This window comes from Polyodon spathula, chromosome 3 (assembly GCF_017654505.1).
Source record: "Polyodon spathula isolate WHYD16114869_AA chromosome 3, ASM1765450v1, whole genome shotgun sequence".
NCBI lineage: Eukaryota > Metazoa > Chordata > Actinopteri > Acipenseriformes > Polyodontidae > Polyodon > Polyodon spathula.
In genome coordinates, this window is record NC_054536.1 from 47,966,416 (window position 1) to 48,110,594 (window position 144,179).

The window sequence follows — 144,179 nt, forward strand, 5'->3', positions numbered from 1 at the left end:
AAAGCATACAAAAACGCTTTGGGCCATTCGTGTACTAGGTCATCAGTCTTCCCAGCGACAGCGAGTGGAAGCGACAGCGAGTGGGAGAAGTACAGGCATGGAAAAGTACAGAGCAGTTTCGAAGCAGAAAGGAGAAATTGCATCATGAATTGCTTTAATAAGAAAACAGAAGACATTGGGGAAAAACAGCAGCAGCTCAAAGTCAAACAGCCGCGTGTGTTTTTCTGATAACAAACAAGCTGAAACTCGGAGCAGCTGATTCAAATTCAGCACCGTTTTGAGACACGGGCGAGGGGAGGAGCCAACAGCACAGCAGAACAACGCAGTTAAACGAGGCAGTCTTCCCAGGGACAGCGAGTGGAAGCGACAGCGAGTGGGAGAAGTACAGGCGTGGAAAAGTACAGAGCAGTTTCGAAGCAGGTTGACGGCTGCAGAAGAAACTAAACTTAAAAAAAAAAAAAACCTCAACATGGTCTTCAAGCCACTAATCTGTGACACCTGCTTGATGTGGGAAATCCGAGAAAACCCAGCGGAGCTAAACCAAGTGTACGTAAAGTGCCGCGCGATCCAGGATTTGCATAAACTAGTAAGTATGCTAGAAATGGAGCTGGAAGAAGTGAGACAGCAACAGGATCTTGAGGAACTGGCACACCCACAATTCATGGAAGTCTGCATCACCCCTAACAGACTGAAAGCCACCAGGGAGATAGAAGGTCAGAACAGCTGGGTTCAGGTAGGCAGAAGCAGGGAAAAAAAGAAACTTCGTCAAACACAACCACCAGAAATCAAAACAACCAACAGATTTGAGTCACTTCAGAATTTTGATGAGCAGAACCAACAACAAGAGAATGAAAGGAACAACATCCAGGATCCCATTGACAGTGGTGACCATACAGCAAAAAGAAGGGTGGTCATGATTGTTGGGGACTCCATATTGAGAAACACAGCAAGTTCAATTCGCAGTTTGGACCCCCTTACTACAACAGTGTGCTGCCTTCCGGGAGCCTCGGTCAAGCACATCACTGAGAACGTGGACAGGCTCCTAGAACAAACAGGAGACGACCCGGTAGTAGTCGTCCACATTGGTACAAACAACATTGGAAGAGACAGACCAAAATCCCTGCAAAACAAATTCAGAGAGCTAGGAAGGAAATTAAAAGAGAAAACCAAAACTGTGGTATTTTCTGGTATACTACCGGCACCTTGCAAAGGACCATATGGACAGCTGGAAATAATTAATCAAAACGCATGGCTGAAGACGTGGTGCACACGGGAAGGCTTCACCTATCTTGATCATTGGACCACATTCTACAACGAGGACTATCTGTATAGACGGGATGGACTGCATTTAAATAACAAGGGAACTAGTCTACTCGGAGAAAAGATCCTCGAGCAGGTTCGGAAGCATTTAAACTAGAAAGGAAGGGGGGAGAAATCAACAAAAAAACAGAAGGGAGACCGCATCAAAACAAGAACAACAACTCAGGTAAGACAACCATTAAATGTATTTATCTAAATGCTAGAAGTATCAGAAACAAAATTCTAGAACTTGAAGCTACTGCACTAACAGGTAACTATGATGTGATAGGTGTTACAGAAACTTGGTTGTCTGAGAGTGATGGGGACGAATATAATATTTGTGGGTATACACTGTATAGGAAAGACAGGCAGGACAGAAGAGGAGGAGGGGTAGCGCTATACATAAGAAACAGTCTTGAAGCCCAGGTGTTAAACCTGGACAAAGAAAATAAAACCGAATCAATATGGGTCAGAATAACAGACAAAAATTCAAAAGGCATAATAATAGGAGCATGCTATAGACCGCCAGATTCAGACGGTGAGCACAATAATCTGTTATACAATGACATTAGAAATGTGTGTAGCAAAGGAGAAGCCATACTAATGGGGGATTTCAACTTCCCCCAAATAAAATGGGAAAACCCGGTGGGTAGCGCGAAGGATGAAATAGAAATGGTGGAAATGACAAATGACTGCTTCCTAACACAATTTGTGAAGGCACCCACTAGAGGGGAGGCATGCCTTGATTTAGTCTTTTCAAATAACGAAGATAGAATAACTAAAACAGAGGTCAGAGAACCACTGGCAAACTCAGACCACAACATGGTCTCATTTGAAGTGTTTTTTAAATCCCCAAAAGAAATGACTAAAGCTAAGGTTTACAATTTTAGAAAAGCAAACTATGAAGGTATGAAACAGAGACTAACAGAAGTAGATTGGAGTAAAATAGAGAAAACACCCACAGAAGAAGGATGGTTGTTCTTCAAAATTGTAGTACTAGAGGCACAAAACAATTCTATCCCTAAAGTAGACAAATCTAAATGTAAAAATAAATTGCCAAAATGGTTTAATAGATCAATTAAAAAAAATATTCAGCGAAAAAAGGCACTTTACAGAGCATTAAAAAAGGACCAAAAAGAAAGTACGCAGAAAGAGTACACAGAACTGCAAACGCAAGTCAAAAAGGAAGTTAGAAAGGCCAAGAGAGAAATAGAAATGAACATTGCTAAGGGAGCTAAAACCAATTCCAAAATGTTTTTCCAATATTACAACAGCAAGCAAACATTCAAAGAGGAGATTAAATGTTTAAGAGATACAAATGGCAAAATCGTAGATGAAGAAAAAAAAATAGCAAATATGTTAAATGATTACTTTTCACAAGTTTTTACAAAGGAAGATACTGACAACATGCCCCACATGTCATCCAGTTCCTATCCAGTTTTAAATAACTTTAGCATAACTGAGGCAGAAGTGTTAAAGGGACTAGGAGCTCTTAAAATAAACAAATCCCCTGGGCCGGATGAGATCCTCCCAGTAGTACTCAAAGAAATGAAAGAAGTTATTTACAAACCGCTAACCAAGATCATGCAGCAGTCTCTTGACACAGGGGTGGTACCGACAGACTGGAAAATTGCAAACGTAATACCGATCCACAAAAAGGGAAACAAAACTGAACCAGGTAACTACAGACCAGTAAGCCTGACTTCTATTATATGCAAACTTATGGAAACTATAATAAGATCCAAAATGGAAAATTACCTATATGGTAACAGGGTACTGGGAGACAGTCAACATGGTTTTAGGAAAGGTAGATCGTGCCTAACTAACTTGCTTGATTTTTTTGAGGATGCAACATCGATAATGGATAATTGCAAAGCATATGACATGGTTTATTTAGATTTCCAGAAAGCTTTTGACAAAGTCCCGCACAAAAGATTAATTCTCAAACTGAACGCAGTTGGGATTCAAGGAAACACATGTACATGGATTAGGGAGTGGTTAACATGTAGAAAACAGAAAGTACTGATTAGAGGAAAAACCTCAGAATGGAGTGTGGTAACCAGCGGTGTACCACAGGGATCAGTATTAGGTCCTCTGCTATTCCTAATCTACATTAATGATTTAGATTCTGGTATAGTAAGCAAACTTGTTAAATTTGCAGACGACACAAAAGTAGGAGGAGTGGCAAACACTGTTGCAGCAGCAAAGGTCATTCAAAATGATCTAGACAAGATTCAGAACTGGGCAGACACATGGCAAATGACATTTAATAAAGAAAAGTGTAAGGTACTGCACGCAGGAAATAAAAATGTACATTATAAATATCATATGGGAGATATTGAAATTGGAGAAGGAATCTATGAAAAAGACCTAGGAGTTTTTGTTGACTCAGAAATGTCTTCATCTAGACAATGTGGGGAAGCTATAAAAAAGGCTAACAAGATGCTCGGATACATTGTGAAAAGTGTTGAATTTAAATCAAGGGAAGTAATGTTAAAACTGTACAATGCACTAGTAAGACCTCATCTTGAATATTGTGTGCAGTTCTGGTCACCTCGCTATAAAAAAGATATTGCTGCTCTAGAAAGAGTGCAAAGAAGAGCGACCAGAATTATTCCAGGCTTAAAAGGCATGTCATATGCAGACAGGCTAAAAAAATTGAATCTGTTCAGTCTTGAACAAAGAAGACTACGTGGCGACCTAATTCAAGCATTCAAAATTCTAAAAGGTATTGACAGTGTCGACCCAAGGGACTTTTTCAGCCTGAAAAAAGAAACAAGGACCAGGGGTCACAAATGGAGTTTAGAAAAAGGGGCATTCAGAACAGAAAATAGGAGACACTTTTTTACACAGAGAATTGTGAGGGTCTGGAATCAACTCCCCAGTAATGTTATTGAAGCTGACACCCTGGGATCCTTCAAGAAGCTGCTTGATGAGATTTTGGGATCAATAAGCTACTAACAACCAAACGAGCAAGATGGGCCGAATGGCCTCCTCTCGTTTGTAAACTTTCTTATGTTCTTATGTTCTTATCTCCTCCGAAGCGAAGAGATTGACCTGCGCCTTCTCGAACCATTGTCACAACCGTCGTGTGGGCCAGTGCTCCCTCTCGCGACTGGGAACAGATCAACCAGTCATCAGGATAGTTTATTACTCTGATCCCCTACAGCCGCAGGGGAGCCAGGATAGCATCCATGCACTTTGAAAATGTACGCGGAGCTAGGGAGAGAGGCTGAATGGCAGCACAGCAAACGCGTACACGCTTCCTTGAAAAGAGAAGCGGAGATACTTTCTGTGCTCAGGATGAATGGGAACGTGAAAATATGCGTCCAGTAAGTCCACGGTTGTGAACGAGTCACCCAGCTGGACAGACTGGAGGATGTGACGGTGCGTCAGCATTTGGAGCCTCCTTTTCTTTTAAGAACCCGTTTAGGAGCCTCAGGTCTAAGATGGGGTGAAAGCCCAAGTCTTTCTTAGGGACCAGAAAGCACCTCAAGTAGTACCCCTCTCCGTCGCTCGCTTGCACAGTAAGGCGGCCACTTCTTTCTGAAGTACCGAGGTGTGTCACGAAAGTATTCATGATGCCTTGAAAGGGAGGTCCCAAGTGAAACTGAAACGCATAGCCATTTTACACGGTGGCGAGCACTCAGGAGTCTGAGATGCAAGCGCGCCAGTACTGCAGCTGTTGTGCTGAAAAGGAGTTCTGAGGCCACCAGCCTTCAGGGGCGCTGCTCGGGCTGCGGAGGCTGGGTCTAGGCAGTTTGGGGTGTTTAGGGTGCTGGCCCTGAAAACGCCTCCTGTGACGCTGATGTGTGGACTGGCCATGACCTGCGTTCCCTCTGCCTGCAATTTGGGCTCGGTTACCTGCCGACATGCCCTATAGGCGATGCCTTAGGTCACCCAGGGGAGCTGTGGAGACTGCAACTGTTCTGTTGACAATCTGTGTCTGTGGAGCTCACCAGCGAATCGACCTGAGGCACGGGGAGGGAGAAACACGGCCACCTGACGGGACACCTTCGTTCGCTGTGGAATTTCTATAATATCTCCTCAACAGCTGGCTCAAAAGTATGTCCTGGGGATATAGGCACGTCAAGCAGCAGAGCCTTATTCACATCAGGAACTCTGGCTTGTGTCAGCCACAGCTGTCTATGAGCCACAAGACTTCCCCTTCCAGGACTTCCAGGAGCTTCCCCTTAGAGACCAGAGATCTACAGCAGTGTTCTGGACAGGAAAGGCGACTCCGTGGCTACCAGCTCGGCATAGCAATACCTACCCGAAGGGCAGTAATAACCCATACCTATTGTTTTGTGTCCTTGATAATTGTATTAGTTTTTAGGCTGCCATCTAGCGGTGATTTTCCAAACTTTGCCAAAATGTTTTTGGTTAAGTTTTTTTTATTATTGGCTCAGGAGCATCACACGACTAGAGGTTAAAGTGTATCCTCCATTTTGTAGCTGAGTGGAGTCACTGTGAGTGCTAGGGTTGTATTATTTAACATCATAAATGTTGTCGCCTTAGAAAGCATTGTCTGTAAGTATTTGTTTAATATATGTATTAATCTTAGTTTAGATATCCTTCACTATTACAGTATGTTGTATTTCGCTACTGTCAAAACTAATATGTTACGAGTTAGTTAAAAAAGAATATAAACATTTGTTGTGCGCAATACAGATACGGCTAATTTTATATGCTTAGACTTTATAATGATATGTAGGCAGTACTTGATTTGTTATGCATAAATAACGACAGTAATTCGGTAACGTTGCAAGGATATAGTTTGTATGTAAAGCATACCTACTTACACTATGAACATTGTTTTAAAAGTATTAGTATGTTAATGCTGTCTAAGTGATGTTGCTAAATTTTTACTTTAATACAGTATATTTGTATATTGCTAAAAGGTATGTCTAGCATGAAGCTTTATGTTATGTATAATGATATTACGCCATATTTGCAGATTACAAAGTACATCAGAATGTCTTTGTAAGCGCTGTACTTTTTATTTCTTTGTAGTTTCACACCTTGTTCATTGCTGCATGACTTGCGGCTTAATAAACATTGGAGTGCAGAAGTTCAGCCAGTCTCACGTGTGGTGGTGAAGGAGGAGCTTAGCTATCTGTAGAATTGCAGTTACATGTAAGGAGAACAGAATACCTAATGTTGTGGTGGTCATCTTTGAATTGAAAGGGAACCACTTCAATAACTACAGTAGAATCTGCCAGAACTGACAGACTCTGCATCTACTGTAGATACTAATGAGAGCAAAACAAATACAAAAGAAAAAACAAGGGAAACTCAGATCTTTTCAAGAAAGCTGAGAGACTTGTGTGAATGGATTTTATATTTTTAAATGCTGCAATAACAGTTCTGCTTGTGAAGCACCCACACTATAATATGACAGAACAGGTGATTTATTTGCACTGTGCAGAACCTTATTTTCCCCCATTGGTGCTTGAGCCCCAGAGCACTCACGGATTCACCGCCTGTGCACCTGTTATCAGTGATTAAATCCTGGTTTTCAAATGAACTGATTATCGCTCAGCAATACTGTATTGGTATAAGAAAAGTGTGTTTTTAAAAAAGTAATTTCAGCTTCCAATCACTTAAAATATGCTGACGATTATGTAAACAACACCAAGCTACAGACAGCGAGTCCCAAGCTTTAAACGTGTTACTGTTTACACTTTAGATAAGAACTCAACTTTATTATGAATATTGTGTTATTATGTTTTAAGCAACATACTACGATAGTGTTCATTATGGTAATTGTTTATTAGTTTTAAAATGTTTAGTAAAACGTGACCTATTGTTTGACCTCGTTAGTACAACAGGCCCCCTTTGCTAACAACATCTTCAGTCAGGGTTGTAACCAAGTATAAATCTCCACATTTTTGTAAAATGGCTTTACACTTACTTCTAAAGATGCAACATGTTTCAGTAAATTCAAATGATAAACTTCACATCCCATGCAGAGGGAGAACACAAACGAAAAACACCATTAAGTGGGGTTGGCATTGCAAGGGAGATGAAGTAGGGCCGGCGAACACAGCGTAGGCCACCTTGGCTCCTATGGGAGTGTGCAGCATGAATACAGCCATTTTGAAATAGTTATAAGATTATCAGTTATCATGAATCAAAATATATAACTATATATTCATATACAATTATACCAATTACAAGTGCGTATCAAAATATTTACGTATGTTTGAGTTGATTTTGTTTTACTAAGGTCTAAAATTGCAACACAATGAAACGTGCCATATTAAAAAAAATATCATAATTTCTTAAAATATAAAACCAACCCCACGAAATAAGATTCTTTAATTTTAAAATTAGTCTTGATTACAAACTGCACACAAACCCCCTGTAGCAGGGGGAGATCTGTGCTGACTCTGCTGGCGTGTTCACGGTGCTGCAGGAAGAGGGCGGCAGTCGTCCAACAACCGCCTGTGAGTCATGGCAGTGACACGGGGAGGTGGGAAAGTGGGTGTGTGGACTTTCCCCCTCTCTGAATGGCTGAGAGGCGGGTCTTGGGGGAGATTGTTAGCCCTATAAGTTAACGATCTGTTGTTTCCTCAGGTCTGCCCTTTTAAACGTGCCGAGAGTGCGGAAGTGCTGGTCCACGACCGAGAACCAGTCGGAGAGAAAGAGACGGAGAGAAAGAGACGGAGTTTCAGAGCGAGACAGTGAGGGTGGGGAACCCTTGGGCAGACCCCTGAATAGTATAGCTGAGCAGGCTAGTTAGCCTGTAGTGTAGGACAGTGATCCGGGTCGCACGGGCAGCGGCGACCGGGATATCACTGCAAAGTGCAGCACCTTTTCTTTGTAGTTTTGTTACTGTTTTATTTTCCCTTTTTCTTTTCGCCTTCTATTCTTGAATTATTGTTTGAAGCACCTGCTTATTTGGTATTCCCGTGGTTCTGTTTACCATAGTTGGCAAAGCAGACCACGGACCAACAGCGCCCTCTGCGGGCCACAAGAAATCATTGCGTAAAAATAAAACTGGGCACCTGTGCGGTGTTTTCAAGTTCACCTGTCCATCTCCTGAGTCAGTGAATTACCTACCACCATTCCACACCCCCATAAAAACGCAGTTGATTTTATTATATAATAGGTGATTTTTTTTAAGATGAGCATACAGTGCCGTTTAGACTTATCAATTGTGTCACATTCCGTGGCACCGGGGGGCTTTATTTTGGACAGGCCACAAAAGGAACAATATAGTACACATGCAAAACTTTAAAAAAAGTACACAGTACCCTATGACCATTTAATCCCCTTTGTCCGGAAGAAATCCCCCAATCAGAACATTAAAAAAACCTCAATTTAAATATTTGGGGCGCTTTAACACCATAACCACCTACAAATGCCTAGGTGTCATGTAAACATACTTTTTTGAATTATTAACCAACCTTTTTGTGGCCTTGGAGATAGAGGGTTTGGATTAATTGACGCGCGGATGTTTTCAGTGGTGCCTGGCGGTTTTTATTCAGTCTTTACTTAAACTCATTTACATATTTGCTGGGTGGAATTAGTGCACAGCTGACGCGGCTGCATCGGTGCCATGCCTGCACGATGACACCCCTCGTCAGACAGGGAGGTGCCCGGTTTTTAGGATGATTGCTTCATTGCATGAAACTTAGATCCTCCCATTTTAAACTGCCAATCACTTTGGCGTAATTTTTTTTTTTTTTTTTTTTTAAACGTGTAACTGATTTAATAAAAATAAATGGCCGATCTTTATTATGAAAGCTTAGCACTGACAGGCGCTTTAAAAAAATCAAGATGGCGGCCTGCCAAACAAGAAGCTAATTCTGGTGTGTTAAAAAGCCTTTTTAAACGTTAAACATTTTTTGGAGTGTTTTCATTTTACATATGTTTAAGTTAAATGAAAACTGTTTGAAAAATCCAGTTCATTGTTTATTTTATTAAAATCTAAAATTATGATTGACCTTCCTAGATGAAGGGAGGTTTAACAGTTTCGATCGAGTGACTGTTTTCTAAGCATTATCTGTGAATGCTTATTCACCATTGCTACACTCCATTAGAAAATTGACTTCCTTGCATTTTTAAAAATGATTCATCATTTAATCATAAAATCACAATTTACAAGATTAAATACGCTACTATACTCCTCCTGGGCGCTGCCATAACAGGGTCACATGATTGATACTGTATGGCAATTGACTCAGTGGCTATGTCGGATTTTGCTAAATTAGAAGCCTGGCGTATAGTGAGTTATGGAAAGAAATGATAATTTGAGTTGTATTTAACATGGTGTATATAGTTTTTTTTGACGACAAGGACATTGAAAGTAAGAAAGTAAGCACTGTGAGATGAATGATCCTGCTTTTAGCTCAGTTTTGGTGCAAATGGTGTATATCGTGTTTGTGTCACCACACACACACACACACACACACACACACACACACACACACACACACACACACACACACACACAGTGCCATGAAAGTATTTGCTCCCTGTCTGATTTTCTGCATTTTTGCACATTTTTCACATTCGGTGAGATCTTTTTGTGGGTTATAGTAGTTGTGGCAGGAAATTGCATTGCCTTGACGTCAGGCCAGAATGCGGAACAAAAACAGACAGGCAGGTACTGCAGTTCACAGGTGCGGTGCGCGTCGTTTTTATTTTATACAAAAATAAAATTTTAACAAAACACTTGCTCACAGAGCACAAATAAAATATTTAAACAAACAAAATCACTTACAAAAAACACAGGTCAGGCTGGGCAATTGCCTTCACTGATCCTATACTTAATTTCGTTTCATTTTGATTTTCTCCTCTCGATCACTCTTCTCCGTACACCCCACCCCGAGCAGGGAGAGCTGCAGACTTTTTATACAGGTGACCATCTCTCGATTTAGCAACAAATTAATCACTTAATTTAGGAGACGGCCACCTTCTGCACGAGATTTTAAAAATCAGCAACTGGCAGAGGACGGGCTGCCAATTTCATCTCTGCCAGAACAAAATAAAAACAATAACAAAACAAACACACGACGTTCCACCATACAATAAACAAATACAAAATTACACAGGGGCGGATGGGGATCCCCCGTCCTAAAAATAAACCTGAATAGGGCTGCTCACCCTGCTACATATCCCCCCTTCTTGTGCAAAGAACACATGGCCCCAACGGCCACCTCCCAGCTCAGTCTCAATGTCCTGGAAGAGAGGGAGCAAGGTGTCGATGGGGGCGGCCATGGTGGGAGGTCCTTCCCCCACTTCTTCGTGGCTGGCAGCTTCCTCTTCCGGGGCTTCAGCCACCATACTTCCTGCCGCAAAAGTGCGGCTGGGGGAGCTGGTCTCCTGACCTCCCCCCCTTCTTTGTAGCCGACAGCCCCCTTTTCTGAGGCGCCGACCCCGGTGCTTCCTGCGGTCGTGCAGGACGAGGGGTGGCTCCAGGCAGCGCAGAGCCGGCAGCGACCCCAGGCGATTAGACCCCAGGCAAAGCGGGACCCTCAGCAACCCTAGGGTATATACGAGAGACACAGGCTGCCATAGGCGATGCGGAGCAACAGACAGCCCCAGGCGATGCAGATGTGGCATCCTTGGGCTGTGCGAGGCAGGGCAGCAAAGGACCCTCGGAAGGAGGCGGCGGCAGGTGAATCAGGCCTAGCTGTGGTGCTGGGGTTTGCCCTCTTTACAGTCACTTCGGCCGGGTGGTTTCCCCCTGTGCTCCCCTCAGTAACCTATGCAGGGGCTGCTGAGGTCCGGCAGCATCCTGCCCTGGTCCCTCCAATGCTGAAGGGAGAGGCAGCTCCTGCTTCTTTCCCTCTAGCTGGGGTGGAAACAGAGGCAGCTGCTGGAAGCGGCACGTAGTCCTCCCACGGTGGTGAAGGCGGAACCAGCAGGTATTCTCTGCTGGCGGAGGTGGGAGCGGCACACAGTCCTCCCACGGAGGTGGAACCAGCAGGTATTCTCCCTCTGTTGGTGGTGGTGGTGGTGGGAGTGACAAGCAGTCCTCCCATGGCGGTGGAGGTGGAACCAGCAGGTATTCTCCCTCTGCTGGTGGGTATCTGGGCTGTGGACTCACCGTCTCTGCCCTCTTGGGCTGTGGACGTTCGGGCTCCTCCCACTCAGGCGCAGGATGTTCGGGCTCCTCCCCTCTTGGTGGAGGTGGCAGAAACAGCAGGTATTCTTCTAGTGGGAGGAGGGCAGTTGAGTGGAAAGTGCCCCCACTCCCCACAGAGATAGCACTCCTGTGTCACCTCTATGGTGTGGAGGAAGGCTTTCCAGCTGCTCTCCTCCAGTGGCTGTGGTGGGACCAGCAGGCACTCCTCCTCTGCTGGGGCAGGCTTGGGCTGTGGCTGTACGGGATCCTCCCTCTTGGGCATTGGCTGGGTCTGGTCTCTTGCCCAGAACCACTCTGCCGCATCCCCAACAAGGCCTTGGTTCCAGGCCTCCTCATATTGGGGGTCGCCATAGGGGCAGTCCTCCCGAACGTGCCCAAACTCACCACAGCCTCCACACATGGGGGCCCCTTCAGCCCTCCATTCTTCCTGCTCGGCTGCCCAGTCCAGGGGTCCAAACCAAGTTGGAGCCCAGGTCCACCACCTCTTCTGCTGCGGTTGCTACAGCTGCTGCTGCTTCTCCTTCCCCTTTCCTCTTATTCCTCCCACCTTTCCTCTTCCTCCCATCTTTTCTCCAAAAAAAAAATTACAATAAAAAAACAAAACTGCAGTACCTCATCTGGCCTGAGTCCAGGAGGCGCTGGTGATCCCACGACTGCCATCATGTGGGGCAGGAAATGGCATTGCGGTGACGTCAGGCCAGAAGGCGGAAGAAAAATACGGACAGGCAGGTACTGCAGTTCACAGGCGTGGTGCGCACCGTTTTTATTGTATACAAAAATAAATGAAATATTTTAACACAAAAACACTTGCTCAGAGCACAAATAAAATATTTAAAACAGAAACAAAATCAGGAACACAAAAACAAAGGTCAGGCTGGGCAATTGCCTTCACTGATCCTATACTTAATTTTCTTTCGTTTTGATTTTCTCCTCTCGCCCGCTCTTCTCCATACACCCCACCCCGAGCAGGGAGAGCTGCAGACTCTCTCCTCTCGACGTGCACATACAACAATTCTTAATTCGGGAGATGTACCACTGGTTAGTACTAAATCTGCTCTTCCCAAAATCCAACGGGGCAGTAGGATGCGTGACAATCCGTGCCTGGGGTACATGTGGAAGGGGGCTAAGCTTCTTAGTTATTTCGGAAAATTATACATAATTCGGGAGTGGCGCTTTGTGGCAGAGCAAAGCTCTGCCCTTTTTAAATTGGCAGGGATGGGGTTAATTTCCCCTACCTGCCTGGGTTTATTATGTTCACGAGCGGAACCACCCCAACTAATTGACTGTAAATGATGCATATAGATGTACATTATAAATATCATATGGGAGATATTGAAATTGGAGAAGGAATCTATGAAAAAGACCTAGGAGTTTTTGTTGACTCAGAAATGTCTTCATCTAGGCAATGTGGGGAAGCTATAAAAAAGGCTAACAAGATACTCGGATACATTGTGAAAAGTGTTGAATTTAAATCAAGGGAAGTAATGTTAAAACTGTACAATGCACTTGTAAGACCTCATCTTGAATATTGTGTTCAGTTCTGGTCACCTCGCTATAAAAAAGATATTGCTGCTCTACCAGTGCAAAGAAGAGCGACTAGAATTATGCAAAGAAGAGCGACCAGAATTATTCCGGGCTTAAAAGGCATGTCATATGCAGACAGGCTAAAAGAATTGAATCTGTTCAGTCTTGAACAAAGAAGACTACGTGGCGACCTAATTCAAGCATTCAAAATTCTAAAAGGTATTGACAGTGTCGACGCAAGGGACTTTTTCAGCCTGAAAAAAGAAACAAGGACCAGGGGTCACAAATGGAGTTTAGAAAAAGGGGCATTCAGAACAGAAAATAGGAGACACTTTTTTACACAGAGAATTGTGAGGGTCTGGAATCAACTCCCCAGTAATGTTGTTGAAGCTGACACCCTGGGATCCTTCAAGAAGCTGCTTGATGAGATTTTGGGATCAATAAGCTACTAACAACCAAACGAGCAAGATGGGCCGAATGGCCTCCTCTCGTTTGTAAACTTTCTTATGTTCTTATGTTCTTATGATTAACTAAATTAACGATCAATCAGAGCCCAGCCACCTGACATAAAAGGAGGCCTCTGCTTCCCATTAAGAGGAGGGAGCTGAGGAAGCAGGTTGGTGGTTGTTTGGTGGTGTGTGTTTGGTGTTGTTTGTATTTTTGAAATTTTGCTAAATCCAGTGAAGGCATTGCCCAGCCTGGAAACCTTTATTTTTGTGAATTTTGCTTTTTGTTTTATTTGTGTTTGAATACCTTTACTATGGCCCTTGTGCCCTTGTATTTTGTGTTTTTTTGTAATAAAAGTATATATTATTTTGAACTGCAGAATGTTTCTGGGCCTCTGTCCGCCCACTCACTCTATCCACTCGCCAGCCTGCCACAGCCACCTTCTGCACGAGATTTTAAATCAGCAACTGGCAGAGGACGGGCTGCCAATTCATCTCTGCCAGAACAAAATAAAAACAATAACAAAACAAACGCACAGCCTTCCACCATCATTTATATATATATATATATATATATATATATGATATATATATATATATATATATATACACACACTGTGATGAGTCAAAGGGATTTCGGTCTGTGATTCAGCCTCCCGACAGTAGATGGCATCAAACCAACTCGGGACTTCCCTTACCAAGATCTCGTGACCATGGCAAAAGTCATCTTTTGAGGGGCGGCACCTTGGTGAGGGGCGGAAGTACGAGTATGTAAATTCCAGCCACTGGAGTCAAGTGAAGGATAAGGACACTTGTCAGTTGGGGATTGGTGTTCCACTGACTACAGAGGAGGGACATTACATACTAAAGGGAACGTACTACTGTGTTCGGGGTTGGTCTGAAAGTAAAGTAGGAGGAGTAACGGGTGGAGGGAGAGACTGGTTTGGTGCAGCGGGATTTTTAAAACAAAAAAACCACTAACATTTCTTTTGTCTTTTTTTGTTTATGTATGGGTCGCCACGAAGACAATTAAAGACGAGTCATCACGGTTTGTTTTGGATTTCACCCCTGCACTCCTTCCCTCACACCATTTTGTTTTCTTTTGTTATTTAATTATTTTGTTGTGTATAGATAATAAAAATAAATTATTTTATTTCTGTACACATAAATTACTGTCTGGACATTCCATTTAATACACTCTCGCCTCAGACGTGGTGTCAGAAGTGAAAATGGATCCAGCTACAGTTTTGACAATGTTTAGGGAGCAGGAGGAGAAGCGAGAGGAGAGAGAGACACGGCACCAGGAACAGCTCGCCCAGTTCTTTGGACAGCTGGTGGAAAAACTATCAATATCAACATCAGAGAGAGCGGTTGCCCGGATGTTTGCAGCTCAGCCTAAACTTCAGAAGATGACCTCGGAAGATGATCCTGAGGCTTTCTTGATTACTTTTGAGAGAGTGGCAGAGGCTGCAGAGTGGCCTAGGGAACACTGGGCCATGAAATTGGCACCCTGCCTGACAGGGGAAGCTCAGGCAGCGTATCGAGCCCTGACGGCCATGAATGCAGGGGACTATGTTAAAGTAAAAGAAGCCATTCTCTCACGCCTCGGGATCACGGAGGAAACATACCGGCGCCGTTTTCGGGAATACCAGCTGTCCAAGGGGATGCGGCCCCGGGTTGCGGGACAATGTCTTTTAGATCAGTGCACCCGGTGGCTGAGGCCAGAAGAACATACACCCCAAGAACTGGTGCAGAAAATAGTTATAGAACATTTCGCGTCTATACTACCGCCAGGGAATCGAGAGTGGATTAAGAGGAATTGACCTACCACTCTCGAGGATGCCATCCTCCTGGCAGAGGCCTACGAAGACGCAAATGAAGGTGCCGGGTCAGACCCCACTCCTGCCCCTAAACTAACTCGGACCAACCAACCAATGAAGCCCAGAGGGGGTAACCAGACCTTCAGACCATGGAGGTCGAGGTTAGCCCCATCCTGGGCGAGAGAGAATCCCCCTAACCTGCCGGTCGCAGACTCGCAGGACAGATTAACTCCGTTGATGCCTCCTAACCAAGTGTGCTACCAATGTAATGAGCCTGGACACATTGCCAGGAATTGTCCAGTAATAAAGGTGGACCTGGCGACAAGATCCTGGTCAGCAGTAACAGGTAGGAACACTGGGGAATGTCGGGAGGGCCCTTATCAGTTAAGAGTACAGGTCGGTTGAGTACTTACGTATTTGCGGACTCTGGGTGTGCACAAACATTGATTCGGCAAGCTCTCTTGGATGGGGTAGCCTGGGAGCCACAGGGTAAAGTGGCTATCTCCTGTATTCATGGAGAAACTCGGGTTTATCCCACCACTAAAGTTAGACTTATTGTAGGTGATTATTCAGCTTACGTTAAAGTGGCTGTAGCGCAATGTTTACCATATCCTGTTCTCCTGAGAAGAGACTGGCCGTTTTTTGATCGTATTTTAGGTCGGGAAATGGTCTTAGTTTCTACCAGGGGACAATTAAAGCAACAGGAGAAAACAATTGGCGAGATTTTTCCGTTGCAATCCGACCTGTTTAACCCTAAAATCCGCCCAAGAAAAACAAAAAGAGAGCGTCGGGTGGAAAAATATGAGGGAACTCTGAGACGACAAGGGGAGGGGTCTGACACAAAAGTAAACCAATCGCTTAAAAGAAAGGAGTAGGTATTCAATGTAACCGGGGCTGCGAGGTTACTGAGGTGGAAGGTCATGTAATAAAAGACACTCCTCTCTGTGTACCTAACCATTTGGACCGAGATATTGACTTGGGATATGAACAACAAAATGATCCCACGTTACAGTATGCTTGGAAACAGGTTAGATATATCGAGGGGAAGGATATGCAGGAAGGACAACCGGTGGTATTTCCGCATTTTTCTGTATCTGGGCACTTATTATATAGAATAACCCGGGCTCCCGGGACGGGACAGCTCGTAAAACAGTTATTGGTTCCTAGGCCTTTTCAGTCAGAAGTCATGAGATTGGCGCATGATATTCCATTTTCAGGTCATTTGGGAACTGAAAAGACTCAGGAACGAATTCTGGCCCGGTTTTTTTGGCCTGGGGTTTATGGTCTTGTGCGGAAGTATGTATTGGAGTGTCCTGAATGTCAATTAGCTGCCCCTAAGTCAGTTCGCCCCGCACCTCTGGTTCCACTTCCAATTATTGGGGTACCGTTTGAAAGGATTGGTGTAGATTTAGTAGGCCCTCTGGAGGGAACAGAGTCAGGATATCGGTATATTTTAGTAGTAGTGGACTACGCAACGAGATATCCAGAAGCTGTTCCCTTACGCTCTATGAATGCAGTAGCTGTAACGAATGAATTGGTAAAAATATTCTCTAGGGTGGGAATCCCGAAAGAAATTCTCACTGATCAGGGCACTAATTTTATGTCAGACTGTATACAGCAAATATATAAATTATTGAAAACGGATGGGCTTGTTGAACGATTTAATCAGACTTTGAAAAACATGTTGCGCCGCTTTGTAGATCAAGAAAAACGCAATTGGGCTAAACTGCTTCCCTACTTGCTCTTTGCAGTTCGCGAGGTACCACAATCCTCAACGGGGTTTTCCCCGTTTGAGCTCTTGTACGGTCGGCAGCCGCGGGGTATCTTGGATCTCATAAGAGAAGGCTGGGAAGAACAGTCAAAGGAGTCTAAAAATGTAGTAAAATACGTGTTGCAGTTACGCGATCGCTTAGAATTAGTCGGTCGATTGGCACATGACAATCTCAAAGCGGCACAGCAGAAGCAGCAACAAAGCTACAATAAAAATGCAAGAATTCGGAACTTTCGACTTGGAGATAAAGTGTTGTTATTGTTGCCCTCATCGGAATCTAAGTTGTTTGCTAAATGGCAGGGTCCCTTTCAGGTTATTCGAGCAATTGGTAAAGTCAATTATGAGATCCGACAGCCTGGGCGTCGGAAAGAAAGTCAAATTTATCATGTTAATCTCCTGAAACCGTGGAAAGAACGGGAAGTCAATTTTATATCTCCTGTACAGGAGGGAGAGGATTTTGGACCCTCAATTGAGCCAGAGTCAGCAATTGAGGTCCCGATGGGGGAACAATGAACTCCTGATCAGCGTGAAGAGGTAAGCAATCTAATTAATATGTTCAGTGATGTGTTTTCTAACGTGCCTGGAAGAACGCATTTGATTGAACATGCTATTATCACTCCGCCAGGTCTAAGAGTTAGACAGAGACCGTATCGCATTCCAGAGAGTCGGAGAGATTCTGTTCGAAGGGAGGTGGAGTGTATGTTGAAACTTGGGGTAATTGAACCTTCCCGAAGTGAGTGGTGTAGCCCAATAGTACCAATAGACAAGCCAGATGGGTCACTACGATTATGTATCGATTTTAGGAGGGTGAATGCTATCTCCAAGTTTGATGCATATCCCATGCCTCGAGTAGATGAACTCTTAGACAAGCTGGGGCAAGCTCGGTTTATTTCAACTCTGGATCTGACGAAAGGATATTGGCAAATTCCATTAACGAAAGCCTCTCGTGAGAAAACGGCATTTTCAACCCCAGAGGGTCTTTTTCAATTTTGTACTATGCCGTTCGGACTTCATGGAGCGCCTGCTACTTTTCAGAGACTAATGGACAAGGTTTTACAACCTCATCGAGAGTATGCAGCTGCGTATATCGATGATGTAGTCATTTATAGTTCTTCCTGGAGAGAACATTTGACTAGATTAGAAGCCGTCTTACAGTCTCTGAGGAGGGCGGGGCTCACAGCGAACATGGCAAAGTGCGCTATTGGAAAAGAAGAAACTAAATATTTAGGTTTCATAATGGGTAAGGGTAGAGTGAAACCGTTGGTTTCAAAAGTCCAGGCTTTGTTGGATTCACCGGTACCTACCACGAAAACCCAGGTGAGATCACTGTTAGGGTTGGCTGGTTATTACCGCCGCTTTATTCCACACTTTTCCACTATAGCCGCCCCTCTCACTGATCTCACTAAAAAGAACGCTCCAAATAAAATTAAGTGGAGTGCAGAGTGTCAGACAGCCTTTGAATCTATTAAAACTAATTTGAGTCAGGCCCCAGCATTAATAAGCCCGGATTTCAGCCGAGAGTTCGTCCTGCAGACAGATGCATCGCAGACTGGTCTGGGGGCGGTTCTGTCCCAGGAGAGAGATGGTATAGAACACCCGATACTATACATCAGTCGGAAGTTACTGCCCAGAGAACAGAGGTATTCGGTAGTGGAGAAAGAATGCCTGGCAGTGAAATGGGCAGTGGAATCTTTAAAATACTATCTTCTGGGACGACCTTTTGTTCTCATCACAGATCACGCTTCTTTAAAGTGGTTAGACACAATGAAGGATTCAAACGCTAGGATTACGCGGTGGTACCTGGCGCTCCAACCCTTCGCCTTTCAAATAAGGTATCGTGCGGGTAAGTTACATCAAAATGCTGATTTTTTTTCCCGGGAGGGAGGGAAAAGGGAAGGGTTAGAGGTTTCCGAGTGTTCCTTCGGCTCCACTCTGAGGGGTGGGATATGTGATGAGTCAAAGGGATTTCGGTCTGTGATTCAGCCTCCCGACAGTAGATGGCATCAAACCAACTCGGGACTTCCCTTACCAAGATCTCGTGACCATGGCAAAAGTCATCTTTTGAGGGGCGGCACCTTGGTGAGGGGCGGAAGTACGAGTATGTAAATTCCAGCCACAGGAGTCAAGTGAAGGATAAGGACACTTGTCAGTTGGGGATTGGTGTTCCACTGACTACAGAGGCGGGACATTACATACTAAAGGGAACGTACTACTGTGTTCGGGGTTGGTCCGAAAGTAAAATAGGAGGAGTAACGGGTGGAGGGAGAGACTGGTTTGGTGCAGCGGGATTTTTAAAAAAAAAAACACTAACATTTCTTTTGTCTTTTTTGTTTATGTATGGGTCGCCACGAAGACAATTAAAGACGAGTCATCACGGTTTGTTTTGGATTTCACCCCTGCATTCCTTCCTTCACACCATTTTGTTTTCTTTTGTTATTTAATTATTTTGTTGTGTATAGAGAATAAAAATAAATTATTTTATTTCTGTACACATAAATTACTGTCTGGACATTCCATTTAATACACTCTCGCCTCACACACGCACACACACATATACAGTGCCTTGCAAAAGTATTCAGACCCCTGACCAATTATCTCATATTACTGAATTACAAATGGTACATTGAAATTTCGTTCTGTTCAATATATTATTTTGAAACACTGAAACTCAAAATCAATTATTGTAAGGTGACATTGGTTTTATGTTGGGAAATATTTTTAAGAAAAATAAAAAACTGAAATATCTTGCTTGCATAAGTTTTCAACCCCCACACATTAATATTTGGTAGAGCCACCTTTCGCTGCAATAACAGCTTTAAGTCTTTTGGGGTAAGTATGTACCAGCTTTGCACACAGTGTTGATTTTGATTTTGATTTTGGCCCATTCTTCTTGGCAGATTTGCTTCAGGTTGTTCAGGTTGGTTGGACGATGATTGTGGACCGCAATTTTCAAATAGTGCCACAGATTGTAAGTGGGATTGAGATCAGCACTTTGACTGGGCCACTGTAGGACATTCACCTTTTTGTTCTTGAGCCACTCCAATGTTGCTTTGGCCTTGTGCTTGGGATCATTGTCCTCCTGAAAGGTGAATTTCCTCCCATTCCCAGCCACTGAACTCTGTAGCTCCTTCAAAGTGATTGTTGGCCTCTCTGTGGCTTCTCTCACAAGTCTCCTTCTTGTTTGAGCGCTGAGTTTTGAGGGACAGCCTTTTCTTGGCAGTGCCTGGGTGGTGTGATGCAGCTTCCACTTCCTGATTATTGATCCAACTGTGCTCACTGGGATATCCAAACGCTTGGATATTATTTTGTACCCTTTCCCTAATCTATGCATTTGTATTACTTTATCTCTAACTTCTGTAGAATGCTCTTTGGTCTTCATTTTCCTTCAGATTCATAGCCTTATGATTCTTCAACAATGGGGTTTTTATCCAGAAAATGTGACAGCAACTTTAATGGTTCACAAGTGGAGGCCAATGGTAAGGTAATTGTGTCCTCGTTAGGGCAATTTCTTTCATAGGTGCAAACTGGGAACTTCCACAGCACAGGGGTTGAATATTTATGCAAGCAAGATATTTCAGTTTTTATTGTTCTTAAAAATATTTCCCAACATAAAACCAATGTCACCTTACAATAATTGATTCTGAGTTTCAGTGTTTAAAAATAAAATATCAAACAGAATGAAATTTCAATGTACCATTTGTAATTCGGTAATAAGAGAGAATTGGTCAGGGGTCTGAATACTTTTGCAAGGCATTGTGTGTGTGTGTGTGTGTGTATATGTATATATATATAAATTAATATCCTTACCTTGATAAATATTCTTCTCTGTCCAGCTGTCTCCAACTTCTGCTATTTTGCTCGAGCAGTTTCTTTATTTAAGCTCTGGAGGCACATGCATTTTTTTTATTTTAATTTAATATGTTACAATTACATTTTCATATAAGTATTGGTATTTTTCTTATTATAACTATATATTTTTTATTATAGCTAAACTATTATAGTATTATATAAAATGATTAACGTTGATTATTGTTAATGATAATGATCATTATTAATAATTATTGTAATACATAAGTTCACATACTTACTGAACACAATAATAATAATTAAAAATTTTAAATTTATTAATAAATCTATGAAAAAAAATCTTATTTGCGTGAATGTAACCTGCTAGTACAAAAATAAACATCATTCAAAATGTGTCTTTTTTCTGACATTGGGCCAGAACTGGGCCGGTGTTATAGTTTTATCTCTCAAAATGAGCCGATGGCAACGGCATTGCGCCAGAACTGGCCCAACTGCTGCTTGCCGCTGCGACTGCTAGTCGACTGTGCCGCTTTGCAGCTGGAGCCAGCCCAGCATCGTATGGCTATCTGGGTAGCGTTTTCTTCACATACATTGACTAAATTACTCACAAATTCAGAAAGAAGCAAGTATAATTTTCGGAATTATGCAATTTAAAGAATATTTGTGGGGAGGAAAGTTTACTCTTGTGACAGACCATAAGCCTTTAGTTACGAATCTGGGTCCTAAAATTGGAGTACCATCATTGGTGGCTGCCGGTATGCAGAGGTGGGCATTGATGCTATCTGCTTATCAATATAACATCAGGTACAAATGTTCTGAAGACAATGCTAATGCGGACGCATTGTCCAGGTTGCTGTTAGATGTAGAAAACCCTCCACAGCCAAATCCGAGTCTCGTTCACAGATGAGCTGCCAATTACAGCTAAACAGATAGCAGCAGAGATGGATAAAGATAATGGGCCCGATCTTTGATCTTCACACTATCCCCTTGCTAAATTTGTGCCTCGCAAAAAAAATAGTGCTTTGGCACAAAATGAGAGATATTCCAAAACGGCACAAAGCAGTTGTGAGAAAAGGCTTTGGATACTGTCTTTTTCTGAATGATTTATTTATTTTTTTAATATAAATTGTGCCGTGAGAAAGTCTACTGTTGTAACACACTCTCTGATTTGTAAATGTAACGAGTTCATTCAACTGCAAACTAAACCTCAATCAAGTATTTTATATACACAATACAAAGAAATGCGTTGTTAGTCATTCTACTCACCCAGTTGAACATCATGAGTAAGCCGAGTTTGTATGGTTTTGAGTGTCTCCGGAATGGATTTTTTTCGTTATGCCATTGTTTTTTGTAAGAATAATAATTAATTATAAATACGCTCCTAAAATGTTAATTGTAGCCTATTATGATTTCTCAATAAATGAACAGTCTCTCTACAATTAGCAACATCGACATGCAGCAGCCTGGACAGCTGCATAAAAACACCAGAAATTACAATTAACAGAACTGTTTATCCCACCTCAGGAGGATGATTGGATCTCTGCAGAGAAAATACAGGTCTTTGATTGGTTGATCGTATCACCGGTCTGGCTTTAGGAAAACTTCAGCATGCCTTTCAGAGCAAGAGTGCCCTGTCGCTGCAACCTATGGAATAGCCAAATAAAGCAATGGGCCACAAAATGGGTGTATGACGTATTTATACAAATAATTTACAGATGTGTGGCAACACACAACAAAGAGAACAGGCAGGACCCCCCTCCCCTCTTCATTCTTCTTTCAATCTTCCTTTCCATACTTTGATGGTACACGTTCGATGCCGATATGTCTGCGGAGCAGGGAAGAAAACATATCATTGTATACTGTGGCTCTCAAAAGTATTCACCCCCCTTGGACTTTTCCACATGTTATTGTGTTACAATTTGGAATCAAAATTGATTTAATTGGGAGTTTTTGCCACTGATCGACACAAAAAAGTCCATAATGTCGAAGTGAAAAATAAAATCTACAAATTGTTCTAAATTAATTACAAATACAAAACAGAAAATAATTGATTGTATAAGTATTCATCCCCTTGAGTCAATATTTGGTAGAGGCACCTTTGGCAGCAATTACAGCCATGAGTCTATTTGGATAAGTCTCTACCAGCTTTACACATCTGGACACTGCAATTTTTGCCCATTCTTCTTTGTAAAATGGCTCAAGCTCCGTCAAGTTGGATGGGGACCTTTGGTGAACAGCAATTTTCAACTCTTTCCACATATTCTCAATTGGATTGAGGTCCGGGCTTTGACTGGGCCACTCCAGGACATTGACCTTTTTGTTTTTAAGCCACTCCAGTGTGGCTTTGGCTGTATGTTTGGGGTTATTGTCCTACTGGAAGATGAATCATCTTCCAAGTCCCAGGTTTCTTGCAGACTTCAGCAGATTTTCCTCCAGGATTTCTCTGTACTTTGCTGCATCCATTTTGTCCTCTATCTTCACAAGCTTTCCAGGCCCTGATGCAGAGAAACATCCCCATAGCATGATGCTGCCACCACCAGGCTTCACGGTAGGGATGATGTTCTCAGGATGAAGTTTTTGAGGACGGCCTGTTCTAGACAGATTCACAGTTGTGCCATATTCTCTCCATTTCTTAATAATGGACTTTACTGTGCTTCGGGGGATGTTCTACCCCTGATTGGTGCTTTTGAAGAACCTTATTCCTGATTTGCTTTTAATGTTCCTTCGTCTTCATGATGTAGTTTTTGTTAGGAAATGTACTAACCAACTGTGGGACCTCCCAGAGACAGGTGTATTTAATCTGAAATCATGTGAAACACCTTAATTGCACACAGGTGGACTCCATTCAACTAATAATGTGACTTCTAAAGACAATTGGTTGCACCAGAGCTTATTTAGGTGTGTCATGGCAAAGGGGGAGAATACTTATGTAATCAATTATTTTTATATTTGTAATTAATTTAGAACAATTTGTAGATTTAATTTTTCCTTTGACATTATGGACTTTTTTGTGTTGATCAGTGGCAAAAACTCCTAATTAAATCCATTTTGATTCCATGTTTTTACACAGTAAAATGTGGAAAAGTCCAAGGGGGATGAATACTTTTGAGAGCCACTGTATGTAAAAACAGGTGATTCCAGCTGGATTGTGTGGTGGGAAAATTACATCTCATGCAATTTAGGTACTAACCTCTGAGCTGTTTGTTCATGTGGGATTATACCAAAGTAATAAGAAGTTTGAAGCTTATTTCGTATTAAGTTTAAGAATTGTTCAATATAGTCTAGACGCCTCTCTTCCCCTTTTAGCCTTCACCTATATCCTGTTATTGCTAAGTGAAGAGGGTTTAAGGTAGATTGAAAATACCCATATATAGTCATGATTTAAAGTAACTGCAAGAAAGCCTACGTGACAAGATAGATTGTCATGGTGCCAGGAGGAACAAGACATGCTCACTAAAGCCATAATAAGTTAATTATAAGTAGTTATGATATTAGTTATATGATGTGTTGTTATTGTGTAATTTGAAAGGCCACTTTAACGTTGCTACTGCTATGATTGTTTAAGGTTTCCATGTTCAGGTTTATAAGATTTAGGTATAATATAATAATAATGTGTTATTATCGGTAGTTGTTTGTGAACATACTTCCTCTTTCTTGCTGAAGGACAGGTGGCCCTTATAAGGGATTGAAAGGTAGTGACTACTAACTAGAAAGAGGAAGTTCTATTTCTTTAGCAACCGCAAGCTGCTTCCGTGGCACTTCACAAGAAATGTCACTGACTTACTTTTTATTTTAGGGGGCTTGCAATTTAAATAAGTTGGTATGATTGGTATCTGCGTAGCTCAGAACATTGCTCGGTTTCCTAACACCTGTGTGTGTTGAGATTGTTCTTGGGTTTGCAAACTATTAAACTTATTTACTCAATCTTGTCTGTTCTACTGAGTCTCTGTCTTACAGAAGGTTAAAGTATAAACTTCAACCACAATTGTTAATATTATTAATTATTGTTGGTTGTTGGCTTAATAAGTGGGATCACAGTTAATACTGAGAATGAACAACAACAACAAAAAAAAAACAGATGGTATTGTAATAGAAAACAAGCAAGTCAAAAAATGTAACTGTAAAAAATGTCCCTTTAATTAGGGTCAGTAGCCTGGCCACATTAAAACTTCATTTCCCACAGTCCCTCCTCTCATTGGCTCATTCAAATATCCACTCCTCCAATCTCAGAGCTCCTTAGAAGCCAGCACCTGTACTAAACCTGGCTGATTAGGCCTGGAGGGTGACTCCTTTTCTCTGAGGAATCCATCAAAACATACAGCATTACGAACTTAAATCTCAGTGAATCCACGAGCATCTTTAGATATATATTTTTTTTATTTATTGTATCCTGCACTTTGTCTGAACTCTTATTTTTGTTTTCACTGTTATTTGTTTAAGTTTAGCTATTTTTTTATTCTTTAGTGTTTGTTTTGTGTGTCCAGTCTCCTTTTTTTCCTGATCCTTGTGATTTTTTGCAAACAGCTATTCACCATTCAACTTGGCACTACATTGCTGCACTGCTGGACTAGTTAGGCCTAACTTTCATGCACCATCCCTTGCCATCCAGACTGTTATTATTATTGTTACCATCTGTGATCGTTTTGTTCACTTTTTTCTCTGTCTGTCTGTATGTTGATTTTGTGTTTGTTTGTGTGTGTGTGTGGGGGGGTTATTTGAGGCCTACCGAACACTACACCTATTTATTCTTTGTTACTTTTTGGCCTTCTTTTTTCCATTTGCAAACTTACCTGTACCATCTTCTTACTTTCCTGTTTTATCCACCTTTTGTTCAGTTGGAAGGGGCTTTCAGCAGGAGTATGAATAAGGGATACACACATGCAGACTGCTTCCTTGGTCGGAATTGGTAATGAATGCACAGGTGGTTTTGAGAGGCAAAAACACATTTGAGAATTGAACAAAAAACAGCTATTTTGCAACTTTGTGCAACTGTTTTGTGCTGTTTTGGAAAATTATACATTTTTGTGCAAAAGCACAGATTTTGCGAGTTGAAACAAACGTTCTCAATCCAACCGTTTTGTAACGTATCCCTGTAGTTAGCATTCCTCCCTTTCCGTTATGCACGCTGATGTTTTATATAATATATATATATATATATATATATATATATATATATATATATATATATATATATATATATATACAGATACACACATGCAGACTGTTTTGGTATATTGCTAATGAATGCACAGGTGGTTCATGAGATGCTTTTAACTGTATAAAATTGTCTATAAACACTTAATATTTCAATTTTATGCTGTTTTGGAACATTATACATTTTTGTGCAAAAGCACAGATTTTGCGAGTTGATTGCACATTGCTTCGAATATCTGGGCCATATATATATTATATATATATATATATGTGTATGTGTATATATATATATATGTTTACACCTGAAATCTGTGCTTTTATAAGTACACCTGATTGAAACAAGGAATTGCATTAAACTTGTCTAAAAACTTAATATTTCATTATATGATACATATACTTATAAAAGCTGAAATTTATAAGTGAATTGCATTAAAAAATTACATTTTGAAATGAAAATGTAAATCTTGTCGATTTCAATGTAATGGTTACTAGAATGGTTATTAGAACACTGGCCTAAGTATAAAAGTGTCTTTGTTAGATGTTCTCTGAGTTAACTAGCATGTTACCTAATTAACCTTTTGTCACCAATTATTGTTAACAGGTGAGGGTCCATGATTACCATAAAATATAGGTAGCATAGGCACAAGTTTGTCATTCCTGAATGTAAGTGAGCAGAAAATGACAAAATATGCTCAGTTAGCAAAGAAAAAAGACTGTAATTACTTTAAGAAATTAAGGTCAATCTTTAAGACAAAGCGCAAGAACTTTGCAAGTGCCTGTAACTGCTGTAGCCAAGACCGTCAAACAATTTGAAGAAACTGGCACTCATGAGGACTGAACAAGGTCAGGCAGGCCAAGGGTGACCTCAGAATCAGAGAGCAAGTTCATTTGAGTCACAAGTCTGCAAAACCAGCGATTAACTGCCCCTGAAATAAAAGCTCAGCTAAATGCTACTAGAAGTACAGATGTTTCAACATCAACTGTTCAGAGGAGATTGCGTGAAGCTGGCCTAACTGCAAGAATTGCTGCAAAGAAACCATTGTTAAGAGTGCAGAATAAGAGGAAGATACTTGCCTGGGTCAAAAAACACAGAAACTGGACAAAAAACACAGAAAACTGGACGAGTATTTGTGAGAGAGTGGCAAGTTCTGCATGTGTGGTTCCCACTGTATGGAGGCAGTGTCATGGTCTGGGGTTGCTTTGCTGGTGACAAAGTTGGTGATCTTTACCAAATGGCAAGGCATGGCTATCGACATACTTCAGAGGGCCATTCCATCAGGATTACGGCTAAGATTTTCAGCAAGATAAGAGAAACACACCTCAAAGTTGTGCAAGAACTATCTGGCGAAGAAGGAAAGTGAAGGACAACTCAATCAATTACCTGGCCTGCCCAGTTCCAGACCTCAATCCCATAGAACTTGTATGGGACGAACTGGACAGAAGAGTCAAAGCAAAGCTACCCAACATTGGAATTTGCAGAAGAGCTGGGAAGACATGTCGGGTGATTTCCTGCTGAAATAACGAATGCCTTATGGGTGGCTATTTTGAGGAATCCAAGATTTAGAGACAATTTTCAATTTTTTGTATGCTTTGATACTCCTTATGTTTTGTTTTGTATATTGTAACATGTGTTTTCATTTTCAAGTATTTACTTGAAACATATATAAAGCAAAACATTGCCAATAATGAGAAATCTAGCAAGTGTACTCAAACTTTTGACTCTTCCTGTGTGTGTGTGTGTGTGTGTGTGTGTGTGTGTGTGTGTGTATATATATATATATATATATATATATATATATATATATATATATATATATTATAAAAATTTCACATGGAAAAAAATATTTGACGGACACAGACTTTTTTTTTTTTTACCTTTGAATATTCTGTGGGCCGGATGACTTCGCTCTGTGTATGTTTGACACCACTGCTCTAAAACAAATCTGTTGAACTGATTCACTAAACTGAATGACTCAAACGAATCAGTAAAAAAAAAAATCGAACTGCACATCACTAGTTTTCAGGCCAGAAAAATAGGTTTAAATAGCACACCTATCAGTGGTTAAGCCAGATTTACATACACACTAATAAATGATCACTTAATGCATGCACTAAAATTACCGTCCTTTAGTAAATACCATGTGAATACAACTATCTCATTATTCTGAGCTGGATGCTCATTTAAACACATCAGCATGCGTTACCATGAAAATCACATATTCATTCTGATTACCACAATATGCCAAACATCACACGGGGTAATGAATAAAATTGCAAAACTAAATACGGAAATCATTTACGTGCACACTAATGGCAATTATGGTGCACCATAAAGTTTAGCACCTTTTTGTAAATGAGGTCCATCATATTTTAAAATGGAAATACATGTTTGATAAAATGTGTATCTTTTAAAATTGCATACATGTGCATGGCAGAGAAAATCTAAGGAAAGATTTTGTTAGTGACAATTGCTTTAAGGGGCAACAGCAGCAATTTGGTTGGATATGATAATGTTTAGCTTTCATAGTATATCAAACGATAGTGCTCCCTATAAACATGTACCTTCTACCTTGGTCTACTAACCTCTCTGCCAAAGTACACTATTCTGCACTATACTTGCTCTTCTGTAATTTTATGTTATTTCATGTTGGCACCTTAAAATGAAAAGGTTATTTAAGAAATAATTGTGTGTTTTTTATTGCCAACTGCCAACATGAAGGGCCTTCCAAGCTAACTGAACCACTGGGACATCATTCAAGTCATTTACAGACAACCTCTGAAAACGGAATCTTGCAAATATTAAAAAATAACAATAATAATTAGTTTCATGTTTGTAAAAACCACAATATTTTTACTTCAAGTCTGAATTAACGCTTCTTGATAAATCCAGACTAAAAAATAATTTCAATTAAATTAAATTAAATAAGATGTGTTTGTCTATCCTATCTATCTAATAACAGCATGTCATTTTTTTTTTTTTTTTTTTTTACTTCGTATATGTCACATCTTAAATACTACTTAATTGAGGTTCACATTTATTAAATTAGATTCTAGATGAACAAAATTTTGCTCCATCTAAAAGTCAAATGTAATTAATACAGTAATAGTTTAAGTTCAGCTTTAGAACTGTGACTTTTTTTTTTTTAAAGTGTGTATTAACTCTGTGGTGGGAAAATACAATGTTGCTACTGCTAAAGATTGTTTAGGGTTTCCATGCTCAGGCTTAAATTCTATTACGGGTTATAAGATTTAGGTATAATATAATAATAATGTATTATGTACTGGTAGTTGTTTTTGAACATACTTCCTCTTTCTTGCTGCAGGGCAAGTGGCCCCTATAAGGAATGGAAAGATACTGACTACTAGCTAGAAAGAGGAAGTTCTCTTTATTTAGCAACCGCAAGCTGCATCCGTGACACTTCACAGAAACACCGACTTACTTATTATTTTAGGGTGCTTGCAATTTTAATAAGTTGTTATTGTTGCATATGATTGATCTCATCCTAATCTTCCAAGTTGTTGCTATCTGCTAATATTGAGTTAAGCGTCTGTGATTGGCTCACAATAACTGTAGGTTACAAGGTATATATTATGCTTACTAGCTCTGCGTAATCAGAACATTGCTCGGTTTCCTAACACCTGCGAGTGTTGAGAGTGTTCTCGGGTTTGCAAACCGTTAAACTTGTTTACTCAATCTTGTTTGTTCTACTGAGTCTCTCTCTTACAGGAGTTTGAGTTGTAAACTTCCATCACAACTCATTCTGAATATACACTTTTGTCTTTTCTGCTGATAGAAACCAAAAGACAGCAGTCCAGAACCACTAGAAAGCTGTACACTACCTTGCTCTTGATTGGTTCGAGATAAGAATAACGCAGCAATGATTTCCATTACATGAGAGTAGATGTTAAAACTTCATGCTGATTTGAACTTGGCTCTCACCAAGATAAGCACCAACTAAGACGTAGCTTTACAGTAAACTAATGTGATCCATCTATTTGCGTTTCTTTCAATCTGACGATGTAGATAACCTTCTACCTGGTGTTGATGGCTGAAGTGTAATGCTGGCTCCAGGGATCAGCTTATTTTGCCTCCCCAGCGCATCAGCACACACTACAGCTGTAATGCTGGCTCCAGGGATCAACCACAGTGTGGTCTCCCCAGCTCATCAGCATGAAGCATGTTTGGATTGAGCTAAGTAGGGTACATCTCTGGGGTCTTCAAGTGGGCACCTTCCATCCTCAGTGTTTCGTCGAATAGCCTACGACACCTGAAGGGGGCTCGATGGTGATTCTGGTGTCCCAGCATCACCCCCCTTTGTTCCCCCGCTCAACTCAAATCAGCTTACTTACCCATACGTCAGTGTTTCTTTCTTTCTATTGTGCTTGAGATCCCCAACCAGAATTTTTCCATCTCAACCACATTTTCCAGTCTCTAGCAGCTTCCAGTTGTCCTGGGCAAGACTTGGTTTTAACATCTTTTCTTGGTGGTTGCTCTCCTAGGCTAAGTAATGTTGTGTTTTGTGTGTAATGCTTTGATAGAACAGGTGGCAACGTATTGGTCCTGTTACAGGTATTCCAATACTAAGGCCAAAATCGCAGCACCTGGTCATGGTGCCAAGTAAACCGTCCTTGGCTAAGACTCACTTTATATCCTGTCAAAATGTGCCTTAATGTTGCAGGTGATTAACACAAAGGACATGAGGGATCCTCTCCTACCCAGAGGTTTAGGTTCTGTGGTGATGGGAGAACATCATATGTTGACCTGATGAGGAAACTGATCCTGCTCTGTTCCATTGTCCATAGGTCTTACCAGCCGATCTTGCTTTGTTCCACACTCTCCCATCTCGCCCCGCTTGGCCTGGGAGACGGCCTTTACGCACCTCATCCTCTCCACCTGCTTTTGCACCTCATTCACTATCAGTTTCCTCTGTTGAGCTGGGGCTGCCTTGTGCCATGTAGGAGGAGATGAACTGAGACCAAGACCCCCTCTTCCATGCTGAAATTGCCCCATCATAACACTGATTCGAAGGGCAGACTTAACATCTTCCCCGGTTTTCTTTGCCACCCATGTTCTTCCAGTTTTCAACACAGGTGCTTCCTCCCTTACACATTTGTCTCGTGACTCTACTAATGTAATTTCCAGTCGGACCTTGGCGCATTTAAACTCCTCGGTTAGAGCAGATACTGGTAGCTGCAGTATTCCTTTACCATAAAGTCCCACTCTGCTGAGGCAGCGTGGAACTCCCAATTAATTTCCTGGGTAGTAAGTGTTATTTCCTAATTGCTTATGCCTCAAAAGTATAGAAAATGGCTATTATTGCATAAGCAATTAGGAAATAACACTTACTACCCAGGAACAAAAATTGTGTTACATAGTGTTATCTTTTGTGACAGATATCCAGTGTGAGCAGAGAGATATTTACTAGTTACTCTGCAGGAGACATTGCTTTTAAAGCAGGGTGTTCCTGTCTATCAGTGAATTCAAAAGGGAGCAGTAGGGAATGTTGCTACCATGTGAACCTTCCCCTGCCTTTTCCAACACATTCCTACAGTAAATGCTAAATTGTATAATCTATTTTTTTTATGTCCACCTTTTAAAAACATTTTATTTTCACCATAAGGGAATTATCAAACACAATAAAAACATAAATGGGCAATACCACGGTGTCAGACACTTTGCAAACACAACTTGCTTGGTTTCTTTTATGGTATGATAGATGCCTCTATTAGTATAGTTATTTCATCATATCAAAATTGTCAAATACTAAATATCCAATCCAGGGGGGTTTAAAAAGACTTTATGTCGACGTACTCAGAGAAATGTGTTTTTCCAGCTTAGGTACAGAAACATTGAGATCACTCTGAATTTGGAAGACACTGATAATAAACGCTATGTTTATCTTTTAGGTATGTCTTAAAGCAATGAATTGTATGTTTAGTATTTCAAATGACATGTATTAGTTCTGAAACAGGAATGTTTTTCTTCAGTGTTGGACGTACATTTCTTCAGTGTCGGATGTGCAAATACAATTTAAACTATTTATTTATTTATTTATTCCAAATATCATAAAATTTCCAAAGCTGTCAATGGAAGGATTACGTTTTAAAAATATTTCAAGTGATGAGTCTATATATTAAGCCTTTGGTGCAGCTACAGTAGATACTCTGTATTGATAAATGCTAGTAATACAGTAATAAGCCTTATTTACTTAATTTCACAGTTTGAAATGAGGTGTAACAACTAAAGCAATGTAGCTAGAAATTAAAACTCAGAAGCTGTATTTAAATGCCCCAAATTAACTTTTATTCTGACATACAGTATATTACATGCAGGATACATGAACAGGATAGTAACCTGATGTAATCTGAAGTGCAATACACCCTAACGTGACCTGCTAATCTAGAGCCTAGAATGGGGTACTGAAAGTGAACTTTCCCCTATTTCCTGCAACTACTGGCGCTAACCTAAATCAAATTACAAAACTACAGTATGGAACCTTAATGCAACCTACATATGCTAACCTAGAGCCTGGAATTAGGTAGAGAAAGTGAACTGTCCCCTATTTCCTGCAACTATTGGAGCTAACCTAAATCAAAATACAAAACTACAGTATGGAACCTTAATGCAACCTACATATGCTAACCTAGAGCCTGGAATTAGGTAGAGAAAGTGAACTGTCCCCTATTTCCTGCAACTACTGCAGCGTCAGTTTTCCTAACTACATCCTTTTGGAAGTATACAATGTAGTCAGGAGTATCTGGCCATTTCCATTTTGTTCCAGATGGGCACATGGCATTGACTTTGTAGATGTGTTGATCATCCTCTTTACTCAGCTCAGTGACAACTCCTGGAAATATGTTGCCATCTTACTTCACTGGAACCCAATTCCCTACAAAGAACACTTCTTTACAAGAGATACCCTCTTGTTGATTTGATTGACTGCTGGACTCATTGAGGGTCTCATCCAGATCTTTGTCCTTAATTGGCACCTCCGTGAAATGACTGGAGCCAGACGTTTCGGCTACAACCAAAGTATACTTTCGAATGCTGTGAATTTTTTGAGTATTTAATATTACCATGGTTCCTTCCCAGTGAGACTCAAGCATTTAACTCTCCTTTTCAATTTGCTCTCTTGAGATGTACACAATATTTATTCCTGGATTTCTCTCCTTAGCTGCTCTTTAGAAGGCAAATGGTGTTGTTGTTTGACCCTTTCCACTACGAACATAGCGCCAAACTGATCTTTTCACTGTTCCTCCAATCCCGTCAACAACCCCTTTGCCATGAGATGTTACGAAAAAATGCCAGCTAACTTTGAAGCTGAACTTCTCCTCCCACAAATACACGTTTGAGGAACAGCTGTTTGAATTAGGAGCTAGCCCCACCTGAAAAGATCTTAACTTCTTCGACTGCAGGGTATTTGTTCTTCATTGATTCAAGGATATTGGTCACGAAGGTGTACACACTCAGTTTGGTATGGTTCAAGTCATTGGACATATAACAATGCTCCCATTTTCTTCAGGTTCTCTGGAAATCCAAGCATATAACGTGAAGAGAGTGGCTTGATTGTGGCTCCAATAAACTGACTGGATTTCATTCTGATCTTTCAGGGTAGCAAAATCAACTTGGACAACTATCTTGCACCCATCACAGGCCGCCTTTGACTTGTGCATGTACGTAGATTGTCGCCTTTTTATGAACACATGGAGGAGGAAATGCTTCAGCTTACTCTTCAGCTCACAGAAAGCTTCTTGTGCCGCTGCTGTTGTTAGAAGTTTTTCATTGTTTTCCCGATTGAGAGTATGTGACGTCTTCATTTGCCTGAGGTCTATACTTATCAAGTTCATCCTTGCATTCAGGGAAAATCATAGTCATGCAGTCCTTTGACGATGCATCACAGACTATCCTTTCAGTGAAGACTGACATGTCATCTGGGAGGCCTGTTGATGGTTTCAGTGCAAGCAGTTGGAGACATACATTTTCATGGTACCAGAAAACGCATACCAAATGGGGGATATCATCAAAAAGTTTAACATTTTGAGGTCTCAAGGAACAAAACCTTGCTTCAGTCCTTCAAGAGACTATATGCTTTGGACAGTGACATTAATATGTAACGACTTTGAAGATCAAATGTTATCTTCTTCCCATCCTCATCTTTTCTGCGAATAATCACCTTGTCCTTTTTCCCAGGTGCCTGCCATGATAATTCATTAATGTAGAAATCGTGTACTGCTTTTTTTATGTCTTCATCTAGACTATTTGAGGATCTTCTTGATTTGACATCCAAAGCAGCAATTTTGAGTCCACTTTCTTTTGCATGGGCACAACAAACAGCCTTTCGTTTCCTTGGGGACAGAGGAAGAGAAGTTCTTACTCTATTCATCGCTTTTCCCAATGCTTGCTTGGATCTGACAGGACCAATTGATTTTCCTGGTGAACTAGATAACTGTGCCTCAACATTTGTGGTTTTGTTCCCATTTGTTTGTTTTTTGCTTCCTGAACTCTTGTATACGTTTGTTTTCTGCAGCCCTGTAACTAGACCTGTCTTCAACTGTCATTATTTCTCTTCTGCTCTTTTCTTGGCTTTCCTCTCACTATCTATTTGTAAGTACCTCCTATACTTTTCTGGGTTGTACTTGTTTGGCATGCTTCCTAGCTTGCTTATCCTTGTTTGACATAGGCATTTTTCTGTAATGAAAATTAATTTAGTTATACAGCTGCAGACAAAAGTAATCCTAAGCCTAACCATAACCTTCATTTGAAACAATGTTATTCCCTGATCCATTTATTTGAATAAATGTTAAACTACACTTATCAATTATATATTGTCAGAATTTATTGAACACTGATTGATTGAACACTGCCTAGAGAAAATCAAGATTCCAGTTGATTGAATTGAGTTAACACAGGGAGTAACAATACCTATGTCTGTGTCTCCACATAGAGTTGCAGAAATTGGCACACTATACATTAACTGAAATAGTTTACCTGCAATCTTTGAATCAGTGTTCAATGAAAAATAGTATAGTTTAATGAGCAATGTTTATTAAAATAAATATATTGGTGAATAACATAGTTTCAAATTAAGGCTGACAATACTTCTGCAATTGTATAAGTACAGTATTATTCCATGTGACTACAGAAACCCTGATACTGTAGTGAGTACATTTTGCTATGTTATTTTTGGGCTATTGTAATGAATCATTAATGTCTTTGCTACTTGACCTCTTTTTGTTTACATGCTCTTTTATGATTAATATGTTTGGTAAAATATTTAAGCTATACTAAGAACCTTTCTGAACAATAAAAAAAAAAACAAATTCCACCACATTAATGCCGACATACTAGTATTTCCTATTAAAGATGTCATTTACCTTAGTGTGTGCTATATTCTTGGATGAATGTGGATTATCACACCACCGATTCAAACATGTGCTCATACCAGGAAGGTGAAAGTGATATATGATTGCACATGAACAACAGGTGGCAGTAATTAACACTTAAAATATGGTGTCGGATGTACAAAAAAATGTAGGTCCAACACCAGGATTTCTGCTAAACCAGAGATTGTGGAGAGCAATCAATATGGTAAATATGTTGAGGGTACCATTTGTACATTAAACCTATAGTATGAAATAATTTCAAAACTCAATGCAGGAGCAAACTAAAAAAATATGAAAAGTAGGTAGGTGTCGGACGTACTGAGAGTCAGTGTCGTTGTTTGAATGATGATGAAATTAGCAGCTTGCCCTTATCATTAAGCTACACAGTCTGCTTTAAAAAGAAATATTAAAATTAATGTATTATTTTTTAACATGAAAAAATTTAATTACTCCATCCATTTCCCATCAAGTTTTGTAACTGGCGAATACACTACTGACAAAAAAATTTAGTTTTTCATCTGAAATCCAAACATTTCTTTGGTAATACTTTATAAATCCTAAAAGTAGACTAAATTTCCTGTAAAATTAGGGTAATTTCACCATGATAGGATGATTTTTAAAAATGATCCCCTGGGGTGACCTTCCTATGGAATTCCCCATATATAGGTAAAAATAACACCACGTGAAGTGTGTCCGTGGACAGCGTGATCTTTAGCAGAAATATTTCTGATCTTTCATGCAGCTGATGCCTTTTTCATTGAACACATTTTAAAAGAAATCGTGCAGCCATTTTAAATTTTCTTTTTTTTTAATAACAATAAAAAAAATTAAAAAAAACCGGGACAGCACCTTATCTTAACCCAATAGATATGAAAAGATAAAACCACCGTCACATTCTTGTCATAAAAAGTATTATTGTGTTACGAATATCATCAAAAGACATGCAACTGTTGTCCACACTCCCTCAAACAATTAAGTTGAGGAAACCTGCAGTTTTTGTTCCATCTGATTCAGTACGCTACAAAAAAAAATAAACAATTATAGGAACAATACTGTACATTTCATACCTTTTTAATGGGGAGGCAGGGTCAATGCTAACAAAACCAGTCAGGTAATGCCCTTTGGCATGCATATGATGCAGGACAGGTTAGCTAAACTGCGTATCGCATTGACTGGTTTTGGCTACCACTGTGTAAAGGATCTCAAATAGTAAATACTGTTAGATAAAATGGGGTGGTCATGGGTAAGTGTGATTTATTATTTAAGGGAAAAATATCTAACCTCACAGATTTAACACATCTAATTTGAATTTTAAATTTACAATATTTACTAATTTTGAGAATATGGTTTGTTTTCTTACTTCTGTACTGCTCACAGAAAGAAAACAACAATTTCCAAATCTATCTTTACATATTCAAAAGGTATCATCAATACAGTAGCTTCTGCTTCACTGCAAAGCTTGCACCATTTCCTCCAAAAGTAGAAAAGGGTGTTCATGCTACAAAACTAGCAAGAAACTACAGGTGCATGTACAAGCCCTTAACCCTTTCAGTCCTGGCACGAACTCAAGGCCCCAGATTATCTTGGCGTTGCATGTTAACATATGCTGTCCGAAATCACGCTGTAACCTCCCTCGACTTCTAGGTCCTTGTCTGATGCAGTGTATAATACTGTATATGTAAAAAAAATAAAAAAAAATTCAGCACAACAAAAATAATTCTGGACCTAAAGGGTTAAGGTGACATTCTTGGTTGTTTGTTTGTTGTTAATTACTATTCTTTCAGTTGCATTTTAATATTTTTGAACCTGTATATTTTAAACCCATTTATTTTGGTTCCAGGCCATGTTTCAAACTATTTGTATCCAGGGCATTTTAAACCTGAACACCTTGGGGCAAGCAGACAGAAACGAGAGAGAAAGGGTTTTTTTTTTTTATTTAAGAAAAATGGTACAAGCTTTGCACAATACCCACTCACTATAGCTTCATTGCCACATAGTAAATGTTGCCATAACAATAAAATGTATGATGGGGGGGGGGGGGGGGGGAGAGAAAAAAATCAGCTATTTTTTTTAGTTACAACACATTGTATCTGAACGATAAGAACAGGTTGTAACTGAGATCAGTCTTCTGAGACATTGACTCTAGTCAGACTGCTGCTTTGTCGAAACAAAAATCCCTGAAAAAAAGTCATTTGTGAACATATATATATATATATATATATATATATATATATATATATATATATATATATATATAAAAAACACACACACACACTGTATATAGGTTGTCAATGCTTGCAGAGGAGCCGAGTTTCCGAGTCTTATGGTGGTCTATTTCCAAGACGAGAAATTAGAACACTCTCACCTCCCCTGCCCATTCTGAACAAACCTATTGACCCAAAACCAGAATACATTCCAGATACAGTAGCTTATTCACAGTCTGGGAGACGCCACTTTTTTTCTGTTGACAGGACATTATTACATTATTAATGAAAAGAAACTTGTATAAACATCACCTGGAAAAAGCAGATACTTGATAGGACTTTATTCAGAAAGAAGGGTGTCCTTCTGTTTAAAACTGGTTAAAATCCATCATTTTAACTTTCAAAAGTCTTGCCTTGTTTTTTTTTTTCCACGCTGTGGATCAAGGAAAATGCAAAAGCAGTTATGGAAAAAGGTTACCTGCTCAAATTATGTTCTTTTTAAAAGAAAGAAGAAAATAAAACTGGGACCTCATGGAAAATGCTTCCATGACTATGTCTAGCCATAGTTCCACATCGGTTTCACTGAAATGTCATGGAGCAGCAGCTCGAAAGCCCCTTGGTTCCTATTCTCAGTCGATAAACCTCTGGCAGGCTTTCTTCCAACGACAGGCTGTGCACCACATGTCCCTGTTCTCCATCCCATATACCTTGCGGCATTTCTTCCCCTCCCCACGAGACTTCCTGTCAACACATTGGACACTTTATTAAATTGCACTCCTATACAGCAGCAGTAACACATACAGGGGTAATAAGAATAACAACTAATTAGTAATTCATTTTTTATGTAGCGCCTTTCATAGTGGACCACCAGGAATGGCATGACATATGATCCTCATGTTGCTGCCAATAAATCATGTTTTAAAACATCTGTTTGCCATGATATGTGCATGATGTTTGCATGAGACCAACATTGTAATGGCAGTGTACTGAAGGTAAGATGAATGGAATTCAGCCAGAAAAATTCATGCGATAAAAAGAACAATATTTATTAAAGTTTAGACAACAAACAATACGTTATACATATTTTCATTACAACTTTGGCCTTTGGCCTCACACTTTGAGGTACCCATGCCCATAATTTTGTTTGCTGATATTGGAGAGGCTGTAGGGAAGCCATAGGAGGAGGGGCGTGATACTAGCATTTGACTGACAAATGTTCTGGTAAAGGAGGCGTATAATGTGCTTGATGTTTAAAATTTTAATCTAACTTAAAAGTGAGTTCCCTGCCTGCCTGCTTTGTGAGGTACAAACAGTCATACAAATACATACAGTCATACTACATGAGTCTAGCTGAATAATTCTGTAGATCTTACCTTTAGTACAATGTCATTCCCAATGTAGACCTCTCATTCTGATATTTGAGAGAGCACACATCATGGCAAACACAAATTTTGTATTACATTTATAACATCATTTTCATTTTACTCACTGCTCTAAAATAGTTATCACATCTCCAGTTTGTGTTAACCCCCACAAACAGACACACAGAAAATTCCACAATGACCAGAAACAAGCATTACCTGAGTCCCATTGCAGCTCTGGGCGGTGATGACAGCGCAGCATGGGCCTGTGGACGATGTTCTCCAAATCCATGGGTACGGATGTGTGTTGGTGATGCCTACAATCCCAACAGACAAGTAAAACAATTTTAAAGTACCCAAAAGTCTCTAAGAAGGATCCAGAATGACTAGGCATTCTAAAAGGATGATCATTGTCACTCTGTGTGTTTTAAAGACATGTCTGGCTTGGTTAGGAACAGAGTTCAAATATCTGGTAATGACCTTAGCAGTGCCTTGGTGTCACCACCACTGGAAGCTTGAAACTAGCGCTTAGATAGCAAAAAGATCTTTGATCCCCAGTGAAAATTTATACTTGGGAAATGTAAAAACACAAAATTATTATGCAGCAATATTCATTTTCTAAACAAATACAGGTCTACACTGTAGGGGAATAATTACACCGAACCATTCCTGTACCTGTTTGTTGCTACTCTGTACTACAATTATTAACTGAGTTATATGCTTTAAAGCATTTTGAGTTTATGATCTATTAAGTTTATAGAAATAAAGTAAACGTATTAAACTGCAGGTACGTGTAGCTGAAAACCAAACTGTGGGTGGTGTGACAAAAGGAACATGGCTCCAGCTTATCGGTTGATCAGGGCGAACCCACCTTTCCATCTAACCTTTATTGTACTACCTTGTAAATACCTGTCCCCCTTTCTTTGTTACACCAGCTGAGTTGGCTCTAACCTATTGGTTGAAAGGGAAACCACCCTGTCTCTCTGTAAAGGTATAATAACTGTATGCTAACTCTGTATGGCAGAACACTGCTCGGGCTTCCTAACACTGATGTGTTCTCGTTTGCGCAAACTAATAAAGCTTTATATCTCTGAATACCTGGTGCAGTTGGCTCTTTTAGTTGTGGACCTGAGAAGTTCCACGACAACACATAGCAGTTTTGAGCAGTACTGCAGATGGAGCCAATACATTGTAATTAATAAGTATTGTATTTGTATGCTATATTAATTGGTGAAAACTATTAATTGTATATATTAAAATAAGACTTACCTGGAATATAAGCTAAATACAATACTATGTCAAGACCAGGCATCAGGCAGACCTTATTGTATTAAAATTTTGGTTAGGAACAAATGAGAATGCAACCAAACACTGGTTAAGTCTTAAGACCTGACATTGCAAAATTTAACAAGATCCATACGCCTCTTGTAAAAAATACTCCTTACTACTGGTTTAGCAGTTTTACTTACAGGGATTCCAGTAAAAGTGACAGGTGGAGACTGCCAGGAAATACTAAAGCTGCTGCTGCTCGGAGTGAAGTTGGCAGAGCCTGGAATGTTAACAGGTGCTGTTGCCTGGAAAACAAAATGTTTTTTGTAGACCTCCTACAGTAAACTGAAAAACATATCCATCAATACATTTTTCCAAATTAATAAATGGTGCTGCCTGGATTTTGAAAACAACTTTCTGCAACAGTATAAATTAAAGTTAGTGTAGAATAGAGCCTGCCATGACCATCAGTAGAATTCATGACTAGTTAATGCCAAGACACATAATGCAACTTCAGGACCATATTGCAATTGGTCAGGTGTTACAGTTATCGAAAATGGCCACATATTGTCAGAATATGGTTGTACTATGAAGATGGGTGAAAATATATGTATATTTCTGTTCCCCTCGGCTGATGGACTACATGTATAACAGGATATAACACAACAAAACACAGTAAATATAATATGCACTAAAAACATGCACACAAAGAGTTTTCCAAAATATTTCGTTTAAATTGCCTCCATTGTTTCAGTAAATAAGGATCTAACCACACAGTGTGCAGGGTGAGTCATGCAGTCACAGGATCACAAGTTTGCGTCTTGGCTGTGCAAAGTCACCAGTCTTTGCTGGGGATTCCTGAAGGAGTGTCACATTGGCGAGGAAAACCGTAGCACTACAGTGGACCCTACTGGCCAGATGCCAAGTGAGCCCAAGTGGACACCTGCAGGGCTCACTGTCATCCACAGCCGAGTTCCTGGGTTTGGTGGTGGAATTGGAGGACTCTCATTGATTTTCAGTTCTCCTGAGCTGTGTGGGACATTGCTGCAGTGAGGGAACGTAATTGGATATTCTAAATTAGGTAGAACATAGGAGGTAAAACAATTGGGCACTATACAAATTTAAATAAATAAAATAAGGATCAGTATATCCCCTCACATTTAAAAATAAAAAGAAGCCCTAAAACTTTTGGTCAGACAAGTCAGCATGTGTTTAAAATTTAAAAAAAAAAAAAAAAGATTTCCGATTTACCTTTACCTGATAGGCATGATCTGCATGTACGAGGTAGAGAGTGCTTGGAGCTGAGCGGCTCAGAGGGGTTGTAAGCTTGGACTCAGTTTTCATGCAGACACTCTCTGGGTGGCCAGGCTCTGTGCTGGAAAAGATGTGAGGAGGGGAGACCACGGATGGCGAAACTGGAGAGAGGCTGCTCAGCCCATCAGCCACCGAGTCTGTGTTCAGTTTAATCTCTGTGTAGTAGAAATCCTCTTCACCATCACTGCAATCAGAGTCACAACTGCGACTGGAAATAAATTTAGAATCAAAACATGGAATCTACGTTGTTGCCCTAGCCCAAGTGGTGGCTGTACCATGCATATTTTAAAGTCAAAACTTAAACATGCACAACCACCAAATTACATTAAAACTAATGTATGTAACATATGTGGAATAATAGAACTATATTGTATTGTAAGGAATTGTAGCTAACAAAATAGTTCCATACATTTTCCTTGCCATGCACACACATCCATTATATAGGTCTCAAATGTTCACTTCTGAAAGAAACACATGTTTTGTTAAGATGTATTTTCTTTTTAAAAGATGATCTCTGGTACTATAATAGGTTAAAGAAATTGTTTGCAAGCCAAGCTTAAAACGGTCTTGCACTTCCTGGGTCATTTCACCTGGAGGGTTCCCACTACTACACTGGCTTCTTCCTGTCAAAAACAATCAGTTTATTTCCCAATTGACTGCCATGCTGATAGGATGAAGCAAATCAGTAACCAACTGAGAACTTTCCTTAATGTAGTGCAGGACCAGATGTGTTTTAAAATACATGCTTACTATAACATGTGTTTCTTTAAAAACTGCACATTTGTTGCTAATGGAAGAGCAAAATAATCCAAATAATGCCAAGGCATGCCTCGGTTTGGTTTGATTTGATTAACGGTTGTCAGTTGGTTAAAATACATTACAACAACTGTTATAACAGGCAGGGGAGGCTTTCTCTGCTGGAAGTGGACTGGAATGACTCAAAAATATATGGTGTAACATTAACTTCACATCAGGGCCTGAGTGCTTCCTTACCCCAAGTGCACAGTGCGAATGTGCTTCTGGATTCCTGCAGCTGTGCTCAGAACTCTCCCACAGTTCTTCCACAAGCACTTAAACATCACTTTCATGGAGTTCTGTGAAGGACAGAATTAAAGCAGTGTTACTTGAACAAAAAAAAAAAAAAAAGACTTAATTTAAATAATCATAGTTAGCTAAAACCACCTTCAACCCTTTCCTACACGTTATGCAGCAACAATAAAACTTATGAGACTTTCTCTGGTTATTAATAAAGTAACTCAATTGCAGGTGATATTGATAATCAAGCAACATTTGATTTGAGCAATTGTGTAACATTGCCCGCCTACTAGCTTTAATAGTTGGCAGTGAAAGTTGTCTAGTGCTACTATGGGAGATTAGAGTTTGTAAGTGGAGAAAAATATAAGTCCTTCATGAGAACATGCTTTTTGTATTGTTTGCAGGATGAGAGCTCATCTTGGAAGCAGCAACCTCAGGAACAACACTGAATCTCAGAGCAGTATCCCTATATAGAGAACGGATTCCTCTCATTAAAGATGAACACCATGTGGCAGGAAATACACAGGAAACAAGCACTGTGAGGAAATGTGCTGGTGCATGACTTCTTAAAACAAAATGATTTAACAAAACAAAACACGTCAACATGTCTCTTGTGTTATCTGCAGAGTTGTATGTTGTTCGTCTAAACTGATGATGGCTGTCTCTGGTTGCTTGTGTTGCCTTGCCCCTTGCACTGCTTGTAAGGGGGTGGGAGGGAATGCAGAGTTAGGGGTAAAACACCTAACATCGCAGTTCCCTACTTTTTTAACCTTTTGTTTTAATATCAACCGTAACTGATGCATTAACAAAGGTTTTTTTTACAAAGAATTTCCTTCCTTTTTGAGAATATATTTATAGCTAGAAAGCCTATATATTCTATTATAGAGAACATAAAGTAAAATGGCTATATTTGTAAACTTGATTAAACACGTCACAGATATGTTAAACACTGACCAGGTTTATATATAATACACATGATTATTTTTTCTTCACCCATCTTGCACCAATACCCAGTAAATCCTAGCATCCAGTGCTAGTGCAAGACTGTGAAAGTTTTGCATCTCCCTATATAATGAAATCATTTTGCTTCAGAGAGTCAAATGAAGCCTGTGGAATAATGCTACATTAACATACCAAATTACTTACCGCTTTGTAGTTTTCCACACTTAATGAGAAACTGTGACATTTAAAAATGTGACATTTCGAAATCCAACATGCTTTAAACACTACTGTACAACTATTATGGCTTCTGGTACACTTTTGCGATATCTTTCTGTAGTTTTTTTGATTACATGATGTTAAATAAAACATCTAAATTACATTAATTTAGGCTTTGTTTTTTAAAAAAATAAAATTTTAGCTGTCTCAATCCCAAAAATGTTTTTATGTGATGCAAAACTTGCGGCCATAGCTGCACCATCTCTCAGCAAAAAAATTAAAAATTAAAAATTAAAAACATAACAGTTGACACATTTAATTTTACTATAACCATTAAAATACTGAATATGTGAAATGTAATACACTGTTAGCATTTTGGATGTTTGGACTAAAACGAATAAATTATGCATAAAAGTATAATTAATATTTATAAAAAAGTTTTCGATCCACTGATCTTTGGCTTGCTAGGCAAACGTGCTAACCACTATACTATAGTGACGTAATCACCTCACACACAGAACTGACAGGCAGGCAGGGAGAATGAGCTGGTGTAGTGAGGGATACAGAGCGAGCAGTAACACACAAGCACAACCACACACATGCAACAAAAAATAACAGGCTCTGGATTCTCCCATCCCTTTCTCTTCCCAAGTCAATCAGTATAGATCTTTGACCTGCGTAGCTGCCCAGCAGCTACAATATAATGTTTTTATTACACTATGTAACGCAATTTTTGTTCCTGGGTAGTAAGTGTTATTTCCTAATTGGTTATGCCTTAAAAGTATAGAAAATGGCTATTATTCCCTACAAACTTTGCTTTTGTGACCAGGACAGTGATATTTTGAAATTTACCTATTTCCAATGAGAAAACGGGCAAATTTGTGTCTTTTCGTTCACATAAAGTCAGAAAAAAACAACATATGAATCCAAATTAACATGTATTTATACTAAAGTAATACAAAAATGACTACAAAAGATTTAGAAGTGAGTAGTTTTTCAAGATTTACGATTATACTGTAAATCACTTTCACGAATCAGCCCCCAAATGTAGTCTCCCATCATATTCTCGTTATACTGTCCTTGGTAGCGGCGTTCAAAGTCCAGTATATCCTGGTGGAAGCGCTCGCCTTGCTCCTCCGAGTACGCTCTCATGTTCTCCTTGAATTTATCAAGATGAGCATCAAGGATATGGATTTGAGGGACATCCTACAGCCCATTGCGCCATAGTTCTCAACCAGCTCCACATAGTTTTCGGCCTTGTGATTGCCCAGGAAGCCCCGAACCACTGCGACAAAGCTGTTCCAAGCCGCTTTCTCCTTACTAGTGAGCTTCTTGGGGAATTCATTGCACTCCAGGATCTTCTTCATCTGTGGTCCGACGAAGACACCGGCTTTGACCTTTGCCTCAGACAGCTTAGGGAAGAAAGCCTGTTCCTCCCCACAGAGAATTCGGTCCGCTGTGGCCAGTCCCGCCTGTGGTAGTGCGCCTTGGTGTCCCTGCTGTCCCAAAGGCAAAGATAGCAGGAAAACTTGGTAAAACCGCCTTGGAGACCCATCAGGAATGCCAACATTTTGAAGTCTCCTATGACCTCCCAGCCGTACTCATCATACTTCAAGGCGTCCAGCAAGGTCTTGATGCTGCTGTAATCCTCTTTGAGGTGCACCGACTGAGCCAGGGGAACAGACGGGTACTTGTTACCATTATGGAGCAGCACGGCTTTGAGGCTCCTGGATGAGCTGTCAATGAAGAGGCGCCACTCATTCTGGTTACAGGCGATTCCGATTGCCTCGAACAGACTGGTCACATTGTGGCAGAAGCAGAGCCCATCTTGACGGGTGAAGAAGTTGGAAATAGGTTGGTGACGCTTCCTCTGATCTGCGACTTGCACACTTTCATCCAACAAGTTCCACTGCTTGAGCCTAGACGTCAAAAGCTCGGCACTGGACTTGGTGAGACCAAGATCTCTAATCAAGTCGTTGAGGTCTTTTTGGTTGGGGTAGTATGGGTTTCTCTCCTCAGCTCCACCTCTGAAATTGTCATCTGGATCTACAACGTCTTCCTCGCTCTCTGACTTGCTGCTCTCTTCTAAAGACGGCTGCTCTCTCTCCAGAGGAGCGGGTACAGGGAGCTCATGGCAGTGTGGCACCGGGGCGATGGATGAAGGATGGTCCGGATACGTGATAGCAGGCGCATAATTGCCAGTCCAACGTTTGGAAGGGTCCATCATACAGAAGTAGCAGTTGCTTGAGTGGTCAGTGGGTTCCCGCCAAATTCTTGGGATAGTGAACTTCACTGCTCTCTTTTCCCCTCTATACCATCCTACAAAAATACATTTATTTCATTTATGCCATCTCGGAAAAATGCAGATATGTATCCACTTAGGCAGCTGGAACTAAACTGAACTGGTGGGCTTAAGGCCCCTGTATTTATACTACTATTTATATTACTGGAAAGTTCTAGAAGTTACTCCAAGTTTACTCAGCACTGAATCTATCTGGAATGTTCTGGAAAATAGGTAAATTTCAAAATATCACTGTCCTGGTCACAAAAGCTAAGTTTGTGGGGAATAATAGCCATTTTCTATACGTTTGAGGCATAAGCAATTAGGAAATAACATTTACTACCCAGGAACCAAAAAAAAAAATTGTTACAGTGTTATTAGCCAAGGGCCCAGCAGCAGTTAAGGTTGTTTTTAGGGGCTTCAATGAGAGGTCTGTTGTCTTTCTAACAGAGGCTGAGATATCAGCAACTAAAATGTAAGAGAGGTACCTCACACTGCTGCCCTGGGAAGTGCTGTCTGTCTCTGCAAACCTCTCCCGAGGACTCGGCAGTGGCTATCCACATTCTTTTTTTTGCCAGAGCTTTTTTCATGAGAACAAAAGAACCTCATGGAAGAAGATCCCCCTCATGACAAAATAAATGACATTCTAAATTCCTTTTCCACCAGACTGCTTCGATATTCACCAGAACAGCTGCTTTTTCCGTGAGAAGAATTCCTTTATCGTGAGACGTGTTTTACGAAAAAAAGATTTAGAAAGACAAAATAAACACACTTTCCACTCACAAAATGAAAAGACAATGTTACAGTCAATTTTATCGAATCCCAATTGTATGTAGACATGTTGTGGTTTACTAAAGATATATGGCTTTCAGGAAGTTTCAGTTTTTTTTTTTTTTAAACTGAAAAAAAAATAAAAAAATGTCCACCTCACAAACACAGATTTTTTTCTGACGAAAGTCCATCGCAAAAAAGGATATATTGTTGTGAAACCAATTCCAAAATTTAAGATACCTATAACTTAGGAACAGATTCACATTTTTTTCACCAAACCAGAAAAACACACTATTCTGGGTCAGTCCAGAGTAATGTAAAATGAAACTAAGAAAAAAAAAAAAAATGTTTTTTATATGCACAATGGAAAATCCTCCTTAAAAGAAAAGAAATACAAGTACATAAAATAAGTACATAAAAACTATTTATTGGAGGTAGAAAAGCACACCAACCTTTCTTTTCCTGGGAATTGGTTCGTTGAACAACAGGTCGCTTGCATCTGCCTCGTCAATGCCATCATCTGGCTGGCTGGGGATGCGGAAGGGTTTGCAGCTGTCAGCAGACAGGGGTGGCGAAGGGGTGGATGGGTTGGACAGGTCACTAGGGGCACTCCAGCTCCAGTAACCACTACTGCTGTAACTGGAGGGGGTGAAGCCTCTTTCTTTCCAAGATCCATTTGTGCCATCTGCAAAATGGCAAATGGTAATAAACTGTTCTCTATTTTTTATGGCTGCAATATAATATAGGAGCACCACAACATGTGGTTACCTCATTGTAGTCATACATGCCCATCTCTAAACAAAAAATTTCTCAGTATATGTTGGGCGCATCAATTTTTAGGTGTAATCATGAATTGATTTCATAACTCAGAGTTCCCCCACAGAAAAATACAGATTGATCTGTTCTCTCACCAATCTTTTCAATCATTTTGATATATACAAACCAGTAAATATCAATGCTGCACATGTTATCACATACATAATTGCATATACACGAGTGTGGCAGGAAATGGCTAAGCAGTGACGTCAGACCAGAAGAAAGTACACACAGGTCAGGTAACTGCAGTTTACCAAAAAAGACACGGAGTGTGCCGTTTTTATTTTAAATACAACAAAAATAAATAAAATATTTAAACAAAAGAAACACTGCTCACACAGAGCTCACAGATCACAAAAATAAAAGAGATAAACAAAAACAAATCACGAACACAATAATAACTGTTAAGGTCCGGCTGGGCAGTAGCCTTCACAGATCATTTAAGCGTTTTTATTAGTTTTGTTTTCTCTTCTCGTTCTGCTCTTGTTCCGCCTCTCGAACACCCCACCACACAGAGTGCAGAGAGCTGCAGGTATTTATGCAGGGGACCATCTCCCAATTAGCAACAAATGAATCACTTAATTCGGAAGATGGCCACCATCATACAATATATAAAACAATACAATAAACAAATACAAAATAACACAAGGGCTCATGGGGAGACCCCGTTCTAAAATTAAACAAACAATACGATTAAACAGCAGGGCTTTCCTACCGCCCTGCTACATATCCCCCTCCTTGTGCGAAGCACACATGGCCCCAACAGCCACCTCCCCCCTCAGTCTCAATGTCCCGGAAGAGGGGTCTGGAGTAATCCGTGGGGGTGGCCATGGTGGGAGGTCCATTAGGCAGTGACCCCAGGCGAAGCAGAGCCCTCTGCGACTCCAGGCGAAGCAGAGCCCTCAGCGACCCCAGGCGAAACAGAGCCCTCAGCGACCCCAGGCGAAGCAGAGCCCTCAGGGACCCCAGGTGAAGCAGAGGAAAGATAGGCAGCCCCAGGCAATGCAGACATAGCATCCTTGGGCGGTGCGAGGCAGGCATCCTTGGGTGGTACGAGAAAGGCATCCCTGGGCGGTACGAGGCAGGGCAGCAGCGGACCCTTGGGAGGCAACGGCAGGAGCAGAGCCAGGCTTAGCCGTGGTGTGGGGGTTGGCCCTCTTCGCAGCCACTGAGGCCGGGTGTTTTTACCCCGTGCTCCCCTCAGCAACCTATGCAGGGGCTGTTGAGGTCTGGCAGCATCCTGCTCTGGTCCCTCCAATGCTTCTGCTTCTGCAGTGGGAAAACCAGCAGCCATGCTCCCTGTGCTGGTAGAGGTGGGAGTGCACGTAGTCCTCCCACGGGGGTGGAAGTGCCACCAGCAGGTATTCTCCCTCTGCTGGTGGAAGTGGGAGCGGCACGCAGTCCTCCCGGGGGGGTGGAACCAGCAGATATTCTCCCTCTGCTGGTGGAGGTGGGAGTGACAAGCAGTCCTCCCACTGAGGTGGAGGTGGTACCAGCAGGTATTCTCCCTCTGCTGGTGGGTACCTAGGATGTGGACGCACAGACTTCCCCCTTTTGGGCTGTGGACGTTCGGGCTCCTCCCACTCCAGGTCCGTGTCCTAGAAGACCTCCAGGCAGTGGTGCTCCTCATGCCTGTACCGCATGCAGTTTGTGCACCACTCCTCTTCCTCCCGTGCCTTCCTTCCTCTGCCTCCTTCTACTCATCTCTCCTTCGTTTTCTTCCTCCTGCCATATGGGAAAGGTGCCAGTGGATACGTGCCAGGGCTCTCCACAGTTAAAGCACCACTCCTCCCCCCACAGACAGGTGAGGCAGACTTGCTGCGACTGTTGCAGCGGCTGCTGTCTCCTTCCCAACCTCCTTTTATCTCCCACCTTTCCTCTTCTTCCTCCCATCTTTCTCTTCCTCACTCCAAAAAATTACAATAAAAAAAAAGAAAAAACTGCAGTATCCTTGTGAAGTACCTCTTCTGGCCTGAGTCCAGCAGGCGCTGGTGACCCCACGCTGCACACCATGTGTGGCAGAAAATGGCTGAGCAGTGACGTCAGACCAGAAGGACACACAGGTAAGGTAACTGCAGTTTACCAAAAAAGACGCGGCATGCGGCATTTTTATTTTAAATACAAGAAAAATAAATGAAACATTTAAACAAAAAAAGCACTGCTCACAGAGCACAAAAATAGAAGAGATAAAAACAAATCACGAACACAATAATAACTGTTAATGTCCGGCTGGGCAGTAGCCTTCAAGGATCCTTTAAGCATTTTTAGTTTTGTTTTCTCTTCTCTCTCCGCTCTCGTTCCGCCCCTCGAATACCCCACCACACGGAGTGCAGAGAGCTGCAGGTATTTATGCAGGTGACCATCTCCCGATTAGCAACAAATTAACCACTTAATTCGGGAGATGGCCACCTTCTGCACGGGTTTTAATTAAACGTGGATGGGCTTCCCATCCACGCTGCAAAAACTAGACACACATACACAACGCTTTTTTTTTTAACAAAATAACACAGGGGCGGAGGGGGAGACCCCGTTCTAAAAATAAACAAACAATATGATTAAACAGCAGGGCTTTCCTACCACCCTGCTACAATGAGCAAGAATGACTTAAGTAAACTTCGATAACTACAAGTCTTTATAACCTGTCCAAGAGACACAGATAAGTGAATGGTTAAGAAAAAAAAGAGAAATTGAATTGCTAGAAAAACACATTTAAAGGAAAAACAAATGTAATAATCATTACATTTTTAATAGGCCAGTTAAAGACTGAGTAAAGGGCGGCACGGTGGTTAGCGTTGCTGCCCCACAGCTCCAGGGTCCTGGGTTCGATTCTGGCCTTGTGTCTGTTTGTGTGGAGTTTGCTTGTTCTCCCTGTGCTCGCGTGGGCTTTCTCCGGGTACACAGATTATCTCCCACAGTCCAAAGACATGCTGGCTAGTTGGACTGGCCTCTAAATTGCCCCTAGTGTCTCTGCAATAGACTGGCATCCTGTCCAGGATGTAGTCCTGCCTTGCGCTCCTGTGTTTTCTGGGTTAGGCTCTGGCTCACTGTTAAGATTAAGCGGTTACAGATAATGGATGGAAGACTGAGTAATTCTGAGTCTTGTATAGCTTCCTGTCAGGAGGTGGCACTGTAGAAACAAGCAGCAGTGACCTCAGGTCGGAGTGCATGAAAAGAAGGAAGGCTGCTGTAATGTGTTCTGTACTGTTCAAGAGCTTTTTTTCTTTATGTTATTAGAGCAGCGGTGGCTGGTGACCAAAGAAAAAAGGGAGGCAGAAAAAAGACAGGCGGCCTGGGGTACCCTTAAGATCCCAGCAGCAGTAGAGTCTTATAATTGTATTCTGACTGACAACACTTTTCATATTATTATTATTATTATTAGGCTTCCAAGCTGGCTTGGGAACCCTATTGTATTGTAAGGATTTATTATTATTATTATTATTATTATTATTATTATTATTATTATTATGCTTCATGCTGGCTTGGGAAGCCTATTGTATTGCAAGGATTTATTATTATTATTATTATTATTATTATTATTATTATTATTATTATTCCAAGCTGGCTATTGTAAGGATTTGTTTTTTTATTGTTGGGCTTCCAGGCCATTGGCTGGGAAGCCTATTGTTATTGCTGGGATTATTATTAGGGGTCCAAGCAAAAAAGTTGCTTTTTCTAGATTTTAGCGACCTAAATCAAAACAATGCAGCACTGACTTTGTCCCACCCCTACTGCACATTACAGGCCACAGAAAAGCCAGTACAGACACGCCGATGGGCTGATTAAAACATTGTTGTCATCTGAACAGTAAACAAGGGCAATAACTGCTTTGGATATTTTTTTTGTTAAATGTTATTTGTGTAGGACAGAAAAGGAATAAAAAAGACTATCTATAGAAGGAAGATACATAATTTGTGTCACTTGCGTTTTACAGTAGTTCATTTAAAAAGAGGTTTCTTTTTTTCTCTCCATACTTGTCAGGTGTTGTCACCATTTCAGTACCCCCTCAGAAATCTGTATCTCCTGGCGCATTGCGAATGCACAAAATGAGATCGTCCCACAGGAACTTCAATTTTCTTTCGCTTGTGTCTGACGTAAAATATAAGTGATGTGCAAACTCAATAGTTGCCGGCTTTAAGCCATAGGGGTTTATGGGCAGCAATGTTGCCAGTAGCCAGGCTGCTACTGGCCATGCTGTCAGCAGACATGCTGACTGTGGGGCGAATCTCTCCTCCCGCTGTACCACTGACAGCGGAAATGCTGCCAATGGTACGGCTGTCAGCAGATGTGTTGACAGCTCCCAGACTGACTCCTTCAGCCGGGGCAAGTCCAGCAGCGGAAAAGCTGCTGGGGTTGGTGGTCTCCAGACTCCCCCCCCCCCCCCCCCCCTCTCCTTTATAGCCAGCAGCTCCCTCTGGGGGGACTCCAGCCCCCAGAACTCCTGCAGCAAAATTGCTGCGGGGAAAGGTGGTCTGGTGACCTCTCCCCCCTTCTTCATAGCCGGCAGCTCCCTCTGGTAAGGTCCGGCCACACTGACCCCTGCGGCCAAGCAGAGCTGACTGCAACCCCTGGTGAAGCAGTTCCAGCGACCCCAGGCAAATCGGACCAACAGGCAACCCCAGGCAAATCGGAGCAACAGGCAACCCCAGGCGATGCGAAGCGGCAGGCAACCCGAGGTGATGCCAGGCAGGCATCCTTGGGCGAAGCGAGGCAGGCATCCTTGGGCGAAGCGAGACAGGCATCCTTGGGCGAAGCGAGACAGGCATCCTTGGGCGAAGCGAGGCAGGGAGTCAGAACAAGCTGTGGTTCGGGTGTTGGCCTTCTTCTCAGCCACTGCGTCCGGGCGGTTCTTCCCTGTGCTTCCCTCAGCAGCCTATGCAAGGGCTGCTGAGGACTGCCAGCATCTATTCCTGGTCCTTCTGGTGCAGGGAGAGGTAGCTCCTGCCCTTCTCCCCCTGATGGTGATGGAGGCAGAAGCAGCTCCAGCTCCTCTCCTCGTGATGGTGGGGGAAGTGATACCAGCAGGCATGCATCCTCTGCTGGTGGGGGAAGTGATACCAGCAGGTATTCATCCTCTGCTGGTGGAAAGGGACCCAGCAGGCATTCACCCTCTGCTGGTGGACGGGGACCCAGCAAGCATTCACCCTCTGCTGGTGGACGGGGACCCAGCAGGCATTCACCCTCTGCTGGTGGAGGTGGCGGAGGCAGAGGCTGCTCCTGCTGCTCTGCTCCTGCTGATGGAGGTGGCAGAGGCGTGTAGACTCCTGCCGGTGAAGGTGGAGGAGGCAGAGACAGCTCCTGCTGCTCTGCTCCTGCTGATGGAGGTGGCGGAGGCAGAGGCTGCTCCTGCTGCTCTGCTCCTGCTGATGGAGGTGGCGGAGGTGTGTAGTTGCCTGCCGGTGAAGGTGGAGGAGGCAGAGGCAGCTCCTGCTGCTCTGCTCCTGCCGATGGAGATGGCTGAGGCGTGTAGTCTCTTGGCGACGAAGGTGGGAGCAGCGTGTAGTCTTTTTACAGGGGACTGGTGTGGCTCTCCCTCACTTGCAGGGGACCGGTGCGGCTCTAACTCACTTGCAGGGGACCGGTGCAGCTCTCCCTCACTTGCAGGGGACTGGTGCGGCTCTCCCTCACTTGCTGGGGACTGGAGCGGCTCTCCCTCCTGCTCTGGAGACAGGGGTCGGACCTCTCCCTCTGGCGCTGGATACAGCAGCAATGGCTCCTCTCCCTCTGGCTCTGTAGGCAAAACCAGCAGGCATTCTTCCTCTGCTGGTGGAGATGGGAGCTGCAAGTCGTCTCCCTTCAGCCCAATGAGGATGCAGGTAGGCGTGGCTCCTCCCACTTGGAATGCAACCTGCTGGGGCAGTCCCATATTGGCAGCCAAGTAATTGATCACCACGGCTGCTGGGTTCACAAAGGGCACTGGGTAGAAATGTTGTTCCCAGCGTTCCCCATCTCTGGCCCACAGCAGGTCAACAACCAGTGGGAGGTCCTCCCCGCTCCACTCCGAGTCCGACACCCAGTCCAGCATCTCCTCAGAGGACGGGAAAGGCTCTGTCTCCCCCCCCCCCCCTGGGCTCTAGTTCCTCCTCTTCATAACTGAGGATGGACAGCTTGAAAAGCGATGCCCCTGTTCGCAGAGGGGACACACTGGCGACCGCTGGTTGTATCGCCCTGGGTTCCTAGCCTTCAGGCCGAACTCCTCTGTGTCCTCCTCCTCCTGCAGTCGTTGCTGCCGCTTTCCTCTCCCGCTTCTTCTCCCCATTTCTTTATTATTATTATTTATTTGTTTTCCCCACACAGAAAAAAAACACATCCTTTTTTTCCCCAAAAACTGCGGTCCCTGCTCTGCGCTGGTAATCCCACTATTAACACCACTTGTTACAAAGACGGTTGGAGTGGGGGACATTAGACCAGAAACAGGAACCAGGAAAAAAACAAAGAGAGGTGGAGCTTGGTGAAGCTGAACGAATGGTCTCGCTCAGCATTTAATAATGAACAGACGGACAGAAAATAAAAGGTTGCAAGACAAACAAAAACAGGACACGGCATTCGCCAAATTAAAGAGACAAACAAAATGGACTAACACTAAACAAACACGGTGAGCTGATATTTTTAACTACTATTATTATTCCTATTATTATTACCTCCGTCTCCAATCCTGTTCTCCACTAAAGGAACACACAACCTCGAGTGAGTGAAAACATGCTGCTTTTGTGCAGCTGTACTGAGACTTATTCATAATCAATCATTCAACTGGAGTCGCTGTACAACTGCATGTGAATTAATAACGTGCAATTCCCCGTGCTCACGTTATTACTTTTTAGTTGCTCGTGAAGTGCTGCGCAATCCTCGTGCCTAAATACAAATATAATTTTAAACACTTGTGTTACACAGACCCATTTATATCCCGTGTACCAAGACTATACACCAACATTAACACACAACATACAACACAAAATACACACAGGGGCGGGCACTTTGCCACAGGCAGCCATATTGGATTTTCCAAGCTAAATTTTCGCATGTCTGTAAAATCAACACCGTTGCACGAAAACTGACAAAACTTGGAAGGGTGGTAGGCACCAAAGGCAAGTTGTGTTAGAGCGAAAATGAAGATCATAGGTCACATGGTGTGGCAGCCATATTGGATTTCTCAAGAGTTTTGGACAAAAAAAATACTCTCTTATGGCAGAGATGTGAAACTCGATGCAGTAGACTACCCTCATGGCTTAGATTTACGGTTGTTCAAGAGAAGTTGATTGGCTACATTGGATTTGTCAAAAATATTGAACCGTCTTCTTCTCTAAAACGGCTATGCCAATTGAAGCGAGACTTTGCATATATAGCCATGGCAAGGTTGTGGAAAGCAACTTGCTACATAAAACCAAATGGTCGCTGTGAGCCAATCAAATTTCATCTATGGTCAGATTGCACATATTTGCACATAGTACCTTGCTAAAGCTCAAATGCAAAACTTGTTTAAAACTCCTTTGAGAGTTTAGACGGTGTCATAGTTACTATAGAATACACACATTAACCCACATGTGCTCTGTTAAAAAAATCGCCTTGACCATGACCTTTGACCACTCCTTGAGGTCAAGGCTGGGAAGCCTACTGATATTGTTAAAGTTTTTTTTTTTTTCTTCCCAAAACTTTAAAATGCTGCTGCTTGGAAGCTGTGTGACTAATCAGGTTCTGACTGTCATTGGCTGTCAGATGCTGTAAAAATTGTGCTGCTGCGTACCTGCAATTGCGCCCTGACACACTTTTCAATAAAACCTTCAGGACTTCACGGTTTAACGGAGAGGCTCGGATCACTGGAAAAGGATTTGAAAACATTTACTTCTAAGTTTGACAATATGCAAGTAACTGTTTGGGCGGTCAAAGAGGAGTCAGCTGAAACCAGACTGACTGTTGATAAATTACAGGAGAAACTGGTCCAGTACAAGGAGAAACAGGGGCAAAATAATCTAAGGCTTGTTGGGTTAGACGACGGCGAAGAGAAGGATGACTGTGGCAGGGCAGGGCCCTGTCTGTAAATATTGTTGTGCGGTGATTTGCTGGTGGTTGGCGAGGATGGGGTTTATTTCCTATCCCTGCCAAAATACATGTGAGAATGTGGCTGGAGCTAATTGAGTAACTGATAATTAGGCTCCAACCACATGCTATAAAAAAGGCGGAAATTCCTTTGTTTGTTGGAAGTGTTTTGGGGTGAGTGTTTCTGTGGTGCTAAATTTGTTTTGTGTTACAAAGTTCAGTGAAGGCTCTGCCCAGCCTGAACAGTTTTTGTTTGACCTTTTATTTTTGGCTCTGTGAGCAGTGTTTTGTTTGACTTTTTTAATTTATTTTTTGTTGATTAAAACAGTGCAGCAGCACTTTAACTGCAGTTTTACTATCTCCGAGTCTCTGTCCTCCCAGCTATCCTGTCACAATGACCCTATCAGATTCCTCCAATGTAATCTTCCGAAATGGATTCCGGCTTTGGAGGGCAGATCTACTGAGATCGAAAGAGCCCACTGCATCTACATCTACTGCAAATAGGCTGCACACCTTGATTTTCAAGCTGCTGCGTTACAACGACCGCCAGGCCATTCTCACTGGAGCTCGGACCAGCTCCACCCTGCAGCACGGTGGCTGTTCACTTCGGTTTTTCCCAGATTACAGCAATGTCACAGCTCGGAAGAGACAGGACATGGCGCAAGCCAGGAAACGTTTGATTCAGAAGCGGATCAAGTCTTTCCTGATTTATCCAGCTCTGGTTAAGGTGTTTCATGGGGGGGGAAACACTGGCTATTTAAAACACCTATGGAAGTTGAAGATTTCGCGGTCTCTTTGGAGATTAAAATTAAACAAGACCTGCAGAGATGGTCTCCCCATTTATCTTTACAAGGCAGGATAGCCACGATTAAAACATATTGCATAGTACCGAGTTCATTTTTTTATTTTCTATGTTACCCCTATCCCCATATCCTACTTTTTTATGGAAGCCAATTCTATTATATCTAAATTTATTTGGAATGAAAAACATCCCCGCACTCGTCTAACAGTACTGCAAAGCACTGGTGGATTGTCTCTTCCTGATCTTAAACTATACTATTGGGTTTTTCAAGCTAGAGCCTTAAAAACATGGACCAACATAGACTCAAAGGATGCTTGGCGCAATTTGGAAGCAGTTATAGTTCACCCACATAGACAACAGGACTTATAATTTACTGGCATCCCCAAGAAAAACTTTCAAAAAATTTAAAATTTGTCACTATTGTTGCAAATTCATTAAAAACTCGGTATGATGTGGAAAAATTTATGGGAGGTCCATTTAAGTTTTCTCATTCGTCTGCTATTAGGAATAATAATCATTTACTGACAGGAGGTAAGCCTTTTCTATACCCTGTCTAGTCAAATAGCGGTGAGCATAGTTTTAAAGATATTTTTAACAGTAAAGGCCTTCAAAAGTTACAGGAACTCAAAAGGAAGACTTCTCTCTCCCAGGTTTCTCTTATTTTCTATATTTAAGACTAAGGTCTGCTTTATGTGCCTATGGTGTTCCTTGGGACTCAGATGTATGTCCTCATCCTTTGATAGACTGGCTGGTGACAGACAACTATTCACAACAGACACGCTCAATTATCTAAGGACACTTGCTCAAACAAGCATGTAATACACTGCCAGTTAAAAAAATCTGGGAATGTTTTCTCCTGATTGGGACAATGTATGGAACAATATGTTTTTAGTTTCCAAGAACCCAGCTCACCAATTAATACGATTTAAACTTATCCATAAAGCATATGCTACTCCATACATGCTTTTTAAAATGAAAAGGTCCCCTAGTCCGCTCTGTGCAGTTTGTCAGACTGGTGCAGTGGGCACATACCTACACATGTTTTGGGAATGTCTGATTGTGGCTGCGTTCTGGGACAGTGTAGCTCAAACTATTACTGAGCAGACGGAGGTTCAGATCATAAAAAATCTGGTTGTATTTCTATTGAATGATGACTCCTCCCTGGGCCTTTCTCTACACCAGAGCAGGATACTTCTGGCAGGGTTAATTGCAGCCAAGAAATCAATTTTACGGCTGTGGATAGACCCTACTCCTCCTATGATTGCTACCTGGCTCTTGGAAGAAGCATTGTTTTTTTGTACTGCTCCACAGCCAGGATTAATAAGGCACGTCTGACAGCTATACAGGCATGGAGAGCAGCTGCTGACGATTTGGCTATGCTGATGTTTAAATGACATGGGCTTCCACCCTATCGGCACCAAGCACTGTCATTCGAGACACAGCGTTTACTTACAAATGTGCCCTGAACTAGCAGCTGGTTTCGCTATGATAACTGTGTGTTTAACGATGTTTGATGGCAAAACATTGAAAATTAATCTCTGTAAACTTCCAGAACCACATTTAAACAGTCAAGAATAAAGGATATTTAACTGTTAACGTTAAGTATCAATATATTTCTCAATAAACAAATCATAACTTTCCTGTGTTTCTTTTTACTAGTTGTAAGAACCAGTCCCCTTTCTGTATGCCACTTATTTGAATTACATTAAACCAAAGAAATTGTACTCTAAACTGTATTTGTAGTGGTGCTGTATTCTCTGTCGTGTTCCCTTTTATAACTGTGACTGCAGCAGCCCAGGCAAGTGAGGCACGATAATTTCCATAGGCTCATACTAGCACTGTATTTGGTATCTGAGATTGTTTTTAGTGTGGATTCAAGTAGAAAATGACATTTTATGTTTTCAGTAAGAACTCAGAAGAGACGTTCAATCGTTAAGGAAGGCATATTAACAAGGTAAGCTTACGTCTGTTTTAATGGATGTATAACTGTGTTTCTCGTCAGTCATGACAAACTGCCATTTTCATTTTTAGCTTCCAGTAGAAAATAGTTTCTCCATTGCCCATTGTTACATTTTGAGTTGAATATTTTGTAATTGAGCGCAATGTAACGGGGGAGTTCCAAAATGTAAAAAAGAAATGCAAGATGTTTATAAAAGGAAGGCAGGGAGAGATGCAAGACGTTTATAAAAGGAAGGCAGGGAGAGATGCAAGACATTTATAAAAGGAAGGCAGGGAGAGATGCAAGACATTTATAAAAGGAAGGCAGGGAGGGATGCAAGACGTTTATAAAAGGAAGGCAGGGAGGGATGCAAGACGTTTATAAAAGGAAGGCAGGGAGGGATGCAAGACGTTTATAAAAGGAAGGCAGGGAGGGATGCAAGACGTTTATAAAAGGAAGGCAGGGAGGGATGCAAGACGTTTATAAAAGGAAGGCAGGGAGGGATGCAAGACGTTTATAAAAGGAAGGCAGGGAGGGATGCAAGACGTTTATAAAAGGAAGGCAGGGAGGGATGCAAGACGTTTATAAAAGGAAGGCAGGGAGGGATGCAAGACGTTTATAAAAGGAAGGCAGGGAGGGATGCAAGACGTTTATAAAAGGAAGGCAGGGAGGGATGCAAGACGTTTATAAAAGGAAGGCAGGGAGGGATGCAAGACGTTTATAAAAGGAAGGCAGGGAGGGATGCAAGACGTTTATAAAAGGAAGGCAGGGAGGGATGCAAGACGTTTATAAAAGGAAGGCAGGGAGGGATGCAAGACGTTTATAAAAGGAAGGCAGGGAGGGATGCAAGACGTTTATAAAAGGAAGGCAGGGAGGGATGCAAGACGTTTATAAAAGGAAGGCAGGGAGGGATGCAAGACGTTTATAAAAGGAAGGCAGGGAGGGATGCAAGACATTTATAAAAGGAAGGCAGGGAGGGATGCAAGACGTTTATAAAAGGAAGGCAGGGAGGGATGCAAGACATTTATAAAAGGAAGGCAGGGAGGGATGCAAGACGTTTATAAAAGGAAGGCAGGGAGGGATGCAAGACGTTTATAAAAGGAAGGCAGGGAGGGATGGAAGACGTTTATAAAGGAGGGAGTGGGTGAAACTACTAACAGACAAACCAACTCAAATAAAAACAAACTCTAAACAAATCAATTTACAACAATATTGACTTCAATTTTTCTGTCACTCTTAATAATTGCTCACGACAGATACAAGCAACGCGACCAGCGCCATTGCTAACAGCTTTATTGCTCTGTATCCCTGGATTCCGATTTAAATAGCGGCGCCCCTCTTAGTGGAAACACAGAAGATAATTAATACTTCAAGTCGTTTCTTTGTTAATTCTACATGTTGCTATTTGTTAAGTATTTTACGAAATCAGCGGTGTGTTGTGTAGTGACTACATCTTCCTCGCATTGAGAGGAAAGCCACCAGTTTTCATTAAGGACATACAGCTACAAAATATTTGAGCTCGATTTAATCCAGCCCATGGTTAAACGATGCTAACTACAACTTTAAAAGGTAGAGAGAACATAAATAAATATAAAAATCTACCAACCCTATGTTAATAAGTAACAGTTGCTACCAAATACCAAGCAGTAGTGCACTGCCTTTAAAATTGTAACTTTGTTGCCCAATGCGTCTACGCAATGAATGTACAAAAGGTGGAACTTTCCCGATTAGCATGGGTGGCTGGAACATGTTTTCAAGTCTGATCTGTGTACGTTGAGACCAGCACAATTTATAATGTGTGAATAAACCTATTAAAAGTGTCGAATTGAATGAAAGCATTTTAATGACGAAGATTAATGTATTTTATTTGTATTTATTTCAAAAAGACATCTAAAGGACAGTACATCTGATTTGCAACATAGTTAATATGTTATCTTATTGTCTTATAGACTTTGTGCCGCCGTTTCTTATGAAACTCACTTGGTCCATGCATATTTTGATAGTGAAATGCACATAAAATGTCAATTTTGTATATATTTAAATATTGCCTCCCCCTTTCATTTTCAGTTTGAAATTCGTTCCCGCGTCTCTGTTTAAAACTGGTTCTGTTTAAAACTGGTTCTGTTTAAAATGGTTTACTTGAATATGATCATGCCTGTGTCAGTACAATTGAGTTTTTCAGAATCTTCTGGGGAAATATCATCCTGCCTTGTGATCCTTGTGCTTGTGAATTTTAAACTGTTAAGTCTGCAGTGTGTTTTGCATACAGCTGATTTAAACATCATTTAATTCTGTTTATCCCCTGGTAGATTACAATTCCAAAGTATGGAAATCCTTTAACTGCAGATTACTTTTATTTACAGTGGCTGGATTTGTTGCAAATGTCTGTTGTATACAGTGCTGGTGATTTCAATCAAATTGGGCCTGGACCAAATGAAAACTTTGACCCACCTGCCAATTGCAAATTCTGTATAATCTTCTGACAAACAAAAAACCCACCACCAGTATCAGGTTTGTAATTTGAGATAAGTGGGTGGGAGAAAGTTTTGATCTGGAGTAAGCCTTCATTTAAATTTAATTGTTAAAAAAGGAAAACCTGATTTATTTTTTTTTCTTTTACTACTTATTTCAAATAGTTTTTATAGAAAATGTAAAAGCAGTGAATCTCATCGCTGTGTTAAGTGATATATAGCCACCCAAATGTGTTTAAAGGAGAGAGTATCACTTTATATTGCTGTGTGTTTTAACAACACTGGCATCACTAAGGTTGGTCTTAAAAATATATATATATAAAACGTAACACATTGGTGTGGCAGTGTGCCCCGTCCCTTTGCATATTTTTGTGTTATATGTTGTATGTATGGTGTTAATGTTGGTGTATTGTAATTGGTGCATGGGATATAAATGGGTCTGTGTAACACAAGTGTCTAAAATGTATATTTGTATTTAGGCATGAGGATTGCACAGCACTTCACGTGCAGGTAAAATGTAATAATATGTGAGCACGGGGAATTGCACTAAATAAATTCACGTGCAGTTGTACCGAGACTCCAACTGAATGACTGATTAGCAATCGAGTCTCGGTAGAGCTGCATAAAAGCAGCATGTTGACTCACTCGGGGATGTGTGTTCGGTGAGTGGAGAATACAGGTGGGGAGAAGGAGAAAACAAAAAAGAAGTAAAAGTAAACAACTGATTTCACTCACCGTGTTTGTCTGTTCGTCCGCTGTTTGTTAGTGTCTGTTTTGTTTAGTGTTAATATGTTTTGTTTGACTGTTTATTTTGGCCTCAAGTGCCATGTGCTGTTTTTGTTCAACCTTTTATTTTCTGTTTGTTCATTTATTAAATGCTGAGTGCAAGCAAGCGCTCAGCTTCACCAAACTCCACATCTCTCTCTATTCTCTGTTTCTGGTCTGACGTCACCCACTACGCCATCTTTGTGACAACTGGTTACTTATCTGGTTTATCTACTGGGTTTGAATACTTATGTTTGCAACTGTACTTGAGACCAAAACTTCTGAAAGACTGATAAAGGAGAATAAAAGGCAAGACAATAGTTAACAAAGCGTCAAAGGGGATTTTCACTCTTGACATGATGTAGTTAATGGGACAGTATGTGGAGTGGCTGTGGTGAAACTTCAGGCAAACCTTACTATAGTTCATATTTAGAAGATGCCACAAAGATAAAAAAAATGGCTTGTGTGTTCATTGAGAATTAGAGTAATGTTTTGGCAATCTTGTTAAAACAAATTTTAAATATATTAATATTAACTGCTTGTATATTTCTATTTAAAAACTATGCAAGTCTGCTTGAAGAGGGGGGTCAGCCAACATCTAAATAGTAATGTGAATAAAAAAAACACACACACACACACACACACACACACACACACACACACACACACACAAACTTAAAAACTAAAAACTAATGTTTGTGCGTCAAACAAAATGGCCACATGACTCATCTTTGAAAAGAAACAAAATCTTCTTCTTAGAACATAAGAACATAAGAAAGTTTACAAACGAGAGGAGGCCATTCGGCCCATCTTGCTCTTTTGGTTCGTAGTAGCACATTGATCCCAAAATCTCATCAAGCAGCTTCTTGAAGGATCCCAGGGTGTCAGCTTCAACAACATTACTGGGGAGTTGATTCCAGACCCTCACAATTCTCTGTGTAAAAAAGTGTCTCCTATTTTCTGTTCTGAATGCCCCTTTTTCTAAACTCCATTTGTGACCCCTGGTCCTTGTTTCTTTTTTCAGGCTGAAAAAGTCCCTTGGGTCGACACTGTCAATACCTTTTAGAATTTTGAATGCTTGAATTAGGTCGCCACGTAGTCTTCTTTGTTCAAGACTGAACAGATTCAATTCTTTTAGCCTGTCTGCATATGACATGCCTTTTAAGCCCGGAATAATTCTGGTCGCTCTTCTTTGCACTCTTTCTAGAGCAGCAATATCTTTTTTATAGCGAGGTGACCAGAACTGCACACAATATTCAAGATGAGGTCTTACAAGTGCATTGTACAGTTTTAACATTACTTCCCTTGATTTAAATTCAACACTTTTCACAATGTATCCGAGCATCTTGTTAGCCTTTTTTATAGCTTCCCCACATTGCCTAGATGAAGACATTTCTGAGTCAACAAAAACTCCTAGGTCTTTTTCATAGATTCCTTCTCCAATTTCAATATCTCCCATATGATATTTATAATGTACATTTTTATTTCCTGCGTGCAGTACCTTACACTTTTCTCTATTAAATGTCATTTGCCATGTGTCTGCCCAGTTCTGAATCTTGTCTAGATCATTTTGAATGACCTTTGCTGCTGCAACAGTGTTTGCCACTCCTCCTACTTTTGTGTCGTCTGCAAATTTAACAAGTTTGCTTACTATACCAGAATCTAAATCATTAATGTAGATTAGGAATAGCAGAGGACCTAATACTGATCCCTGTGGTACTCCACTGGTTACCACACTCCATTCTGAGGTTTTTCCTCTAATCAGTACTTTCTGTTTTCTACATGTTAACCACTCCCTAATCCATGTACATGTGTTTCCTTGAATCCCAACTGCATTCAGTTTGAGAATTAATCTTTTGTGCGGGACTTTGTCAAAAGCTTTCTGGAAATCTAAATAAACCATGTCATATGCTTTGCAATTATCCATTATCGATGTTGCATCCTCAAAAAAATCAAGCAAGTTAGTTAGGCACGATCTCCCTTTCCTAAAACCATGTTGACTGTCTCCCAGTACCCTGTTACCATATAGGTAATTTTCCATTTTGGATCTTATTATAGTTTCCATAAGTTTGCATATAATAGAAGTCAGGCTTACTGGTCTGTAGTTACCTGGTTCAGTTTTGTTTCCCTTTTTGTGGATCGGTATTACGTTTGCAATTTTCCAGTCTGTCGGTACCACCCCTGTGTCAAGAGACTGCTGCATGATCTTGGTTAGCGGTTTGTAAATTACTTCTTTCATTTCTTTGAGTACTACTGGGAGGATCTCATCCGGCCCAGGGGATTTGTTTATTTTAAGAGCTCCTAGTCCCTTTAACACTTCTGCCTCAGTTATGCTAAAGTTATTTAAAACTGGATAGGAACTGGATGACATGTGGGGCATGTTGTCAGTATCTTCCTTTGTAAAAACTTGTGAAAAGTAATCATTTAACATATTTGCTATTTTTTTTTCTTCCTCTACGATTTTGCCATTTGTATCTCTTAAACATTTAATCTCCTCTTTGAATGTTCTCTTGCTGTTGTAATATTGGAAAAACATTTTGGAATTGGTTTTAGCTCCCTTAGCAATGTTCATTTCTATTTCTCTCTTGGCCTTTCTAACTTCCTTTTTGACTTGCGTTTGCAGTTCCGTGTACTCTTTCTGCGTACTTTCTTTTTGGTCCTTTTTTAATGCTCTATAAAGTGCCTTTTTTCGCTGAATATTTTTTTTAATTGATCTATTAAACCATTTTGGCAATTTAGTTTTACATTTAGATTTGTCTACTTTAGGGATGTAATTGTTTTGCGCCTCTAGTACTACATTTTTGAAGAACAACCATCCTTCTTCTGTGGGTGTTTTCTCTATTTTACTCCAATCTACTTCTGTTAGTCTCTGTTTCATGCCTTCATAGTTTGCTTTTCTAAAATTGTAAACCTTAACTTTAGTCTTTACTTTTGGGGATTTAAAAAACACTTCAAATGAGACCATGTTATGGTCTGAGTTTGCCAGTGGTTCTCTGACCTCTGTTTTAGTTATTCTATCTTCGTTATTTGAAAAGACTAAATCAAGGCATGCCTCCCCTCTAGTGGGTGCCTTCACAAATTGTGTTAGGAAGCAGTCATTTGTCATTTCCACCATTTCTATTTCATCCTTCGCGCTACCCACCGGGTTTTCCCATTTTATCTGGGGGAAGTTGAAATCCCCCATTAGTATGGCTTCTCCTTTGCTACACACATTTCTAATGTCATTGTATAACAGATTATTGTGCTCACCGTTTGAATCTGGCGGTCTATAGCATGCTCCTATTATTATGCCTTTTGAATTTTTGTCTGTTATTCTGACCCATATTGATTCGGTTTTATTTTCTTTGTCCAGGTTTAACACCTGGGCTTCAAGACTGTTTCTTATGTATAGCGCTACCCCTCCTCCTCTTCTGTCCTGCCTGTCTTTCCTATACAGTGTATACCCACAAATATTATATTCTTAAATATAAGATTAAACAATATTAATTTTTGGAGAGGTTTGGGAACTCTTGGGCCTAGCTTTGTAAAAACTCATGTAGAATTTGATCCCTTCGTTCAATCAGTTTAAAATTTATACCCAGTGTAGTAGACATCTTGGAGAAGTACTGAAAAAAGCAAACTCTTTTCATGTCCTATAAGTTGCAAAAATGACTATAGAAAATAAACAAATGAAAAGTGTTTGTTGTTTTTTTTTGTATTTTTTCTGGATATCTCCATCCAGTGTGGTACTGAGTAAGACTTTTATCAAATCTGAGGTTTTAGTCCTTATGCCCAAGGGGTTGAATTGAATTCAAGCCCTGAACCATGCCTGTGCTGTCTATACTTTGGAAGATAATGTGATTTATTTAAGGCCACAGCCACCAGGTGAAAATTGCCTGTGGGGGGCTGGGGGTTTAAAATGTTTAAATCGTGTGAAAGTTGCCATAAGGCTTCTACATTCACAGCATTTCAAAAGTCAAAGCACAGTATCTGCAGACATGTTTCACCCTGTTTGGGGCTCATCAGCGCAGTCCATCTGTACTTTCACTAGTGAAAAGCTCAGGAGAGTAAGTAAATACATGTAGCAAGTAAATACAAATATATATTTATGTATTTTTTTTTTCACTAGAATTTTGAGGAGGCACTGCCTCCCTTGCCTCCTCTAGGAGCCTGCACTGTTTTACAGGTAAGACAAAATGTAAAATAAATTAAAGTGTTAAATAATTAACAGTTTAACAATCGGAATTGTTTAATGTTTTGGCTGAATGAAAAGTAATACCGTTAAATAATAAAAACCTTCCGTTACACATGTGGAAACACTGAGCTGCATTAAACTGTAATATAAAATAGAAAAAGAAAAAAAAAAAATGTAAAGTGTTCTTAGCAGATGGCTGGTTAAGCTAATGTAATAGGAGAAGACATTAGTGATGGATGAACTGTGATTGTTAACAAATGTTCTGTAAAGGAGATCTTGGATAACAAAGATGGTAGCCCAATCTGTGCCACTATAAAACAACTAAATGTGCTGCACCTGAATTATGTCTACACCCCTCATTCTATACATATAACACTAGCCACATGGAAAACTTGCTTTTCAACCAATAATATTCACCAACATTGTATAACTGACGGACCTAAAAATAGCACACAATAGGTCAAGATTAATTTATTTCTTACCATTAGTTTTGACTGGGGGGCTGTGGACCAGTGGACTGGTTGACAGGCTTGTCAGAACCATGGCTGCTGTCACTTTATCCATGTCCACTTCTTCAGACAATTTCCTAAAACACAGCAGGAGAAACCAGAGTACATCAGCACTGCTGCTCTACCTCAATGCAAAAGAGGGGTGATAAAGACAAACAGAACTAACTGAACAAGCTCGCGTTTGTGATTTACTCATCTATAACTTTAAAGAACCCTGTGGCAGGGAAGAAAAGCCCGGCACATAATTAGAGGGGGCAGGGCAAAGCCCTGCTTGTAAAGGTATTGTAAATATTGTATTGTTTTGTTTATTTTAAACAGGTGTATGTATTTTGTCTTGATTTAAAAAAACTATGTATTATTATTTAAAGGAAATGTATTTTGTGTTTATTTAAAACAAGTATGTTTTGTAATTGTTTGGTTTGAATGCGGTCTGGCAGAGGTGGTGTTAGCAGCTCGTCTCTGCCAGACAGCTGGTGTGAATGCATGGTCGGCAGTCTGTGATTATTGACTGCCGGCCTTCCAAACAAAAACTAGTGCAGAATGTGACCATCGCTGTATTCAATAATTTAGTGTTAATTCGGAGATGGTCACAGGTATAAAAGCCTACAGCTTTTGTTGTTCCGAGTGGAAGGAGGATTGTGTGCAAGAGAGAGTGAGGTAAAACGAAAGTAAAAAAGCAAAAGAAAACAAACAATTGGTACACAGGCAGGAAGCACGGTGTTTGTTTTCACCGTCAAGAGATTCAGGTGTTCGTGACCTGTTTTTATTTAAATCTTTTATTTTGGATCTGTGAGCAGTTTTTGTTAAAATATTTATCTTAGTTTTGTTCTGAATAAAAACAGTGCCGCAGTGCTTTCACCCATAGTACCTGCCTGGGTATCTCTGTCAGCTTTCTGGGCTGGGAATGTCATCAGTGGTCGGCTACCCTGTCACAAACCCTACAATTTTAATAGAACTAAAGTTTTATTGCAGCAAACAACATTATGGCTGCACACTGAAGCAGTCAGACCATTAAACATTTTATTTGTTTTATTTAGATATGTTGATAATAATAATAATAATAATAATAATAATAATAATAATAATAATAATAATAATAATAACTAGAACTGCCAAGCAGTTTTATAGCTTCCAAGCCCCAGTACCAGTACCAAACACTTAAGCAATTACTGGAAGAAGCGGGTTTTGTTAAAAAAATGCGTCAATATTTCATTGTTACTGGGACAATAACTATCATGTTTGGAGTTTGTTGGTCAAACGGTGTTCAAATACCAGCAGTTTGCTGTTAAGGGCGCATTTCGATAAGATTTGTGGCAGCCATTTTGACTTTAAAATTTATCGTAGAAACTTCTGCTTCGCAAACTTGATGCGGGTTTGGATGCTGATGATATATGCCACGTTTCAGATCAATCGCTTCACCGGTTCCCAAGAAGATGATTTCGAAAGGTTTTATCGAAAAATGCGTCACGGCACCAATTGCAAAGACGCAGCATCAAATTTTTTTCAGCATCAGACAGCCAATGTATCCAGCTTGTTACCTGCCAAGTCAGAACCTGATCAGTCACACAGCTTCAAAGCAGCAGCAGTTTAAAGTTTTGGGAAGGAGGAAAAAAAAAAAAAAACTTTAACAATAACAACAGGCTTCCCAGCCTTTGGCTTGGAAGCCTAACTAGAACTGCCAGGCAGTTTTACGGCTCCCATGGCCCAGTATCAGTACCTGTCTAAGCGTGTTTAGTTCTCAATGTGCCAAGTTTAAAATCAGCAACTTCAACTGTTCCACAGAAGAACTGTTTTTTTAAAAATGCGTCAGGCAGCCACCTTGTTTAATGCGAGTTTCTTAAAAGCCAGTTGTATTGATACAGTGTCAAGGATAATGCTAGTGAAGTTTCAAGTTAGTCAAGTAAACCGTTTGTCAACTGAGGCAGTTTTAAATTTCAGATGTAAACATACACATGGCGGCCATCTTGTTTTATAGAACATAACCATTTTGACATATTTGTATTCTACTGTTACTGGGACAATAACTACCATGTTTGGAGTTTGTTGGTGAAACGGTGTTCATAGCAGCAGTTTGCTGTTAAGGGCGCGTTTCAATAAGATTTGTGGCAGCCATTTTGACATGAAAATATATCACAGCAACTTCTGCTTCGCAAATTTGATGCAGGTTTGGATGCTGATTGTATATACCAAGTTTCACATCAATAGCTGAAATAACTGAGAAATTAGCTGAAATGAAATCCAGCAGCCACAGTAGCTCTCCAGGACCAGGGTTGGAGACCCCTCCTCTAGACATATATAACTGTGACAGAAAAATGAGTTATGGTGATGAATCTTCCTCCCAACCTGTGAGGGCACTAAAGAACGAGAGGAGAAGTATCTGGAAGGGCTGGCCTGACAGTTCGTTTCCAGGTCAGGGAAGTGGGTCAGCCTGGAAAGAAGCGAGACTCTGTTGTAAGATCATATTGATTTGAAAGGTAAACGAGAGGCAGCTGCAAGTAATAAGGCAGCTGCAACCGTTTACCTAGATATCATGCGGGATTGCATATAGGGGCCAGGGTAACGCTGATCTTTTCCTTTGTTTGGGCTTGTCTTTGTTTGTTTATAATTGTCTGTCTTTTTTTTTCGCACCACTAGACAGTTAACGCACACCTCCGGAGCTGTCGCCACGTAAAGCACTGTCTGAAGCACCACTGCACAGAGCACCTGCACGTTTGAATATCACCCAGGACTGGTGACCGTGCCTTTGTTTCTGTTCGAGACTGTACTGTGTTCTTCACCATCCCCGCGCTTTACATATTGTTGTGTACTGCCGGAGATTTATTATTTGACGGTTGCCAGACCTGGAAACAGCACAAATAAACACTTGTTCACTGAATTACCGTTGTCTGTTCATCATTCCTGCACCGCATCACCGCTACACCTGTTCCCCTTACCAACCACTTTGCCACAATAACGTATTGATGCACGACAATCTGCATCTCAAAACTTAGTCCATAGTACAAATGCAATCATTTACAAATCATAAACAAAAACTTTATTCTATGAACACACTTAAAAAATTAAGTTGCACTGTTGCACTGGTTTATTGCAAAACAAAAGACCTAAACAAATCACAAAAACACTTTGTAAAACAAAACAGTGCAATGGTGAAAAAAAATAACTGGTTTGAAAGCCAGCATGCTTAGCAATTGTTATTTCTTTCTTAATTTATTTTACCTCCCAACTTTCATTATATACAGACTTTCTATATATACAGTTGTGCTGGGATTCAATTACTAATTAATAGTGTATTGTGAATCATGAAATATGTATATTTTGTGACAACTCTAACTCTAAGTCAAAAGAAAATAAATAATAACATGTACTTTATCGGTTGGAATTTAATACATTTGTTTATGATAAAATTAGCTGAGTGGCAAACTGTACAACATTGTCAAATTATTGTTGTAATGCTATGATGGTTTTATATTTTATTTCATTTCAAGCACTGTATTCCCTCAGACATAACATCTATATTGTTGTCGTTAACCAGTATCAAACAAAGACAGGCTGACAGGTGAAATCAGTGTGAGGGCCAGCTGTTTCAGATAAATAATGTAGCTGTTGTTCAAGTTGTTCAAGTTCAAGGTTTGATTTACAGTTACATGAGTTCAATTTGAATTTCTTTGCATTATTAAAGTTACTAATATTTTTTTACACTAATAAACAAGATCAATTGTTTATTTTTAAGTTATACTAAATACTAAAAATAAAACCTACAAACCGTGCTGTTACCTCGTGTAGTTATTTTTACCGTTGATAAGAGCTATTGTGGTGCTGTAGGGTGACCCCGTGGGCTTGTGGCGTTGTCCTCTATGCCGATTTACTCGGCCTCAGCTACCTTCCAGCTTGGGCCTACGTGGCCCTCTCAAGCCTCGGGCTCTCCTAGCGCTGCCGCGCTTACTCTCGACACTGATGTCGATTGACTCGGCACTGGTTGAAAATCTTCAACCAGTCAGAATCAACCTCGGTGCCGAATGACTCAGCACCGACCGCTTGGCATCAACCGCGCTCTCCCTCGGCACCGACCTCCACGCCGATTGACTCGGCACCAATGCACTCTTCCCTGGCAACGATAGGCTCGGCACCAACCGCGGTCCTCCTCAGCACCAATTGACTAGGCACCGACCATGCTCTTCCTTGACACCGATTGACTCAGCACTTGGCAATGATCAGCGCACCCACAACGCCGACACTGACGGCGATTACTTGGCGCTGATTGCCAACACTAACAGCTCGGCACCGATGCCCTGTGCCATGTCAGTGCTCTCTACAGGGTCCTCCACTGAGTTCCACAAGTGCGAACAGTGTGCGACAAAGCTCTCCATGCAGGATGAACACATTTTCTGCGCCAAATGCCTAGGTCCAGACCACGCGGCCAGGGCACTGGCGGGTGAGTTGGACTGCTCTTTCTGCTGAAACTTCTCAAAACGAACAAAGCGCAGGAGGGCATGCCTCTCCCCAGTGGAGTCTCTATCCTCGGGGCAGGGAAGAATGAGATCTGTAGTCCAGGGCCCTCCCCAAAGGTCCTCTGGAACCCCGCCCGCCACTGTGACCAGGGAACTCTCCCATACTCCTGGGTCACCCTCACCTTCCCCACCACCGGTGCAGAGGCGTAGGCGCCTCTCCCTGGAGGCAAGATGGTCGCCGTCTAGGTGGCACCACTCGAGTGTGTTCCCCAGGAGGCAGATGGTCAGCGCAGATGTACCGCTCTCCTTCCCTGTACAGGCGCAGGCGCTCTCGCTCTGAGTCACCACAGAGACGCCAAAGCTTGGCTGAGCAGCGTTTCCAGGAGTTCGCAGAGATGGTAAGGGCCCAGCAAACCATGCTGGTGACCCTGCTGAAGTCTCAGGGTAGACTGCCCCCTACCACCAGGCAACCCCAGCTCCCCTACTCGTGCTCTCCATCCCCGGCCACACATAGATCCCCAGGCCCAGACGAGCTGTCGTTTACAGCTTCAAGGTCAATGCTTCAGTTGAGCAGGCCACAGCAGGGGGCTCCATACCACCCCTTCTGCATATATAGTTGCGGGCACTGATTTCCCCCCTCACAACTGGACTGACCACTGGACACGATCCATAGCAAGGCTGCACCCAGGACTCCTGGGTGCTATCGACAATGAGACATGGTTACGCTCAGCAATTCCGCTTAGGCCTGCCACCCTTCAAGGGGGTGCTCCTTACCACCGTCGAACCACTGTGCGCAATTCTCCTTCAACAGGAGATCGCCAGTCTCCAAGATGAGATCGACAATCTTAAACAGAAGAACGCTGTGTGCTTGGTACACTCAAACAATGCCCTCAACGGCTTCTACTCCAGGTACTTCCTGGTGCCCAAGAGGGACGGCGGTTTCACACCTATTCTGGACCTCAGGGTCCTCAGCATGTTCCTCAAACAAAGGAAGTTCAACATGTTGACCACACAGCGTATCCTCCAGTCCGTTCACATTGATCGACCTGCAAGATGCCTACTTCCATGTCCCGATCCGTTCCGTGCACAGAAAATATCTAAGCTTCGCCTTTCAAGGCAACGTGTACGAATTCTGAGTGCTGCCATTTGGCCTCTCGCTGGCGCCCCGCACATTTTCCAAGTGCAAGGATGCAGCAGTGGCTCCACTCAGGCTGCAGGGTATTCAGATGTCGAACTATCTGGACGATTGGCTAGTTTGCGCACATTCCAAAGCATGTGCCGAGGCGCACAACAGATCATGTGACAAAGTTAAGGCGCTCCATACATCAACAGAAGAGCAACTTCATACTGTCTCAGTCCACAGTGTTCCTGGGGATCAAACTGAACTCTGTGGGCATGCTTGCCTCACTGTCGGAAGAGAGGATTCAGTCACTGGAAGTCACACTCTCCCAATTCAGAGAGGATGCTCTTCTACAGGTCAGAATATTTCAAAGGCTGTTGGGGCTGATGGCAGCCGCCTCGAGAATCCTTCCCCTAGGGCTGCTGAGAATGCGCCTGCTTCAAGCCTGGTCCAGACAATGCTGGAAGACACTGGAGTGGTGGCTCCGCCCCGGCAATCTGCACCTCGGATCTCCCCTCACAGAAGGGAAGTTGTCACTACGGACGCCTCCAGCCTAGGCTGGGGAGCAGTCTGAAATGGGACGGAAATAAGAGGTCAGTGGAAGGGACATTGGCAGCAAGCGCATATAAATGCCCAAGAGCTGCAAGCAGTAGCCCTGGCGCTATCTCATTTTCACCAGCAGTTAGCGCAAACACATGTGCTGGTCTGGACGGAAAACACTACAGTGGTAGCCTACATAAACCACCAAGGCGGCATGCACTCACCAGGCCTTCACCACGCAGCGCACAGACTCCTGGTATACGGGCACATGTTGGTCCTATGCCCCACACAATATGCAGAGGGGGAACGAATGCCCAAGTGGGAGAAGCCCATGCGTCCAGTGCCCAGACGGGGGGACCATGAGCGTCCAGCACCTAGACGGGAGGACCGTGGGAATCCAAAGCCCGTGGGACAGCTTTTTCCACCTCCGCCAGCAGAGGAAAAATGCCTGCTATTTCCATCTCCACCAGCAGAGGAAGAATGTCTGCTGTCCCCATCTCCACCAGGAGGGGAAGAATGCCTGCTGGTTTCACCCCCAGAGCAAGAGGGAGAGCCGCACCAGTCCCCTGCAAGAGAGGCAGAGCCGCACCAGTCCCCTGCAAGTGAGAGAGAGCTGCACCAGTCCCTTGAAACAAGGGTATACTACATGCCGCTCCCACCTCCAGTGCCAGAAGGCTACATGCTGGTTCTACCGGCAGGAGCAGAGCAGCAGGAGCTGCCTCTGCCTCCACCACCTCCACCGGCAGGAGCAGAGCAGCTGGAGCTGCTTCTGCCTCCGCCACCTCCTCCAGCAGGAGCAGAGCAGCTGGATCTTCCTATGCCTTTGCCACCTCCACCGGCAGGAGCAGAGCAGCTGGAGCTGTCTCTGCCTCTGCCTCTGCCTCCGCCACTTCCACCGGCAGAGCAGCTGGAGCTGCCTCTGTCTCCGCCATCTCCACTGGCAGAGGGTGAATGCCTGCTGGTATCACTTCCCCCACCATCAGAGGGAGAGGAGCAGGAACTGTCTCTTCCTTCACCAGAAGGACCAGGACTAGATGCTGGCAGTCCTCAGCAGCCCTTCCATAGGCTGCTGAGGGAAGCACGGGGAAGAACCGCACGGCCGCAGTGGCCGAGAAGAGGGCCAAAACCCGCACCCCAGCTTGTCTTGACTCCCTGCACATCATCGCTCGGGGATGCCTGCACGACCACCAGAGGGAGCTGGCGGATGAGAAGGGGAGAAAGTCAGGAGACCACCTTCCTCAGCAGTCTTTCCGCTGCTGGAATTGCCCCGGCTGAAGAAGTCAGTCTGGGAGCTGTCAGCATGCCTGCTGACAGCCTCACCATTGGCAGCATTTCAACTGCCAGTGGTACAGAGGGATGAGAGACTCGCCCCACTGTCAGCACGTCTGCTGATAGCATGGCCAGTAGCAGCCTGGCTACTGGCAACATTGCCGCCCATGAACCCCTTAAAGTTCCTGTTCTTGGCCCGGGACTTTGAGCAAGACTTGGGATTTTAAGGTGGGGAGGTGGCCATTGAGGCCATGTGTGCTACGCAAAAGGGGAGGGGGGGGTGTCCGCCCCTGTGTGTATTTTGCATTGTGTGTTAATGTTTGTGTACAGTCATTGGTACGCGGGATATAAATGGGTCTGTGGAACACAAGTTGTTTAAAATGTACATTTGTATTTAGGCAGGAGGATTGCACAGCACTTCACATGCAGGTAAAATGTAATAATATGCGAGCACGGGGAATTGCACTTTATCAGTTGTACCGCGACTCCAATTGAATGACTGATTAGCAATTGAGTCTCGGTACAGCAGCATGTTTTCACTTACCCTGGGTTGTGTGTTCGGTGAGTGGAGAACTGGATTGGAGACGGAGGTAATAATCAAAGTAATAGTATATCAGCTCACCGTGTTTGTCTGTGTAGTCCGTTTTGTTTGTCTATTTATTTTAGCGAAAGTGCCTTTTATTTTCTGTCTGTTCATTATTAAATGCTGAGCAACACCAATCGCTCAGCTTCACCAAACTCCACCTCTCTATTGTCTATTTGTTGGTTCCCGGTTCTGGTCTGACGTCACCCACTGCAACCGTCTTTGTGACAGAGAGGTTTCATACTGCACAAGTTGACCTCTTCGCCACAGCCTCATTGCCCCCTATGGTTCTCTATGGAGACGGGGGCCCCCTGGGAGTAGACGTGCAAGCTCACCCCTGTCCACAGGGGCTCCTGTATGCGTTCCTTCCGCTACTGTCATATATATTTACGTTTTTACATGTAAGTTCATATCACAACGTGGTTTCCTCACAAATTACTAATAAAGAACTTAGTCACTATAGTTCACCAATTATGCTATAAACTACAGAAATACATTACTCCAAAAGTAATTTGCAGTTCTGGCTTCATTTTAATTGATTAAATCATGAATGTTTACTCTCTGTAAAAGTGCACATTGTTTCAAACAAAAAAAACACAGACACAAGCGGTCCCTCGGAAGGCGACAGCAGCAGCAGACCCTTGGGAGGCGAAGGCGGGAGGAGAGCCAGGACTAGCTGTGGTGCTGGGGTTGGCCCTCTTTGCAGCCACAGCAGCCGGGCAGTTTTCCCCCGTGCTCTCCTCGGCAACCTATGCAGGGGCTGCTGAGGCCTGGTATCCTCCTGTCCTGGTCCGTCCTGTTGTGAATGGAGAGGCAGCTTCTGCTCCTTTCTCTTGGGTGGTGGTGGAGACAGAGGCAGCTCCTGCTGCTCTGCTCCTGTCGAAGGCGGCAAGGGCTCCTCCCCTTCTGTCTGCAGTGGGGAAACCAGCAGGCATGCTCCCTCTGCTGGTGGAGGTGGGAGCGGCACATAGACCTCCCATGGCAGTGGAGGCAGAACCAGCAGGCATTCTACCTGTGCTGGTGGGTACCTGGGCTGTGGACGCACCGACTCCCCCCTCTTGGGCTGTGGACGCACCGACTCCCCCCTCTTGGGCTGTGGACGTTCGGGCTCCTTCCACTCAGGTGCAGGATGTTCGGGCTCCTCCCACTCAGGCGCAGGACGTTCAGGCTCATCCCACTCAGGCGCAGGACGTTTGGGCTCCTCCCACTCAGGCGCAGGATGTTAGGGCTCCTCCCACTCAGACGCGGGACGTTCGGGCTCCTCCCTCTTGGGCTGTGGACGTTTGGGCTCCTCCCTCTTGGACTGTGAATGCACCGACTTCTCCCACCCCAGGTCCGTATCCCCTATCCAGCAGCTGTAAGACCACTCTTCTTCGGGGAGGCGGCGATTAACTGGGAAATGCCCCCACTCCCCACAGATGCAGCAACAGTAGGTCTTGCTTATGCTGTGGAGGAGGGCTTCTCAGCTGATCTCCTCCTGTGCCTGCTGTTGCTGCTGTCTCCTTCCCACTCCTCTCTTTCCTCCCATCCTCTCTTACTCCACACATACTTAAAAAAAAAAAAATTCTGCAGTACCCTTCTTCTCTGGCCTGAGTCTGAGGCTGTGGTCAATCCCGCAATGACACCATGTGTGACAGGAAATGGCGTTGCGGTGACATCAGACCAGAAGAAGGAAGAACAACAAATGTAACTGCAGTTCAAAGGCGCAGCATGCACCGTTTTTATTTAACAAAAAAACAAATAAAATATTTGTTACGCTCGCCCTGTTACAGGGACCTAAAGTCGAGAGCCTTTAACCACTTTCCTCGCCTCAACAATATGGAAAAAGCATTCCCTGAAATCAAAGTAGAAGAGCAGAAACTTGAAGAACATAGCAGCAAATTGTGAGGACGAATGGATGATTTTTGTTGCAGATTTCAAGACTTGCAGAAGTTGAAACTCTACTTTGCCTTCCTGGTGAATCCGCTCATGGTTGATGCAATCAGTGATGGCTGTCCGATCCCCAAACCTCTTGTAACAAATACATAGGCTGTGGAAATGGTACTACTGGAACTCCAGGAGGGCGAGGCTCTAAAGATGGTGCATAAATCACAGTTTACAACAGAGTTCTGGAAAGTGCCAGAATCGAAGTATTAGCAAATGAAGAAGACAAGTGTGCGACTAAAAATAATGCCACTCTACGCCAAGCCAAGTTCATGAAAGTAAATCATCGTTTGGTCCTTACTCACCAACACCTCCAAGCCTCCTCTGTGCCACCCTGACAACAAATTAGCCCAACTTTAATTGATGGCACTAGACCAGAGAATGCATGTTTAAATGTTATAATGCAGGTCTAAAATAAATATTACATTTACATATCTTATATCTCGTCTTGACCAAGTACTGTAATCCCTTCCGAAATAAATACAGTGCATGTATCATCCACAAAGCTCCACCAAAGTATTTAATACAAGGAGCAGTCATACAAAAAAAACGCTTTTCTTCTTGGTGAAAATCAAGGCGGTTATCATATTTTGCTACTATATTTTGTATGTTACCACCAGACTTTTCCTCTAGGTTACAGTATTAGCATTAATTATTCATTCTCCCCTCTAAGCAAGACTGCATTTTTGATGAGCCTCTCCTACCTTGCATGAGGGACATCAATACTTGAGGAAACACCTTTGTGCTTTTGCTCCAAAAGCGAGACAGATAGCGTGTGATCCTTTTCATGGTCCTGGATTCTGTTTGCCTTTTTACTGTCGAACATGTTTATATCTTCCTCTGTCCCAAGAAGCTTCTGTTTGTTTTTTTCGTTGATCTCACTCTTCCTTTGCTCCTGTTGCTTGGCAGTGGTAACCATTTCACAATCAATGCAGGCAGTCTAAAAATCAAACATGAAGATGCAATATTAAGCTTGTGTTTACCATGGAACTTGAGATAAATACGTTGCTTACGCTGGGGTGTGCAAGTTGGACAATGAGGTTACATTAAAGTTGTTGAGTTTACAACATGAAACAACCCTTTTTTCTGCATTTTTAAATTTTGCTTTCATTTTGCCGCAGCCTGTACGCAGTTATGGAGGGTTTATCAAACCTGGGTTACACCAGTCTGATGTATACAACTACATTTTATAATAATGCACTCAACTGATAACATAACAAGGAAAATACAAATCAGTTCAAGATGACTGTCCTTTCAGCTTAAATATTTTTTATTCCAAATATCTTAGCCAACTGTCCCCAATTTTCAATCACCTTCATTTTAGACATTGCCAGTCCTGTATAAGCTTTTTACGTCGTCACACTGGAAAGAAGCTTTGTGTTCGTCATTAGAGTTTGTCATTAAGTGCATCTACTCATTTACCACTTTAACTTACATTATAAAGTGGTAAATGAGTTGACGTTTCCAAAGGTTTTATTGATGCGGTTTAATTGACATATTTTAATTGACACCTTTTAACATACTGTTACAATTGGAGTTGTAACAGTATTGCTGTTACAGTTTCTGACCCCTGCAAGTGCTTGTGCAAATGAGCCTGGCTCTTTTGTACAGTGGTTCAGACACTTGCTTGGGGAGCGTCTGGTAGTGTTTTAGTACAGACAGACAAAACGCTTGGTTGTCAGTTACACCAGTGACTACTCACATGACCAGACCTATTTATTTAATGTGGTAGTATTGTTCTTTCTTTGCTTACATTTAGCGGCTCACTCAGTTGTTTTTTATTCAGTTTTATAATAAAGAACAGTTAACTAAATGAATTAATAAATAAATTCAGCATTATTTAATATTCCATTTATGCTTTTTTGGAAAATATTATAGATTACCTGCCTACCACTAATCTAAATTCTATTCCATTTAAAAAAAAACCTAAATGATCACTATTTTCACTTGCCTATAAAACAGTTTTTTGGAGCTGTGCTGGGGTGCCCACCCCTTGTGTGTATTTTATTATTTATGCATGTATTAATTTGTTATTATTATTGTATTTGTATGCAGGTGGACGAGGCAGACTGTCCTAATCATTTTTATTCTGTTTATGTGCAGGTGGTCGAATACTGTCCATCTTTTATTATTTACTGTTTACTGATAGTGTGTAGCTGTAGTGAACTATCATGGGAATGTGACTGGAGCCTTAACAAGGTAATTTACTAATAGCAAATTAAGGCTCCAGCCACGAATATAAGACACTCTCTGCTCAGAAGTCAGAGGAGAGACGTGAGTTTGGTGAAAAAGCAAACAATTGCTATGTGTGTGCTGGTTTCACAACCAACATACTACTTGTTACTGTTTGTTTGTTTAACCTTTTTGGTTAGTGTTTTGTATAAATCTTTATTTTGTTTATTATTTAATAAACGCTTTTCTAATTGAGCTTTTGGCTTCGTCAATATTCTTGTTAATTTTGTCTGGTACTATGTTTGAAGGTTAAAAAAAACCTTTTTATGAATCTAAGCTGTCACTGCAATTATATTTGAGCTTGAGGGTGAAAAACATTTTAATACAACAAACGGTATCACCTCTTCCAACTACATGATGGACAACATAATTAAACAATACATTTGCCATTCAAGCTCCAAGTATTTCAGTAACTCACTAAATTAAAAAGAAGGATATTTAATAGCTTCTGTCAATCAAAAACAGAGGACATCAATTGCTATATATAACTTTATAATCTGTGTGTCTTTAGGCACTTTCAAAATCACACACTGTAATATCTGAAATAGAAAGGCAGTAAAGAGAATTATCTATTTATTTCACAGGACAAACATTTTTTGTGTACATTTGAATTGTAGCTCTCTCTGTGGTTTTTAATTGACCTGGAGGAAAAATGTATATCTCTTCAGACATGCATTAATACAGACTTCATACTATGACAGTTAATATATTTAATTCAAATTTATTTTTGTTATTATTGTACTGTTTTATTGTGAATAAATACCACTCAAAATGTACTATCTATATACAGCAGAAATGTCATATATAGCGTCAGAGGTCAAAACATATTAAAACAAAGGTTTAAATAAGTTAAACCCAACTTACTTTCAGCTTACACTTGGGATGAGGTGATCACTCAAACAATATACATATCATTGGTAAATAACTAGCTTTACTTCATATGGAATGTAATTACAGGTGGACTCCAGGGGATAATGAAAATCCGTACTTTATAAGCTCGGTACGTATTAAACACAATTTGAAATGCTGTATGTTACTGTGAACACAAGTTCCATAAATATAAACAAAACAAAACCCATGTTGTTTGGCAGGGACATGCCTCCTCAACACGTTGTAAACAGTACTGTTCTAACAGGATCCATTATCATTGGCGTGCACCTGTATTCCACTCCATTCAGCCAATTGCTGGATTTTATTTTTGTTACATGTAAAGGGAACGAAGAAATAGGGCAATCTGTGAGTGAGTTTTAATCTAGTCCATTAAAAAAAATCTAACTAGCTCACCTTAAATGAAAGGTAATTACTTAGTTTGAGTCTTTAAACATTTGTCCAAGGGACATGAAGCACCAGGAGGAAGCAGCCACCTGCATGGAGACGTTTCTGGAGAGGCTGGCTGTCCTGTGTCATCCGGCTGCACTCCCGACCTCATTCCCAAACCCGGAAGTGGCAGGAGCAATGGCTCCGGAGGTTACAATTTCGAAGCCAAAGCTCCAGCAAATGATGAGAGGATAATACGAGGCCCACTTGGCTGCATTTGAAAGGGTAGCCATGGCAGTGAAGTGGCCTCGGGAGTGGTGGCCAACCCTACTTGCTCCTTGCTTCAGTGGTGAAGCCCAGGCAGCATATCAAAATATGGCTGAAGATGCTGTCCTGGATTATGACCGCCAAGCAAGCCATCCTCCAGCGATACAACAAGCAAGCCATCCTCCAACGATACAACAAGCAAGCCATCCTCCAACGATACAACACCACCGAAGACAAGTATCCGCGTCAGTTCTGAGAGTACAGACGTCACACGGAAACAAGGCCTCGGGTCATGGCTCAATACGTGGTGTACCAGCTGACTCACTGGCTCTGCTCCACCCACCAAACACCACAGCTGATGCTAGAATTAATTGCCATTGAACAGTTCTGTTGTCTGTTGGGGGCAGCGACCCAGGCCTCGGTTAGCCACACAGTTCCTCTAGCCTTGAAGAAGCCATCAAGCTGGCTGGGTGACTTGAAAATGCCCAGTCGTGCCTCTGCTCCTTACAACCCTCCATAATGCCCAGTCCGTCCTTAGTCCCGAAGCATATGATGACCCAGCCACGGAACACCCCCTCTACACTTTCACAACCCCTCATAAGACACACAAACCCATCGGGCAGCTTACACACCCTAATTGGCGACCTGCACATGCCCCAAGTTGGGTGAGAGCAGTACTCCCTACCCCCTAGTCCATACAGTGGGACATGCAGCTTCCTTTAGTGTCCCCTACCGGTGCCCATATATGTTTTATCAAAAAATGCCCTTGCCCTTGCCTGTGACCTCTGATCTCTCACCTCAGGTAAAATGCAAAACTAGATTATAACTCCTTAGAGAGTGCAGATAGAGTCGTGGTTACTATGGAACACATACAAGAACCCATATATTCTCTATCACAAAATTACCTTGCCTGTGATTTCTGACCTCTCCTAAAGGTAAAATGCAAAAACTGCTCATAAATCCTTAGGGAGTGCAGATAGGGTCATGGTTACAATGGAACACTCACAGAAATATGACTTTTCAAAAAATGTCCTTGCCCATGAACTGACCTCTACTAAAGGTGAAATGTAAAACTGGGTTATTACTCCTTGCACTGTCCAGATAGGGTCATAGTTACTACAGAACACTGCGAAGCCTATTGTAGTTGTTAGGAATTTTTTAAATATTTTTTTTATTTAGGCTGTGGAAGACAGTAATATAGGAACACATGTATGCTCTATCAAAAAAATGTCATTGACCACGGCCTTTGATCTCTCTGAAGGTAAAATGTAAAACTGGCTTATAACTCGTAAGAGAGTGCCGATAGGGTCATGGTTTCTATGAAACACATATATTAACCCATGTATGCATTCGCAATATTTGCTAAAGTGTTTGGTACTGATACGGGCATTCTGAACTATTTGCTAAAGTGTTTGGTACTGGTACTGATATCGGTACTGGAAGCCGTAAAGTTATCATTAGCCTTCCCAACCTGAATGGCCGGGAAGCCTATTGTTTCTGTTAGGATTTTTATTAGGATTAGGATTATACATATTTTTCTTCAAAAAATCTCTAAAATCATCACCATTGCACAGAAACACTCAAAACTACAAATTACAGTTTTGGGGGTCACACCATGAGCTAATTCAATATTACAACAGGACACAATTAAAGGTGCACTCACCAATTCATTCAATATACAACACTTGCAAAATATTTAAAATAAACATGCTGAGTTAATTGCAGTCATGACCTGCATAGATTAGTCATTCAGCAGAAAGAGGCCACAAATAGTACAGAGATGGCAAAAGTGGTTGTAAATGAGTAGGTCTCGGCTTTACAACAGCCGTTTTTTGACATAGTTGCTGGTACACCTGGTGGTCCCTGCTGAAAACACTGGTACTTGAGATTAAATGGTTGAAAACCACTGTTTTAAACAACATACTAAAATAATGTTCACTGTCGTAATTGTTTGTTTATTAGTTTTAAAATGTTTAGTAAAACGTGACCTATTGTTTGATCTCAAGGGATCAAGGGAAGTAATGTTAAAACTGTACAATGCACTAGTAAGACCTCATCTTGAATATTGTGTGCAGTTCTGGTCACCTCGCTATAAAAAAGATATTGCTGCTCTAGAAAGAGTGCAAAGAAGAGCGACCAGAATTATTCCGGGCTTAAAAGGCATGTCATATGCAGACAGGCTAAAAGAATTGAATCTGTTCAGTCTTGAACAAAGAAGACTACGTGGCAACCTAATTCAAGCATTCAAAATTCTAAAAGGTATTGACAGTGTCGACCCAAGGGACTTTTTCAGCCTGAAAAAAGAAACATGGACAAGGGGTCACAAATGGAGTTTAGACAAAGGGGCATTCAGAACAGAAAATAGGAGGCACTTTTTTACACAGAGAATTGTGAGGGTCTGGAATCAACTCCCCAGTAATGTTGTTGAAGCTGACACCCTGGGATCCTTCAAGAAGCTGCTTGATGAGATTTTGAGATCAATAATCTACTAACAACCAAACGAGCAAGATGGGCCGACTGGCCTCCTCTCGTTTGTAAACTTTCTTATGTTCTTATGTTCTTATTAGTACAACCGGCCCCCTTTGCTAATGACATCTTCAGTCAGGGTCATAACCAAGTATAAATCTCCACATTTTTGTAAAATTACTTTACACTTACTTCAAAAGATGCAATGCGTTCCAGGTAATTCAAACAATAAACGTTGCATCTCGTGCAGAGAGAGAACACAAACGTAAAACGTCAGTAAGTGGGGTTGGCATTGCGGTGGAGATGAAGGGAGGTTTCAGTTCCCAGTGGCTGTTTTCTAAGCATTATTTGTGAATGCTTAGTCACCACTGCTACACCCTGTTAGAAAAATTGACTTCCCTGCATTTTTTTATGCAAGACTGAATGTGAGAGAATATGTGTACATTTGTTTTTAGTACTCACCCAGAGGACTGCTGAGACACAGACATCAGCTAGTCCTCACCAGATTTAAATCGCCACGGGCGAGCAAGAGTTTTTAACCCTGTTCTATACAGACCTTTTACATCCAAAATCATTGTGTAAGCTTTCATATCCTGGAATTTAGCATTTGACCTTGAATGAGAGAAGAGTGGTGAGAGGTCAAGGTCAAGAACATTTTTAGACAGGCCATACATGGTTAGTTATACATGTTCTATATTTGATATTGTACTTACATTTTCAATGGTTTTATATTGCATAATCTGTTTACTTAATGTTATAGTTAGATTAAAAAATATTGTTATGAAATTTTATGTCAGTTGATAAGAGATGTGTGTGTGTTTGTAAGAATCTTGTTTCTTAATACAATGATAAACTTACAAAAATTGGGCATGACAAATTATGCTGAAAGAATATGTTGTAGTATAATTCACAATGTTAATTACTACTATTCAGTAACGTAATATTAACAGAATACTAACTTTTTCTAGTCATTACAATTTTACTGGCACTGAACAAATTAATGTAACATTTTCATATTCAATTTTTAGTCTGATGCTGTTATGTATTTGAACTGTTTATGCACTTCATACTCATTGCCACATGGGGGCAGTATAAACCTTATGCTTGTGTAGCACATCACATAACAATACCACTTCAAGATTAATACACAATAAATGCTAGTTATTAATCTTGTCTGTGATGTAGTCCTATGCAATATAATTTATTACAACTTCTACAGAACAGTTCTGCGTGACATGGATCCCATGTTGTAGCCATTACCGTTTTGGGGGTCACAGCTTGTGACCAACTCTATAAGGAGTTATTAGCCAGTTTTATATGTTGATGATGTCATCCAACATGGCCGCCATCTTTTTTATTGTAGCAACTTCCCTTTAACAACCTTTAAAGACACACTCCGATCACATGTGCTATTGGGTTTGTTTCAATCGGACTAGTTTGGTACAAGATCTTTGTAGTTTGTGATTATGATGTCTGAACCATGCGATTTTGACATCACGCAACATGGCCACCATACCACACAACCTACCAGTTTCTTATGAACACCAGTTAATCTTGTACTATTCCTCAACAAATACCAACTTTCAGCACTCTGCAAGAAGTCGATTTAGAAAGATCATTTTTTACATTCAGGCAAAAAAAATTTTTGTTTGAAAATTAGGTCTGGCAGCCATCTTGTTTAACAAAACAACATAATTTTGCCATATTCCATTGTCACTGGGATGATGCCTACCAAGTTTGGAGTAAGTTGGTTAAATGGTTTTCGAGCAGAAGCAGTTTGTGGTCAATATTCTCTAGAGGAACAGGATCCTGGTAAATACCATGTACACAATCCTATTTACTATCCCATTATAATCATATACTGCTCCTAAATGTTTAAGCTCTTGATCAGGTATTTTAGGAAAGACCAGGACCCCACTTGAAATCGATTTGTCAGGATTGTGAACAAAATAAGCAATACAAGATCCTTGAAGATAACTAAAAGTCACATTAAACAGGTCACATTAATCAATCATTAATTATCTTTAAGTTATATAGCGTCTTTCATAGTGAACCACCATCACAAAAACGCTTTACAAGATGCAGCAACAACAAGAAAATCCAAAACAGATACAGGTACAGATAGAGACAGATACAGCGGTATGTATCACTCATGTTTGTAATCCCCGGGTTTGACCCGCAACCAAAAGTCCAGGTTTTACAAACACCCACACTAAACACAAAACACAAACACAAGACAGTGAGTGAAATCAGGTGCTAGTGGTGTGATTCTAGTACTCCGTGAAATGCTAGGGTGAAAAGTGATGTCCAGCTGGATTGCGCTACAGCTCTTACTGGGAGTCTACAAAGACAAACAACAGTTACAGCCAACACTTAACAACACAAAACAAACACTCACGGTTTCTACTACAGCAAGGTATTCCTCCAAAGTCAAATCCAGCCATTTACAAAGGAACAGATTACTTTGCTACGCCCCTATTTTATACCCTCCCTTGGTTAACAAGCACATCTGCTTCTCCAATCCACGGATACCACGCCTTTCCCGTTCGGGTCACTGAGTTCGGGTACCATAGCTCTGTCCCTTTTCTAGCCGGCTGACTTCCACCAACCCACGGGAATAAAGCGTCATGTCTTTTAGTCCAGGGTACTCCTGTTCCCTTTACCTAGCACCCTCACAGATCGGGAGGGAGATCTTACACCACGCATCACTCGATTCTGTCACATACATGCTATACAGTAATAAAAATGCATAACGCACAATACATGATAGTAGCATAATACATGAAACAGCACAATAAATACAGTGGAAAGTGCATAATACATGAAATAGCACATTAAATACAGTTAAAAGTGCATAATTCACGATAGTAGCATAATATATGAAATAGTAGCAGCAACACAGCAGCTAATAGCAGATATCAGGCTTAAAGAGCACAGAAAGCAAGAGAGAATAGGTGCGTTGATTTAAAGTGAGCAATGGTGAGAGCATCACTCACTAAAGCTGGGAAAGAGTTCCAAAGAGTTGGAACCATGAAGTTCAACAAGCGTTCTCCAAGTGTGGTGCACTTTTGTTTGGAGATAACAAGCAGGCCAGAGTTGGTGGACCTCATCTTGCGTGCAGGGACTTAGCGGGTCAGCAGGTTGAGGAGGTACTCGGGAACTGTGTGATGAAGGGCATTGTGATCACACATTTTTTTACATCTGAGAGTTGCAGTAGTCAAGTCGAGCCAAGAGGAGACAAATGCATGACATGGAGATGTTTAGAAGATGGTAGAAGGAAGATTTGACACAGAGGTGATATGGGCATCAAGGGAGAGGTTGCCGTCAAGAACGCTTCATGCTGTAGGGTAAGGTAGCAGCAGGCAGTTTCCGAGGTTCAGGGCAGCTATATTGAGATTCTTAAGTTCAGTTTTAGATCCTACCAGTAGGAGTTCAGATTTGTTAGTCTGCAGCTTAAGAAAATTGGCAGACATTAAGGCCTCGATGTCGATTCCATGGCAGAGGGGTTACCAGGGCTGAGTTTTAAGTATGGGTGTCGTCAGCATAGGAGTGAAACATGAGGCTGTGTTGGCAGATGAGATGACCCAAGGGAAGCATGTAGATACTGAAGAGAAGGGGCCCAAGAACAGATTTATGGGGTACACCACAAGTGACTGGGTTTGCAACGCCACTGCGTCCAGCATAGAAAACAGACTGCTCATGTCCACATAGATAAGAGGACATCCAGGAGAGACAGATATTCCAGCATACTTCTGAAGGCGATCACGAAGAATGCCATGATCTATGGCGTCAAAAGTGGCTGTTAGGTCAAGGAGGACAAGCACAGAGGGAACACCAACATCAGCATTGAGGAGGAGTTCATTCACAATCCGGAGCAGAGCAGTACTGTGATGCGGCCAGAAACCAGACTGTAGAGATTCAAGCAGATTTTGATCTGCGAGATGTTTAATCAGCTGACTGGCTACAGGCTTTTTGAGAGATTGGAGATGGGAAGGAAATTAGATAAGTCAGCCGGGTCAAGGGAGGGTTTTTTGAGTACCGGCGTAACTCAAGCAGCAGGAACCGAGCCAGAGTCCAGGGACAGGCTGAGAGTGTGCATAATGGAGGAAGCAAAATCAGAAGTACAGATGGACAAGGTTAGTCAGCCAGGGATACAGGGGGCATGTGGCAATGGTTGATTTCAACAGTAAGCCGGTAACATCTGCAATGGAGAGATGAGAGAAGGCGGCGGCAGGAGGGGCAACCGGAGGAGCGTCTAGGTGGTCAAGTAGTAAACTGGGTTTGTGCTGGGCGAGCGTAGAATAGATGTTGTCGATTTTTTTCCGAAAGAACGAGGAGAAATCATGACACGTAAGAAAGGAGGATGAACGGGAGTTGGATCTGTCAGTGACTGGATGAAGGATCTGGGTCAATGGTCTTAAAGAGATCACTGGGTTTACCATGTCCCAGAGTTATGATTTCAGAGAAGTATTTCACCCTGGCCACAGCAAGCGCACGTCTGTAGCTCGCAAGGTGGTCGATCCAGATGTCTCTATGAACTGTTAAGGCAAACAACCTCCACTTGCGCTCAAGCTTGCGGCAGGCACACTAAAGCACTCAAAGTTCAAGGGTTCTTCCTTGAAGGTTCTGGTTGTAAGTGGGGCAACAGTGCCGATGATATGAGTAAGGGTGGCGTTGTAGAGGGTCAACGCAACATCATGAGGACGGGAGAGTACCAGTTAGAGGAGATGCAGAGGATTCAGCAAAAAGAGATAACAGTATCAGTAGTGGGGAAAGGAGCAGGCAGATTAATATTAGCAGTGATTAAGAAATGTTCAGAGAGAGAGAGATATCTGAGAAAAAGAGATTAGAGATATCAAGGCTCCTTGTGATGAGCAGATTCAAGGTGTGTCCTCGGGTGTGAGTGGGGACGTTGACAGATTGAGAGTCCAAGACAGTCTAGAATTGTGTTGAAGTGGTGGTAAACACTAAACCTTATCCAGGGCCACTTATATGGGAGGAGACAACCATCCCATAACAGTTCTGGTTTTCCTCGAGCTGTAGCTTGGGCAACAGTATTGTAACATGTAACTTTCATAACGTTTTAAAGTAGAGACCATCACCTCTTTAGGGCTCAGGAATATATACAAGAAATACAATAAGTGTATACAGCAAAGTTAGAAGCAATATACAGTGCTCCCTCGCTATAAGGCTCTCGATTATAATTCACCTGGGATATAACACTCCTACAGCATGTCCCCCAATTCCCTATACTAGTGATTCACTAGTGAAAATGACAACTGGTCAAAATAACAAAAAAGATTCAGTGTTGTCACACCTCGAATAATGCAAAGAAAGTAAGTTCATATTCATTTTTAAACACAATACTAATGTTTTAACTTAGGAAGAGTTCAGAAATCAATATTTGGTGGAATAACCCTGATTTTCAAGCACAGCTTTCATGCGTCTTGGTATGCTCTCCACCAGTCTTTCACATTGATGTTGGGTGACTTTATGCCACTCCTGAAAAGCAAGTTTTCTTCCAGGACAACCTTGTACTAGGCTTGATTCATGCCAAAGCTGCCAGATTCCAGCCTTGCTGAAGCACCCCCAGATCATCACCGATCCTCCACCACATTTCACCATGGGTGCGAGACACTGTGGCTTGTAGGCCTCTCCAGGTCTCCGTCTAACCATCAGACGACCAGGTGTTAGGCAAAGCTGAAAATTGGACTCAGCTGGGGGTGCTTCAGCAAGGCTGGAATCAGGCAGATTTGTCTTTGTGAAGGGCGCATGAATCAAGCCAAGTACAAGGTTGTCCTGGAAGAAAACTTGCTTCCTTCTGCTTTGACAATGTTCCCCAACTCTGAGGATTGGTTTTTCCAGCAGGACAATGCTCCATGCCACACAGCCAGGTCAATCAAGGTGTGGATGGAGGACCATCAGATCAAGACCCTGTCATGGCCAGCCCAATCTCCAGACCTTAACCCCACTGAAAACCTCTGGAATGTGATCAAGAGGAAGACGGATGGTCACAAGCCATCAAACAAAGCCGAGCTGCTTGATTTTTTGCGCCAGGAGTGGCATAATGTCACCCAACATCAATGTGAAAGACTGGTGGAGACCATGCCAAGACGCATGAAAGCTGTGCTTGAAAATCAGGGTTATTCCACCAAATATTGATTTCTGAACTCTTCCTAAGTTAAAACATTAGTATTGTGTTGTTTAAAAATGAATATGAACACACACACACACACACACACACACATACATACATACATACAGAGGGGGGTCATCATATCATTATTTGCATGAAAGTAACAGAATTGGAATATACAGAGGGGATCTTAAACCATTCTCTGTGTCTTCTTGGTCTGGTCACGAACTCCCCCACTGACAAAGAATGTTTTTAGAAAGAGTCATAAACTAACTGCTGGACAAGTGTTTTACCTCTACCTATCACTGAATGAGTCATTTCGGTGCCAGTAGTATTTTGCTGAAGGCAACTTCCAGACAATTCTGGGGCCTTGACACCTAGATGGGAACCAGTCCTTGTCGTAAATCCAGCTGTCAGGGGGCGAAATAGCAGACCAATGGAGAACAAGGGGCCGTGTCGGTACGAGAACAATCAATGAAAGACACTTCAAGCACTGCCCAAAACAACCAGACTAACCAATCACAGGGTTGAAGAGAGACTCACAAAACCCGCTTGTGACCAGGATGACTGTAGTGGTGACGTCAGACTCAGAAGAACACAGAAACCAAAACACGTAATGGTGGATGAAAACTGAGTCGTGGCGCTCAGTATATTTATTAAGTGATAAAACAAACAAAAGATTTAAACAAAACACACAACACTTGAAAATAAAGGGTGTGTTGGCCAAACAAACAGACAGACAAAACAGACGTGGTTGAACAAAAAACAAGTACCGTGCTGGAGCTTCCAGCACGAAATAGCAATTGTTATTGAGGTGTCGCCTTCTCTCTCACCCGTTCTCCACTCACAAACATACCACCCCGAGTGAGTGAAAACATGCTGCTTTTATGCAGCTGTACCGAGACTCGATTGTGAATCAATCATTCAACTGGAGTCTCGGTACAACTGTATGTGAAGTACTAAAAAAGTGCAATTCCCCGTGCTCACATATTATTACATTTTACCTGCACGTGAAGTGCTGTGCAATCCTCGTGCCTAAATACAAACATACATTTTAAACACTCGTACTCATAACCCATATTTATATCCCATGTATTTTATACATAAACACCAACATTAACACACTACATACAACATAAAACACTAATAAACATAAATGGGCGGGACACCACGCCACGTATGCCCCTCCTTGTGCAAAGCACAACTGGCCTTAATGGCCACCTCCCCCCTCAGTCCCAAAGTTACAGACGTAGTCCTAGCCCAGGAACAGGGGCAGCAACGAGCCAAAGGTGGCGGCCATGGTGGGAGGTCCTCCTCCACTCCAACAGCAGTAGTAGCCAATGCAATCCTAGCAACCCCCTGGCTGTCTGTGGGGGTGGCCTCCTGACCCTCCCCCCCTTCTCTGTAGCCGGCAGCTCCCTCTTATGGGGATCCGGCCACCAATTTCCCGGCAGCAAAAGTGCTGTGCTTCTTCGTAGCTGGCAGCTCCCCTTTGTTGGGCTCCGGCCACAGTATTTCCTGCGGAAAAGCAGGGATGACAGTAACCACAGGCGAAGCAGTCCCAGCGACCCCAGGCGACGGCACCAGCAGCAGACCCTCGGGAGGCGATGGCATCAGCAGCGTAACCCCAGGAGGCGACGGCAGCAGCAGCGGACCCCCGGGAGACGAAGACAGCAGCAGCGGACCCCCGGGAGGCGACGGCAGCAGCAGCGGACCCCCGGGAGGCGACGGCAGCAGCAGCGGACCCCCGGGATGCGACGGCAGCAGCAGCGGACCCCCGGGAGGCGACGGCAGCAGCAGCGGACCCCCGGGAGGCGACGGCAGCAGCAGCGGACCCCCGGGAGGCGACGGCAGCAGCAGCGGACCCCCGGGAGGCGACGGCAGCAGCAGCGGACCCCCGGGAGGCGACGGCAGCAGTAGCGGACCCCCGGGAGGCAATGGCAGCGGACCCCGGGAGGTGACGGCAGCAGCAGCGGACCCCTTGGAGGCGAACTCGGGAGGGGAGCACCTGGCCATAGAGGCGGCAGCGGGAGCTCCACCTCTCCCTCGTACCCTGTAACCAGTAGCTCCCCAGGCGATGCAGAGCAGCAGGTAACCCCAGGCGATGCGGAGCAGCAGGCAACCCCAGGCGATGCGGAGCAGCAGGCAACCCCAGGCGATGCGGAGCAGCAGGCAACCCCAGGTACTCAACTTCTGCTGGTGTAGATGGGAGCTGCAAGCAGTCCTCCCATGGCAGTGGAGGCGGAACCAGCAGGAATTCATCCTCTGCTGGTGGACGTGGGAGCTGCAAGCAGTCCTCCCATGGCGTTGGAGGGGGAACCAGCAGGAATTCATCCTCTGCAGGTAGCGGATTACCATGTCCACAATGTCTGAGAGCGACACTGGACGGTGTTGCTTTTCCCAGGCTTCCCATCGCTCTCATCTCTGGCCCACGGGAGGTTGATCACATCAGGGTCGGCCTCTTCAGCATTCCTCCTAGGCTCCACCAGCCATTCCCAGATTCCCTCAGAAGAGAGGGAATTTGTCGGCCTCTGAGCCAGTAGGACCTCTCCCTCCCCCGGACGCTCAGGCTCCTCCATCTTCTGCCATGCGTGGCTCTGGCTGAGTGGGCGCTACCTGACCTCGACACACAGGAAGCACCACTCTTCCTCATCCAGACAGGCAAGGCAAACATCCGGCGTGGTAGAGATGCAACGGGACCTGCGACCGGCCCCACGCTGCTGTTGCTGCACCTTCTGCTGCTGCTGTTGCTGCTGCTTTCTCCTGCCATTTCTTCCCATTTTTATAAAAAAAAAAAATTTCCAAAAGGGCACTTCACACAAAAAAAATTATTTTTTTTTTTTAGTTTTTTTTTTTTTTTTTTTTTTTTTTTTTTTTTTAAACACACAAAAAAAACGCTGTCTTTCCCTGGTCTGACTTGTGGAGGCTGGGTTTATCCCTCTTCAGACACCATATGTGACCAGGATGACTGTAGTGGTGACGTGAGACTCAGAAGAACACAGAAACCAAAACACGTAATGGTGGACGAAAACTGAGCCGTGGCGCTCAGTATATTTATTAAGTGACAAAACAAACAAAAGATTTAAACAAAACACACAACACTTGAAAATAAAGGGCGCATTGGCCAAACAAACAGACAGACAAAACAGACGTGGTCGAACAAAAAACAAGTACCGTGCTGGAGCTTCCAGCACGAAATAGCAATTGTTATTGAGATGTCGCCTTCTCTCTCACCCGTTCTCCACTCACGAACACACAACCCCAAGTGAGTGAAAACATGCTGCTTTTATGCAGCTGCACCAGGTACAACTGCACGTGAAATAATAAGGTGCAATTCACCATGCTCACATATTATTATATTTTACCTGCACGTGAAGTGCTTTGCAATCCTCGTGCCTAAATAAACATACATTTTAAACACTCATGCTCGTAACCCATATTTAAATTCAGTGTATTTTCTACATAAACACCAACATCAACACACTAGATACAACATAAAACACTAATAAACATAAAGGGGTGGGACACTCCGCCACACCGCTGACTTTCGAAGTGTCAGCTGCGAGCTTCTGCTGCAAGCTGCTGCTTCCAGGCATGCGTGCTGATCAAGTGTGCTGTCCGCAAAGGAGGTGTGCACAAGGAGTGTCCACCCACTAGAGGTGGCTGGGAGTTCGGAGGAACGAAATGAAAGCTACACTGCTCTGAAGTTGCAGAGTCACTGAAGCACACATGCTTGAATTCACAGAAGGCAAGGAAGAACCAATGTTCTGAATAATGGCTAAAATTGTCTTCCGAGGAAGGCCTTGCCACCCTACGAGAGACTGGATCAGATAACGGGATACTGCATTAATCGGAAAGCAGGTCTTTGTTTCCACGTATCTACACGAAACAAACTGAACAAAGCCGTCAGTTATGTTAACGCATTAGCTGAACTGAGTTATGTCTGATCAACAGAACTATTCCAAGTGGGAAAACTGACAACAACAAAGAAAATGTTGCAAGCCTTGGAGATCACAAGCTGATCTCCATTTGAAAAGGAACTATTTGTTTATTGCGAGCCTACGCAATGCAACGTGTACAGCAAAATACTGTCTACATTGGAACTGAGGATCTGGAGAGCTGCAGTATTCATCGACACAGACTGACGTCTGTATATGGAAATCGCTAAGTATTCAACATGTCTAATATTAAATACTTTATGACTCGAGAAAGTAACTGAAGCAAATGCTATAAACTTAAGTGGAAACTATTCTAGAACTAGAATACAATATCTCAGTTATTAACATTTGAACCTTCTTAAACAGTGCACCTAGAGACTAATTTATATATAAATAAATTGTATACCAAAGTCACTACAGTATATGCAATAGTATATATTAGAGCAAGAAAGGTTATACATGACAGAGCATGTATAGAGTATATAAAAAATAAGTAAAAGAGTGCTATATAAGATGTACACTGCATATTCAGAAAAGTAAGCAGCACTGGAGGAGCTAAAAGGGCAGGGGTCGGCAAGTTGTCCATGCAACAGTTATCTGTGTCCATGGCAGTGAATACATCTAACACACAGACACACGCATGACAGTGTCATGGATGATGCTTGTGAAGTTTCGAGTTAGTCAAGTAAACCGTTTGTCAACTGAAGCAGTTTTAAATTTCTGGCGTAAACATACACCTGTGGCAACCATCTTGTTTTATAAAACATCACCATTTTCACATATTTTATCCCATTGCTACTGGGACGATAACTACCAAGTTTGGAGTTTGCTGGACAAACAGTTTTCAAACAGCAGCATTTTGTTGTTAGGGGGGTGTTTCGATAAGATTTGTGGCTGCCATTATGACATTAAAATTTATCACAGCAACTTCTGCTTCACAAACTTGATGTGGGTTTGGAAGCTGATGATATATGCCAAGTTTCCGATCAATCGTTTCACCGCTTCCCAAGAAGATGATTTCGAAAGGTTTTATTGAAAAATGCCTCATGGCACCAACTGCAAGGACACAGCATCAAAAATGTTTCAGCATCTGACAGCCAATGTATCCAGCTTGTTACCTGCCAAGTCAGAACCTGATCAGTTACACAGATTCGAAGCAGCAGAGGTTTAAAGTTTTGGGAAGAAAAAAAAAATCTTAACAATAACAATAGGCTTCCCAGCCTTTGGTTCAATGATATCAAAAGTACACCAAAATATTAAGCGTTACAAGTTCGAATGTGGCTGTTAATTAGCAGGACAGTGGGTGTCAGATGTTTTTAGAGGACCCAAGTGCAAAGTAGCATAATAGACAGGTCCATCCAAGTACAATAAATAAAGCACATAAAGAGAATGGAAAGAACATATCATAAAACAAAAATCCTTCAGAGCTTTTCCTTAATCTGAACTAAATCTAGACGTGTACACCTCCTAATAAATAGTACCTGATGATACTGAAACAGTCACAATGGAATTATATATTAACAGAAATTTGCTATGTAACAATAAAATAGAACAAGATGTTTCTCTCTACAAATGAACTACTTTTAGTCATGCTGACAGCTTTTAATACTGATGAAACATATCCATCAACACCATCATCATCACTAGGTACAAAGACAATTCTGCTCTGTATCGGTGAACATTTTATAAACTTGTAATTCCTGGCTTTCTTCACAGCAGTGAACCGACATTCAAGAAACCCTAATGTCAAAAACACCTCAATCACTGGATCTTTGCGGTCCTATGTGGGACCAGGTCCGACATTACAATTTTCCCTTTCCAGTCCGATATCATCAAAAAGATGTAAAGCACAGGTCTCTAGTCGTTTTTTTCTCTGGAAAAAGCAGCGAAAACCTTTCAGAAGATTTTCTGGAATGACAGCCTACATTGTTTCATCACTACAGCAAATCTAATATAGACTGACTTTGTGAGTTATTGTTCATAAATTTGTCATATAGCCTACACAGATTCTGTTTATGTTTAAATTTAGCTTTTAATTAACCTTGAAGTATTATTTTACAAAACTTGTGCTGTACTGTAGTCTAGTTAAACATTACTAGAGAGTACAGAGTTTCACTTATAAGATATAAATGACAGTTTGTTCTGTTTATTAATTAATAATTGTACAAGTGTGTGTCACATTTAAGGAAATGGAAACATTTTACAATTCCCTGTTGTTACATTGCTTTTTGACAAACATGTAGTTTGAAACCACGTACCTGGGTCGTGCCCAGGTTGACCCAGTGACCCACCTCAGGATGTGAGTCGACACGCTTTGACCCAGGTTGAGTGTGACAAAATGCACAAATGAGCCGATGCAATAACAAATAGCCACACCTGTGTGAAGGTTTCACTTCCGTAAGGAACATTTCATTATTTTGCTTAGCCATATTTTTGTTGATTGAGACACGCATGAGCCAAAATACAGCAGGGAAGTAGAAACATGTGCTGTAATCAACATTTGGGACGACGGTTCAATCCAGAGAAGCTTGGATGGAAGCGTCAGTAGCAAAGTGCTCTCGGGGCATTGGCATGCGCAGTGTGCACTTGCGTCTGTCACCCAGGTGTGAAATCGCGTACTTGACTCGCATAAAACAAGGACCTGATCCGGGCAGGTTCCAACCCGGGTATAGCATGACATTGTGAAAGGGGCTTTGAGGCAATATATATATTAAAATAACATCACAACTCATCTTTTTTTTTTTTTTTTTTACATGTGCTGCATTTTATAATCTGTGTGATTTATTAGATCAAGAAATTTGGATCTCAAATATCAATTTGGTCCCCTGCTGTGAATGAGCACTTGTATATGCAAGACAGGTTTTAATTCCATTAATATTCAAGCTATCACATAGGCCAAAATGCCTGTGTTAGATGCTGTCATTCGATACCCTGGGAGTACAAACGGCAGTTTCATTTGGGCAAATCGTGATATTTGCCAAACACTTTGCCACTGGATATATTGGGAGACAATGGGTAAGATAATAATAATAATAATAATAATAATAATAATAATAATAATAATAATAATAATAATGTAACTTATAACTATCTTTTTCCATCATTGCTTACTTAGATGGCTAGCAAAAAACGTGTTTACTCACGTTTGGTTAAAGGCAGCAGCTTCTACCACTTCTAAATCGCTGGACCTTTATGAAACGGGTCCCAGGATCACTAATAGGTAATATGTTGATGTTGAAACTAGAAGAGCAGTTATGTGTGTGCAGTAAGTACCAAAAAAGTATTTATAATTACCTCTCAATAAGGTGCTTGTTTATGGGTACCAGCTGTTGAATATAATTTGCACCAACCGCTCCCCCTTAAAAGCAGGTACCTCCAGTTAGACTTCAGATATGACCATCAGCAAAGTGGCTGCTCAGGTAACATTGTTGTTTGCTTGGAAATCATGGTTTCAAAAAGAAGCTGTAAAACCACTTCTAACCAGCTGTAAAACTGACAGAATTGTCATGGATTACCTTGAGCACAGAGATAATGGACTGGCCAGCAAGAAGACAGAAGTTTAATCTCATAGAACACCTTTATGTCCTTCTAGGACATTGTGTTGTACAGCGTTTTAACCCACCATGTGACATCAGAGTGAATGGAATTGGAAAGGACCCCCCATGACGTCATCCACTGTCTGACTGGATGCAGTATGGATCGCATTAATGCCAGTGGAGCCCATATTTGACAATGAGACATCCATTTGGACCACTTTCAAACTGTTTGGAAAATTGATCTCCAGAGTCCAAGCCTATTGGCATTTTGAGTTGGGTCTTGTGAAATCTCACTAGCATAATAATAATAATAATAATAATAATAATAATAATAATAATAAACATCTGGAACAGACATTGCAATATACTGTTGGTCCTGATAGTCACAGCAGTTTATTTTAACTTGGATGGACATTGCCTCTAGATCCCACATGGTTTCCACAGCCCACCAGAGACAAGGAACAAGCATACCATTATATAATGTGGAGTCACGTGGCCAAACATTAGGTGTAATGCTTAGCTGTTTAAATACCTTATAAAATATTGGTGTAAAGATGGTTTTGTTTTCTTTCAAATCTGTGTTTCTTACGGTCATTAGGCATACTTGGAATCCAATGTAAACCACCACAGTGACCAATACAGCAATTGTTTTATCTTTTGAAGATTTTGGGGCCATTCTAGGTATAACTTCTCATATATATACTATAGTAATCCATCTTAAAACAAGTTTTCTTGTAATTATAACAGTCCAGCCATTTAATGGTAGGGTAAAATGTGAATGACTGAATGTATTTCGAACATATATAATCTGTCAAAAACCGTAACCATGCCGATAAAGAAATAAAGACTAAAAACAATTTCAGTTCAAAAGTGCACACCATTAGTTCCTTCTTATCACAATGGAATACCACCTGCCTGACAGTTTGATACCTGTACATCAGTGAAAGCAACACTAAGCGAAAGACAAAACAGACTGTAATGTTATGGGGGGGGGGGGGGGGGGGGGGGGGTCTGTAGCCTACAGCATTTGCATTAGAAACGCTTTAGACCACATAACTTGTGCAGCAAATGTGGTCGACTACCTTCATCCCCTTTCTTCACGCAAGGCCTTACTTTAGAACTACCGCATGCCCATCAATGTCACCAATACACCACACAGCAATTGTTTTATTCATTTGTGGACATTCTGTTCAGACAAGCAGCTTTCTTCGCTTTTTCTTCTTCCGTACAGTAATATCTTTCCAGTGACAGAAGAAACTAATAGCAGCAAAAGTACGCTAATCACGAAACAGAAAACATACACACCTTCATGCTGGACCTGAATTGCGCTTTCCCTGTCATTTGTGCTGGACTCGTGATGATTTCCTCTTCAGAATATTCTTTCAGGGTCCCATCCTGTAGCAACACTGTGTACACGTTACTGCGAGATCCCGGCACCGTTTCCCTGTTCTCCAGTTTAACAGATTGAACCACCCCTGGGAGCAGCGCCCCGTCCCCCTCGGGGCTAGAGGCACATACCCGGCTCCCAAGAATCGAACGTTTTACCAAACGTCTAGAATGCATAGCGGCTTTTTATTTATTTATTTATTTATTTATTAAATGTTGTCTACAGGACGATTAAATAAAATAAACATTTATGAAAATTAAAACAACAGAACAAATATGACGAATATTAACTTACTAGTGTAACACTGCACTGGAAATAACTGTTTCAGTCTGCAAATATGCTTCATAAATATATGTAATAAAAAAAACAAACAAAAAAAAAAAAAGCGTTGATATCGCATAAGACTAGAAATCAGCACTGTGTAGGAAATATTCTATCAAAACACACCCTTGATCTGGCCGGCTACCGATCCTCCTTCACTCGAGTTGTTTATTTTCCTAGCCATTCCCCAAAGCCCTGTGTAGTAAAGCACAAACCTATGGAGTGGATTTAAGTGTGGCTTGGAATTACAACGCACAAAGAATTAGCTGCATCGTGTGAACAAAACAAGAATGACAACGACAACAGTGACAGAGGCGTAATGACAATTTTAATCATTATTGTTATTTTTTAAAATCACTTTGAAGATACAAGTAGCTTCACTGTATTTCAAGTTTCACGTTTCCTTATGAACTCCGGTCCAGCCTTTAAACTCCATTCCGGTCAGTTGGACACCAGTCTCTCCCTCTTCGTGGAATGCTGCCTGTAAACATGTGCTGCTCCACGGCCTAGCTGTTTTGATTGGTGGGGAATGTTCATGCCTCCACTATTTTACTCTCTTTTGCAGATATGTAAATTTCCATCCAAGCATCCAAGTACACAATGGAGCAAGGACAGAAAGAAGGTTTGTTCAAAATTACACCGATGGAAATACTTTAAGGACTGGGACCCGAGACAGGCAAATGGTGAACAATAGGGAGAGACATAACTCTCCCCCCCCCCCCCCCGTTTTGTTTTTTGTTGCGATATTTCTTGAAGCTTATTCAGAAGTTATAAGTCTAGAACAGTGAATCGTGTCGTGATGTGATGAATATATATATATATATATATATATATATATATATATATATATATATATATCTATATATATATATATGTTTTGGAACACGGTGACCATTTTTATTTGGTGTGTTATGTTTTGGAAAATGTGACCATTTTTATTTGTGTGTGTGCTGGGTAAGTACTCATGTACCATGCAAAGATCCATTGAGTTTTTCTTCTGTACAGTTGTACCACCGAAATATGATAACGGATTTTACTAAAGATACTGTAATTATTCACAAGTTTGCTTCAGTGTGCAGTACAGGAGCCGTAAATATTTAAGTTTACGTTAGTACTGTGGCTGGGATCTGTTTGGCGCGTGCAGTTAGGAAGGGGTGGGAGTGGCATGTTTGTCTTGTGCCGCAGATGCCTTTACCTCCTGGTAACAGTCCGAGCTCTGAGGATTTTAGCTGTATGTACTGTACTGTTTTAGATATACCGGTATATGTACTGTTTACATTTTATTACATCTAATAAATAGCTTGCTAAAGGTGTATTTCTAATCAAAATATATATGTTTCCAGAAAACGAAAGTATAATGCTTAGGTTAATAACAATTAAATAACATTCCTAGTAAACTTATTTATAAAAATGGTAACTAGAAATCGGTTCTTTACGGTCTATTGGAATATTTTCCAATATATTCACGTTTATTTGTATGTAAAAATATAACTTTAATTTTCAGATAATTAATGAACGAGTTCGTGTTATGGTGCTGAAGGTTCTTTAGTTTCTTAGTGCCAGGACAATGCTGATGGCTCTAATTTTCAAGTTATTACATCCCTATGTTTTTAGTATGTATAGCATTAGTTTTTAGAGCTGTAACGAATGGTACATTTTGACTTTCGAAGGTTCAGAACACATTGGGTCAATTGCAACGAACTTGGCGGCTGAAGTTAGTCTGCGTACTGAAAAAGATCTCAATTGCAACGAACCCAAAAGTAACTGCTGCTGCCCTCTAGAGGATACTAATTACGAGACCAGGTTAGTCTAACCCTTTCAATAGACTAACGATTTATACCGTACTAAGTGCAACAAATGTGAAAAATTATTTTGGAATGAGTTTTGTAACATTATAACAATACGGGAAACGATACCCCCACACTGGTCAAACCGCTTCCACAGTGAAAAAATGATCTAACGGCAAAATATTACAATTCCGATTAAAGGATTTATTACAAATATCATGAAATAATTGAGAATATATTTAAAGCCGTACAGTAATTATATATTACCCACATGGAACAGAATTGCAATATTTACACTGTACAAAAATATAAATGCAACATATTCATATAAGGAAATAAGTCAATTCAAATAAATTCATTAGGCTTTTATATAATAACAATAAGCTTTTTGTGTGTATGGAAAAATTCTGGGATCTTTTATTTTAGCTCATGAAACATGGGACCAACACTTTACATGTTGCATTTATATTTTTGTTCAGTGTAATATATGAGTAATATATTTTTAAGTTATATATAACAGGCTATATGTATACTTGTGTCAAAGTATGCTTTTAGTAGCCAATGTTACATATTAGTAGGCTGTAGCATGCATGGGGTAGGGGTCAGGACGCAACACAACAACATTGATATACTCGTAAGGGATCGTAGCTCTCTTTTATAGCGGATTGGTGCTGGAGGTGCCGGGTTCAATCTCTGCCTGTGCAATGCATTTTTTTTTTTTTTTTTTTTTCTTTTTTTGTAATTATATATATATATATATATATATATATATATATATATAGACAGACACACACACACACACACACACACGATGGCTTGCAAAAATATTCAGACCCCTGACCAATTCTCTCTTATTACCGAATTACAAATGGTACATTGAAATTTCTTGCTGTTTGATATTTTATTTTTAAACACTGAAACTCAGAATCAATTATTGTAAGGTGACATTGGTTTTATTTTGGGAAATATTTAAAAAAAAAAATAAAAAACTGAAATATCTTGCTTGCATAAGTATTCAACCCGTGCTGTGGAAGCTCCCAGTTTGCACCGATGAAAGAAATTGCCCTAACGAGGACACAATTACCTTACCATTGGTAAACCATTAAAGTTGCTGTCACATTTTCTGGATAAAAACCACACTGTTGAAGGATCATTGGTAAGGCTGTGAATCTGAAGGAAAAGGAAGACCAAAGAGCATTCTACAGAAGTTAGAGATAAAGTAATACAAATGCATAGGTTAGGGAAAGGGTACAAAATAATATCCAAGTGTTTGGATATCCCAGTGAGCACAGTTGGATCAATAATCAGGAAGTGGAAGCTGCATCACACCACCCAGGCACTGCCAAGAAAAGGCCGTCCCTCAAAACTCAGCGCTCAAACAAGAAGTAGACTTGTGAGAGAAGCCACAGAGAGGCCAACAATCGCTTTGAAGGAGCTACAGAGTTCAGTGGCTGGGAGTGGAGTAATGGTGCACCAGTCAACCATATCAAGAGCTCTGCATAACACTGGCCTGTATGGGATGGTGGCAAGAAAGAAGCCGTTACTCAAAAAGTACCATCTGAAAGCATGTCTGGAGTTTGCCAGAAAGCAGGAGAGTGACCCAGTTGCGATGTGGGAAAAGGTTTTGTGGTCAGATGAGACCAAGACAGAGCTTTTTGGCCAAAACTCAAAGCGCTATGTGTGGCGCAAACCTAACTCTACCAAATATTAATGTGTGGAGGTTGAATACTTATGCAAGCAAGATATTTCAGTTTCATTTTGATTTAAATAAATAAATAAATGCGCAAGGGGCAATTCAGTATTTGTTGTGCATGAATATACACTTTCAAGTTTAAAACCTAAGCATGAATAAATCAAACATAAATAAAATAATTTAGATGTTTAGGTTGTACAAAAACCCACACTTTTAAAATATAATTTGTTTGAATCGCTCAGATTTTGAGCCCAGGCCCTCTTCAGTTCCTGTTTGGAAGCAAACCAAAACAAACCACAATCCTTAGTACCATACTAAAGCTGGAGATCAGCTAGGCCCCAACTTTGTTCCGTTTCTTTTTTCGTTGCAAGTGGTATTATGTTAGTACGCAGCTGGCGATGATCCCGAGATAGTAGTACCGTACTAGCTAATACGCAGCTCCGTACTAACTCTGCAATTGACCCATAATGACCGAACGAAGGTTCAAAACTTTGATATACTGTAGCGTGCACGAGGGTAGTCAGCAGCAGGGCTGGTAGGTGACGTAATCAAATACACAGTTATATGCGCGATATACACTCCTTCCAAAGTGATGCGCCTGTCTGCGTTAACCTGTTTCGCTACAGTAGTATTAGTTTGCATAAGTTACTGGTCACCGTCACCATAGCTACAAGTTTTATATTGGATTGAAAATCCTAATTTACAGGTAATCCATATAATAATAAAATAAAGCATTCACATGTATTTTTAAAAATGTTATAGAACAGTAATCATGTTTTTATTATTTAAATACAAATAGAAATATACGTTGTTTATTCACGTAATTGATGCCCTTTGCGATACTGAGTATTGTTGGATGGTAATGCAGTGTTCTGCCATCGATTATGGGCTGAATGAATAAACTATATAAACATTTCTTGTAACGTGTCTTGTTGTTGCTTACTTGTTTACAAAACAAAAAAGAAAAGCGTTTCAAAAAATGCTTTCCATTTCTAAATTGCGATTAAGAAATAAACTGTCTGCTGTTCCAAACACAGATTGCATGTTACTCCCGGGTGGGATCTTAATATACAGCTCTTGCTAATTTATTTTTTAACCCAAAAATGAGGGTTGCAAAAAACGTTTTAACGTATAAAATTAAATAAATAAACACTATAATAAATACATACTTTGTTTAGCTGATGGCAAATAGAATTGGGAAATGATCGGTCTTATTGCTTAAAACACAAACATGTACCACAGGATTTAACAGCAGAAATGAATCGTTTATTATTTTCAACCGGATAAATAAAATATGTATAGCAAAAAAAAAAAAAAAAAGTATTTTAATACTAAAACGTCTTATTGGATTTACATTTACGACATTGCACAAGTAATCTTCCAACGATTATTACACGTGGAATTTGTAAAAAAAAAAAAAAAAAGATTTCTTCACTTACCTAAGAAAATTGGAATAATGTTACAACCTATTTAAACAAAACTATGCTGATAATAAGTAGGCTATCCTGCTGCAGTCGCGGGTCTGTGCTAGTTTTGTTTGAGACATTGGTCGTGTTCTTCTAGCGCAGATTTCCGCAGTTCTGCACAGTGCTGCACAATCTCGGAGATGCGCTGTAGACGTCACTCAACACCCACAGAAACCTCTGCAGATTCTGCATAGCCCAGCGCAGCTTTGAAATGTTACTGCGGGAGGCTGGCTGCGTCTGTGAACCAAAGGGACGATGCAAAGATCACGAGTGACCTGCTAATCGTTATGCAAATAACCACTAAAACTACTTCTACCACCTTGTTAGCGGAGGCGAACGATATTTTATCATTATACAATGAAGCCGTGAACAGCCTTGTCAACGCTAGAGTAAATAAATAAATCAATTATTTAAAAAAAAAAAAAAAAAAAAAAAAAAAAAAAAACATAATGTACTAAATCCGTGATAAGTGATATATAATTTTACAATAAAGTTAATTTGTATCTATTACATTAAACTGATTTGATAATCCAGACAAATGAAAATATAGCATGTTGAAAATGTGTTTTGCGCTGCAAGGTTTGGAGAAGGCGTTTCTCTAAAAGCTGCATGTAAGGTCAGAAAGACAGCAGCCAAGAGCAGCCGGCGCAGCAAGTTGTGGGTAACAGAACGTTCCAGAAAGAGATTGACAACCATCACCGAATGGGAAGAGCCTCTCTGACCGTCAATCACTGAGCATATATAAAAAAAGCTGCCCTATCAGGGCCATGCTGTGAGGGGAAGTCCCTCCCACCTCCTGTTGAAGAGGGACTTCCTCACAGTAGCACATCACCATTTTCTTTGGAAAACAGAGGTCAGCTGGGGACTCGACCTCAAAGGGTAATGGTTGTCATGGTCATGGTTATGGTAATAACCTAACGTTCCCTTTCAGTTTGAATGACAATCATTACCGAAGGGACTCGTTCGGTTTGCAACATCAAGGTGGTAAAAACGCACAAATGTCTGACTGCCTGCCCATGTACAGGCTCTCAAAAGCATTCACCCCCCTTGGACTTTTCCACATTTTATTGTGTTACAACATGGTATCAAAATGGATTTAATTAAGAGTTTTTACCACTGATCAACACAAAAAAAGTCCATAATGTCAAAGTGAAAAATAAAATCTACAAATTGTTCTAAATTAATTACAAATACAAAACAGAAAATAATTGATTGTATAAGTATTCACCCCCTTTGCTATGACACACCTAAATAAGCTCTGGTGCAACCAATTGTTTTTAGAAGTCACATAATTAGTTGAATGGAGTCCACCTGTGTGCAATTAAGGTGTTTCACACGATTTCAGATTAAATACACCTGTCTCTGGGAGGTCCCACAGCTGGTTAGTACATTTTCTAACAAAAACTACATCATGAAGACGAAGGAACATTCAAAGCAAATCTGGAATAAAGTTCTTCAAAAGCACCAATCAGGTAGGATATAAGAACATTTCCAAGGCATTGAATATCCCCCGGAGCACAGTAAAGTCCATTATTAAGAAATGGAGAGAATATGGCACAACTGTGAATCTATCTAGAACAGGCCGTCCTCAAAAACTGTATCCAGGCGAGAAGGGCACAAGTCAGGGAGGCCACCAAGAGGCCTATGGCAATATCTAAGGGAGTTACAGTCTTCGACGGCTGAGCTGGGAGACACTGTGCATATGGCAACAATAGCCTGGGTGCTTCACAAAACTGGCCTTTATGGGAGAGTGGCAATAAGATAGCCATTGTTGAAGAAAACTCACATCAAATCTCGGCCAGAGTTTGCCAGAAGGTATGTGCGAGACTCTGAGACCAAGTGGAACAAGATTATATGGTCTGTTGAGACCAAAATAGAGCTTTTTCAATGCTAAGCACTATGTTTGGCGCAAGCCTAACACCTCACATCATCCTGAGAACACTATCCCTACTATGAAGCATGGTGGTGGCAGCATCATGTTATGGGGGTGTTTCTCTGTGTCAGGGCCTGGAAAGCTTGTGAAGATAGAGGGCAAAATGGATATAGCAAAGTACAGAGAAATCCTGCAGGAAAACCTGCTGAAGTCTGCAAGAGACCTGGGACTTGGGAGAAGATTCATCTTCCAGCAGGACAATGACCCCAAACTTACAGCCAAAGCCACACTGGAGTGGCTTAAAAACAAAAAGGTCAATGTCCTGGAGTGGTCCAGTCAAACCCCGGACCTCAATCCAATTGAGAATATGTTGAAAGAGTTGAAAATTGTTGTTCACCAAAGGGCCCCATCCAACTTGACGGAGCTTGAGCAATTTTGTAAAGAGTGGGCAAAAATTGCAGTGTCCAGATGTGCAAAGCTGGTAGAGACTTATCGAAATAGACTCATGGTTGTAATTGCTGCCAAAGGTGCCTCTACCAAATATTGACTCAAGGGGGTGAACACTTATTCAATGAATTATTTTCTGTTTTATATTTGTAATTAATTTAGAACAATTTGTAGATTTTATTTTTCACTTTGACATTATGGACTTTTTTTGTGTTGATCAATAACAAAAACTCCTAATTAAATCAATTTTGATTCCATGTTGTAACACAATAAAATGTGGAAAAGCCCAAGGGGGGTGAATACTTTTGAGAGCCACTGTAGCAGCCTTGCATAACTCATCTAAGGAGGCGCCATGAAGGAAAGCCCACGAAGTTGCCTGGCCCCTGGTAGAATGGGCCATAATGTCCCTTGGTAACGGGGAGTCCGTCTGTTCATACGCCAAGCATATCTCATCTGTCACCCAGTGCGCTAGACATTGCTTCGATAGGGCCTGACCTATAGAGTGGGACCCATATCAGACAAACAGCTGGTTGGACTGTCTCCAGGAAGCCGTCCTATCCAAATAACAGCACAGAGCCTGAACTGGGCATAGCGTGTGTTGTCTACGGTCCTCTTCTGACTCGTGCGGGGGAGGTCTGAAAGTTTCATAAACCATTGATTGGTTAATATGGAATGAGGATACCACCTTTGGCAGAAAGGATGGATTTGTTCTTAATGTTACCCATGAGTCATTTCCTGTAAAAGCCATGCATGTGTCATAAGAACATAAGAAAATAAGACAGTTTACAAACATAAGAACATAAGAACATAAGAAAGTTTACAAACGAGAGGAGGCCATTCGGCCCATCTTGCTCGTTTGGTTGTTAGTAGCTTATTGATCCCAGAATCTCATGAAGCAGCTTCTTGAAGGATCCCAGGGTGTCAGCTTCAACAACATTACTGGGGAGTTGATTCCAGACCCTCACAATTCTCTGTGTAAAAAAATTTCTGTTCTGAATGCTCCTTTGTATAATCTCCATTTGTGACCCCTGATCCTTGTTTCTTTTTTCAGGCTGAAAAAGTCCCTTGGGTCGACACTGTCAATACCTTTTAGAATTTTGAATGCTTGAATTAGGTTGCCACGTAGTCTTCTTTGTTCAAGACTGAACAGATTCAATTCTTTTAGCCTGTCTGCGTATGACATGCCTTTTAAGCCCAAAATAATTCTGGTCGCTCTTCTTTGCACTCTTTCTAGAGCAGCAATATCTTTTTTATAGCGAGGTGACCAGAACTGCACACAGTATTCAAGATGAGGTCTTACTAGTGCATTGTACAGTTTTAACATTACTTCCCTTGATTTAAATTCAACACTTTTCACAATGTCTCCGAGCATCTTGTTAGCCTTTTTTATAGCTTCCCCACATTGTCTAGATGAAGACATTTCTGAGTCAACAAAAACTCCTAGGTCTTTTTCATAGATTCCTTCTCCAATTTCAGTATCTCCCATATGATTTTTATAATGTACATTTTTATTTCCTGCGTACAGTACCTTACACTTTTCTCTATTAAATGTCATTTGCCATGTGTCTGCCCAGTACTGAATCTTGTCGAGATCATTTTGAATGACTAGATCTTGTCTAGATCATTTTGAATGACAAATGAGGAGGCCATTCGGCCCATCTTGCTTGTTTGGTTGTTAGTAGCTTATTGATCCCAGAATCTCATCAAGCAGCTTCTTGAAGGATCCCAGGGTGTCAGCTTCAACAACATTACTGGGGAGTTGATTCCAGACCCTCATGATTCAGTGTGTAAAAAAGTGCCTCCTATTTTCTGTTCTGAATGCCCCTTTGTCTAATCTCCATTTGTGACCCCTGGTCCGTGTTTCTTTTTAAAGGTCGAAAAAGTCCCTTGGGTCGACATTGTCAATACCTTTTAGAATTTTGAATGCTTGAATTAGGTCGCCGCGTCGTCTTCTTTGTTCAAGACTGAATAGATTCAATTCTTTTAGCCTGTCTGCATATGACATGCCTTTTAAACACGGAATAATTCTGGTTGCTCTTCTTTGCACTCTTTCTACAGCAGCAATATGCTTTTTGTAGCGAAGTGACCAGAACTAAACAAAATATTCAAGATGAGGTCTTACTAATTGTACAGTTTTAACATTACTTCCCTTGATTTAAATTCAACACTTTTCACAATGTACCCGAGCATCTTGTTGGCCTTTCTTATAGCTTCCCCACATCTTCTAGATGAAGACATTTCTGAGTCAACAAAAACTGCTAGGTCTTTTTCATTGATTCCTTCTATAATTTCATTATCTCCCATATGATATTTATAATGCACATTTTTATTTCCTGCGTGCAGTACCTTACACTTTTCTCTATTAAATGTCATTTGCAATGTGTCTGCTCAGTTCTGAATCTTGTCTAGATCATTTTGAATGACCTCTGCTGCTGCAACAGTGTTTGCCACTCCTATTTTTGTGTTGTCTGCGAATTTAACAAGTTTGCTTACTATACCAGAATGTAAATCATTAATATAGATTAGGAATAGCAGAGGACCCAATACTGATCCCGGTGGTACACCGCTGGTTACCACACTCCATTCTGAGGTTTTTCCTCTAATCAGTACTTTCTGTTTTCTACATGTTAACCACTCCCTAATCCATGTACATGTTTTTCCTTGAATCCCTACTACTACTGTGTTCAGTTTGAGAATTAATCTTTTGTGCGGGACTTTGTCAAAAGCTTTCTGGAAATCTAAATAAACCATGTCATATGCTTTGCAATTATCCATTATCAATGTTGTATCCTCAAAAAAATCAAGCAGGTTAGTTAGACACGATCTCCCTTTCCTGAAACCATGTTGACTGTCTCCGAGGATACTGTTACCATATAGGTAATTTTCCATTTTGGATCATGTTATAGTTTCCATAAGTTTGCATATAATAGAAGTCAGGCTTATTGGTCTGTAGTTACCTGGTTCAGTTTTGTCTCCCTTTTTGTGGATCGGTATTACGTTTGCAATTTTCCAGTCTGTCGGTACAACCCCTGTGTCAAGAGACTGTTGCATGATCTTGGTTAGCAGTTTGTAAATAACTTCTTTCATTTCTTTGAGTACTACTGGGAGGATCTCATCCGTCCCAGGGGATTTGTTTATTTTATGAGCTCCTAGTCCCTTTAACACTTCTGCCTCGGTTATGCTAAAGTTATTTAAAACTGGATAGGAACTGGTTGACATGTGGGGCATGATGTCCGTGTCCGCCTTTGTAAAAATTTGTGAAAAGTAATATTAATATTAATATATTAATATATTTAATATATTTGCTATTTTTTTTCTTCATCTATGCTTTTGCCATTTGTATCTCTTAGACATTTAACCTCCTCTTTGAATGTTCTCTTGCTGTTGTAATATTGGAAAAACATTTTGGAATTGGTTTTAGCTCCCTTAACAATGTTCATTTCTATTTCTTTCTTGGCCTTTCTAACTTCCTTTTTGACTTGCTTTTGCAGTTCCGTGTACTCTTTCTGTGTACTTTGTTTTTGGTCCCTTTTTAACGCTCTGTAAAGTGCCTTTTTTCGCTGAATATTTTTTTAAATTGATCTATTAAACCATTTTGGCAGATTAGTTTTACATTTAGATTTGTCTACTTTAGGGATGTAATTGTTTTGTGCCTCTAGTACTATATTTTTGAAGAACAGCCATCCTTTTTCTTTGGATGTTTTCTCTATTTTACTCCAATCTACTTCTGTTAGTCTCTGTTTCATACCTTCATAGTTTGCTTTTCTAAAATTGTAAACCTTAGCTTTAGTCATTACTTTTGGGGTTTTAAAAAGCACTCTGACCTCTGTTTTAGTTATTCTGTCTTCGTTAATTGAAAAGACTAAATCAAGGCATTCCTCCCCTCTAGTCGGTGCCTTGACAAATTGTGTTAGGAAGCAGTCATTTGTCATTTCCACCATTTCAATTTCATCCGTCATGCTACCCACCGGGTTTTCCCATTTTATATGGGGGAAGTTGAAGTACAGCTCAGCCATGTATTAAAGCACTTAGGCACTAAGGGTGCAGACGCACCGAGGGCACTGAGTGAGGTAGAATACACTAGTGGTGCACCGAAGCATCAGGGACACCGAGTGTTATTAACATACTGTACTGCCAAGCACTGAGGCATGGACGTGAAGTCAACACAACCCGGGGGAGCGCATAGCATACACTGGGGTGGATACATAGCTCGAGTGACTGCAGTAGGCAATCAGGAGAGCAGTACAGGGGAGCGCACTATGGTGCAGGGCGGCGATAACCTGGTCCTGGACCGCGTGCAGTAACACCACTTGGCACCGCATGGCGTATGCCAGAGTGGAGCATAGGCTTAAGGATCTGTGATGTGTTATGCAGGGACAGAGTGACACATTCCCCATGCCAGGCGGGTGACCAAGCACGCCAACATGCGGGCTAAAATAAGGCTGCTGATACAACTCAACAGCGGGACCCTGCAGAGCTGGGACCCGGTAGAGGAGTCACGCTGCTACTTTTTCTTTTCAAACTGCAAGGCAGTAAAGAAAAACACATATACACAACAATAAATGTGAATGTAAAATAACAGTCACCACGGCAGCGCATGCAACTGTTCTGTTTTGTTTTATAAACCGATCGCCAAGTAGGCGGGCTGAAAAAGCTGGCGGATTCAACTCAACAGCAGGACACAGCAGAGCTGGGTTCCCATGGAGGAATCACACTTCTTATTACCTTTTTCTAACTGCACGGCAGTAAAGAAACGAATACACGTATATAGAGGCGCCATACATGTGCAGTCACACGACAGGGGCAGTGCGTAGCCTACACCGGAGTGGAGCACCGTCTACAGGTACAGGCAAAGAGGCACTGTGGGGGTAGGTCTGAAGATCTTTAGGTCTTTAGTTTATTTTGTACCACAGTAAAGCAGACATGTCTAAATGAAATATTTACTACGTGTCACCTTTAATAGAACCACAGGGTTTAGTCTGTTGCACATTCTATTTTTTCCATTGTATCAAATCCTAGGTAGGCCCACTTAAGGCTTTTTTGAATCTTTTTTTTTTAAATTTGAGAGCCCTATAAAAAATATCATATATTTAATATTTAACACATCTCGTAATGCTCATCAACAAGCTGGACTCGCATTAAAAATGGATTGTGGGGGGGGGGGGGGTTCTGAAACAACTTCCATAGTAATTATTTCACTTTTGACTGGCATTTTATAGGCAAAATTCCAATCTTACAGACTTTTGTCCTTTGCAGTGACAACTGATTAATGCAATCAGTCATTAATGCAATAAGGTTGTTACAGCAATGAACAGTATTAACGATTAATGCTTTTTTCCCCTTATGTTTATGAAAAAGATTAAAATGTATTGCTTTTCTTTGTGACATTAATAGTACAGTAAAACGTTGCATATCCAGCCATCTGCCCTAGCCGTTTATCTGCCATGATCAACCTCTTCAGCAATGTTAGTTTATTATTGAACAGAGAAGATTAGTTCAGATGTTGTAGATCTTAACAAAGTCTTTGTACACTGTGTTGTATTGCTGGTAGTGTTAAGTGAGCTTTTCAGCTTTTGTAAATAAATCCTGTTCGCCTGCTGGGTGTATAAACTTCAACCTCCGTCTCGATCTCCTGCCTGTCACTCAGCAGCGAAAGCGAGCATCCACATGGCAGGCGGCTACTCTGTCACAAGCATTAATACAGTGTATCTTTCTAAACAAGGGATTTAGGGGAGCTCCGCAAGAAAAGCTGAATCTCAAAACAGTAATTGTGTGAATATACAGTTGTGTCTAATGGTAATTAAAACAGGATTCATTTATCTGACTTTTTACTCTTCACCCTTACTCTGGTGCCACCACAGTCAGATATGCGACAGATTACTGTATTTTTATTTTACACTGATGTAAACAAGGGATTTAGAACCTGTTCTTTCTAGAACTGTGAACTAAAAAAATTGCAAGCTTCAGAAAAACATTTGTTGAGAAAGTGTTGAAGTTAATTAATAAAACAGGTGGTAAATATGTTCTTGTTTCAGTTTTGTTATTGATTAAGGCAGTAGCTTGGCTGCATCATTTTTTTGCCTAGTTTTTATTAATGTTTTAGATGTTTAGTTTTTAGGGATAACATGCTTTGCATTGTGTATGTGCAACAGTGGCAGGACACTTTCCCTGGTGTTTGCTGAAGTACACCACTTCGGCTGTTTGGAGTGGTTCATTTCTGTGGTACGTTTGCTTTCAAATTGCAAGTTAAGAAAGAAGCAAAGTGGCAAACTTACCAAGTCCACTCCAAACGAAGCAAGACCAGCATTTCACTTGCGCATCCTGGTGCGATTACGTGGTTCTCGGAGGTTTCACTTATACTTCAAGCAAACTGGACCACACTTCAAACACTGCATCAAACAAACTAGGTGCGAAAGTGCCCTAAGTGAAACAGACAAATCTTTTGTCAGTCAGAATGTTTGTCTACTTCATTATAAATCATGTATATAAAAAATCTACCAATTGCAGTTTAAAGATTTGGAAAATTTAAGTACATCTTACCCTGTGTGCAGATGTCAAACCGTGGATAGGAACACAATATTAAAATATTTGTGTGCTTAATAGCAATTCCTTAAGTAAGAAATTCAAAGTAGTGTGGAATGATTGACTGCTTGGCCCAGGATCTCGCCTTCTGGACCGATAGGAGCCATTCTTGTTTGAGGTGCGACCTCCAACATCGGTCATAGGTCACCAAGGCCAGGTGATGGAGGATCACCGACCCCCAGAAGGGAGATACAGCTGCAAAGGAGGTGGTGGGGAGGTGGAGGAGAAAGTCTTGCAGAACAAGTAGTGGATGAATCATCTGATTACTTTTATAATGGGGCACTGTAGACAGCTACATTGCAATTAGATTGAAAAAAAAAAAGAAAGTTTAAAAAAAAGCGCTTCCACTTTACAGTTTGTATAGCTCACATGTTGATTACAAATCACATAATAGACACAAACACTCTGGAAGAAAGGGTACTATTTAATGGCAGCCAATGTCCTGTGAGACTTTGTTGCAGGATACAATAGAGAGTTCTATGTTCTTTCATTTAAGCAGAAGGGTGTAATTAGAATGAGGTTGTAGGTATTCAACAATGATTTCCTTCACGCAGTTTTTTTTCCCCACTTAATCTTCAATAACAATCTTCTGAGAGGTATACAAGTGTCCTATGGAAGCCTAGGAGGAGATTCAAATACAGATAGTTATTGCACTCTTCAACCACAGAAGAAAATCTTGTTTAATATACTATTCAAATTGTGTCACTGGGAAAAAGAAGATGATGAAATGATCGTAGTTCATGAGAGATGTGTGCTGCTGCCTTTGATCTGAACTGGCTGCCTTCTTGCTGCAGCTGAAGAAGCCCTTGTGTAATTATTCTCCATCTCCCCCATCGTTAATATTTGTTTGTTAGGCCATTAAAATGCCAACATTCCCGGATCCACTCTGTTGCAGAGTACTTAATTATTTTTGCAGATAAACACACACAGAATAAACTATTTAGCTTCCATTAAAGACTGTTTGCCTTAACTTAAAATAATTTGTTACAGCATTAACACAACACCATTCAAAGGACAAAGGGAATGATAATAAGCCATTCACAAGAACACATAAAAGCCACAATGCCAACTCCCTCTCACACACCACCTTCAAATTATGCTCTGACATCAAAAGTTATCCGGCACTGTCTGTTTCAAAGCACCTTCCATTCAGTGGTTATAGATTTATTTCTTATTTAAAAAAAAAATCTGGGAGGATTTATAAAAAGCCACCCATGAAGGTAAAATCCACCAGTAACACAGCAGTTTAGAATGTCAGGAAAGTGACTTTTACATTTAGCATATAAATTTAACTGAATAGGTACTGCAAACAAAAAAAGTCTCAATTGTTTTATATATTAAAATATGTATTTTGATTTACAGATGTTCATGAACTGCTTATGAAATGGACAGGTATGGTAGAAATTCCAGTGCTATTCCTTGTCGGACCCCAATTATAATCAGCTCGGGTGTAATTTCTATCAGATAACAGATCTACTATATAGTGTTAGCGCTGTGAGTCAAGCCAAGCATCCTACCAGGAAAAACATTACTTATGACCCTCCTATCAACCTACATTTCTGGCAACTCTGTAGCAAGATTTGTAACCTGCATATGTACACGTAGTATAAATTGATTCCCTTTTTTACTGAACACATTTGACAATAAAGCAGACTTTATATATTAATATATACTAAACATGAAATACCCTTTACTTTGTGTAATGTTTTTTGGCTCTGGCCAGCAGTTTGAATTCCTCTGATGCCAGCACTGTGAACCTCTGAAGGTTAAAATAAACCAGTGACAAAACCCTCTGTAACACTGCCAGTTGTATATAGAGGGGACACAAAGCTGGCCAGCAGAGCTCACAAGAGTTTTGGAATTGGGCTACACATTTTTTCCCCCCAGTGAGGAAGAATTTTTCAGAAGTACTATGAAAGCAGGAAAGTAACTTCTTAAAAAGTCTAAATGTGAGTGTAACAGGGCGAGCAGCCTTGCACAGTGTTTATTTTAGAACGGGGTCTTCCCCTCCTCCCCTGTGTTATTTTGTATTTGTTTATTGTTTAATGTTTGTTTATAGAAGACGGCGATCCGCCGTGTGTTTTGTTTATTATTTTGTATGACGGCGCAGCCGTGCATTTTTGTGTTACTGTTTTAAAATATATATTTGTTTATAAATGACGGCGAACCGCCGTGCATTTTGTTTTGCAGTGTGGATGGGAAGCCCATCCACGCTAATAATTAAAACCCGTGCAGAAGGCGGCCATCTCCCGAATTAATTAGATGATTAATTTATTGCTAATCGGGAGATGGTCACCTGTATAAAAAGCCTGCAGCTCGCCAGGTTAGGGGAAAGGGTGTTCAGAAGTGGAGAACGGAAATCTCGAAAAACTACTCACTTCTAAATCTTTTGTAGACATTTTTGTATTACTTTAGTATAAATATATGTTAATTTGGATTCATATGTTGTTTTTTTCTGACTTTATGTGAACAAAAAGACACACATTTGCCCGTTTTCCCATTGGAAATAGTGATATTTTGAAATATCACTGTCCTGGTCACAAAAGCAAAGTTTGTGGGGAATAATAGCCATTTTCTATACTTCTGAGGCATAAGCAATTAGGAAATAACACTTATGACCCAGGAACAAAAAACATTAAAAAATTTGTTACACAGTGTTATTATTAAACTTTGTTTATTTATGAAATCTCTACCAGGAGAAAACTTTCAACATCTTGTACACAAAGTTATCATGGAACGCACAAGAGTAAACAGGAGCAACAAATCCATATGTTTGCAAAGCATATTTAAAATATAAAAAAATCACAGAGGTCATAGCCTTGACAGTTCCGTTTCAAACTGTTGGAAGTTAATGTCAGAAAGTTGTCTGTTTCTGGCAAATGAAGCCCGTTACAAAGATTTGCCATTTTGCCAACAAAGTGTCTTAAGCATTTAGTTATTTAGTATTCAGTGGACAAAGGTGATAATACTGAGGATAAGTAATCAGTAGATTTACCTAAGTTTGTCTATTTGAATTACAGCAGTTTTTCCATTAAATAGTCAGAGGCGGTTTCAAAAGCTAGTTGACGGGCAGAGACTGAAGCCACCCGTCAGTTTGACTGGCAACAAAAGGTTTGTGATGGACAGCTAGCAACACTGACTGTCACTAACAAGAGCGAATGGGTTTGTCTCTAGTGCGCCTCCAGACACGCTTTAAGGCAAAGGCAAAGGCATGTGAATAAGTGAGTGATTTGGCAGTTTCTGCCTTAGCTTATTAATAAAGCAAGTGTCATGGTTACTGTGAAACTAGGCACTGAGTTCTATTGTACATTGTGTAATTTGTAGTGGTCACAGGGCACAAACAAAAGCAAACAAGTTGGATATTTTTAAACACCAAGGCCTATTTATTATTGCTTTAAGAATGGACAGATGTCACACAAATCATGATGGTATTTTGAATAGTGACTGGTAAAACATTTAGCGACCAGTCACTGAAGGGAAGCAGTTTTTCCTAGCGGAAATGGTGATTGCAGGGTGTCACAGTGCTACTTGAAAAACAGAGCTGTTTAAATTAGTTTAAAAGCTTCAAAGCACAAACAAAATTTTGTGAAATACACAGCACAACAGAGGATGTCACTTGGCCCACTGAGGGTCGAGCTGTTTTTTCCCCTCCGTGGTGCTCTACAGAGTCTCCAATTTCACAATTATGTTTTGTTTTGAAAACATTTCCTCTTGCATTCTCTTAACATATTATCAAAATACATTATGCCTCCTTGTGGCTTACACAACCATTGCTAAGTGCCATATGGTAGGGTCAGCTGCATTATTTTTGCCTGACATGTCCAAACTGTTTCAGTTTAACAGAAGACCTAGTTTTTGTTTAGTAGAGCTTTGAGTACAATTGCTATGTGTGTGATCCTTTATTTTATAAATAATTTAAAATTAATTTTATAAGTATAATTTGTATAAATTTGTAGATCAGATGTCTTCGACAGTATGATGCTAGATAAATGTGAATATTGCTGTAGATCAGATATTAGCGTAACAAAAAATAAATAATTTAAAATTAATTTTGTAAGTATAATTTATATTAATAAGTAGATCGAATATATTCGACAGTATAATGCTAGATAAGAGAATGTGAATATCGCTGTAATATATATTAGCAACAAATACATACCGGTAATTTAAAATTAAATTTGTAAGTTGTCTGTGATATTAATGTGTATTTCTGTTTGTGTAACAAACATTAACTAGCTAAATGTGTTACATATTTAATGCTATTTTGCGTTTCTGGAGGTGTTCTTGTTTTGGGAAGTACTACTGTATGGACAGGTATGCAAGCAATTTCCCAAAAGTTAAAGCATGAGTTTCAGTCATGGTGCCCATATTCTGGTGACCCGTTTCCTAAAGGGTGCTCGGTGGCTGCGTCCCCCTAGAAAGGACGTCCTCCCTGAGTGGAGTGTAGATATGGTATTGGAGGCTCTTACTAAGGCCCGGTTTGAGCCTATACATTACATAGAGCTGAAATATCTCTCTATGAAGGCAGCCTTTTTATTTTCCATCACCTCCGCTAAGCAGGTCAGTGAGCTGCAGGATCTGTATGTGCACAGTTCCTGTATGCATGTTTGAGATAATGGCACTCTGCCGGAGGTGTGGCTGTGTCATGGGTTCTCTATCGAGGTGCCTCATTGACTGACATTTGTACTGCGGCTAGCTGGGCTATGCCGCATACATTCACCAGGTTTTACAGACTTAATGTGGTAGATTCCTCTAAGCCCTCATTAGGCACAAGGTTGTCTTTGAGGTTGTACGTGCACACACCAACAGTAGTGAGGCATCCCTCATATGCTGTTCGCTCATGCTCCATCGCGACGGCTCTGGTATACTTTCACAAAAGTATTGGTTGGTGGTCTTCTTCGATTTGAAAGGGAACGCTAGGTTACTTACCGTAACCCTGGTTCCCTGAAAAAGAAGACGACCAACAAACCTTGCAAGGTCACATCACTCGCATTCGCGGGTTAGATGCAAAAAGGAAGGGAGCTCTGCGGAATGACTACTTATTCCCTTGGGGAGCAGGACTGAGGATGTCACTCCATGGAGGGGCCTATCGGCAGCTCTGACATAAAATGTTCAGTGAGTACCTACCTAAGGCAGGCATATCCCAAAAGTATTGTTTGGTGGTCGTCTTCTCTTTCAGGGAACTAGGGTTACAGGGAGTAACCTAACGTTTTTCTTCAACTAGTTTTGTAAGACTGATACCATCTTGTAAATAACTGCAGGGAAGGTAATGGACCTCTGCATCCTGTCTATCTGTGCTAAAAAACAAAATTCCTCTAAACTTGCAGCATTTCTGGCTCTATCAGGCTTATTTTTGCCTTCAAACCAGTATTTGAACTGTTCAGTCATGTGACATGAAATACATCTGCCGCTTGCATCTTTATAGTGATCAGCATAGTCTCTTGTGTAAGCACTTCTTAGTTCATGTGTTTTGAGAAGGGTCAGTGTTTGTTAGCATGCGTTTGTCGTTTGTGTCCAAACATTATTAAGTACCCTTTAGGAGCTAATACAATAAAATAAAAATAGGTACCCCCCCCCCACTTCCAACCCCCATGTGGGGGGGGTTTTTGGGTATTCAACAAGCATTGGTATTGTATCAGACTTGCAGTAGAGTGAAACGACAACTTCAGTAACAAGTGACTTTCAGTCGGAATTTGTTAATAAAATCAATTCGATAATACTTATGAAATTGAGTCAAAGAGGTCGTTAATGCTTGAATCTCCCGGATCACCATAGATCACCTACATCACTTCCTGTACCCACTACTACATAAAGAGAAACGAGTAGCATTTTTTTTATTGTTCTCATATATTTTTCTTTTTGTTTTTGGAGGAGGGTTAAGCCATCTTAATTTATTTATTTGCTTTCTTATTTTGATATCTAATTTGTGTGTGTGCCTATCTATCTAGCTATCTATCTAGCTATCTATCTATTTGTTTATCTATCTTTCTATCTATAAAAGGGCTGTCAATTGATTATAATTTTTGATTGGTTAATTTATGGGCATTGGTTGATTAAAGGTAATGATATTCTAGTGGCTGTCTGGCATAGTAACACTAAAGAATCAATAGAATCTAAAAAACAAACCAACAAAAATTATTATTTTTATTTTAGTAAATGTAATACATTTTCACAGAACAACTGTTCTTTTGGGCCAATGCAGTCACATACCTGAAAACACAAGGCAGCTGAGCTGTGCTTCCAACACCGGTTGCTTAATCTGTTATTACAGCTAGGTACTTGGCTTCCTTCCTGTACGTCTGCATCTAGCAGGACCTGAATCTTGTTACCGGTACCCGAGAATACTGTGGCTGTTGACAAGTGATTGCTTAACTTGCTGTCGTAGTCATAAATCAAAGAAAGTAATTCCACACGATGACTAGTTGAGGAATTGGTGCCTTCACCGAGCCCTCTGAATGCCAGTTCTTGCCAAGATAAACAACAGAATCAATAAAGCGTTTAAGAACCTCACAATTTTTTCTTACTTGCTTGTGTATTGCATCCCTACGTTTCTGCTCATCTAGTTAAACATCAATCTGGGTTTGTCCATAAGTTTGGATTGTTACAGTGGCTCGCAAGTGAGTTTGGGAACGCTCATGACCACATTATTGTGCATCTCAATTTTGTATTTTTAATTGAAATGTTCTTTTCTTTTAACTTATAGATTGCAAATCTGTAAAATTAATCTGAATAAATGAAACAGTTTCAAACTATCAGAACTAATGACTCGAATTGACTCGAACTAAATAGGTGACTTGACTGGAGTAAACTCTGTGACCTGACTATTCGAGCTTGGCATTTTAAAGACTCAACTCGACTCGAGTCTTAACCCGATTACAACACTGACACAGTGGGCATTACTAGACATTATAGTCCGTTTGGGTAATGGGGGCTATGTCACAGAGACGGCCGAAGTGGGCGGTGTCAGAACCAGGGGAATGAAATACACAAAGACAGATGATGTGAAATGATGATGGCGCTTGCTTGCGCCGGTTTATTGAAAAATAAAAGGGTTTAACAAACAAACAGAAACAGGACACGGCACTCTACTCCAAAATAAAAGAGACCAACAAAAACGGAATATACTTAACAAAACGGTACACGGATAGACACACTGACAAACATGGCGAGTTGATAAATTAACAAGTATTGTGCTGGTCCCACCAGCACGCAATAGCAATTGTAAATAATTTCTCCTCTTTCTCCCATTCTAGACTCACCGAACACCCCGAAACACCCCGAACAACCCCGAGTGGGTGAAAACATGCTGTTTTTATGCAGCTGTACCAAGACTTGATTGCTAATCAATCATTCAATTGGAGTCTCGGTACAGCTGCACGTGAATTAATAAATTGCAATTCCCCGTGCTCACATATTACTTTTTACTTGCATGTGAAGTGCTGTGCAATCCTCATGCCTAAATACAAATGTACATTTCCTAAACACACGTGAAACACAGACCTGTTTATATCCCATGCACCAATGACTGACTATACACCAACATTTAACACATCACACGCAACATATAACAGAAAATACACGCAGGGGCGGGCACTTTGTCACCCAGCAATTAAACTTTTAGTATTTTGTAGCTGCACCTGATTAAGTGGGATACCGGATATACTGTAATTGTTAACCTACTTTATCAATGTAGCTGTGACTTGATGGTTAGCTGTAGAGATAGTAGATTGACTGAGTCCCTAAGTCCCCTCTGACCCTCTGAAATCAAGCAGAGGCATAGAAGGACAATGCTGTAAACACCTTCATATGTGGGGGTACGGCACGGCCCCTATTAGTAGACGATTCAAGGTCCTCCAACAGCCTGACAGAGGTCGACAATAGCTGCCCTAGATCGTCATCTGGTAAATCCAAGAGATGAACCCTGGTACTGTACACCCTCTCTCTATATCGTCGACATCACAGCCAGGGTCTGTCAATCTCAGACTCACACTCAAGCTCTAAAATTACATTTGCTGTTACAGCTGCCGCTCCCAACAAAGCCATGCGCGTTAAAAAATAAATAAAAATACAATACTGTTTACAGGTGAGTTACATAGTTTTTCGTCAATTAAATGAGCACATGAACTCTGATTTGCTTTAAAAATCCCATGCAACCAAAAGAACAGTCTCAAGAAACGTTTCCCGTCAGTATATTTAACATTATTTTGTAAATCAATATGATTTCTGAAATAACATCAGCCCGATTTATTTAATAACGAAATACTCATAAAGACTTTCTGAAAATGTCAAAATTAATGCTACTGATTTGTTTATTAACATTGGATTATCATGTCTTTAACTTTCATGATAAATTTATCAAGTATTTATTAACTGAAATGTATTCTCGAAGATGATAAAGTGATTAAAAGGATAGACCTGACTGTTCTGGATAAGAGAAGGCTGAAAGAGATACTACTATACACTAACTTAGGGTTTAGGAAATGGCAGCATTAAACTTTCTATTAGGACCCCCTCTCCCTTTGCATAACATTATGTGTTACTTAACATTGTCTACCCTGCAATGCTGAATCAGCAGATTTCAAGATGATAATGAGTAATAATAAAATGATGACAGTTTAAAGCTGCCGCAGAATTAGATTTACCAGTTTGGTGTGGGTTAAAAAGCTGGATCACACACATGCACAACAACTCTTAAGTTCTTGCACATCTAGAACTGCAGCCTGGCTGTTTTAAGTCATGCAGAGGAGGATTTTTATTGTAAATTAGCAAAGAAGTGATGCTACTTTCCTAACACATAAACCTGACATTTAAATGCAGCAACGTTACAAAAAAACAAAACAACAACAACAACAACAACAACAAAAAACACCATAGTTGCTAAGTTATTAACGGATGTGTGATCTTAAACTAGCAGGAGCTTAGTTATAATAAACATGGAGTTTAATGTTTAAAGCATTTCAAGACGAACTTTCCCTGGCAAAAAATGTAATGATTTTTTTTCTTGTTGCTAACCTAGTTATTATTTTTTTATAGTTTTTATATTTAAACGCTATACAACTATATATATATATATATATATATATATATGATAGATATATATATATATATATATATATATATATATATAGTTATATAGTTTGAAAAAAAGGAAGACTGCTGTGTACCAAAATGATCAATAAGAAAAAAGAATATTTTAGGTACTTAACAAGGTACAAATCAGAAATTACAAATCAATTATCAGGATGTTTCGGATGAAGGACTTATAGTCAGAAATGTCCTGATAATTGATTTGTAATCAATTATTCTACCTTTTTAAGTACCTAAAATATCCTTTTCTTTTTTTTTTGTTTGCTTTTTGCCACATGGCTACAGAATCTCCTGAGTGTTTTTTTGCATACTTCAAACGGGATTCAAGGTGGGCTTTCTTGAATAATGCCACCCTACCATACAGGCCAGATGTATGGAGTGCTTGGGATATTGTTGTCACATGCACACTTTGACCAATTTGACCATAAAAGCCTGTAGCTCTTGCAAAGTTGCCATTGTCCTCTTGATAGCCTCTCTGATCAGTCTCCTTCTTGCTCGATCATCCAGTTTGGAGGGACAGCCTCATCTAGGCAGGGTCTTGGTGATGCCATACACAATCATACATAACACTATGTAACACAATTTTTGTTCTTGGGTAGTAAGTGTTATTTCCTAATTGCTTATGCCTCAAAAGTATAGAAAATGGCTATTATTCCCCACAAACTTTGCTTTTATGACCAGGACAGTGATATTTTGAAATTTATCTATTTCCAATGAGAAAACGGGCGAATTTGTGTCTTTTCGTTCACATAAAGTCAGAAAAAAACAACATATGAATCCAAATTAACATGTATTTATACTAAAGTAATACAAAAATGACTACAGAAGATTTAGAAGTGAGTAGTTTTTCAGCAGCATTTCAACAAAAATGTACGGATTCGAACCTTTCGACCAGGGGACAAGGTAATGCTGCTACTTCCCTCATCAGAATCGAAAGTGTGTGCTAAATGACAGGGGCCGTATGAGGTGATTCGGGCTATAGGGAAAGTAAATTATGAAATTAGACAGCCCGATCGCCGAAATGAACGTGAAATTTACCATGTAAATTTTTTAAAGCCCTGGCAGGCAAGGGAGGTCTTATTTATAGCCCCAGGCAATATGGAGTATGATTAAGGTCCCTGTCCAGAGACCACGAGCACAAGAACGATTTCTATGGGGGAATAATTGGTTCCGGATCAGCAAAGAGAGCTGCGTAAGCTTATTGAGGAGTTCAGCGATGTTTTTTCTGACGTGCCCGGCAGAACAAACTTAGTTGAATATGACATTATCTCTCCACCAGGTGTCACAGTGCGAGAGAAACACCAGAAGGGCTGTTCCACTTTAAAACCATGCCGTTTGGGCTACATGGTGCGCCCGCTGCCATTCAGAGACTGATGGACCAGGTTTTACGCCACATCATGAATATGCAGCAGCATATATTGATGACGTGGTGATTTACAGCTCCACCTGGCGAGAGCATTTGGCTAGGGTTACAGCCGTCCTTCAGTCTCTAAGGGCAGACCGGCTGACAGCTAACTTGAGGAAATGTGCGTTTGCCAAAACAGAGACTCAATATTTGGGATTTTTAATGGAGAATGGAAGGATGAGACCTGTAGTCACCATAAACCAGGCTTTGGTTGATGCAGCGATCCCCAAAACCAAGACTCAGGTGAGGTCACTACTGTGCTTAGCCGGTTATTACAGCCACTTCATCCCCGAGTACGCCACAGTGGTTAACCCGTTAGTCGACCTCACCAAAAAGAGTGCTCCAAATTTAATTAAATGGTCAGCTGAGTGTCAGGGGGCGTTTGATACTATTAAGCGTACACTTTGCCAGGCCCTCACTCTTATCACACCAGATTTCACCAAGAGATTCATCCTTCAGAGAACCACTGGCAAACTCATTTGAAGTGTTTTTTTAAATCCCCAAAAGTAATGACTAAAGCTAAGGTTTACAATTTTAGAAAAGCAAACTATGAAGGTATGAAACAGAGACTAACAGAAGTAGATTGGAGTAAAATAGAGAAAACACCCACAGAAGAAGGATGGTTGTTCTTCAAAAATGTAGTGCTAGAGGCGCAAAACAATTATATCCCTAAAGTAGACAAATCTAAATGTAAAACTAAATTGCCAAAATGGTTTAATAGATCAATTAAAAAAAATATTGCGAAAAAAGGCACTTTACAGAGCATTAAAAAAGGACCAAAAAGAAAGTACGCAGAAAGAGTACACAGAACTGCAAACACAAGTCAAAAAGGAAGTTAGAAAGGCCAAGAGAGAAATAGAAATGAACATTGTTAAGGGAGCTAAAACCAATTCCAAAATGTTTTTCCAATATTACAACAGCAAGCGAACATTCAAAGAGGAGATTAAATGTTTAAGAGATACAAATGGCAAAATCGTAGATGAAGAAAAAAAAAAGCAAATATATTAAATGATTACTTTTCACAAGTTTTTACAAAGGAAGATACTGACAACATGTCCCACATGTCATCCAGTTCCTATCCAGTTTTAAATAACTTTAGCATAACTGAGGCAGAAGTGTTAAAGGGACTAGGAGCTCTTAAAATAAACAAATCCCCTGGGACGGATGAGATCCTCCCAGTAGTACTCAAAGAAATGAAAGAAGTTATTTACAAACTGCTAACCAAGATCATGCAGCAGTCTGCTGACACAGGGGTGGTACCGACAGACTGGAAAATTGCAAACGTAATACCGATCCACAAAAAGGGAAACAAAACTGAACCAGGTAACTACAGACCAGTAAGCCTGACTTCTATTATATGCAAACTTATGGAAACTATAATAAGATCCAAAATGGAAAATTACCTATATGGTAACAGGGTCCTGGGAGACAGTCAACATGGTTTTAGGAAAGGGAGATCGTGTCTAACTAACTTGCTTGATTTTTTTGAGGATGCAACATCGATAATGGATAATTGCAAAGCATATGACATGATTTATTTAGATTTCCAGAAAGCTTTTGACAAAGTCCTGCACAAAAGATTAATTCTCAAACTGAACGCAGTAGGGATTCAAGGAAACACATGTACATGGATTAGGGAGTGGTTAACATGTAGAAAACAGAAAGTACTGATTAGAGGAAAAACCTCAGAATGGAGTGTGGTAACCAGTGGTGTACCACAGGGATCAGTATTAGGTCCTCTGCTATTCCTAATCTACATTAATGATTTAGATTCTGGTATAGTAAGCAAACTTGTTAAATTTGCAGACGACACAAAAGTAGGAGGAGTGGCAAACACTGTTGCAGCAGCAAAGGTCATTCAAAATGATCTAGACAAGATTCAGAACTGGGCAGACACATGGCAAATGACATTTAATAGAGAAAAGTGTAAGGTACTGCACGCAGGAAATAAAAATGTACATTATAAATATCATATGGGAGATACTGAAATTGGAGAAGGAATCTATGAAAAAGACCTAGGAGTTTTTGTTGACTCAGAAATGTCTTCATCTAGACAATGTGGGGAAGCTATAAAAAAGGCTAACAAGATGCTCGGATACATTGTGAAAAGTGTTGAATTTAAATCAAGGGAAGTAATGTTAACACTGTACAATGCACTAGTAAGACCTCATCTTGAATATTGTGTGCAGTTCTGGTCACCTCGCTATAAAAAAGAAATTGCTGCTCTAGAAAGAGTGCAAAGAAGAGCGACCAGAATTATTCCGGGCTTAAAAGGCATGTCATATGCAGACAGGCTAAAAGAATTGAATCTGTTCAGTCTTGAACAAAGAAGACTACGTGGCGACCTAATTCAAGCATTCAAAATTCTAAAAGGTATTGACAGTGTCGACCCAAGGGACTTTTTCAGCCTGAAAAAAGAAACAAGGACCAGGGGTCACAAATGGAGTTTAGACAAAGGGGCATTCAGAACAGAAAATAGGAGGCACTTTTTTACACAGAGAATTGTGAGGGTCTGGAATCAACTCCCCAGTAATGTTGTTGAAGCTGACACCCTGGGATCCTTCAAGAAGCTGCTTGATGAGATTTTGGGATCAATAAGCTACTATCAACCAAACGAGCAAGATGGGCCGAATGGCCTCCTCTCGTTTGTAAACTTTCTTATGTTCTTATGTTCTTAACTACTCCGTAGTCGAAAAACAGTGTTTGGCCATTAAATGGGCTACTCACTCTTTACGATACTACCTGCTGGGACACTCATTTGATCTGGTCACAGACCACGCCCCACTCAAGTGGTTAAGCACAATGAAGGACAGCAATGCCCAGATAACTCGATGGTATCTGGCATTGCAGCCCTTCATGTACCACATGGTACACCGTGCAGGGAAAGACCACGAAAATGCGGATTATTTTTCCCGGGAGGGGGAGTAATGGGGAAGGTAGATTTAGCCGAGTGTTCCTTCGGCTCCACTCTGAGCGGTGGGATATGTGACAGAAATATGAGTTATGGTGATGAATCCTCCTCCCAACCTATGAGGGCGCTAAAGAACGAGAGGAGAAGTATCTGGAAGGGCTGGCCTGACAGTTCGTTTCTGGGTCAGGGAAGTGGGTCAGCCTGGAAAGATGCGAGTCCGTATTTATTTGAAAGGTAAACGAGAGGCAGCTGCAAGTAAAAAGGCAGCTGCTACCATTTACCTAGATATCATATCATGGGTAAACGCTTGGAGGGAGAAGGACCGAGATCGGAGCTCTCATTGTGAAAAAGAATTACGTGTTGTGTATTGTTGTGTCTGTCTTTGTAATTGTCTGCGTTTTGCACCACCAGACAGTTAACTCACCTATCCGGAGCTGTCGACCAGGGTCAGCACAATCCGGATCACCACTGCACGGAACCGTCACGAAATACAGTGTCTTCACCCACCACAAGCACGTCTGCACTCACCCAGGACTGGTGACCGTGTGTTCGTTTTGTTCGGGACTGTGCCCTGCTTTGCTATCCCCGCGCTTTACACATTGTTGTGTATAGCCGGGGATTTATTATTTTACAGTCACCAGACCTGAATTATAAATAAAAGCACCTTTTCCACTGGAAACTGTTGTCTGCCTGTCACTCCTGCATTGCATCACCACTACATCTGTTCCCCTCCACTAGCCACTTTGCCACACCTCGTCACAAAAACGAAGTTTGTGGGGAATAATAGCCATTTTCTATACTTTTGAGGCATAAGCAATTAGGAAATAACACTTACTACCCAGGAACCAAAAAAAATAAATACATTTGTTACACGGTGTAATCATCTTGACCGTGCTCCAAGGGATATTCAAGGCAGAGTCTTTGCTTTGAAATGCACTATCCAGCAGAGGGAACCTACAGGAACTGCTGAATTTATCCTGAAATCATGTGAATCACTACAAATTAACACAGGTGGAGGCCACTTAACTTGGTGTGTGATGTTGATGGCGATTGGTTACACCTGAGCTAATTTAGGATTGCTATTACAAGGGGGGTGGACACTTATCCAACCAAGCTATTTCAGTTTTTATTTTTAATTAATTTTCTACAGATTTCTAGAATATTTTTTTTCACTTAGAAGTTGTGGGGTAGGATGTGTAGATAAATGAAAAAAAAACAACTTTTAATGCATTTTAATTCCAGGCTATAAGGCAACAAAAGGTGACCATTTTGAAAAGGGGTGTAGACTTTCTATAGGCACTGTATGTGTGTGTGTGTGTGTGTGTGTGTGTATGTGTATATATATATATATATATATATATATATATATATATATATATATATATATATATATATATATATTTTTTTTTTTTTTTACTATTTTTTTATTTAGACTAACTTTGTCGCGATATATTAGTTATTTATTGGACATGCACAATCCATCAATTTGTGAAACTATTAAAACATGAAGGCTGACAAATTTGTTTATAATGATAGAATTTAAATGCTTATATATGAGATTATCTGTACAATACTTTAATACTTTAAAATAAAATACAGACTGTAAATCTCATGGAAGTGTGTTTATGTATTAATTAATTTCTGTATTTATTTTTCACTTAGAGTAATGCAGAGAAAGAATGTTGCACCCCCCCAAAAAAAAAAAAAAAAAGAAAGCCATCAGGGCATGCTAGCTGTAGCTGGGGCATGCACGAAGATTATTCTACCTGAAATAATACAATATGTTACAAACAAACATAACAAAACATTGTATCCTTTATATGTCTAATTAAAAGATCCAAAGACATTCCTGCGGCAATCATTCAAAACAATTCATTGCTGGCACAATGTTATCATGAGTGATGCGTGTGGCAATTAGCTATGTTATTCAGTTGCTTCTGAGTCATGGCTTTAGTCTTCGAAGAGCACTGAAGCTGTGCTCAGATCAGAGCCCGGCCCCTGCTCAATGCGCCGAGTGCGGCATAATGCAAATTTAATGAGACCTGTCCTTGAAATATACTTGTAGAAACGTTGAAATAAATTGAAATACTTAAGATAAATACAGTTTTGCTATAAAAATGATGCTCATATTGTAATGGTATAAGAAATGGGCATTTTCATCCACTTAAAATATGCAGATGTAGCTTGAAACACACCTGAACATCCCTAGTTAAGGTGTGTGCAGCTCCAGGATCAACATTACTGATTAGTGGAGCCTGATCCAGATCCTTGTTGTAAAACACCACCTCATGATCCGATCCCGTTTTTCTTATATACTGACCCGTGAGTATACTGATAAATTATCGTGAAATAAAAGTTTTAGTACTCCTGCAATGTGAGGGGGACATTTCCCCATCCTTGAAAAGGTGAGGGGGACATGTCCCCCATCATTGAAAAGGTGAGGGGGACACGTCCCCCGTGTCAAGTACGCCTATGGTTGGCAATGATTTTGTATCTGTGATGCAACAAACTAAAACACCTGTACATCAGGAGTTGAATTCAGCTTGTACAGAAAGTGGAAAAAAAACAGGCAGAAGCTATTTTTATATTTGAATAACTCCCAAATATTGATTATTATGGTAATACTCTTAGTATGTTACTTCAGTGTATTAGCAAATCTGTTCCAAACTGCACTGAAAGGATAATATGCCAGGAGAACCAATTTAAGTTAACTAAGGATTCTTGAGGATTGTTGCTGAAATGTAAGTAAATGTATTGAAATGTACAGTATATCAACAGCTGTTATTTATGAAGTGAAAAAGCAAATGATGAGAGATAGATCAATTGCATTTAGCAATTAAGAGATACAAATATGGATAATACCAGGTTAACCAAAGAACAAGTTACCAAGGATACTGTTTTTGATGTGTTCTATCATTTTGTAGTCTGAGCGCTACAAGATTAAGGGACCCTGACCTAATATGTGCCTTACTGTCTCCCCACATAGTAGAACACAGAACTGTGTTAATGCTCTCTCTCACATTGTATTTGAAGCTGTGGAACTGTTCTTAAAACAACATTGGCACAAACATCACTGAGATGAACTTTGATTACCTACAGTCCACATTTTCTATTCACTACACTTCTTGTCAAATTGTTTAGAAAAAATGAAACAAAGACAAAGGATCAGTATTTTTAATGATAGAGCAAATGAAAAGGGTGGACAGACTGATACCTGGTTATTGTAAAGTCACTTTGCTATGCTGCTTTGAAAAAGCAGGCATACTTTAACTAAACCCCTAATAGTGTGCCTCATTAAGTAACAGCCTCCAAATCAAGTACAAGAAAGTGTATTGCCAAACTTGTTTAAAACATGAATGTAACGTTCCGTTCTTATTCACAACCTGCTCACTGGACAGGCCTTGCCCGAAGCTTGCTTACACTTGGTCAACAGTAAGTGTTACTTCCAAAAGCCACAGTGCTGCTTTACCTCAGGGTAAGAGGATTGAGGCCATTGAGGTCATATCATGAATTGCACAGTGCAGCATACGGCCTACCACAGCACAATTGCTTTTACTCAAATTTAGTGGAACTGCAAGGGTTTTCACATTCCACCAGAGGGCAATGTCTTCCTATGCGTTATACAAAGGGGAAAGCAACACTGCTCCACTAACATAATTTTAATTCAGTAGAGAAACTAGGGCACAATTCTCAGCATTCCAGTATCACAATGAATATGTTAACTGTTTCGACTGCACAGAATTCTCAGTCGATTTGAACTGTTCACCAACCTAGAAACAGTAGAGCCTCTGAACTCCTTAAACTCTCTTACTGTGCTGTCTATAGCTAAAAAAAAAAAAAAAAAAAAAGGTTGTCTATCACAGAAACCGATTGTATTATTTTCAAAAACAAAAAGGAGTGGGTAGTTGTTTTGGCTTTGTGGGCTACTTTGGGACAGATTCACATGAGATTGCTGGCCTATTGCTATATGTACTAGGACAATTTTAATGTCAGGTAAGCTGGGGACAGCACAGATCAGCTGTTGGGCCAAAATTCATACTCTGTAAGAATAGGTGCTGTTAGACGAGATACACAGACAAATGCTCTGTGCCGTGACTTGCAATTCACCATGTGGTTCTTGAATGATGGATCATCAGAATGTATTTGATTGAATGTGGTGACAGTCAGTCCCTTTTTTTCACTTCATACAAGAAAGAAATCATCAGAAATGTATCATATTGTGACATGTGTCTCAGTACAAAACCAGAAATAACCAAAGAGAATCTTAGTGCTACTAGACCCCACTGAAGCCCTCTTTCATGCTTTGTTCCCATCTGCCAAAGGAGCAGCTGAATAACTCAATTTCGACTAGATCGGTGGCCTTAGCCTATATTTGGATAGCCACCTTTTTCATCATCAGGGAATAATTGAATCTGCTTCTGGACACTTATAGCAAAGGATACAAATATAATACAGAATTTTCTGTTGATGTTAAAAATAAAACCCTTTACAATGTAGTATCTGCTATTTTGGGGGGATTCTATTGAGTCTCACTGTTATTTGCATATATGTTGTGAGAGTATATTTGTTTATTACTCTTTGTTGTATTATTATTAGTATGTATTGTTTGGCTGGATGTGTTGTTTTTATTTTTGAAAACCTCATGAGGATGCATGACTGATCAGCTACTGATTATTTAGCTAGCTGACAGTCACGCATTCTTATTTAATCTCGTGCAGACTGTGGCCGAGGGGTAATAAGGTAATTAATTAATAGATGGTTAACCCCTCGGACAGAAAATAAAAGCTGGCAGCTGTCTGCACTCAAGGTGGAGTGTAAGTCTGTGGAGAGACGTAAGTCTGTGCGAGGGGATTTAAAACTAAACGAAAAACAAAACAATTGCTGTATGATGCTTGTTTGTTTCGTTCACTGCGATTTTGTTTATTCATTTGGCCAACGCCCCCTTTGTTTTGTGTGTGTTTTGTTTGTTTAAATCTTTAGTTTTCTATTAATATTTAATAAAACACCGAACATCCCTGTGCCTCAGTTTCATCCGCTACTTCCTGAGTCTGTTTCTGGTCTGACGTCGCCACTGCAAGCCATCCTGGTCACAGAGAACTGTGAGGGTCCTAGTTAACAATTGTGATATCGATCTGCTGCCAATAAAAACAGAGGAACTCTTTGAAATCACTTTCAACTCTATCCCAGTGGTAGAAAGAGAGGCATTCATCTATCCTCAAATCATGGTTGTAAGAACATCTTATATGGTGCTTCAATTAAGGCCATTTTATTATTGTCATAGTTTGGGCTTGCATTCTGAATCCTCCTACAGCTTCTCTTCCCTGTACCTTCTTTGCCCAGCCATAACAAAGTATAAAGTGCTAGTTGGTACAGCTTTGCTTCATAATTGTGTTATGTGGCTCGCTGGGGTGAGTCTTTGTGATGGATTAACCCTCCCTAATACTAATGCTTTATAAGTTTATTAGACTTCAATGACAGCAAGCAATGCGAAAAAGGTAATAATGCACATATTTACCAAATTTTGGCGATAGCCACAGTCTTTTATTCTACTCTTCCTGTGACCAAACAAAGAGCTCTAATACAGTCCTGTGAAAAAGTATTTGCCCCCTGTCTGATTTTCTGCATTTTTGCATATTTATGACACTGAATGTTATCAGATCTTCAACCAAAATCTAATATTAGATAAAAGGGACCTTGAACAAATAACACAAAATTTTGTTTATTAAAGAAAGTTATGTAAGACCCAATGCCTCTGTGTAAAAAAGTAATCACCCCCTTAAATGTCTCAATAAATGTTTACGCCACCTTTAGCAGCAATAACTGCAACCAAACATTTCCCGTAGTTATTGATCAGTCTCTCACAGCACCGTGGAGGAATTTTGGCCCACTCCTTCATGCAGAACTGCTTCAACTCAGTTTCAGGTCCTGCCACAACATCTCAATGGGGTTTAGGTCTGGACTTTGACTAGGCCATTCCAAAACTTTAAATTTCTTGTTCTTCAAGCATTCTGATGTAGACTTGCTTGTGTGTTTCGAATCATTGTGTTGCTACATGACCCAGCTGCACCTCAGCTTCAGCTCACGGACGGATGGCCTGACATTATCCTGTAGAATTATCTGATACAAAGCAGAATTCATGGTTCCCTCAATGATGGCAAGTCATCCAGGTCCTGATGCAGCAAAGCATCCACAAACCATGACACTACCACCACCATGCTTGACTGTTGGTATGAGGTTCTTACTGTGGAATGCAGTGTTGGTTTTCGCCAGACATAACGGGGCCCATGTTGGCCAAAAAGTTCCACTTTTGACTCATCTGTCCATAGAACATTGTTCCAGAATGCTTAAGGATCATCCAGGTGCTTTTTGGCAAACGAGACAAGCATTCATGTTCTTCTTAGTGAGCAGTGGTTTCCGCCTTGCTACTCTGCCATGAATCCCATTTTTGCCCAGTGTCTTTCTGATGGTGGAGTCATGAACACTGACCTTAGCAGAGGCGAGAGAGGCCTGCAGATCCCTAGATGTTGTTCTAGGGTTCTTTGTGACTTCCTGGGACGATTTTACGCCTTGCTCTTGGAGAGATTTTAGCAGGACGACCACTCCTGGGAAGATTCACTACTGTCCCAAACTTTCTCCATTCGGACAATATGGCTCTGACTGTGGTTTGGTGGAGTTCCAGAGCCTTAGAAATGACTTTGTACCCTTTCCAGACTGACAGGCATCAACAACTTTTTTCCAGGGGTCTTCAGGAATTTCTTTTGATTGTGGCATGATGTGCCTCTAGAACCTGTGTGCTGACAACTTCACTCTGATGGTAAGGGCCAAATTTAGTCAGATTGGGCAGGGCTGGCCCAAATCAGACCTGATTGTTAAGCAAAGTATTCAAACAGCTGATCCTAATTGACCCTTTAATTGTGTTGAGTTAACTAGGGGGGGGCAATAACTTTTTCACACCTGAAGATTGCATGTTTGATTACCTTGCACACCAAACAAATGAAAGAAGCACCAAACTTTGGTGCCATTTTTTTTTTCTCTCAGACTCTCTCTGTATACTACTACAACCCACAAAAAGTTCTGACCGAATTCAATGTGAAAAATGTGCAAAAATGCAGAAAATCAGACAGGGGGCAAATACTTTTTCACGGCACTGTAAGCCTGTTTTATACCAAACTTGCTTCAACAATCCTTTCCTCATTATCACTGCTTTTGGTTTCATCATTCCTCAATATTTGTTTCATCCAATAGTTCACATTGTTCTGCACCAGTCATTAAGTTTCAGGACGTCTGCTTATTTTCAAAATTCAGTTTGCGTCAAATCTTTATCACTTAATATAGTAAAACAATTCTGATCCACACCAGCATTAGATATTGTAAACTTGCAGGTGCAGGAATTATTTACATGGACTCCCTAAAAATGCAATAAGCTCAAGCAACTGTCTTATGGGTACACACCATACAACCAAAAATACAAAAATAGTTTTGTGAGTTCAACCTTACACATGCTGATTCATTAACATGATTACACATTGCTATGGTTGCAGCTGCTGGCTAACAATTTGTTCACATGATATTTTTCAGGTACTGCTCTCGATACAGCTTTTTGAATAAAAAAAATCTTGGAAAGTTTTAAACAATCATGTCTTTTAAAATGAAGTTCATTGGTATATTGTGCGTGCACTACTAGCACAATTATTACCAATACTGGTATATGTAGAAGATACCCAAAAAACTCTGATGTGTTTAAGATTTAGAGCCCTGTCTGGCCAGTATGACATTGATGGGAACTATTTTGACCATAAGCACAGGGTTAATATCTATGTGTGCCAGTAAAATGACCTAACTAACACTCAAGCTGCTTCTGACACCATTGAAATGGCTCTTTCACAGCGGTGTTTTCTCTTCATCATATCACACTCTGAATCATAAAGCCTGATATCTAGAGTGAGTCATGCCTGAAATCCTTTTAAGTTATTCTTAAATGGTTTGATTTTCAGCTATGACTGGCTGGGGACTAAAGGGTCAATGACGAGTACATTGCTTCAAACCCACATTAAATGTTTCAACAACATCAAACAATGTACGTATCACTCTGTGTATTAGACATTATACACACTGCAAATAAGTCTCAAATCAATATAAAACAGAAATGTACTTTATGTACAAAGAACTAGCATGCTTGTAAGTGTATCTCAGGGTTGTGTTATTAGTAAAGTGCAACAGCTTTAAAGATAGCCCAGTCTGTTGCAGTTGGAGCATAACAAGTCTCATAATACAGGGGGCAGACAAAAAACAAACCACTGCCACAGCTTTAAATTCAGAAGCATGACTGAACAACATCTGCATAATCAATCATGGGCAACATCCATCCTTAAATTATTGGAGTGCCATAGGCTGAGAATACGTTGTTTTTAAATCAGCTGTATTTGGACTGTTCTTCAAATTATCCTAAACGTTGAAATAAAAACTTGAAACCCAAATAGGATTATCCCATGCAGCTGAACTCCACCTTAAGGCTTTATTGACATATCGATTATATCTGCCAGCTGTGCTTCAGCAAAAGCTAATAAACTGGCACACCTTCATGGAAATGACATACCGAATAGAGTATATGAACTGAAATACAGAACATCATAATGACTCAGATTAAAAAAGACACGGCATGCTTGAAACCCCAACAAAAGCTTTTAAAATTACAAGGGTGTGTAATGGGAGACTGTGAACTGAGTGAGTGGTGTGATGAATAAAAAATGTCTAAGCAGTCTTTTTCACAAAAATGTCCATGTTTTTTATAATAAAACAGAAAAAAACCACCCCTCTACCGGCAATGGTATCGGGGGGAACACAGCTGGTTTGCAGACCAAAACAAAAACAATATGTCACTAATCTCCACTCCAAAAGGTCCTGTGCACAAAAGTATGAAATCCACGGGGTGGTGCTGGTGTCGTGTGGTGATGGTAGTGCTCTGGTGATGCGGGCTGGCTCCGTGGCTGCAGCCGCTGGCTCCGTACTCCTCTTCTGCAACAAAAAGACAAACAACACGTAACAAAAAGAAACTGCAGTACTCCGGTCGGTGGCTACGTTCTCAGCGTAAGGCAGCATACCGATGTGGCTGCTTCCCCTTTGTACCCATACACTCCTCCCTGCAAACAAGCTGTCGCCATGGTTTCTCCAATAGAGGGCCGTCCTGCAGCTGCTTGCAATGGAGTCGGTCCAGGTACTTGCAACTACAAGCCCCTCCTAATATGGTGACCTTCCAGTTTCTACCTACTCTAATGATCTAGACAAGATTCAGAACTGGGCAGACACATGGCAAATGACATTTAATAGAGAAAAATGTAAGGTACTGCAGGCAGGAAATAAAAATGTACATTATAAATATCATATGGGAGATACTGAAATTGGAGAAGGAATCTATGAAAAAGACCTAGGAATTTTTGTTGACTCAGAAATGTCTTCATCTAGACAATGTGGGGAAGCTATAAAAAAGGCTAACGATGCTCGGATACATTGTGAAAAGTGTTGAATTTAAATCAAGGGAAGTAATGTTAAAACTGTACAATGCACTAGTAAGACTTCATCTTGAATATTGTGTGCAGTTCTGGTCACCTCGCTATAAAAAAGATATTGCTGCTCTAGAAATAGTGCAAAGAAGAGCGACCAGAATTATTCCGGATTTAAAAGGCATGTCATATGCAGACAGGCTAAAAGAATTGAATCTGTTCAGTCTTGAACAAAGAAGACTACGTGGCGACCTAATTCAAGCATTCAAAATTCTAAAAGGTATTGACAGTGTCGACCCAAGGGACTTTTTCAGCCTGAAAAAAGAAACAAGGACCAGGGGTCACAAATGGAGTTTAGACAAAGGGGCATTCAGAACAGAAAATAGGAGGCACTTTTTTACACAGAGAATTGTGAGGGTCTGGAATCAACTCCCCAGTAATGTTGTTGAAGCTGACACCCTGGGATCCTTCAAGAAGCTGCTTGATGAGATTTTGGGATCAATAAGCTACTAACAACCAAACGAGCAAGATGGGCCGAATGGCCTCCTCTCATTTGTAAACTTTCTTATGTTCTTATGTTCTTATGTTCTACCATCAAGGTGGTCCATCTAGGAGGCAGCGTACCGCTGTCCTTACACGGCGTCCTTTCGGATCGGGAGGGAGATTTGCAACATCGATTCTTTCTCTCTCTATTACAGAGACAATAACCAGTGATGTCACAGGATGCTATAATCTGGGCTGCTGTATATCATCACTAATTTTAAAGTGAATTTGAGTAATTCCAGATAACACAATTAGCAATGGCTTTTAACTTCTGGAGGAATTTCTTTAAATGCAACTGAAGGTCACAAATTAAATTAATTTTGTGGTGCCAACTTAGCCCTCTGTGGACAGTAAAAATAAATATGCAAAAGACACACTGTGTGTGAGTGAGTGCTGTGCCGTTAAGACTAACATGTGTATTGAACTCTCTTTCAGCATGAATAGCAATTGGAAGTGATTAAGTATGTGACTCCACTCAGTACAGGTGTTGTTGGAAGTGGGGGCAGAATATAATGAACTCTCTCCTGTACTTGACAGAGTAAAGTAATAATAAGACACTTCTATTGGCTCGAGAAAGAAGCCACATAATTAGATTATATAGTATGTGGGCTTGGGTGTCATTTTCAAGGGCCAATTACAAAACTTCAAGTCGGATTTACACAGATTTAAACTTGGGAAGTTTAAAAGAGATACATTTGACTATCGGGACAATAATGTCTACCCCTGGCTCTCTGGAAAAAGATGAATACAAAGGGTGTGTAAAATACCTACTGATATTAATCCTTTTTGGATTCCTCTTTGGATAAAATATCTCCTCGATGTTTTTTAGGGGCCAGACCCAAAACTACAAGATTGAGAAATTCAAAGAACCCAGAACCAAAACCAGGAGAGGAAAAAGAAGGGACAAACATAAGAAATATGCGGAGTGCCAACAGGCAGAAACGGTAGTTTACAATATTTCAGAGAAGCCCTTAACAGACAGAAACAGTAGTTTACAATATTTCAGAGAAGCCCTTAACAGACAGAAACGGTAGTTTACAATATTTCAGAGAAGGCCTTAACAGACATACAAATGTCTGTCTTGAGAAAAGGTTTTTCTTTTGTGCCAACTTAAATTATGGACCCTTTTTTGACTAAAATTGAACTTGAAACATCCATGTGAAAAGTTTATTTTGTAAACAAAGTACACCTTCATTCCAAGTTGATACACGGGTAAGAGATTGTGCGACTTTTAAACCTAAGAGTACCTTTAATCCTCCTGTGCTGAATCCTTCGGTAGACATTTTTTGTCGCTTAGTGGAAAGAGATGTTGTAAATGCTTTACAACACAAACTTAATGTAGAACTTTTACAAACTTGACACAGTAACATCAACTGTTGCTAGTCTGTATACTAATATACCTAACTCAGATGGTTTAAAAGCTTTGTAATTTTATTTTACTTCAGTTGGCTGATTTGGTCTTGCATAAAAACTATTTTCTGTTTGAACGCGACTACTATCTACAGTTACAAGGTACTGCTGTGGGGTCTACTGTGGCACCTAATTATGCCAACCTATATATTGGTTCTTTTGAAAATGATTATAATCATACTAATAATCTGTTTAGTGAGTATGTTATGTATTGGTATAGCTATACTGATGATTTTTTTGTGTGGTCTGGTCCCAATGAAAATCTGTATGTTTTTTGTAGAATGGCTTAATAACTTAATACCATCCTTGAATTTACATGTCATGCAAATCAGTGTCTTATTAATTATTTGAATGTCACTGTAATGAAGAGTGAAGGATCCCTGGATAAAAACATTTTTAGAAAAGAAACTGATAGGACCCTATTACATGCTAACAGCTTCCATGCAACACATCTGAAGTGAGTGCTCCCATTGAGTCAAATGTACAGAGTACATAGGATTTGTAATCAAGAAGAAGACTTCAAATTTAAACTGTTAGATATGAACAATCATTTTTTACAACATGGATATCCTAAAAAGTTGTTGGATGCAGCCATGTTAAAGGTTACCGATACAGATAGGTCTGACCTTTTTAAATTTCGTAGTAAACATAAGACAACAGTTTCAATTGTATATTCTTTTACACACAGCACCTATAACAAAATTCTACAAGACAGTGTTCATAAACATTGGGATATGTTGTCTTTGGATACACGTTTGGGTTCAACATTCAGGAATCTTCCACTCTTTTCTTTTAAAAGGAGGCATAATATCAGAGATCTCTTGGTTAAATCCGACCACTTTGTTCCACCTCAACCCTTCTTTACCCCACTCCCAGGGTGTTATCCGTGTCATGGTTGTGTTCAGTGCAATACTTTATGTAAAAGAGATAGCTTTGTACACCCTTTTACTGGTAAATGTTTTCGGATCAAACAGGACTACACATTAAATGTTGTTTATTTACTGTTGTGTCTTTGTGGGTAAAACACTTAGACCTCTAAAAAGTAGACTTGGTGAACATAAAAGCTCAATATGACGTAATGATCCCACATCCCCGGTGGCACAACACTTTAAAGATTGTCCACACAATGTAAATTCTTTGAAATTGTGGCAAAGTGGCTGGTAAAGGGGAGCTGGTGTACATAAGAACATAAGAAACACAAAAAAGTTTACAAACGAGAGGAGGCCATTCGGCCCATCTTGCTCGTTTGGTTGTTGTAGCTTGTTGATCCCAGAATCTTATCAAGCATCTTCTTGAAGGATCCCAGGGTGTCAGCTTCAACAACATTACTGGGGAGTTGATTCCAGACCCTCACGATTCTCTGTGTAAAAAAGTGCCTCATATTTTCTCTTTTGAATGCCCCTTTGTCTAATCTCCATTTGTGTCTTTTTTCAGGTCGAAAAAGTCCCTTGGGTCGACATTGTCAATACCTTTTAGAATTTTGATGCTTGAATTAGGTCGCTGCGTAGTCTTTTTTGTTCAAGACTGAACAGATTCAATTATTTTAGCCTGTCTGCATATGACATGCCTTTTAAATCCGGAATAATTCTGGTCGCTCTTCTTTGCACTCTTTCTAGAGCAGCAGTATCTTTTTTGTAGTGGTGATGCGGTGCAGGACAGGCAGACAACGGTATCCAGTGAAAAAAAAGGTGCTTTAATTATAATCCAGGTCTGGTGACAGCAAAATAATAAATCCCCGGCAATACACAACAATGTGTAAAGCGGGGGGATAACAAAAACAGGGCACAGTCCCGAACAATAACAAACACAGGGTCACCAATCCTGCGTGAGTGCAGTCGTGCGGGTGGTAAGTGCAAACACAGGTAGTGGGTTGCAGTGGTGCTCCGGATAGTGCTGACCCCTTTTCGACAGCTCCGGTGCTTTAACTGTCTAAAGTGAAAAACACAGACAGTTAACAATACAAACACAACACGTATTTTCCCTCTTAATTACTGAGAGTTCCTCTCTCGCTCCTTCTCTCTCCAAACGTTTACCCAAATGAAGGAAAAGATCAGCGTTACCCTGGCCCTTATATGTAATCCCGCATGACCTCCAATTAAATGGTTGCAGCTGCCTTATTACTTGCAGCTGGCCCTTGTTTACCTTTCAGGTCAATACAGTCTTACAACAGAGTCTCGTTTCTTTCCAGGCTGACCGACTTCCCGGTCCCGGAAATGTACTGTCAGGCCAGCCCTTCCAGATACTTCTCCTGTTCTTTAGCACCCTCACCGGTCGGGAGGGAGATTTATCACCAGAACTCATTATCTTTCTGTCACAGAAATGCATAGGTATTGAAGCTGTTACCCATGGTAGAAGGGGAGGGAATATCACAGTCAAACTATTGAAACATGAAACTTTTTGGATTTTTAAATTAAATACTTTAATGCCCAAGGGACTCAATGAAGACTTTGAGTTGTCCCAGTTTCTTTAGTTACAAGACCTAATTATTTTGATCAAATGATTAACTGATCTTCTATTGGAACTCTTTAACGGATGTAAAAATACTTGTTGCATAATTAGGGTGTATTTAGATATCTCAGATGCTACGGATCCTTTTGGATAGTTGCTTGTAATCTAGATAGTTGCTTCTAATCTTATAAATCCATTTAGTGAACCATAGGATTAACGGATGTTAAGCATATTGAACCCTTTTCTGCTAAATCTCAATTTGTTATAATGAAAATGTGTCAACTTTATCTTCTGATTAGTTTTTTCAAACGGAGCATGGCATTTGATGATTACGATTGCTAATGGATGCTTAAATAGATCGCTGCCTTTTGTCAATTGAAAACACTGATGAAGCCTACAGACAAAACATGTCTGTTTTTCTTTTCTTTGCGTTACATTTTCGCAATATATTTTAGAAATGTAATTAATTATTTTTAAATGAAAAATTCTTGAGTGCGGACTGTTTCTCATTTTTTCACTATATTCTTTTGGTCTACGCACCGTATTGTGTTGCTATTTTTGAGATGCTTTTTTGAGCGCAGGGTTTTCTTTTAATTGTCTTTTTCTGTATAACAGCCTAAATGAAAACTGTAAACTTCTTCAGACATTTGATGCATTGTTTTAAGTGTAATATTTTGAGTGTGTTACAATCGATCCTGCAGAAACTTAACATCTAGGGGCTAATAATAACTACCAGTAACTTCAGTGTTTTTGATAAATGTCTGAAAAAAGAAATTATGCTAGTGCTAGCTATGGACTAACATTTTCTTTCTTTGTTTTTTTCATAATCTTCCGTCGTGAAGAATCAGGGTGTGAAATTATTCAAGACTATCAACTGCTACGTTTGACCAAAGGAGTATGGTAGTCTCAAATTACCTGGAAAACACAATCCTAATACTTCAAAAATTCAAAAATAAGATGTATCAATAACAATATATAACAACTCTGGTAAAGTAAACCAGTTTATTGAATACAGAATAGCTAGATGAATAAAGAATTGATTCAGTTATGCAATTAAAAGTTACAGAATGTCATCAAGCACTGAAAGTTAAAGGTTAAATCAAATAATCAGTTATGTGAATCTGTTTCTACTCATCAAACCGGTTTCTTAGAAGCTAACAGTTAACAGAGGATGGCAATGAAAACAAAAGGCAGAGAACGTTTTGTCGGCTCCAGCCCAGTTTCACTGGTCCACTTCTCTTTGTAGATCAAGCTCCTTCTCTTGAAAACAAAGTCCAAAACTCATTCTCTCTTGGGTTACTTATTGCAATCAACTTTCCTTCAATTAAAGCTTGACGTCTGCGCTCTCCACTTTGTTACTTTTATACCCCAAGGGGGTGGGGTCTCAAAGGTAAATTTATTGCCCAATAAAGTTACAGGTTTCCATATAATGTCTTAGACAGTCACTGCAACACTTAATATTAATGATACTGAAATTTAAAGTAAAATAAATAAATAAATAAGTTTCTTACAAATCTATTGTTTGTCAAAACATGATTCTGTGTTTTAGACTAGCAGCTCCAGTCATCAACACCACCTCTTAACACTCAGAGCAATTTCTTTACAAAACATGTAATGAGCATCGTAACAAAAGCTGATTTCCATTACATGAGAGTAGATGTTAAACCAGTATATGTCTGGATTGAGCTAAGTAGGGTACATCTCTGGGGTTTTCAAGTAGGCACCTTCCGTCCTCGGTATTTCGTCGACTAGCCCATGACACCTCAAGAGGGCTCGACAGTGATTCTGGCGTCCCAGCATCACCCCTTTCCATCCCCCACTCAGCTCAGCCCAGCTTACTTACCTGTACATCAACGTTCCTTTCTTTCTATTCTGCTTGAGATCTCCATCCAGAATCTTTCCGTCTCAACCACAGCCAGTTGCTGCTCCTTTCTGCTGCTTCAGATAAGTTCTTCGCTGTGCAATGCAACTCTTGGCCACTGAACCCGACGTCTCTGAGAAACCGGGTTTACCCACCTCCACTGAGTAAACTAGGACTCTCCATCCTCGCTGTTCAGCTTCAGCAGCTAGTTGAGCATACCGAAGTTTCTTCCTCTCATACGCCTCAACCACAGCATCTTCCTATGGCACTGTTAACTCTACCAGATGAACAAGGCGTGCTGATCAAGACCACAAGACAATGACTGGTCAAAGGTTTGTGGTGGCAATCTCAGGTGGAAAAATAATCCGTTGACCAACATCTGCCAGCATTTTTCAGTCTCTAGCAGCTTCCAGTTGTCCTGGGCGAGGCTTGGTTTTAATATCTTTTCTTGGTGGTTGCTCTCCTGGATGGAGGAATATTGTCTTTTGTGTGTAATGCTTTGATGGAACTGGTGGCAACTTATTGGTCTGATTATGTCTTCTAATGCTATGGACAAACATCGCAGTACCTGGTCATGGCACCAAGTAAATGTGCCTTAATGTTGCAGGTGATGAACACAAAGGACAAGAGGGATCCTCACCCACCCAGGAGGTTTAGGCTCTGTGGTGATGAATGAACATCATATGTTGATCTAATGAGGAAACAGATCCTGCTTTGTTCCATTGTCCATAGGTCTTACCAGCCGATCTTGCATTGTTCCACACTTTCCCATCTCATCCATTCTCCCTGCTTGGCCTGGTAAACAGCCTTTACACACCTCATCCTCTCCTCCTGCTTTTGCATATCATTGACTACCAGCTTCCTTCATTGAGCTGGGGCTGCCTTGTGCCATGTAGGAGCAGCTGAACTGAGACCAAGACCCCCTCTTCCATGCTGAACTTGCCACATAATATCACAGAATCATTGGGCAGCCTTAGCATCTTTCACTGCTTTCTTTGCCACTCACTTTCTTCCAGTTTTCAACACAAGTGCTGCCATCGTTACGCATTTGTCGCATTAATTTACTAATGTCAATTCCAGTCGGACCTTGGATCACTTAAACTCCACGGTTAGAGCAGAGACTGGTAGCTGCAGTATTCCTTTACCATAAAGTTCCACTCTGCTGAGGCAGCGTGGAACTCCTAGCCATTTCCTGACGTACAAACTGATTAAAGCTTCCAGCTTCTTAACTGTTCTCAACCAATAGCTGTCCTCCCACTACCCATTTTGATGATCTAATAATTACTTCTATTGCCATGGTAAAAGCCTGTGGAGAAATGGTACATCCTGTCATTATTCCAACTTCTAGGCATTGCCATATATTGCTGAATTCTGAAGTTAAAAAACTAAATTGTAAGTCTCCAAAGTCGGCTTTCACTAAATTTGTTATTGTCATCGGTATGCTGAAAAAATCTAATGCTCCCCAAAGAAGTTCATGTGGCACTGAACCACATGCAATAGCCAAATGTAGCATTAGCCAGCAATGTCACATGGAGCTCCTTCCTCTCCTTTTTAGCTGAAAAATGTGTTATGTGTTCTAAGCATCCCGGTAAACCTGGAATGCCTGCTTTTTGTACTGAAGTGTCAATGAAGCAGTTCGATAATCTCTGGTTGATAATCTCTGAGCAATAATGCTGAAGAAAATCTTGCCTCCCACGTTTAAGGGAAATAGGGCAAAACTGACTGATACTTGAACAATCTTTTTCTTTGGTATAAAGACTCCACCTGCTCTTGGTACAACCTGTTTTTCCCATACCACTTTCATCAATTTTCACAGGATTCATAGACCTCCTAAAGCACTCTTGTACACTCTGTGTGGAACTCCATTAGGCCCTGGTGATGATGAAGCCCTTGCTTTTTTCACAGCTTGCTCTTTACTTCTTTACACTAAGGTGCACAGTCCTCCATTAGGTATTCTGGTGGATTGACAGATGGGATGTCTGAAGGAACTGACATAGGCTCCTGTCTTTTTGAATCTGTATGCATTTCCTCCAAATATCTCTCCAGCTCAAACTTAGATGATTTTAGTGTGCCATTTTTCTCACTGGTGAATATCTTCTTTCCAAATTTCAAAGGATCTTTATAAAAGTTAGTTCTCGCACGCTCCTTCTTTTTGTAGCATTTCCATAGGCGCTCAGCTCTGCGGAATATTGCAAGATTATCTTTTATGACCCAGATTGAGTCCCTCCTTCTGACTTTTTTCTGCTCTTCTCCATTGCTTCCTCTGATGCCTCCTTTCTCTAACTAAGCGTTCAATTTCCTGCTGCCGTCTAAACTTTCCAGGAATAGTTTGTACCTTTTCCTTCCTTTTTTCAATTCTAAACCTCTCGCTTCCATATTTGTAGATGATGTCCCCAAATTTATCCAGCCTCTTTTCAACTGTTCCCCTTAACCTTTCCAACGCAAAACAGAGATCCGTGTTTACTGTGTCCCACGCAGTTTTCTCACAAGCTCTTGGCCATTTAACTCCAGGCTTGTCCCCGTTGAGGCTCTTTTCTCTCTTACACTGGTTTGTCTGACCTGGTTCGCAAGGATCATTATACTCATCACTAGTTGTATCTATGCAAATCTATGACAGGGGTGTTGATATCCTGCGAACTGTGGTTTGCTTCCTGTTGCTGGATTTCATTTGACTGACTTGACTGACTTTCTAAGTACTGATCAATGCGAGGCCCTTGTCTCTTTTCCCTCAAACATTTCATTCTGCCTTCATGAATCTTCAAACCCCTGACCGTTGTTGCCTTCTCCAGCCACAGACACAAACCTGGAGTTCCATGTCTTTGCTAACTGCAAATCTTGAACTAGTGTTTTGTGAAGTTCTCTCCATTCTCATATCCGTTTCCGTTCCTAAATCGTTAACCGTGTTGTCCAACGTTGAGTCATCTTCCGCCCCCTCTCTCGCAGACTCTAGGGATATTTTTCTCTTTAATTTCTTGGAAGCCTTGGGCGGGTGTCTCTAGCACCCTGTTTACATTGGAAAATACAGAGCTGGATACTGCTGACAGGGGTAGCTAACCCTTGCCAGGCCCAGTGGGGTCTCTCCTCCTGTCTCTCCATGCTGTCATGAGGTCTTTCCCTTGTTGCCATTCTGGCAAGGTCAAACTTAGGTTTCAAGCTATAGCTAGCAGTATTTATATGACTGCTTGGTATTTACTTATTCAATCTCCAAATCTATGTTACACGACAAACCAGCAGAGACTTTTGTACTTTGCCAGAATTTTTACATGAGCAAACTGAAGTTTTTGTAAGATTTAGAGCAACATTATTAACACATTTGAAACCTAGCTACTTTTTTTAAGATGAGGGCAAAATCCTGATACAGCTTGCACTTCATTGTAGTTTAACAATTGAAACTTAAATGTTTTGTAATGGGCCCTATTTCCATTATTCTTTAATGAAAAGGCGTGATAAATTACTGTATAATCAGAGGTTCTGTAATTCATATTTTTTTAAATCTTAAAATTAGATTTATTTCCCTTAAACAGTGATATTTAACTTAA

General features: G+C 40.9%; 1 protein-coding gene across 4 annotated transcripts; it reads right to left on the minus strand.

The window, feature by feature from the left end:
- Positions 1–37,526: 37,526 nt before the first annotated feature.
- LOC121313137 (zinc finger protein 704-like) lies at positions 37,527–97,804 on the minus strand. 4 transcript variants are annotated; one of them, XM_041245342.1, is made up of 9 exons: positions 97,225–97,801; positions 76,792–77,027; positions 66,178–66,281; positions 47,150–47,382; positions 42,446–42,546; positions 41,396–41,660; positions 40,339–40,443; positions 39,089–39,186; positions 37,527–38,249 (listed from the first exon to the last, which is right to left on the minus strand). In XM_041245342.1, exons 1-9 carry the CDS (start codon positions 97,480–97,482, stop codon positions 38,138–38,140), a joined length of 1,512 nt encoding a protein of 503 aa, XP_041101276.1. In that variant the 5' UTR covers positions 97,483–97,801; the 3' UTR covers positions 37,527–38,137. The 4 variants fall into 4 exon arrangements, with proteins under 4 accessions (XP_041101276.1, XP_041101275.1, XP_041101278.1 ...); XM_041245341.1 differs by having other exon boundaries at positions 41,390–41,660; XM_041245344.1 differs by lacking the exons at positions 37,527–38,249; positions 39,089–39,186; positions 40,339–40,443 and adding an exon at positions 40,450–41,182 and having other exon boundaries at positions 97,225–97,804.
- Positions 97,805–144,179: the final 46,375 nt, after the last annotated feature.

Excerpts from the sequence above, each read along its gene's own strand:
- LOC121313137 (XM_041245341.1), bottom strand. The coding sequence starts at position 97,482 with ATGCATTCTAGACGTTTGGTAAAACGTTCGATTCTTGGGAGCCGGGTA. Across the intron at positions 77,028-97,224 it reads AATTCAGGTCCAGCATGAAG|ACTGCCTGCATTGATTGTGA; the intron begins GTGTGTATGTTT and ends TTTGATTTTTAG. Across the intron at positions 42,547-47,149 it reads CAATTCCCAGGAAAAGAAAG|AACTCCATGAAAGTGATGTT; the intron begins GTTGGTGTGCTT and ends TGTCCTTCACAG.